This window comes from Herpailurus yagouaroundi, unplaced genomic scaffold (genome assembly GCF_014898765.1).
Source record: "Herpailurus yagouaroundi ecotype Mexico unplaced genomic scaffold, PumYag 211, whole genome shotgun sequence".
In the NCBI taxonomy this organism is placed as follows: domain Eukaryota; kingdom Metazoa; phylum Chordata; class Mammalia; order Carnivora; family Felidae; genus Herpailurus; species Herpailurus yagouaroundi.
Window position 1 is genome coordinate 8652057 of NW_024412442.1, and position 136360 is coordinate 8788416.

Genomic DNA, 136360 nt, shown 5'->3' on the forward strand with positions numbered 1-136360 from the left:
TCTCTCTCTCTCTCTCAAAAATAAATAAATATTTAAAAAATTTTTTAAAGAAAAAGAAAACTGGAGGCATCACAATTCTGGACCTCAAGTTATATCACAAAGCTGTAGTAATCAAAACTGTATGGTACTGGCACAAAAATAGACACATAGACAATAGAACAGAATAGAAAACTCAGAAATGAACCCACAACTATATGGCCAATTAATCTTGGACAAAGCAGGAAATAATTTCCAATGGGAAAAATAACATCTCTTCAACAAATGGTGCTGGGAAAACTGGACAGCAACATGTAAAAGAAAGAAACTGAACCACTTTCTTACACCAAAAACACACAAAAATGAATTCAAAATGGATTAAAGACCTAAATGTAAGACCTGAAACAATAAAAATCCTAGAAAAGAACAGAGGCAGGAACTTCTTTGACATTGGCCATGGCAAATTTTTTCCTAGATACGTCTCCTGAGGCAAGGGAAACAAAAGCAAAAATAAACTACTGGGACTCCATCAAAATAAAAAGTTTCTGCATAGTGAAGGAAACAATGACAAAACTAAATGGAAACCTACAGAATGGGAGAAGATATTTGCAAATGATATATCCGATAAAGATTTAGTATCCAAAGTATATAAAGAACTTATAAAACTCAACACCCAAAAAACAAATAATCCAATTAATAAATGGGCAGAAGACATGAACAGACATTTCTCCAAAGAAAATATCCAGATGGCCAACAGATACATGAAAAGATGCTCAACATCACTCATCATTAGGGAAATGCAAATCAAAATCACAATGAGATATCACCTCACACCTGTCAGAATGGCTACAACAACACAAGAAACAAGAGATGCTGAAGAGGATGTGGAGAGAAAGGGAAAGGAAAGAGAAAGGGAAAGAGAAAGAGAAAAGGGAACCCTCGTGCACTGTTGGTGGGAATGCAAACTGGCGCAGCCACTGCGGAAAACAATATGGAGGGTCCTTAGAAAGTTAAAAATAGAACTACCCTATGATTCAGCAATTGCACTACTGGGTATTTACCCAAAGAATACAAGAACACCAATTCAATGGGATACAGGCACCCCTATGTTTATAGCAGCATGATTTACAATAGCCAAATTATGAAGGCAGCCTAAACGTCCATAGACTGATGAATGGATAAAGAAGATGAGAGAGAGAGAGAGAGAGAGAGTGTGTGTGTGTGTGTGTGTGTGTGTGTGTGTGTGTGTGTGTGTGTTACACAGTGGAATATTATTCAGCCATAAAAAGTTAGGGTCAGCAGGAGGCAAACCATAAGACACTCTTAAATACAGAAAACTGAGGGTTGATGGGGAGCAGGGGGGAGGGGAAAATGGATGATGGGCACTGAGGACACCACTTGTTGGGAGAGCACTGGGTGATGTATGTAAGCAGTGAAGCCAAGAGCACACATTACACTCTGTATGTTAGTTAACTTGACAATAAGTTATATTAAAACAAAGACAGTGATCTCTGTTTTGTTTAAGTATGCCTAGTGGGTACTCAACAAATATTTGTTGAATGAAAAAAAAATTAGGGTTAGGATTCTTTTTTGAAAGAAATCTTGCCATTTGCAATGACCTGGATGGAGCTAGGGAGTATTTTGCTAAGTAAAATAAGTCAGTCAGAGAAAGACAAATAACATCTGATTTCACTCATATGTGGAATTTAAGAAGCAAAACAAACAAGCAAAGGGGAAAAAATAAGAGAGGCAAACCAAGAAACAAACTTTTAACTATAGAGAACAAACTGATGGTTACCAGAGGGGAGGTAGCTGGGGGGATGAGTGAAACAGGTGATGAGGATTGAGGAATGCACTTGTCCTGATGAGTACTGGGTGACGTACGGAAGTGTTGAATTACTATGTTGTACACTTGAAACTAATAGAACACTGTATGTTGACTAACTGTACTTAAAATAAAACTTTAAAAATTAAAAGTAAACAGCAAAAAAGGTCAAAAATTAAAAATGTATAAGAATAAAAATAAAAAATAAAAAGTGTTCGCCAATGCAAGTTTGCCAGATGTGACCTGATGTTCAGATGGACAACTGCTAGTATTATTGTGGCCAAAATATAGGACTCAGCATTAAGTGGTCAAATAAACGATACCTTATTAGGCACTCTTACTCATTATGGCATATGACTTCAGTGTCCCTCAGAACATACGATAGACAACTGATAATATTTTGCAAAATTGGCTGATTTTTCTCAAAATTGTTACACATAATCTTATTTTGACTCTTTGCTGTGTATGCAGTGCGATCAGAGAAACTGACTGCTATTTCTCCAAATGCTATTAAGGAGAAGGCAAGAGCTGGGATAAAATTAGCTGAACCTTCCAGGCAGTTTCCGGTCCTTATAGCAGAGAGCTTTATATATTTGACCCTTAGATAAAATTAGAAGCTCTTTAATGAAAGACCATTTCATGATTAGCACTGGATTGATAGCATAAAACAAATCACATTACTGCAGTGGCTTGTTCCCTCAAGATGCTCTTAATGAGCATGAAAAATGCAGGTCCAGGGAGCCTCAGTTTCTACCGTGTATAAATCTCAGAGGATTCTTATGGCTTCTCCCCTTCATGAGATGCTGCTAGAGTCATTGTGTTGGGTATACCTGCACAATCCTGTAGAAGCCAATAAGGTACTTCCTCTGCCATGAAAGTGTTACTGGGGCACCTGGGTGGCTCAGTTGGTTAAGCCTCTGACTTCAGCTCAGGTCATGATCTCATGGTTTGTGGGTTCAAGCCCTGCGACCGGCTCTGTGCAGACAGCTCAGAGCCTGGAGCCTGCTTTGGATACTGTGTCTCCTTCTCTATCCCTCCCTCTCCCGCTCATGCTCTGTCTCTCCCTCTCAAGAATAAATAAACATTAAAAAAAATTTTTTTAAGTCTTATCAATGCTTCCTTCATCTGTGAGAGTACCATTTTGTGAGTCATAATTTAAGTAAATATTAACACAATAATAGAACAGGGCAAAGAATTGTCTCTGGTCTTGCATTATGCCATGATAGTTTTTGCACACTTACTACTTTGTAACACTACTTGTAGAGAGTAGGGGAGGCATCTCTTCCTGGTCCAAATGGAAGGAAGGAAGGAAGGAAGGAAGGAAGGAAGGAAGGAAGGAAGGAAAAAAGAAAAGAAAAAGGAAAGGAAAGGAAAGGAAAGGAAAGGAAAGAAAGAAAGAAAGAAAGAAAGAAAGAAAGAAAGAAAGAGAAGAAAGGAAGGAAGGGAAGGAAAGAAAGAAAGAAAGAAAGAAAGAAAGAAAGAAAGAAAAGAAAGGAAGAAAGAGAGAGAGAGAGAAAAGATGACTTTTGTCCATCATCACCATAAATCATGTTGGTACAAAGTAAGAAAGTAGGTGTCCCAAGGGAGTGGGCCAGTGACTGGGTCATGTAACTGGGTGCTTGACTATAGACAAACCTTTTCTGCTGGCTTCTCCTAAGTTGCCAGTTCTCAAATGTCTGTTGTGCTCAGACTTGTAAAATAGTTCAGCTGTTAATGGGGAAGGGACTGAGAAATCAGGGAAGATACTATGTCATTATTACTGTATTTTATGTATGTCCCTCTGGGGGAAATTTAAAGTGCTGTATTGGCAAGAGCAATTCAACTCTAGCTTTTGAAAATATGGATTTCCTTTCCCAATGTTAACGTCGGGTAAATGAACTTATCTATTATGTCAATGTACTCAACACAGGAAGAGCATAAACTCAGGTACTTCCTTCACCTTAGACATTTTTCAGATCCCAGTGTCCTCCAGGAAAATCCAGTCACCTAGACAGACCCTTCATGCTCCAGCTTTCAGTAGAAATACCCCTTATGTCCAACCAGAAGAAAGAGAACATTCTTCCTAATGGAAGGCAGAGAGGGAAATAAACTTTTGTAAGCATTTCCTATGAGCTTCTTCCCAGGTTCTTCACATCCAATAGCTCAATAACCTTACGAAAATATGCCTAAAATTCTCCAGACTGTTCCCTTCTTTATTGAAAAAAAAGAGCTACGTCTTCCTAATTCGTTTTACGTAACACCTGGCACAACGAAGTCTTTCACTGGAAGAAATGTAATAAAGACTATGACAAAGGTGAGGATAAGGCAAACAGCAGTCACCTGCTTTCATTTGGCGCAAAGGAAAAAAAGAAAGTGCTCTACATAAGCGGTACTCCGAGCAACCCATGCCATGGTACCAAAGCTCAACACAGTGCAGGGGTGCCTGAGTGGCTCAGTCGGTTAAGGCCATGATGTCCCCCCAATCGGAGGGTTGGAGCCCATGTGGGGCTCTGTGCTGACAGCTCGGAGCCTGGAGCCTGCTTCGGATTCTGTGTCTTCCTCGCTCTCTGGCCCTCCCCCGGTCGTGCCCCCGCCCTCTCTCTAAGATAAATAAACGTTTAAAAAAAAATTTAAGTTCAATACGGTATGATTAAACACAATATTCGAACATTACACTTTTCAAACACCTGAAAGTCATCTTTTGACAGATAACTGGGCATTTTTTGTAGTTTCCTCGGTGTAACTTCATGAAGTTCCTGCCCTCAACATCATCTGACACTGACCTTAAGGCTGTTACAAAGCCCGTAGGATGACCACAGTTCAGTAGGGAGGGAGTCAAGAGGAGCCCAATTCCTGTCCTCACAGTACGTGGTAATGCTCTCCATCCCTTCTCTGTCCTGCCCCCTCTGGACTGTAGCTCTTCTGCGTTTGAACTCCGTCTCTGAGCTAATTCTCGTTCTGTGCGCTTGCTTTGCATCTCCTCATGACTGTTTCTGCCGGTCCTGAAGCGCTCTTTCTAGGGAAGGCTGCGTAGGCACACGGGGAATGGGTAGGGGCCTGGCTGCTGTGATGTCATCCAGGCATTTCTTACCCCTGCGCCCTCTTTCTCCTGGGGAAACGGGACCCCCTTCCCCCGAAGATGAATCATTCTGTTGGGAAGGCCAATGTCTCTGTCTTCAACTGGTACAGTGAGGGCACCGAGTCCCTAGCACTTTCATGGATGAGGCTTCTTCTGCGCGCTGACTTCCAACATGAAGCCAGTCAGGTGACAGGACTTGTATTTTCTTCCGAGTGGTGTTCACCTCGGTTGCAACCGCGTGCCCTTGTGATCCTTTCAAATGATCAGTTAGCAGGTTGTCAGAGCTGGAGTAAGCTGGGCTCCAAAGTGGCCGCGGAGGGAGGCGCGCACCGGCCTCGGGTGCGTGCGGAGCGCGCCCGCGCCCCCGCGCGCCGCCCTCATCCCTGGGAAGCCTCTGTTCCCTGGTGAAGGAGTGCACAATCCTGTTTGGGCTAGGCTGTTTTAGAAGGCCTGCTGTTACCTAACAGGCATGGCACGTTACATGTGAGTTTCAACATTCTGGGCCTCCTCTGTGTGCACACCCCCCGCGCGGTGGCTTCTCGCCCGGGCTGTACCCCGGCACCGTGAACCCCCCTTCGCTTTTTCCTCCAAGCCCTTCACGGTCTGCGATGGCCGTTTGCAGGTTGGCCACGGAGCCTAAGGTCTTTTTATCCTTGGTGGGCAGCTTGAAAATGAATTTTTCGTTGTGCAGGGTCTCCGCTGGGGCTTGCGCGCATCCCGCAGCTTTGGCGAACGCTGCCGCCCAGGCCCCGGGACTGGGCGCGAGAGGAGACGGAGAAGTCACTGGGGCGAGGCCGGTGGGTGGTGGACACTTGGCCCCCGAAGGTCCCCGCTCCCACTGCTCGCGCCCAGCGCGGCCGCTGAGGATAAAGGTACCAAACGGCCATCAAGACAGCCAGTTACCATTTGGCTGTTCATCAGAAACCATGCAATGTTTGCGGAAGGGTTGGGTCTTATTTGGGGTAACTACTTCGCAGTCTACTTAATATTTGTAAGAAGATGAATCTTTTTTTTTTTTTTAATTTGTTTACCAAAAAAATGAGACTATTCCTGGTCATGAATCTTCAGGTCTAGACTTGGGCGGGGGGGGCATGGGGGAGGGTGGAATGTGACCAGAAAGCCTCTGAGGTCTAATGTTGGTGGTGGGGGCGGGCCTTAAAGTTTGGAACCAGACAGATGGATTTGAATTCTGGTCGTTTACTGTGCAATCTTTTTTTTTATGCTTATTTATTTTTGAGAGAAAGAGAGACAGAGTGCAAGGGGGGAGGAGCAGAGAGGAGACCCAGAATCTGAAACAGGTTCCAGGCTCTGAGCTGTTGGCACAGAGCCCAATGCGCGGCTTAGAATCACCAACCATGACACCATGACCTGAGCTGAAGTTATATACTTAACCAACTGAGCCACCCAGGCACCCCTATTGTGCAATCATAATGCCGATGTCTTCCTTTTTAAAGAATTGCTCAATTGTGTCTGTACAAAAGGCAGGTGAATTTTGGTGACAGTCTGTTATCAGCTGATTCAGGTGGCCACTCCAATTTAGCTGCTGTTCCAGATGTCTTTTTGCTTTTAGAGCAAGTCAACATGCTCTCTGTCGTGTGCTATGTAGCTGGGTATCTGGTCAATGCTGCATTATCTATTTGTGTTGGTAAACACCCACAAAAACAGTTTGCTTTGAGCTGGTAGGACCAGAAATCCACCTTCCCTGCCCAAGCTCAGGGATATAGAATTCTCCAGTCCTCTGTCACTACGGCCCCTGCAGAGACTGATCATTCTTCCACTTGACAAGACATCATGCTGGCCCACTGTGTTGGCACTGCTATGCTGATGTGGACGTGGAAAGCAGGAGTTGCAACCATTCTAGACTCCTGGGTAGGACACCTGTGTATCAGCAGGTGGGAAATGAGCCCCTTAAAATTTTAGAGGTCTGCCACCTTAATGACGTTTCTAGGAGTCCAGTGTCTGAGGCATGTCGACAGTGGTTTCCAGTGTTCCCCCTGACCATGGAGAAAGAGGCACCGAGCCTAGCAGGGCTCCTTGGAGTTTGGAGATGACATGTACCTCATTTGCACCTGCTACTTTGACCCATTTTCTGAATTACCCTAAAGGCTGCCAGTTTTGAGTGGGCCCGCAAAAGAGAAGGATCTGCAACCGGTCTGAGCTGCAGGCGAGCTGCTCCGGGACTTTTGCCAGGTGACTCAGCAGATTAAATGGTGCCTGAGGTGTCTAGGGCAGGTAGGGGTGCTCTGCGGGGCCTCTGCCGGGAGAATCACAGAACACAGCTTTAGGATCTTAAAACACAGCTATATATCCCCTGCACGTTCCTATGAGGAACCGTGTCTAGCTTTTCTGGGGCTCCAGTAGAGACTGAGTGCTTGCCCAGGGACCCCCAAGTTATATATGGCTTGCCTACTCATGATAAATTAGAAGTAGTCTGACCCAGCAGACTACCAAGTTGGGTGTGCACAAGAGCCGTGCATCATCAAGTGGAAAGACACCTATGATACTGAGCCTCTGTAGGACCTACAGGCAAAATAAGTCCCACGAGCAGGATCCCACAACCCACACTCCTAATACACCCTCTTCTTTTTCGGTCATTACTTATGTCTTCGTGGGGAGTTCTGTGTGACTAGTTGACCAAGGAAGAGACTATTTGGGCCAGTTGATACATGGTTCTGCACGATGTGCCAGTGTCCCCAAAAGTAGACAACTGCAGCACCCCAGCCCTATTCCGGGATGGTTCTGAAGGGTTATGGGGATTCCTCCAGGTGTAAGAGCTTTCAAAGGTTGTTCCCTGGATGTTAATTTTCCCCGGAGGAAGACGTGTCCAGAGTTATAGGTCTTCATTGATTTGTGGCCCCATTAATCTGCAACCTGAAATTGGTGACCACTTTGGGCCCCTTAATCCAGGAAAGCAACAGGCACCAGAATTTAGATCAGTGACTGCCCCGTTTTGTTTTCCTCCCTATATTCACACTCCCAACTCAGGGCCAGCGACAGAAAGCTACATTTGCTCCCCAGACAGTCACATGAGGTGTCCTGCTCTCCTTAGCCCTCCTCCAGTTTCCCAGGGCCAACAGTCTCCAACCAGCATGGTGTGGAGTCTTGCCTTTTCCCCAGTAAGTGTTCCCAGTGCCCTGCTGCCTCGAGTGTCTACCAGGGATGGTGGCTCACTGCCTTCAGCAAGCTCCAGCAAGTAGCTGCTGGCTGTCCTTGCCGGAATTATATTTGTTTACCTCACAGTGTCATCTCCCCTCCCCCGCAAGGCAGAAGAGAAGCCAGGGAAGGACAGGAGAGGGGCTGATGCTCCAGGGAAACACTCAGGGCCTGGCTGTGGTTTGGTCTAGGTGGGCAGAGCGTGGCCTGCAGCGGCCAGGCGACTCACTCCCCTTGTCCCCCGGGCAGTCATGGTTCTGGAGGCAAAGCTCTGCCCTGGGGTGGGGAGGCTGTCCTGGAAGGTTCTGGGCAGCCCAGGCCTGCCACAGCTGCTCTGGCATTGGTCTGTGTGAATCACTAGCCTGTCTCCCACGTCAGCTCATTGGGCTCCATAGAGCCGATGATCCTTCATCCCCCACCTGAAGTGTAGTGAGTGTGGCTTGGCCACTGGAAACTCGTTTCATTTCTGCATCGCTGCCTCAGCTGCCCACCATATGAGAGAGGGAAGTGCTTTTCCTCTGTCTTTGCTTTCAGGTTCCTTGGAGTTTTGTTCTGGAAAACCTTGGACAAAGATTTCTGCCTGCAGATTTGAACTTGGACTTCCCGGAGAAGCTCCCAGCGGTCCCCTGCGAGCAGTGGCCCTTGCCGTGGGGAGAGGCGAAGGTCTCACCTTAGGGTGAAGCATCTGTCTGGGCGGTGGAGGTCCCTTCGGACACCCCCGGCTCTCCACCACCCCCGCTGACATTGTGGGCAGACGAGAAGCCACCAAAACACAGCGGGGGGGTTTTGCTGGCTGGTGGATCCTCCAGGTGCTCTCTGTGGGGTGCAGCCCAGAGGCCTGCTTGGGCTCCTGGAGCAGGGGTGCTGGGAGACCCCAAGGGGTCTGGGAGGGGTGGCAGAGGCAGAAGCTGTGGGATCCTGACACAGTTCGTGTGTCTTTGCCATTCTGGCCTGGCCAAGGCTGGCTCTCCCCAAAAGTGAGGAGTTCCTGCTGTGATCTATGCTGGTGGAGAGGTCACTGCTGGCGGTTGGGGGCAGGAAGGGCGGGGGGGGGGGGGGGTGGGGGGGAAGAGCAGGGGTCTTCTTTCCCTGCAAGCTGGGTAGGGAGCTGGCACCCTGTCCCCTGAGCCTCCTCAGGATCTGCCTGGCTCCTCTGAGTGATCTCAGAGTAATCTCAGGGTGGGAAGGTCTGGCTGCTGAAATTGTGCAGCCTGTGGCTGGCAAAGAGCCCGTGCTGTACCTTGGTGGATGGTGAGGACAGCGGCTGTTGGTTAAATCGGCTGAAGGCTCAGGCTTCAGGGTGGTGGCATAGCCCTCAGGCTCGGATCTCTTATAACGCAGGAGCAGATACATGGCCACTTCCCCATTGCATTTCTGGCCTGTCAGTGAGTCCTGGGTCTCTCCTTCCACGTGTAACCCACGAACACCCCGAATTCAGTCTGCCGAGGGCCCTGGTAGTCGGAGAATGGCTCCATGCGGGGTGTTAGTTCCTCGTATTCATGATCCACAATAATCCACGGAGACTTCCCAATTGGCTCCAAAGTTCCTCTCTTGCTGGGATTGAGAATGAGAAATTTCTCGAGCAGATTGTCAATTCCATTGACTAGAACTCAATGGGATATATTCCACTCAGTACCCCTCCCGGGGCTCTTTGAGTTTCTGTCCTTCAAAAGGCAGGAATCCATTGACCAATGTATACTGGATGACTTCCAGACTCCATACATCCCACCAGGTTGTACTTTGGGCCCTGGAAGAGCTCTGGAGGCAGCATGGGGGGTGGGGGGGCAGGGAGGGGCTGCCACAGAAGGCATGCAGCTTATTGTAAAAGATGTGTTTGCCACTGAAGCCAAAGTATGCAACTTGATATTCATGCTAGCACCCAAAAGTGGGTTTTCTGCCTTTAAATCTCTATGGACAATATAATTCTGGTGACGGCTTGCACAGCAGATGCTATCTGATGGCATCGGCCTTCACCCCTTTTCCTTCCCGCCAGAAGTCGCTAGGTGCTCACACACCTCCCCTCCACTAGCACCCTTCCTAGTAAGAGTGTTTCTTCAGCCTCCACTCCTTCAAATGTGTCGCTGTGTCGGATGTTCACTGCAATTGGAGTTCAGGGTGTCCTGAGGTCCCCTTACATTTGGGAAAAACTGGTGAGGAGTTTGGTCCGAATCAGTTCAAAGTTCACCTGATGAACTTGCCTTTATGGCAGAATCAAAAACACAACGCCAGACCAAAAAAACAAATAAGCAAACAAATACTAACAAACTAAGAAGAAAGGAAAAAGAAAATAATGAAGGAGAATTTAGAAATGAAAAATAGAAAAAATGAGAAAAAGAAAAAGTAAGTAAATAACCACCAGACAAAAAAAAAAACACTGAGGAGGAAACAGCTTATTTTGGTTAAAGTCCCTCAGGTCATTGAAAAGCTGCTTCCTGATCTACAAGGGTCAAGCCCAGCCAGGAAATGGGTTTGGTCCTTGGAATTCTTAAAACAATAGCTCCGTGTGAGGTCCTTGGAATTCTTAAAACAATAGCTCCGTGTGAGGTCATAGGAAGAAACGGACCTGTCAAGGCTGAGGATAATCCACAGTGATTTTCTCATTTTTTGGTCTCAAAAATCCCTCAGGCTTTTACAAATGGTAAGGACCCCAAAGAGCTTTTTGACTCCGTGGGTTCTAGCAAATTACACTTACCTTATTAGATGTTAAAACCTGTAGGATCCTTCAGTGGCCTTTTCTAGTTTGAAAATCGGCCACTGTTTTCGGCTTTTGAAGAGTCGTGATGTCTACACTCAAAATTTCAATTCCTTTTTAAAGTCTGAAGGATTGGTCTCAAATGATGCCACAACTTACGTAGTGTTGTGATACTGGGTGAAAATGTCCTGTTACATAACACACAATAAAGTACATTATTAACATCTATAAAGCTGGGGGAAGCTATAGCTGTCGTATTTTCATTTCCTATTTACGGTTTGGCCCAGTTTCTTTGGGGTGGAGCCCTGCCTCCTCACACCTCACACCTCACACCTCAGAGCTCTGCCTATCTCCCACTTCTGCCTGGAACATTCAGAGAGTCACATGGCTCCTTCCACGCCTCATGCAAGCCTTTGCTGTAACACCTCATCTACCTGTTGGGGTCTTACAACATCTCTTACATGTCTTAACTGCCACTCCTATCCAAAACTTTATATTATGGAAGTTTTCAAATATCTACAAAATTAGAAGAGTATGAAGGCCCTTCCGTAGGAATCTATCCTCGCACATCAATCATCAGCCACATTTTTGCAATCTTGGTTTATCCACAAATATTTCAGCCTGCGTCTTTCAATTAGTTACATTTTAGAAACATAGCTACCATGCCATCCTCAGATGTAACAAATTAACAGTATCACATACCAGTTCATATTCAAATTTCCCTGTTACCTGAAAGATGTCTTGTTACGGTGGATATGTTTGAATAAAAGTCCAAACAAGGTACGCACGTTGCTTTAAAACTTTTCCATAGCAATGTCATCATTCAAAATACAATGCATTTTACATGATGGCTTAATGTCTGTCTCTCCCATTAGAATATCAGCCTCATGCAGAGATTTTTGTTTTTGTTTTTTGTATCTTCAACACCTAGAATGGTTCTTCACATGCAGTAGTTATTCAATATTTATGGAAGGAAGGAAGGAAGGAAGGAAGGAAAGGAGGGAGGGAGGAAGGAAGGGAGGGAGGGAGGAAGGGAGAAGGATGTGAGGACTATGCTATGTAAACCTGGCCACATTTGTGAGTTTCTAGCTCTAAAACTTTGGACAGCTTCTCAGAGTCTCCCATTTCCCATCTTTAAAATGGGACTAATAACGCCTGACTTTGCACAGTGTTTGTGAGAATGAGATGAAGTATGAGTGCGGTGCCTGGGGCTACTACGTTTTATTTTTCTCCAACTTAAAGGTCTTGAGATTATCTCGGGGTTAGGCTAAGCCCTAAATTCAACGACAGTGTCCTTGTGACAGAAAAGGAGAAGACGCAGGGCCACACAGGGAAGGAGACCATGGGGAAGTGGAGGCGGAGACCGGATAATGCAGCCACAGGTCCAATAACACTGGGAGCCACCAGACACTACGAGAGGCAGGGATGGATTCTCCCCAAGAGGCTTCGGAGGGAGTTTGGCACCGCAACACCCTTGATTCTGGCTTGTGGCCTCTAGAACTAAGTGAATACACGTCCATGGCTTCGAGCAACCATGCTGGGAATGGTTTGCTATGGCAGCCAGCCGCAGGCAGCACAGAGCACCATGGAGCAGTTAAGAATCCTGGAGATCAGGAAATCTCAGTGGGTTGACTTTAACTATGGGGGAATGCTCTAGCTTTTCGATCAAGTACTGCCGTTCCTGAGCTATCACGTGCATGGTGCCGTGCCAGGCAGACCCGGGAAATCACAGGGCTCCGGCACACTGCCTCTGCCCACAGGAGACCTGGGGAGAGAGGGCACACGTTGAAATTGTAAAGGAGGAGAAGGACAGTGTCGTGGGTGAGCGAAGAGCTTGCATTCTGGTGTCAAAGATAATATGCAAGTTTCAGCTCTCCTGGGAGATTTTGGGGAGGATTTCTCAGCTTCCCTAAGCCTCAATCTTCTCATCTATAAAAGGGCAATCATAACCAGGCTGGCCTTAGAGGCTTGTGCGGGTGCCCCGTGTAGATAAACAACAGGGGTCTTCCCGAGTGAGTCGGCACCACTCCGGCAACCCAATCCCACACTGTCCCTCCAAAGAAATGCTGCTCTGGGCAGCAGAAAGGGTTTGCTTTCCCCCTTCTGGGACCCTGGGGCGACCCCACGGATGCAAGTTTCAGATCTCTTTGGCTGGTTGACCTACCATTGTGTAAATGGAACTGCCACACTGCTGGTGAGGGACCTAGAAAAGTGTGAGGTCTGGGCCCTTCATCTGCCTATATATTTGCCCCTGGGCATCATGAAAATGGAAAGGCATCATTTTATTTTTAGTTTCTCTAGATGTTTACTTATTTTTGAGAGAGCGACAGAGACAGAGACAGAGCATGAGCAGGGGAGGGGCAGAGAGAAAGGGAGACACAGAATCCGAAGCAGGCTCCAGGCATTGAGCTGTCAGCACAGAGCCCGAGGCGGGGCTTGAACTCATGAACCACAAGATCATGACCTGAGCTGAAGTCGGATGCTCAACCGACTGAGCCACCCAGATGCCCCGGAAAGGCATCAGTTTCGCAAAGCGTCCAGGTGATTAGCACGGCTACTAGCACATAATAATCTCTCCGAAAGAGTAGCTGTTATTATCACCAAGAGCAAGAAGTCAGTAATTCCTGTACAGATTTATCAGAGCAGTTTCAGGGAGCAGCAGCCCACTGGCTGGGGGGTGGAGGGCTGAGACAAGGTGCCATCAGACAGAGGAGCTGTGACATGGCCTTGAAAGGCCAGCCTCAGAACAACAGGAAGCAGTTGTTATTAAAGAGGTGTGGCCTGAGTGCCATAGACCAGGAAGAACAGGAGGCTTTTCAGTGGGCAGCTACCAGGGGAGGGGGCAGAGGCTGGCAGGAGCCAAAGCCCAGAGGCCAGAAAGTTCAGGGGGGTGTTCAGGGAGCGGCTGGGAAACTGGACCCCTGTCCAGTTGGAGCACATGTTTGGTGCAGACAGTGAAACTGCAGAGAGCAGTCTCAGGAGAGGGCGTGTGGTTCTCTCAGCCCCCCCCTGGAGTGTGCACCGCTCGCCCCAACTAAGGGGAGTCTCCAGGGGCTGCTGAGCCAGCGGTGGGGAGTCTGTGCAAACAGGCAGTGCGGTGCGTCTGTTCTAGTGATGAGGGAGCAGAAGGCAAGCTGAGGGCAAATCACAAGCTAACATCCCATAACCCCCAACACCACCCCCAGGTGGATCCACGTGTGACACTCCTCAGGCAGTCCCGGCTGCTGCCCGAGAACAAACGAAAGGGAAAAACAAACGGTTAGCTGATAGAGATCATAGTCGGTTAGCTGATAGAGATCACAGCCATGCGGGATTCATCTCCACCAGTTTACAACTGTCTTAATGATTTATAAGGAAAAAAAGCAATCTTATCAGTAGCCAGACCTCCAGAGACCTAAAGACTCAATTTCCTGGAGCCCTAACATCACCCTCCCCTCCATAGGATAGAAAATCTTCCATAATCACTCACCCCTCACACATGTAATGTAGCTCTTTCTGTCCCTGGGTCCTGTTCCCATGCTATAATAAAAACTATCTTTTTGCACCGAAAACATCTCAAGAATTCTTTGTTGGCCGTTGGCTTCAGAACCCCACTCCCAACCACATCAGCTTGGCACCCAGTTGTGGGAGAGGCTGAGTTTTATCAGCTGGACTCTGAGCCTCGGTGTAAACTTGGTGAGTAATTCTTCTTCTCTTCCTTTACTTTGACTTCATGGTCTTATTGGAACACTTTGACTCAGGCTGCAGTCCTCTAGCCCATGGCTACTCTGCGGGGAGGAGAAAGCCCACCTTTTGGCTGGAAATTAGTACCCTGGCCAGAATGGTAATAAGACCCCAAAACGTGATGCCCTCTCTTTACTCCTGTCTTTATATAAAGTTGTCTGTCTTGGGCAAGGGGCAGCCACCTAAGTCACCAGGTCGGCTGCTTATCTTAAGACTCCCACGTGAGGTTTCCTCCTCGTTGGTCTAATGTGATCCCCTCCACATCCCTGGTCTAGCCACTTCTGCCCCCAGACCGCCACTCAGAGCCGGCCGAAACCCATACCTGACTGAATTAAAACCCACCCGGGGACCGTTTCCTAGGGAAGCTGGCGATAAACACTACATGTGTTGGAATGTCGCTTAGATCATGATGGATTTCTGTCCTTACTGTTTTCCATCAGTGTGCCCTACTGACTAGATTACAAAATGGGGTGATTTCCCTTTGTAAAACTTTTCTAGTGTTTCTCATGGGTTAAAAATGGCAAGTCTTCAAGGCAAGGCAAATGATAGTATTTTGGTCCATTCACTGGCACCCATTTGTAGCCCAGGATACAGTGGGGAAGCACAGGGGTTCTAGCTAGCATCCCTCCTACAGGCCCTTTACAGCAGGATGATGGTCAATAGTAATTTCATTCAAGGGACACCTTGGGTCTCTTTGACACCAGGAACCTCTGACATATCCTGCATGAGATTCCACCCAGTAGTGGGGGGGGGGCGGATTTTTGGTAATGGACTTTCCCTACTTTTCTAGGAGCATGGGATCTTTTCCTTCAGTCCCCCAGGACTCTCCCTTGTAATGCCTTTTAACCCACTGGAATCAATTCAGATTGCAAGATCTAAGAACAAAAAAACTGATCTGCTCTGTAACATTGCATAGCCTCGGTACTCCTAGGAGTTGAGGAAAAATGGCCCATTAGTGGGACATTAAGCTTCAGTACGATCTATCACTTAGATCTCTTCTGCAAGACGCAGGGAAAATGGACTGAGGTGCCCTATGACCAGACCTTCATGGCCCTAAATCAGGATCCCGATCTAAAGGCCTTTGCAGAACGTGTCTAACCACCAACCAGGTTGATAAGCCCCCTCTGGACAAACTAGATGATGACTGTCTAAATAGGTCCCTTCCTCCTACTGGAGGAATCACTGGCCAGTCCAGACAAAGAGGACACTGGCTCTGTTGCTGTCCCTCCTCCTTATAAACCCCAAGACCCCTCTGCTCCCAGCCCAGATGGACACATCAGGAGCAGGACGCCGTATCTTCCAGGAATCCCACCTAAGTTTGGAATGCAACCTCTTAGGGAGGTTGCTAATGGAGAAACACATGGCACAATCAGAGTCCTCATCCTGTTCTCCATGGCAGAACCAGCTCAGATAAAACAACAATTAGGATGAGATTCTGAAAACCCTTCTCAGTTTATTGAGGGCTTTCAACAATTATCTATTATGTTTGATTTGATCTGGCAATATATATAACATAGTAACTCATTGTTGCACCCCTGAGGAGAAGAACCATATCTGTGCAGGGGCTCAAGAGTTCACGGATAATCTGTCAACAAGAGATAGGAAAGGTTATCCTGTAGGGGGCGCGGCTGTCCCAAATACTGAACCACACTGGCATTACCAAGAGGCTAGACAGGGAAGGGAGAGATGAGGTCATAGGATCGCTTGTTTAATAGAAGGGATGAAAAAAAATTCTCTAAACCTGTAAACTTTGGTAAAATTCAGGAAGTTAGTCAAGTAACTGATGACAATCCAGCTCTATTGCAGGGTCTGGACCCAACCTCACCTGAAGGGAAACTGTACTAAGCATGCATTTTATAAGTAATAGGTGCATTTTATAAGCACCTGATATCCGCCAAAAACTGACTAAAATGGCTGTAGGCGCTCAACCCCCAATGCAGCGCCTAGAAGTAGTGACCGGAGTCTTTAATGATAGAGATGTGGTCTTAAAACAAGAAAAGGACTGGAGCGCTACATTGCAGGGTAAAATATGGGCTCAAGTATTGGCTGCCACTATTGTGGATTCCCCACAACACCAGACTCACCAGGGGCTGAAGAAAAAGCCAGGGTGTGGGTGTGGCCAAATTGGACATCAAAGAAAAGAATGTCCGAAAAAATGCTTTCCCCCAGCACCATGTACTGTCTGTGAGAAAAAAGGACTTTGGAAGAGAGACTGTCCTCATCTCCAGAGAGAGGGGAGGACAGGAACTCACTTCCCTGCTGGAGAGCAGGAGCCTGGGGTCCGGCATGACGTGGTGGTGGCCCTGAGGCTGGTCCCACTCCCTTTGACATCAGAGCCCCGGGTTACCCTGGATGTGGAAGGTGAGTTTGCCAACTTTCTTATCGATACAGGAGCCACTCACTCTGTTCTTACTCAGGACTCTGGCCCTACTTGTCTTTCTAACCATGAAATTGTTGGCATAGAAGCGGAAACTAAATCGTGCTGTCAGACAATGCCTTTGACCTGTAAATATCAAAGTCAATCAGTTACTTATGTTTTTCTAATCCTTCCATCTTGTCCCATGCCATCACTTGGATGAGACTTAATGTATAACCTAGGAAGCAGGTTTGTTCTTACAAAAGAAGGGGACGGCTTGTACTCTAACACCCGGAGAGCTAAAACCTTACCCTGACATCCCTTCTAATATCTGGAAGGAAGTAAATCCACAGGTCTGGGATTGCGATGTCCCAGGATGGGCTCTTAAAGCCCAATAAGTAAGGGGTGCCTGGGTGGCTCAGTCAGTTAAGCTCAGGTCATGATGTTGCCATGCTGACAGCTCAGAGCCTGGAGCCTGCTTCAGATTCTGTGTCTACCTCTCTCTCTTCCCCTCCCCTGCTCGTGTTCTGTCTCTCAAAGATGAATAAATGTTAAAAATTTTTTTTTAATGTCTTGGTGATATCTCCCTGCCTCAAGGGACTATATAGTTCAATATGTGGACGATATTTTAATCTGTAGTCCCACAAAAGAAATGTCTGATAACAATTCTATAACTTTACTTAATTTCTTGGCAGACAGAGGGTATCACGTCTCCCCTAAAAAGGTGCAAATATATAAACAGAAAGTACAATATTTGGGAAATGCGTTAACACCAGGTCACCGTACCCCATCTAATGACAGGAAAAAGGCTATATATTAGATCTTGTACCCCAACCTAAAGAAAAACAACCCCGTACTTTCCTAGGTATGGCAGATTTTTTGCTGCCCTCAGATTCCTGGATTTGGGCTCTTAGCCAAACCATTGTATAAATTAAAGGCTTTGATGAGGAAGCTTTACTTGGGACTTAAAGCCCAGCGGACGGCCTTTCAAATGTTAAAGGCTGCACTTGGCTTTACCAAACTTAGAAAAACCTTCCACCTCACAAGTAGCAGAAACACAGGGACAAGCTTTGGGGGCTCTTACCCAGAAGTGAGGAAAGGAAACAAGACCCGTGCGCTAGTTTTCAAAGTCACTTGACAGTGTAGCTCAAGGGTGGCCGGCCTGCCTTCCAGCAGTGACTGCAACAGCTCTCCTGGGAGAAGAAGCTTCAGAACTTACCATGGGACAAGCCCCTGACAGTATGACTCCACATCAGGTCCAGGGTGTCCTAGAGACCAAGGGCCACCAATGGATGGTGGGACGCCCACTTCCTAAATACCAGGCTGTGCTTTTAGATACTCCAGAAATAATACTTACAACCTGTCCAGCTTTGAACCCAGATACCCTGATGCCCAGGCCTGACCACCATACTCCTGGGTGAGACCGTGACCACTCACAGATTTTTTATCTTGTGTAGTCCACCCGATCAGACTTCAAAGATTCCCCTACTGAAAATGTAGATGACAGTGGGATTACTGATGGCAGTGAAAGGGTGGGCCTACGCCGGCCAACTCCATCTTGTTCTGTGTCCTTCACCTTGACCACACCTCCTCCCCTTGAGTAACCCCCCAGCTCACCTGCCTAACAGGACTCAGACCCTTCCCCAGCCAATCGGCTGAGGCCACAGCCATTACCTCACCAACTGTCCCTAGACCCCAATAAAACCTTTGTCCTTTTGAAACTCGCTCTCTCTCCCTGGTATCTCACTGCTGCGTCAGTGCAGGTAGGGGATTGAGCTCGAGCTAGCTCGAATAAAGGCTCTTTTGCTTTTGCATCGGACTCGGCTCCCTAGTGGTCTTTGGGGATCACGAATTCTGGGCATAACAGCAGTAGCCTCATCAATAAGGGAGAGAGAAAAGCTGGACAGACTATAGTTTAATTAAGGCCATTGAGGCAAAAACCCTTCCAGTAAAAACTTCTGCTCAAAAGGCTGAATTAATAGCACTTAACTCGTGCTCTTCAACTGGCAAAAGGCCTGACAATGAATATGTATACTGACTCCAAATATGCTTTTCTGGTGCCACCTTTCCGGTGGAGCAACCTGGAAAGAAAGGGGAGTGTTATCAAGCCATAACTCCCCAATCAAATATGGGCCTGAAATCATTACTCTTCTTGAGGTGGTCCACCTACCAAAGGAGGTAGTTGTAATTCACCTTGAAGGACATCCAAAGGACATGACCTTAGAATTTAAGGAAGCAATCTGGCAGACTGTGCGGCCAAACAGGCAGCACAAAATAAACAAATATTAAGTTTGATACCAGCCTCAACGCCAAAAAAGTCCATAGACTCCAGTCTATTCAGACCAGGAAATTCGCATAGCCCTGGAACGAGGATATTGCAAAAATGCACGGGACTGGCTTGTTACTAATGAAGGGAAAGTCTTTATACTCAAAAATAACCAATGGAAGGTAATACGGGGTTTACACCAGGCTACTCATTTGGGCAAAAATGCTTGAAAGTTTCTAATTAAAAATATATTTGATGGAGTAAACTTAACGACTACAAGAAACAGGTCTGCTGATCCTGTATTGTTTGTGTCCTAGTAAAAATCCGGGAGGCACATTCCGCCCTCCCCCACGTCTGAACCCAATCCAAAGGCGTGGATCATATCCAGGAGAGGGCTGGCAGCTTGGTTTCACACAAATGCCTCCTTGCAAAGGCTGTAAGTTCCTACTCGTGTTTGTGGGTACTTTCGCTGGATGGATTGAGGCCTTTCTGCAAAAAAACTGAAAGAGCCATGAAAGTAACCAAAGTTTTGTTGTGAGAAATTATTCCTAGATTTGGCCTTCCACAATCCTTCCAAAGTGACAATGGTCCTTCTACTGCGCAAAAACTCAACAATAAATAGCACAAGCTTTAAAAATTAAATATTTTCAGGGGCGCCTGAGTGGCTCAGCCGATTAAGTGTCCGACTTTGGCTCAGGTCACGATCTTGTGGTTCGTGAGTTTGAGCCCCATATCGGGCTCTGTGCTGCCAGCTCAGAGTCTGGAGCCTGCTTCGGATTCTGTGTCTCCCTCTCTCTCTGTCTCTCCTCCGCTCACGCTCTCTCTCTCTCGAAATAAATAAACATAAAAATTGTTTTTAAAAATTAAACATTTTCGATGTTCAGCCTGGCATCCACAGTCCTCTGGGAAGGTAGAGAAAACTAACCATACTTTAAATGTTTTTTTAATGTTTATTCATTTTTCAGAGAGAAAGAGAAACAGAGTGTGAGCACTCAGGAAACCAATGAGCAAACTAAAGTGTCTTCTTGCTCCTGTGCACCTGTAGAAGATCTTAAATTCCTCTTCAGATGATGATGAAGATTGCATATTTTCTCTTTGTTTTCACCTATCTTTGCTGACAACTCCTTCCTACAAGGCGCTGAACTACAAAATCAGACAGCTTGTTGGGTATGTGACGTTTTGCCCACGTCAAGTACATCCGGGCCTCGCTGATGGGTTTCCCCTTTACAAGGCACTGATTGACACTCTCTATATACTTATATTTCAGAAATAATACATAATGATACTACGTTTCGTGATAAATCTATCACTAATCAGAATGTTTCTTCCTGACCCATGATCAATAGGACATGGAACTTACCAGGACATAACCAGACTTTTTCATACCCTCAAACTCTTAAAATATTGGCTAACTTTACAAACCCACAAATTGATTCCTGCCAACAAGTGCCTAAGTTCCAAAATGCTACTTATCACTATACCGCAGATGGCATATATCAAATTTGGGATGCATATTTATGGCTCATACCCACCACTGGATAGCTCAGTCAAAAGTCAATTTTATGCTGGGAGCAAAGAAATCATACATATGATACCTGGGCAAATAGCATGTGACATTTAGGATGGCTGTCATTAGAAAGTTGTTCTCACACCATTTTGCTTCAGGCTGCTGACTGGTTTGCTGCTGGTTGGATAAGGCGACCTGGAATCAGATGGCCAGCTTGAAACGAAAGACGCTGGTTATGTGGGATAACCTGTGACTCTGGCTTCCTCCAAGGTGGACAGGTCGTCCTACCTCAGGTTTTGCCTGGACTCATGGGTATGTTATGAAAACCGTCACTACCCCAGCTAATCTTCCCAACTGAAAACAAAGATGGACATGGTCTGTTTTCCAATGGCATGATCATTTGGTGTCCATTTTTGCTCCATTTGTAATTTGAAAGTGTAATTTGGCTTATGGAAGCCCTTACTAAATACACCCTAAAGGCACTCGCTGATTCACAGAACAGCTTCTCCTTATGTAATACTGAAGTCGCACAGATACACAAAGTGGTTCTACAAAACAGAATGGCTTTCAATGTCCTAACAGCAACACAAGATGGCGCATGTGCCATTATTAAAACAGAGTGCTGTGGGGGCGCCTGGGTGGCGCAGTCGGTTAAGCGTCCGACTTCAGCCAGGTCACGATCTCGCGGTCCGTGAGTTCGAGCCCCGCGTCGGGCTCTGGGCTGATGGCTCAGAGCCTGGAGCCTGTTTCCGATTCTGTGTCTCCCTCTCTCTCTGCCCCTCCCCCGTTCATGCTCTGTCTCTCTCTGTCCCAAAAATAAATAAACGTTGAAAAAAAATTTTTAAAAAAAAAAAACAAAAAAACAGAGTGCTGTGTATACATCCCAGATTATCAAAAATGTCACAGGGCTATTAAAAGATATGAAGGATCAAACTGAGGTTCCACAAGATCCCTCTCTCTCTCTCAATGATTGGTTACATTCCTGGTTTGGAGAGAGTTATGGTCAACTACTAAGGGTCTCTTTGTTGGACTTCTCATCTTTATAGCCACATTAATCCTAATATGTTGGCTTCCAGTGCTATGACTCCTGCCATCATCCCAGAAATCAAAAATGCACTTTTGTTCTTCAACATTTTCTAAGATGAAAAGGCATTAGGTTTTAGGAGGCACTGCACACAGGCTCACATAGTAGCAACTGAGTTAGGCAAAAAGGAGGGATAGTTGTGAACTGTGAGGGCTTTGTCATGTGTCAACTTGACTAGACCGAACCGTTTCCCAGAATTTCCTTCTCTGCATGTTCCCAGGCAGGGTGTCTCAGGACACATCTTTGTATGCGACGTGGGGGGGGGGGCCCTAGAAAAGAAGTCATTTTGCTTGTGATGCTTGGAAGGGCAGGGCAGGTGTTTTTGTAGCTATGGCACACTGTTGCTAATCTTCTGGCTCAAACCCTTGGTGTGCCAGACCCACAACTCTTCCACCTTGCCCTGGATCCTCCTTCAGCTTCTCCGAGTCTTGGGCCAGTGTGCTCTTAGCTCCTTGCTAAGGACACCAGCTTCTCCTCCAGAAGAAATTGGGAAGCAGTGACAGCTGGCTTGGAATCCAGTCCATTGCTGTGGGGACGCAGAGTGCATGGCCCCAGACTGTCCCTTTCTCCCCGTGTCACGTCCACCTTCCTTTCTCCACTGCCCGCAGGCAGACTTTATGCTCCAGCATCAGACAGGAAGACAAGAGCCCCACAGAGGCTGTTTAGCCAGATCTCACAACTGCGTAAAACCAAATTCCTATAAGATATACATATATATCTCCCAGGGGCTCCATTTCTCTCACTGAACCCCGACCAATAATCAGACACTTCGTGAAACCAGGGACTCAGAAATTCATGGATCTAGTTTTATTTCTGCCAATTCTAGTCTTGACAATTATTTTACCCTTTTAGGCTTCAGTTTATTTAAAGTACGTAAGTTTTAGCAAGGCATCCATTTACATCCCATCCCAACTCAGAGGCTATCAAACCGCCGACGTATGCCAGGTGCTTCAGCAAGAACCCTCTAACGGCAGTGAACAAAGGCTTTGTTATGACTTCATTCATTTCCACGTTATCGCCAGCCCTCAACCTCCAAGTTTGTGTGACAGCACTGGCAGCTCAGGTCACAGTGTGACCTTTCTATTCCAGAGCATCGTTGTGGAGAGAAAGTTCATCTACAAAGGGCAGTGTTTGAAAATGGAGGTGCTGGGCAAGGCTCAGAAAAGATAGGGTGAGAGGAGTGTGGATGTACTTGGGCCCATCATTTAAGGAAACACTCACAATGAAGGTCATGCGTGCAAGGGCAGTGTTTATACCACCCTGAGACCGAGCGTCTCCTTAAACTTTACACCGTAGGTCCTCACTCACCTGCCCTAGCCCCAGTTCTGGTTCTGGAGTCAGACCACCGGGACTGAATCAAAGTTCCATCGCTTGCAAATTGATCTTCTGCAGGTATTTAATCCCTTTTAGTCTGCTTCCTGATCTCTACAAAGGGGATAATCACAAGACATATTACAAAGCTGTTTCAGAGAGGAAATACAATGGTATATGCAGAACAATTAAAAGAATTCGTAGAGCGTGGTTAAGGATCAATAAATGCTAGCTATCCTTACTTTTATTTGTATTCTATTCAAATATTAGAGGTATAGAACCATGCTTCACACATGGTTGAAATTCAATAAATATTGACTGAATTAACAATGAAGAGAAATGATGGATGCAGGGTGGGTGGATGGATGGATGGATGGATGGATGGATGGACAGAATATGTTTTCCGAGTTCAGTTTCCCTGAATTTCCCCTCAGCACTCGAGAAAAAAATAGACAAACCACAGGGAACCATCATTGATCCATTATTGATGATTATTTTTAAGCAGAGGAAATCACTTAGAAGGTGCTTTTCTGCCCATGACTGGGTTTGGGGCTGTGACTGGGAGCAGCGGGTGCCTCCCTTCATTCATGCATTCCTTCCAGGTAAACAAGGCAGACACTGCAGTTTGAAACCCCCCTCCACGCCCCAGTGTCTTTTATTCTATGGTCATTTTTACACAAATAACAGTCCCTTCCCACTCTCCTTATGGGAGCATACCCCCGCTTGTTGTTTTGGTTTTGTTTATTTTGAGAGAGCAGAGAGACAGACAGACAGACAGACAGACAGAATCCCAAGCAGGCTCCACACTCTCAGCACAGAGCCCAACGCAGGGCTCGATCTCATGAACCATGAGATCATGACCTGAGCCGAAATCAAGAGTCAGACGCTTAACCGACCGAGCCACCCAAGTATCCCTGGTTTGTTTTGTTTTTAAGGGATCCAGTCTCTCTTAGCTGAATTACAAAGCTAACTTGAAAATACAGAACACTGCATAAAAGTGGAGGGCACGGTGATGTCTTGAGGACCAGTTCTACAAATCTGCCTCTTTTCTTCAGTCCCTCTCTCCTGGGTCAGAATAAATCTTTGTGTAAATCAGGCTCAGGGCCAAGAGTCTCCAAGACACCAGCAAGAGGGTGACAACAAGAGAAAGAATGATTCTCACCGAAGTAATTTACTGAGTTTCTTTCTCAGGCAGTATGTATTATCAAGGGTGGTTTAATCTTCTCAGTTCTAATGATGTCCCATCTACACAGGAAGAGAGAGAAGAGGGGACAAGACATGTGGTCTCCTTATATAAGACCTCTGACAAGCAAGAGAGGCCGTGCTAGACTGACTCCAAAACTCAAGTCCAAAACAAGAATAGCTGGGATGTCGTCACTGTGTCCAGAAGGCATACAAACAAGACTGAGGAGAGAACTCTCTCTCTGCTTCAGTGTGTCGGGGGCTCTGGAGGAGGCCCGCATAATGGCCATGCAATCATAAAATGGAATTAACATTGATCAGCGGCTTACAATTTGCCAGGCACCAAGCTTTTTTTTTTTTTTTTTTAATTTCATTTAATCCTTATACAAACAAATATGATAAGCATCAGAGGCAAAGAGAGGTTAAGTAACTTTCCCAAGGACACACAGCTAGAAAATTGCCCTATTTTACTTCAGGTCTAGAGGACTCAATAATTAGATTATGTTAGTTTGGAATATTAGCCAAAAAAAAAAAGTAGAATTATAAAGACAGGCCCCAAATAGTTCTTCATGCTTTGGAAAAGGCAAGAAATCTCACAAAATAGAATTAAACTGTGAAAAATATAAAGTTTAGGTTAAAAAAAGTACTAATAGAAGCACATAGAATATATATCATTGATACAAACATACAAATTATATGAATATAGGGCTGCCTGGGTGGCTCAGTCAGTTAACCATCTGACTCTTGATTTCAGCTCAGGTCATGATCTCATGGTTGGTGAGTTCCAGCCCCGAGTTGGGCTCTGCTGATTGTGAATCCTGCTTGGGATTCTCTGTCTCCCTCTCTCTCTGCCCATCCCCTGCACATGCTCTCCCTTTTCTCAAAATAAATAAACTTAAAAAAACACAGATTATATGGATATATAACAGAATATTATGTAATGTGTGATAGAATGTCCACTTTTACATATTATATATAAAATATATTCTGATAATAATACAAATACTATACAATATTCTGATACATTTTTATTGTATATGTGATATTTAAATATTGCTATAACAATACTGTATTTACATATAAATATTTATACTATATAATATAAAATAATGCTAATTTTAAATACTATATGTAATATTTAAAAGAATACACAAGCATGTTCTAAATAAATTAATAGTACATTATATCAAATATATTATAAAAGAATATACAATGGAAACAGACAGAATGGAAGAGATTTTTGTCAACTGCTTTACCGCAACTCATATAAAATATGCTTAAGAACATGGCTTATGTGGGGGTGCCTGGGTGGCTCAGTCAGTTAAGCGTCAGTCTTAGCTCAGGTCATGATCTCACAGTTCGTGAGTTTGAGCCCTGCATCGGGCTCTGTGCTGACAGCTCAGAGCCTGGAGCCTGCTTCTGATTCTGTGTCTCCCTCTCTCTCTGCCCCTCCCCTGCTCTCTCTCTCTGTCTCTGTCTCTGTCTCTGTCTCTGTCTCAAAAATAAATAAACATTAAAAAAACAAAGAACATGGCTTATGTGAAGGATCAGTTGTTATCTAGAAGATCATGTACCCCCAGAAAAATAGCTGCCATTTTTAACTGCATTATTAGAAGTGGAGTAATTTTGAAAAGAAGAGGAGATGAGAATTGTTCAAAACTTACCAGCCATGATATTTTGTTTGGTGTGATATGTTTACTTCAAAGTCCAGTGCTTTAGGGATGAACAGAAACCTGGCTGTCCACTGCCCTCCCTGTCCTTTTCTATGACATACGCCACCTTCTTCCCTCCTACTTAGCTCACTGAGCATTTAATCTCCAGTGAATTTAGTCAAAAGGGACTATCACTTAGAGCAGGATGGATGCAGGGTGTGAGGCGGCCCTGGGCAGCCATGAAGTTGGGGGACAGTTTTGGAGAAACATCCAGGGATTAACTTTCTCTCTGAGAAGTGGATGTGGAAAACAGGGTGAAATGAGAGTGAAGAAGGTTCCCATCTACAGGCAGGATTCCAGACTTCCAAATGCACTGGCAAAGACCAGTGAACTGCCATGACCCTGGGTTGGAGACCAGAGATTCTAGCCAAACGACAAAGAATGATAGGGACAACCAACAGAGAAATCCCTCGTTCCTGAGAAGGGTCTTTGAACTGAATCTTAACAAATAATACCCTAATATTTTGGCCTTGAAACTTCAGAAGCAGCATGAGGAAAAAAGTAGAGAGGTCACTAATAGAGGGTTGATGCACATTCCATAGTAAGATATGTACTTTCTAGTGCAGGCAAAGTTTAACACAGCACAGGAAATCTGGAAAAAGCTCTGAATCACTTAAAAACGTTGATGAATTCTTACCAAAAATAGCTTACCTGGTTCTCCAGATCTGAAACTACTCTGGGGAGAAAGCCAAACAAATTCAAAATGCAAAAGCATATGGGAATGAATAAATTGAACAGACTCTAAGGTGTACCATCAATGTTCTTCAATATGGTTCCTTTATTTTTATTTTCTTCCAATTTTATTGAGATATAATTGACAACACTATTTAAGGTGTACGGCATAATTATTTGACATTCCTACATGTTATGAAATGATTGCCACAATGTTTAGTCAACATCTATCACCTCATCCAGTTATAAATAAAATGTTTGCCTTTGTGATGAGAACTTTGGTGATCTACTCTCAAAGTACCACACTGCATAGTGTTAACTGTAGTCATGTTGTAGATTATACCCCCAGTACTTATCTGTCTTATAGCTGGAGGCTTGTACTTATGACCACTTTCACCCAACTCTCCTGTACCCCTGCCTCCAGTAACCACAAATTTGATCTCTTATTCTATGAGTTTGGGGTTTTTTTAAGATTCCACATAGAAGTGAGATCATATGATATTTGTCTTCCCTGACTTAGTTTACATACTGTAATGCCCTCATGGTCCATCCATGTTGCCACAAATGGGAGCATTTACCTTTTATGGCTGCATAATATTCCATCATACGTATACCACATTTGTTTTCTCATTCATCCGGCAATGGATGCTTAGGTTGCTTCCAAGTCTTGGCTGTTGTGAATAATGCTTCAGTGAACAGTGGGTGTAGATATCTCTTCAACATAGTGACTTCCTTTTCTTCAGACGCATATCCACAGGTGGAATTGTTGGATCACATGTAGTTTTATTTTTAATGTTTTAAGGAAACTCCATATTGTTTTCCATAGTGGTTTAAATTCTTTAAAGGCAGCTATGGAGTCCAATGAGAATACTTGCTGTCTGATGACATCAGCTCATATGGACACGAAGACCGTGGAGTGTGGAAACTAAGAAAGGGGTTAAGTCCTACATGGGAACAATTCCTACGTCTGCAATACAGCATCTCTCAGCCACTTGAAATCAACTCTGAAGACAACGTCATGTCCTACATACCAAGAGTGGCTGCTATTGTGGGGCTCATAGATGAGGACGGAGAAGAGGGAAGAAGGCATCCCATTGAGAAAAGGGTATTCTGATGGTAACAAATTTCCCTTAAGCAAATCTGGATATGGCAGGCAGTAAATATGAAACGCTCCCCCAGATTTTTACTAATCCATGAGGTGGCCTAATTGGATAAATTATGGGGCCTTTCATGAATATAGGGACAAGAAGAAGAAGAAGAAGAAGAAGAAGAAGAAGAAGAAGAAGAGGAGGAGGAAGAGGAGGAGTTTTGTGGAGAAAAATAAATTCTATTTTAGACTTACTGAATTCACTTATGATAGGCATCAGCAACTTTTTTTCTGCAGAGGGCCAGATAGTAAACATTTTAGCCTTTGTGGGCTGTAGGTGGTCTCTGTCACGTGTGTGTATGTGTGTGTGTGTGTGTGTGTGTGTGTTTACAACTCTTTAAAATTGTAAAAAAAAAATTTTTTTTAAGTGTTCTTAACCTGAGGGCTATACAAAAATAGACAGAGGAATGGATTGGGGCCACAAGGTATAGTTTGCTAGCTCCCAACTTATGATTACCCCAGGTGAGGATGGCCAGTAATCTATTGAAAGAATTTCTTGAGTCTGAGGTAAAGATTTTCAGGCAGATTGACAGAGAGAGAGGGAGACAGATAGATAATTAGTTAGATGGATAGATGATAGATAGATAAATAGATAGATGATAGACGATTGAGATGTAAATATGTATATAATAATATCTGTGTATCCATATATTTTTACATATGCATCTTTATTTATAAAGATACATATTTATACATCTCCCTCTCTGTCTACACACATACACTCTTAGTTATCATCAATAGTTCAGTTAGAATGATAATGATAGGTAGGTAATTCCCACAAAAAACAATGCCTTAAATCTAAACACTATATTTCCAAGTTTGCTCAGCAAGCCTGGTTCTACTAGATGGGAGCTCAGAAAGAAACACAGACTGTAAGCTAACTCTCCTCATTTGGGCAGGCTTTGTCTTTACTGCCTCTCTCTGGGAGCACCTTCTTAACCAACTCACCCCCTCAACTGTTAGCAACTTTGGAGTCTATAATACAGTGTTGTTGACTATAATCACAATGCTGGGCATTAGGTCTCCAGAATATATTTTTTGACTTGACTGCAGGTCTGTACCCTTAAACAACACCTCCCCACTCCCTCTACCCCTCCAGCCTCTGGTAAACACCATTCCACTCTCTGCTTTTACGAGTTCAGCTTTCTTAGATTCCACATATAAATGAGTTCATACAGTATTGGTCTTCCTCTCTTTATTTCACTTAGCACAGATGCCCTGAAGGCCCACCAATGTTGTCACAAATGGTGACATTTCTTTCTGTCTTATGGCTGAATAATATTCCACTGTGTGTGTGTGCACGCGTGCACGCACGTGTGCGCATCACGTTTTCTTTATCCCTTCATTGACAATGGACACTTAGGTTGTTTCTATATCTTGCCTACTATGAATAATACTGCAATGAACATAGGTGTGCAGATATCTCTTGGAGACCCTGATTTTGATTCCTTCAGATATACATCTGGAAGTAGGATACCTGGGTCACATGGTCATTCAATTTTTAACTTTTTGAGGAAGCTTCATGCTGTTCTCCACAGTGACTGCACCAACTTACATGCGAGTAAGTGAACCATGCAGTTTAGCTCAAGAGACTCTCTGCTCATAAGCCTCACAATCAAATGAGTGAGGTTTAAAAGTCTGACAGACCTGGACTTGCCTCCTTGGGCCTGTTGCGTGAGCATGCCGAGTCTTTTTTCATTCATCTGGGAAATGGCCATCTCTCACATGGCGGTCAAAGGCAGTAAACTGGCGCTACAAAGCCCTGAGCAAAGCTTCTCCGTCAGTACCAGCTGGTGGTGGTGTTACTGGGGCCACAGTCCTCCTGAAGCCGCACAAGTGCAGCGGTCACTTAGATTTCTAGTTCTCTGACTGCTACACTGTGGGTCCTCCCTCCATTAAATTTTCCTCCACCTCAAACTTCCTTACATGTGCTTCCTCCAAAGTGCTTCCTCCAAAGCATGCCGTCCCAGTTGAGTTCCCCCATCAGAAAGATCAAAGCTCTCCTGCTGAAGTCTCCCTTTCCCCCAGCAGGAAACCAGCAGGGCTGAAGTCAGCTGTGCTCACCAGGATACACTTCCACGCCCTATTTGCAAGTACAGACAAAGGCACCCCTCAGCAGCAGCACCCAGCGACTTGTCCTCAGCAACCTGTGGCCGACAAGTTTGGTTGCACGTTGCTCCAAAAGTCCATCCTTAAGATTCGAGTTTTGAATGGAAAGGAATATGAGCTTTATTCTGTTGGCCGGGGGAGAAGGTGGACTCTTGCCCCTCAAAGGCCAACTCCACGTTTTCTGCCTGGACCAGAGATTTATAAAGGGGGTTAAGGCAGTTACATCAGTTAAGGGAGTGCAGTGGTCTGTAACATCTCTTGATGACGTGCAGGCACCATGGTGCCAGCTACAGATGTCATTTCGGTGCTCAGAAGTTTCGACAGAGGGTCTGGTTCCTTGGTGCCAGTGGGGTTGGGGAGGGGGAGAGGGGGGGCAGGTGGCCCGGGGCAGGTTCAGAAGCTCTGGTGAGGGGCAGAAACGCTCTATTCTTTCTATCAAGAATGCATGATCTATTGCTATAGGAAGAAAGGCTTAGTTAATCAATCATGCAGGCTAGGAGGGTTTGCTAAAGACTCCTAGGTTGGCCAGAGGAGCGGAGGCCAACGTCTAAGCAGTAAATCTGCCGATGCCAGAACACTGCAGGAGAGATGGGCAGCAGTCAGCCTCCAACCATGAGGTATAGGTTTTTTTCTTGCATTGATGTCTTCAAATTGTGCCTAGTGTCTCTGAAAATCTCAAGATGGATTTTTCTTAAGTGCCAGATTTCGGTGTTTGCTTAAATATTTAATATACCTTAAATCTTGATAGTAATTGTTTCAGGCATCTTAAATTTTGCAGCACTTCCAGACACACACAGGCTCTCCCCAGGGGAAGACTTTAGAAATCCTAAGCAAGAAGTAGCTAGAGCCTGGAGCCGGGAAGAAAAGGTACAGAAGGCTTTGGGGGAAGGGGGCAGGGTAAAGGTATTTCATTCTGTGGCTGGTGAATTTTCATCAGTGAAGGATGCGGACCAGATGGAAATGTCCTTACAAGCTTTTGTTTTTCTGTTTTTCATTTGAAAGGAAAAGTCAGGAGTTTGGGGTTTTTTGATTTTATCATTTTTTTTTTAATTTTTTTTTTCAACATTTATTTATTTTTCGGACAGAGAGAGACAGAGCATGAACGGGGGAGGGGCAGAGAGAGAGGGAAACACAGAATCGGAAACAGGCTCCAGGCTCTGAGCCACCAGCCCAGAGCCCGACGCGGGGCTCAAACTCACGGACCGCGAGATCGTGACCTGGCTGAAGTCGGACGCTCAACCGACTGCGCCACCCAGGCGCCCCTGATTTTATCATTTTTAAGGGAAGCGCACTCTTTATAAGCTCAGCACTGGATGCCCTAATAAAGGATGGGCTGAATTTAATGAATTCTTTCCTGAAGAACCACAGTCGGGTACTAAACCAGAATCCACATCTCTGAGGTTCCCCGGAGCCTCCAGAGAAATTGGCCTTGAACCATCTGGTACCCAAGCTTTCCTTTTCTGTTTGGCTTGTGGTCTTTGGTTTGTGGTCTCGGTGGTCTTAAAAAAACAAACAAACTGGGGCGCCTGGGTGGCTCAGTCGGTTAAGCGTCCGACTTCAGCTCGGGTCACAATCTCACACTCCGTGAGTTCCAGCCCCACGTCAGGCTCTGGGCTGATGGCCCAGAGCCTGGAGCCTACTTCCGATTCTGTGTCTCCCTCTCTCTCTGCCCCTCCCCCGTTCATGCTCTGTCTCTCTCTGTCTCAAAAATAAATAAACGTTAAAAAAAATTAAAACAAACAAACAAACAAACAAAACCAACTAGAATCATGAAGGACTTTTTTCAGGGTAGAGATACTGTGAACACACTAAAGAACTTTGGGAAAATGCCAGTTAGTCTAAGGGAAAAAATTCAATCTTATACCACCTAACCAAGCAGAAATAAAATACTTCAACACTGGATATATATGTACTTTATTAACAGATTTGGGGGAAAATCTTTTCAAAGTTTCATCTTACCTTTTCACTTAGCACTATATTGTGTTATTATTATTAAAACAACTTCACTATCATGAGTATTGAGGCTTTCAAATAATGCTGCAAAATATAGATGTATCATGATTTCTTCCTTGTTTTCCTTGGTTCTTTCTTCCCTCCTTCCATCCCTCCTTCCTTCCAGATTCCTTCCTTTATAATCAAATTTATGCATTCACACCATTGAAATAGTCACTGTGATCTACCAGGAGGGAGGAAGAGCAGTCCCCACCCCCACCATCCCACCTTATTCCCACACCTCAGAGGCCACCAGTAATTATTTTAGTGACAACTGTGCTATTTATCGCCATATACTTAAATAATATGCTTCCACTGGAAGTTCCCGATTTTTTTAATTTTAGTCATTTTCTATGTTTTCCACCATAGATTTCCCCCCAACACCAACACACACACACACACACACACACACACACACACACACACACACACCTACACACCTTTCCTCTCCTCCATTCTCCCATCCCAATATCACTTTGTGACTTGGGTTAGACTGATCTTCGGTATTTGGATTATCACAACCACATAAACCCTGTTCACAAATGAGCCATGTCTTGTTCTTCAGTGCCCTCTCTTTTTCCTGTATTTTGGTTCATTTTTTCTGAAGTTAAAGGAAACAAACAAACAAAAGTTGTTTCGTTCTTTGTTTCTTTTACTTTGGTTTCTAAGTACTTACCACCATCTCAGCCCCAAGTTCCATTCTAGTTGAATAAACTTCCTCTCCATATTTTCAAGCCTTAGGCAAGCTCTCATTGTCACATTTCTGTGGAAATCACTCACACGACCTTTGACCTGCTCCTGTCTACCCTGGCCGTGAAGTATAGAGATTTCCCTTCCCCCACATCGGGGTTTTCCCTTCACCTCCCTCTTATGGAAGACCTTCTCTTACATCGGGTCCTGTGTTTCCTAAATCCCATTTCTTTGTTTACCACCTGGATTTACTCCTAATTGTGATGCAGCATCTCCTCCCAGCTTCCCGAGGAACAGTGTCTGTAACAAATTTCTTGTTGCCAGGTGTGGAAGGGTCATCACACTTTCTTCACATTTAAATGATTATTTGGCTAAGTGTAGAATTCTAAATTTAAAATTATTTTCTCACAGTTGTTGGAAGGCATGTCTCCATTGCCTTCTAGCTGTTCGTGCCGTCACGGCCTGGTTTCCATGTTTGAGGAAAGAAACAAAAAACCCTCACTACATGTTACAACTCACCTCCCATACCATTCTCCAATTGCATTTCTACAGAGAAATCCCTTCCTTTGCCATAGGGGCTCCAGGACCTCTGTGCACATGCTTTTCTAAGACAAATGGAAGTGGGGTGTGCCTTTTTTCTGGGCCATCCCTTCATCTTCATCCATTGAGCGGCTATGACAAAATACCACAGGTTGGGTAGCTTATCAACAATAGAAATTCGTTCTCACATTTCTGGAGACTGGAAGCCCGAGATCAGAGCGCCAGCCTTGTCTGGGCATTCCACTCAGACGTGGTCAAGTGGCCAGGCCCTAAACCTGTTGCTGTGTATATCTGTTCACTCACATCCCCCAAATGTTTGCTTTTCTTCCCTGACAGTGAAATCACCAAACCTTCTTCGGAAAATACCCTACTACAACTGAAATGCCATTTCACCTGGAATTCATATGACAAAGTGTGTTCCTTAGATGATTTGGAAAACAGAGTGTGTGGTCATCTACAGTTTCTAAACCAAGAATTCAAAACAATCTGTTTGCCTATGTTAAACACCTCAGAGGCCAGCACAAAGAGGTTCCAGAATACTCACAGCAAGCAGAAGGGACAGGCCCGCCAAAGCAAAATCAGAAGTCTGGTCACCTGGGGAAACTACACCTGGGTCTATTATCACATGAGCAGGCTTCCAGAAACTCCGTCTTATGTTGACAAAGTGGGAAATGGCTTTGCAGTCCATGCCAAACAATGTCTATCAACATCTGCAGATTGGATGCCGCTACAGGGCAAAAAGCAGACAAACACAGAGGTCAAGGAAGTATACCAGGAGCTAGATAAGAGGAGCTGCGGGGGGTGAAGCGTCCTGCGTCACTTTAAGAAAGTTGTCGAGTTGAATATCAACCTTCCTCAAGCCTGCTCGGACCTTGTCTGCCTCTCTGGCATAACGGGGCAGGACAATAAGGCAGAGTATTACTTCCAGAAGGAATTCAGCAAGGATCTGCCTCCAGCTGAGAGACAAGTACTCCACCTGTGCTACAGAAACTTCTGGCAATACCAGAGGATGCCCGAGGATGATGCCATCCACCACCACCTGGATGGCTTGAACATCAACGGGACCTCGACCAAGAAGGAAAAGCTGATCATGAACCTAAGAAAAATGGCCAAAAAAACCAACTCTCTGAAAACACCTCTGATGCCGTGGGTTGGCAACTGTCCAGATTTATCCGTGAGCTGAACGGAAAGCGGCGCCCGCTGGTCGGTCCACCCTCGGACCCTGGCAGATCAGTGCCCCCTGCTCCTTGGGCTGAGAAGGGCAGTAAGGAAATGACAGAGGAGCAGAAGGCCCTAGAGAGAGTCCATGACTGGGCCTCAGGCCTTCAGATAGAGAAGACAGAGAGCAAGAGGGGAGGGGGGTAGGAGGCCTGCTTAGGTGGTCACGCAGGGGAGGGGAACGGGGACACAGGGAGACACAAGAGCTGCAGCTCGCGGGAGCCCAGCCCGATGGCTGGGCCTCTTCATTTTGCTCTTTTGCAAATGGGGTCTCCCAAATTCTCCCATCCAGACCTGGAAATTCAGAATCACCTTGCCTCTGTCCTATGGATATTTTGAGCAAAAACTTCTTTGAGGGCAAGTGCTTGCTTTGAGACTGTGGGATTCTGGTTTATTCTCAGTTTGCCCCACCCAGGTTCCCCAGCTCTCGCCCAGCACTTTGCACACGGCCTCGCGTACAGTAGGCACTCAACATTGCTGAGGGAACGAGTGAAGACAACATCATTGAGGCCTGGTCTTCTTTCCTCACTCATTAAGCTCCAAAATGAATTCCATACAGGTCACAGTTTTAAATGTTCAAAAAATAGAAATCACACAATTTCTACAGGAATTCTCGAGAGGATGTTTTAAATCTCAGGGTCTGGAAGTGGTAAGTATGCAACAAAACACAAAAGGCAAAAAATATTAAGAAATTCAACCATATTAAAAACATGTTTCATAGAAGAAAGGCCTTCAGAAAGTCAAAATCAATGATAGACTTAAAAAATACTGTTTTAGGGGCACCTGGGTGGCTCAGATGGCTAAGCATCCGACTTCACTCAGGTCATGGTCTCGTGGTTCATGAGTCTGAGCCCCACGTCGGGCTCTGTGCTGACAGCTCAGAGCCTGGAGCTGCTGCAGATTCTGTGTCTCCCTCTCTCTCTGCCCCTCCGCCACTCACACTCTGTCTCTCTCTCAAAAAATAAACATTAAAAAAAATTTTAAATACTGTTTCAATACATTACCAAGTAAAGAATTCCCTTCCCTAATGTTAAAATAACTCCCGTTGATCAATAAGGAAAAATCAACTCATTGTGAAAATAAGCAAAGGTCAGGATATTAAAATGACTTAAATATGTGAAATGATTGCCAATGGCACTCTTATTAAGAGCAAAGCAAACCAACACTATGCAAGAGACCATCTCAGGTCAACCGAAGAAACACCTTCTGTAAGAAGGTGCTAACATGGATGTGGGCAACCGGCTCCATCATGCATCACCGCTGAGATTCTAAATTGCATAGGTGGAGAGAATTTGCTGACGGCAGTTAAGCATACGTGAATCTTCACCCCAGCAATTCCCCCCATTAATTTATCCTGTATTTGCACATGCATGCAAAGACATATATACACAGATACTCAGGAAGCTGTGTTTATAATAATAAAGGACTGACCGCGACCCATCACTAGGGACTCATTAATTCAATTTCAATATTTCATATACGGAACAGCATGCAGCTATTATGAAAAATAAGGCAGTTCTAAATGTAAAAATATAGAACACTATCTGAGATATATTAAAAAATAGAAAAATAGGGGCACCTGGGTGGCACAGTCGGTTAAGTGTCCGACTTCAGCCAGGTCACGATCTCGCAGTCCGGGAGTTCGAGCCCCGCGTCGGGCTCTGGGCTGATGGCTCAGAGCCTGGAGCCTGTTTCCGATTCTGTGTCTCCCTCTCTCTCTGCCCCTCCCCCGTTCATGCTCTGTCTCTCTCTGTCCCAAAAATAAATAAACGTTGAAAAAAAAATTAAAAAAAAAAGAAAAAGAAAAGTTCAGAAGAGGCGTACAGTGTGCTAACATTGTTCAAAGGAAGGAAGGAGGGGTTGGAGGGAAAAAGAAAAAACTGCATATCACATTGTGCATAGAATATTTGGGAAAGGGTATATTTTGTGTAGGGTAGCTGCTAGAGAGGGAACGGGTTGTCTGGGAGTCTGTGTGGGAGGAAGACTTACTTGCAACTATATATATTTTTAAATTTTGAATTTGATACCCAGAGCATGTATCACTTAGCCAAATAAAGTATGCAACAAAACAAAAGATGGTCATGCCAGAGTGCCATGACCACCCCACTGGTGTCCATTCTGCAAACCATTCTTACTGGGTACAAGCCACACTGATCAATGTCTGAAAATCTCTGCACATAATCGACTAGTCTCTGTTTCCAGGTTTTCCTCCACGTCTTCATCTCTACTCCCACCACCCACCACTCACCCCACAGCCAACAACTACAGCGTGTTCTGTAGCTCTCCTCACCAATCCGTCATGGCGTCCATCACAACCAATCTTTGAGAGCGTAACCATCTCCTGGACGTTTGCTCGGGCCGCTCTCCTCCACCTGTCCCTCTCTGCTGTCCCCTTCATCATCAAGTGTCCAGGAATGTACTTTTCATGCAACGAACTCTTCTTGAGCTCCCAAAAGGCATCAAGTAACGTGATGAATGAGAATGCACCGAGAGGAAAGGCGCAGCTCCTCGGCAGTTCACGCTGCTGCACCGTGCCTCTGTCACCGCACGCATCCCCGCAGTTGTCCTTCCGGGTAAAGCAGGAAGAGCTTCATCCAAGCCGCGTGCTTTTCGGCATTGCGGCTTTCCCCTCTCTGCCACTAGAGGGACGAACTTCAACCTGCGATAAGATAGTCAACCCCAGAAAGGCGGAGGCCAGGGTTCATGTGAGGCTGTCCTGACAGGGAGCGGCAATTTTAGCCTGTGTCGCTCAGCCTTGCGTGTTACGGGCATCTCTGCCTGCGGCCCTTTAGTAAGCGCAGGAGGAGTCCGAAGGATGGTGCAGAGTCTGGTTGGAAACCCTGAAGTAGCCACAGGCTTTGCTTCCAAGAGACCCAGCAGAGCAGCTGGCCAGACACATGGCAAAGTTCCTGCTGCTAATTTGCAAAAAGAACCAGAAATTGATACACACGCAGAGAAGCATTTCCACAAGTTTCCTCCGATGGCCCCTGCTGTCCCCTATACCTTCGTGTGGCCTTTTCATCTCTCTTTTCACCTACCAATGCTTCCACGAAAATCGACTTTTAAAACTTCTTATTCTCAGAACCAGACCCTGACAGATATTTGAGGCATTCTTTGAAGGCATTGTGGCTTTGGATAAATGCTCTCCTTCGAGGGATACTACGGGGGATAAGCTTAGGAATCCCCGGGGCCTACAGCAATGGGTTAACAAGGCATAAACACAAAGTCATAAAATGCTCACACCAGATTGGCACTCCAAGAATAGGGAGGCACAAAGGTGCCAAGAATAGGGAGGTGCAAAGGCACCCCAAAATAGGGAGGGGGTGCTGAACCCCCCAAAATAGAGAGAGGCAAAGGCCTGAAATAGAATCGGCGCCAAGGTGCCCAACACATAGGAATAACGAGATTAGAGATTCAGGGTGAAAGCACCCCAAGTTTGGTACTACAGCAGAGAGCTGCTTTCATAGGAGAATAGGGCCAGGTCAGGTAAATTGGTGAATTGGACTTTGGACGACTGCGCTGCAGGCAAAGCAGCCCGGAGTGGAGATGGTTAACAAAAGAAAAGGTGTCTTGTCAACCCTGAGGTTATTCCCTGTCTGTCTCATCCCCTAGGCTGGCAAAGATAAACAGGCATGGTGTCTCCTGTCTGCTGTTAACAGCCATCTACCCATCTGCTCGGCACCTGGATTTTGTTTTATAGTGACCCAAACCCCAAACACTGTATATCTTCAAAATCCCCTTTTCCCCCTCACATCCACAAGTTAATGTTCCTAGGTTCTTTCTCTCTTTGTACATACCCATCACGTTTGCAAGCCTTCTGATCTGAATAAATATGGAGCAAGGACCCTTATTCGGGGCTCTTGTCTTTTTCCTGGACATTAGCCATCTCTCTTTTTAATCCTGTGTCTGCTCTTTTGCTAGACAAAAGAGAACTTTAGACTTAGAGTCTACGACAGGATACTATGTGCAAAGGTTCCACTTGAGCACAGGAGTCTCTGGAGCCAACAAGGTGAAAACAGAACCCTAGCCCATGGCAGAGGACGTGGGGACAAAAGAGTTAATGTCACCAAGAGCCTCCCAGGGGGTGGAGCCAGGGATATGGAGAATGATGGTAAGGATCCCATCAGGGAGCAGAATCTGGGGCTGAGGAAGAAACTGCCACCATTTTCAGTTTAGAGAACCTCCCAAGTGCCTGTCCAGCAGACTTACGTCATTGCTTCTGACTCGTCACCTCTAGGCTTACTTCATGTTCCCTTTCTTCAATTGGGACTATTTACCAAGGCTATCGGGCCCCATCATTTGCACACAGCACACAGGAGTTATATAATATTTTTCTCTAATTTTTTAAACTGTTCATTTATTTATTTTTGAGAGACAGAAAGACAGAGTGTGAGCTGGGGAGGTGTGAGAGAGAGGGAGACACAGATTCCGAAGCAGGCTCCAGGCTCTGAGCTGTCAGCACAGAGCCCAATGCGGGACTCGAACTCACAAACCATAAGATCATGACCTGAGCCAAAGTTGGACGCTTAACTGACTGAGCTCCCCAGGCGCCCAGGAGTTATCTAATCTTATCTAGTCCTTTAGGTTTTTTTCTCACCAGACCACAGGAAGTCACATCCCATCCATTGAGAGCAATGGTGCATCACTGAGAGATCCCTGAGTATAGCTGGGCGCAGTGGTTGCCTTGTCTCTGGACTGACTCTCTTGGGAAAGGCCTGAGAATGTTCTATGTTTGGGAAGAAGGGTACATTGTGGATATTCGGGGTGTGAAGAGTCCTCTAGCAGTCCTCTGTTGAACTAGCTACCAACTCTTCTAGGTGGACAAAACTTAAACATTCTCTACAGAGACATAGAATGAAAAAGAGGGCTTTTTTTTCTTTTTTTTTTTTTAAATCTCAAGAAAAACCTATAGAGTTTTGCCTTATGGAATTAAAAAGTATTTTTAGTATTTTTACTTACAGTCAAAACAGTATGTAGTTCTCAGACTTTAGCATGAATTAGAACTATCTGGAAGGTTTACTAGCTCGGAGATTGCTTGGCCCCACTCCCAGAATTTGTGATGCGTTTTGTCCAGGATGGAGCCTGCGAATTTGCATTTGTGGCACATCCCAGGGTGATGCTGATACTTTTTTTTAGTTTCTTTTTTTTTATATTGGTTTCAAGAGTAGAATTTAGTGATTCAGCATTTACATATAACACCCAGTGCTCATCCCAACAAGTGCCCTCTGTAATGGCCATCCCCCATTCAGCCCATCTGCCATCCACCTCCCCTCAACAACCCTCAGTTTGTTTTTTGTGTTTAAGAGTGTCTTATGGCTTGCCTCCCTCTCTGTTTTTATCTTATTTTGTTTTTCCTCTCTTCCCCTACGTTCATCTGTTGTGTTTCTTAAATTCCACATATGAGTGAAATCATATGGTATTTGTCTTTCTCTGACTTATTTCGCTTAGCATAATACCCTCTAGTTCCATCCATGTCATTGCCAAGATTCCATTCTTTTTGATGGCCGGATGCTGATACTTCTTGTGTCTGATGGCAACATGGGAACTAGAGTATTATACCACTTTGCACTTGATGTAGCCACTCAGGTGGCCCTCCCCACTCTCAGAACGGCAAACCAGGACTCTCTCTTAGTCTAGGCTGAGACAGGGACAGCCCTGACCCTGTATTCTGGACACAGACACATCAATAGTGGTAAGGGCCAGAATAATCGCAACTCTCAGGGAGTTCAGTTTCATTTTTCTCAAAATAGAAATATTACCAGGAGAGAGTTGGGTTTTCTTTTTCAGTTTCTATTTTGCATCCACACTGCATATTCTGACACTACCCCGGCTGCCAGAGCAGCTGGTACATCGTGTCATGAACCCATTATACAAAGCCACTGGCCGGATAGATTTCCAAAGAGTAGAACAATAGTTCCGGGCATTTCACAACACAGCTATAGCCTGCTTGCCCCCAACCTGCTACCCGTATAATAAGATTTAAACACTTCTGTCCAATAGTTTTCTTGAATGCAGATTCAATACAAACAACAAACTCTACAATGTTCCTAGTTTCCTTCTGCAGTGGTTCCTGTACATCTAACATGCATTTCTATAAATACATACTAGAACTGGTAACTCCTGAATGACACCTAAAAGTAACGGTTTCCAACCGGGATAGCTTTGGCCGTGTGTCCCGATAAAAGGGCAGAGGATTGTCAACGAACCTAGCTGTTGCTTGCACCCACCCCTATGAATACAAAGCCTACCATAAATAATGCTATCTCCAGGATGGAACTACCTGTCGTGGAGAATAGGTTTCACTCGTGCTCTGTGTAATTTCTCGGCCTCAGCGACGCCCGGTGCTGCTACCTCTTGTCCTCTTGGGTCTAGGCACACGGTAACCCCTTTGCGATCAAGGGTTTGAATAAGGAAAAGGCAAAGAAAGTAGCTGTCCTCCATCGTCACGAACCTCCGTGGCTGCGCATTGCAATGTGTGGGTGCTGGATACCGGGGCGACCCGAGGGATTTTAAATGTTGCGGTGCTCAGGGAAGCCCACTGCACGGGTTTGGCTTAGGTTAGTGATCATGATGGGCGGATGGTGGATGGACAGAGGAGCTAAAGCTCCAGAAAAGGCAACATCAAAGATTTCCCTTCTGGTCTCTTTGGTTAATGATTTCAGCTCTCGAGTATGATAAAAAGCTAGTGTGTACTTATCACGTGCCAGGCGTTATTCTGAGGACATCTCATGCTTTCACCCATTTGATGCTCACAACACCATTATGAGTTGGTAGGAGTAGTGGGATCCCCATTTCACAGGAGAACAAACTAATGCACAGGGAAACGTTCAATAATTTCCAGCATCACGGCATATACGTGGAGCCCGGGTTCAAATCCAGACAGGTGACAGCAGAGCCCACGGTTCCAATCATTTAGTCATTCGTTCAGCCTCTAGCCTTTGAATGCCTGCCACGTGCTGGGTATTATTGCAGGGACTGGAGATTCGGTGGTGAAGAAAACCAACACAAACCCCAACCCTTACAGGGGTCTGTGGGCCACACTGGTGATAAGGGCGGGCAGAGTGAGGATGGGTTAACATTACAGTAATGAAGCAGGGTGCTTGGTGCTTGATACGTGTATGCATCCTTCTCCACGCTGGGCTGCCTTGATGTCAGCTGATCTAGGACATCACAACAGTCACAAAGAGGAAGTTCTGACTCACTGCAGGGTGGGGCCGCGGGGGTGCTATAGGCTTGGCCCTTACTCAAGGTTCAGTTTCCCTAGGAGTCTTGCCAGTTTCACTTTCCAGTTTCAGTTTCTCTTTCCTCAAGCCAACTGCGGGAGAAAGCGAGGTAAAGAAACCAGGTGATGCTTCCATATATAGGTCTCCTTAGCATCTCTCTGAGGCAGAGGAGGAAGATTTCCGGAGAGCACAGTGGCCTGAGCTGCAGCCTTTCAGAACAGTTGAGAAGTGCCCCGTGATCATGAGGTAAAGATTCGCCTGCTCTGATCGTGTTGAAAATGTCCAATCAATCTCGTTGTGGAATGCAAATCCTATACAGCCATGCTCCTGAAACACGAGTTCCCGATTTGTTTTGCTTTAGTGTTTGCCTGTAGCCTTGCTGCGCATCTGTCTGTAGTCGTGTGTTTGTCTTACTGAAGCTGGCTGGCTTATTTCTGTTATTTTCTGCCCCACGCAGTCAAGCTTTGTTAGGGCGTCTCTCCTAGGGAAGCTGACAGCTGAGGTCCAGAGGAGGGAGGGAGTGGGGGAAAGGCAGAGAGAGAGAGATGCTTTATCAGGCAGGTGCTTCATGTAAAGATGGATCTGGGGGAATTGCTCCTGTAGACTCTCTTTTGTTTTGAAAGGATTAAGTGGGGGCTTTTAATAGGATTCTTATTTCACGAACAATCTCTTTTGGGCAGATATTGTTAAAATGTACTCTGGGTAGCAACCCCAGCTCATGCTAAGCTAGATTTTACTTTTAATGTGCTCATTCATCTCAGATTTGTATTAGGGCTGGTAAAATGTATTCATTCACTCAATAGAAATATATTTTACCTCCAAATGCTACTGATTAGCTAGAGTCCTTCTCTCTGAAGTATGAATTGGAGGCAGGGTGCTTGGAGAAAATAGCCCCCACCTCAAAAATGCTCTCACACCTCAGAAACCTAAGATTTCCCGGGAAGGAAGAAGGGTAGGAAGGGAGATTTCTGTTTTCTCCAGCGTGAGGGTGGGGTGAACAGACTAGATGCCTATGCCTCAGGCCTGGGAGCTCCAGAATCTGGAGACACCCACCCCGGCACTTACTTCCTAGGGGATACATTGCCCTCCTTCTATAAGTTTCCTGCTCTCTCTTCTTGGAATGATATTTTTTTCTGCTCCTCTACATGTGTGTCTGATAAGAAAGAGAAAGATTTGATCTATTTCCAGATGTCTGTTTGAGAGTAACTCAGAATATTTAGAAATATTTCTTATGGGGCGCCTGGGTGGCGCAGTCGGTTGAGCGTCCGACTTCAGCCAGGTCACTACCTCGCGGTCCGTGAGTTCAAGCCCCGCGTCAGGCTCTGGGCTGATGGCTCAGAGCCTGGAGCCTGTTTCCGATTCTGTGTCTCCCTCTCTCTCTGCCCCTCCCCTGTTCATGCTCTGTCTCTCTCTGTCCCAAAAATAAATAAACGTTGAAAAAAAAAATTAAAAAAAAAAAAGAAATATTTCTTAGAACTTCAGCATGGTCTCTCTTAGAGTCTTCCCCTTAAGAACACAGACCTATCAGTATCTCTCCTAATTGTCTTTGGTCCCTTAGCTATGGGCACTGTCACCAGGCACTGGCCCTGCACTCTAAGGTAGTGGCTCTTTAATTTGAGCATGCATGAGATCTAATGGAGGGCTTGCTGAAGACCATTCCTGGGCTCAAGTCCCCACTTCAGATTCGGATTTGGTAATCCTAGGTTGAGGTCCAAGGATGTTCATTTCTAACTGCTCTAAGACACTGGTAACGGCATTGGCTCTGAGCCCAGTAAACAACCATCACCGTGGCTTTCATCCAGACCAGAAGCAGGGGAAGAAAGTGTTGTGTGTATACAGTTGGTGCTTCTAGAGGTATCAGGAGCATAATTTTCACAAGTCTGAATCCAGGAAGCAAGTGTCTGGAACCAGCTTCTGATTCACTGGTAGAAATAAAAGCCCATAATCACACAGTGAAATTGGATGCTTTTGAATGGCTGCTCAAAGGGATTTTACCTAAGTGTGTATAGTAAGTGCCTCTCTCCTGCAAATGCACAATTGACCATATGCTCTGTATGTTGGCAATAATTTCAACTGTATTCACTCTGTTTCTTTTATAGAATGAGAAAGCTGCTAAAGAGCTTATGTGCTAAGGGAACCTTCCTGAAACCTTATTGAGAAGGAAAATAGATCAGGTCGGACGTGAACTTTTCAAGGGGAGGCTGCTGTCATTACAGTGACAGAAACCACACCAGGCACTCTCCTGGGCTCACACACATATACATGTGTGTGTGCGCGTGCACACACACACACACACACACACCCATATTACATCAAGAGGCTCAGACATCCTGGCTTTTCACTAAGACCTATCCAGGGCTTTGAAAGGACAGAGGGTTCTTCCCCAAGCAGGAACTCCTACCCATTTTCCTTCATCTCTTCTGTTTATTCTCCCTGGGGTAGTTGAGTCTCCATCTGATTCAAGTAACAGAAATGAACAGGGACTGATTTAAAGTTCCTGGAAGGGCTCACAGGACCCACACGCATGACTAGAGCCAGCCACTGTTCTAGAGGGCCAGAACAGGACAAAGGAGAGCTTGGGAGCCCCAGAGTCTCTGTCCTGTGCATGTGTATCCAGTCACAGCCACTCCATTGTGTGCTGCAGATCGTGGACGCCATGACACCTCCAGTGTGCACGGTGCTCTCTTTGACTCCAGAAAACCAGCTCCCTTGCACTTCCATTTCCAGCTTCCACTTGAGTTTGGGTGCCCAGCCCTGATCTAGTCATCAAATTGGGGGATGGGGGTGGGGGAGGGTATCAAAAGTGAAAGATAGGGGACAAGAAGAAAATGGAGGAATATAATCTTCCATTTGGACAACATTTCAACAGCGGTATTTGCCACATTATGTAACTTCCCAGATATCTACTGCTTGTCTATGTCAGAATTCGTAACATTTAGAATATCAGCTCCTCATAAAAGGGTTAATTAACATATACCCTGAAGAAAAAAAAAATTTTTAGTGAGAAAGAGCAACATTTCAGGGACTCCAATACATAGGCAATGCAGAGAAACGATTTGGGGCAGTTGATGATTTTTAACCTTCTCGTCGCTGAAGTTATCTAAGATGGGGTTTTGGGGTGGAGAGTTTTTATTTTATTTTATATTTTATTTTATTTTATTCCATTCTATTCCATTCCATTCCATTTTAAAGAACTAACACTGAAGGGAATGGAAAATTCTTCCAGAAGAGTTTCAAGAGTACCTTAAGGGAAAAGGAGCATTTCCCATAACAGAAGATGCTAGCTGTCTTCTGAGCCCCCTCCCAGAGCTGCACTTCTAACACCATGAGTGAAAGCAAACCATAGGAGAGGAAAAATAAAATTTCCAAAGATAATTAAAGCAACAAATGCAAAATTTTTAATAGACCAACACAATGGGAGATGTTAAGAACAGAAATCTCCAGACTAAGAAATAGAGGTGGGGGTGGAGGGGAGAAAAAAATGATCATATTTTATTCCAAAATAAAAGTTTAAAACATTGCTAGCATATATAATAAAATTAAGGGGTAGAATAATACAAAAGCAGAAGAAGTAAGAATTTAGAATTATTGAAATACAATTTAAATGGTTAAAATGTAAAAGTGCAGATAAAATGAGGACAGAGAATGCTGAATTAATAAAAAGACAAGACAGGGGCACCTTGGTGGCTCAGTTTGTTAAGCATCCGACTTCAGCTCAGGTCATGATCTCACAGTTTGTGAGTTTGAGCCCTGTGTCGGGCTCTGTGCTGACAGCTCAAAGCCTGGAGCCTGCTTAGGATTCTGTTTCTCCCTCTCTCTCTGCCCCTCCCCTGCTCATGCTCTGTCTCTCTCTTTCAAAAATAAACATTAAAAAAATAGTAATAATAGTAATAATAATAGTAATAAAATAAAAAGACAAGACAAAGCCAATGGGATTAAAAAAAAAGTTTGGATAAACAAAGAAAATCAATTAAGGATATATGGAAAACTTATTAATAAGATAGGCTATAGAAAGGAATAATGCTAAAAAGGACAGACGAAGAACTAAGGAACTAAAACTACAGGGGACAAAATGCAGCTGAACTTCAGAGGGATAATAAGATTAAAATCAAGCCGGCAAAACATTAAAAGAATAGTCCATTCTAAAGCTAACATCTTCAAAACACGGAAGTAAATGCTAGGTAAGATGAACAGAAACAGAAAGTAATCAAATAGCCTTTCTTCAAAACCGCATCAGGTCCACCGTGGGCTGGAATCCCTTCCCCCAGGCTTGACCCAGCACTACCTGATGGAAACCACCTTGTTCAGGGAAACCCAGCCCCGGGCTCAGAGCATCCCTCCCCCAACTCCACCACTGCCCTCTCCCTAATTCCTCTGCCGCCCAGTCACCCAATCCCTGAGTCTCTGTGCATTTAATGCATAGGCCAAAATATAGAAAGAAACAAACAGGAAATATTGTTCTCTTTTGAGCGGGGTGAACACCCTTGAGGAGGAGAGGAGAGTTGTGTCTGCCCTGCTCCTGGAGAATCCGTGCTGTGTCTCAAAGTGTCCATCTCTCTGTTTCGCCCTCCAGTGAGACCACCAGAAACACCTTGGAGAGTTGTCTGCGGCAACTTAAATGCCATTTCACGTGGAACTTGGTGGAGGGAGGAAAGTCGTTGGATGACTTTGAAGACGAGGTATGTAACACAACGGAGTTCCAGAACAACGAATTCAAAGCCACGGTGTTCAACATACTGGCCTACATAAAACACCGCAGAGGCCACGATGAGGCTGCCCTGGGGTGCCTACAGAGGGCTGAGGAGCTGATCCAGCGGGAGCACACAGAGCAGGCAGACATCAGAAGTCTGGTCACCTGGGGAAACTACGCCTGGGTCTACTACCACCTGGGCAGACCCGCAGACGCTCAGATGTATGTGGACAAGGTGCGACGGGTATGCGAGAAGTTCCGCAGCCCCTACAGAATCGAGAGTCCTGAGATGGACTGTGAGGAGGGGTGGGCCCGGTTACAGTGTGGAGGAAAGCACAACGAGAGGGCCAAGGTGTGCTTTGAGAAGGCTCTGGAAAGGAATCCCCAGAACGCAGAATTCAGCTCTGGCCTGGCCATCGCGAGCTACCGTCTGGACACCTGGCCGCTGCCTCAGGATCCTGTCGACCCTCTGAGGCGGGCCATTCAGCTGAATCCTGACAACCGGTATGCGAAAGTGCTCTTGGCTCTGAAACTTCAGGGGATGAAGGAAGAAGGTGAAGGAGAGAGGCTTGTGGAGGAAGCTTTGGAGGGGGCCCCGTGTGCAACCGACGTGCTTTGTGGAGCAGCGAAGCTGTTTAAAAGAAAAGGAGCCCTAGACAAAGCTATCGAACTGCTTCTAAAGGCTCTAGAAGGCATGCCCAACAATGCCTATCTGCATTACTACACTGGGTGCTGCTACAGGGCAAAAGTCCTCGATATCCTACAGGACACAGGAAAGAATGGCATGTCCTGGAGAAGAGAAAAGTTACAGGAAGCCATTGAGCAAGCTGTGTATCATTTGAAGAGAGTGGAGGAGGCCGATGCAAACCACCCCTGTGTCTGCTCCTATCTGGCCTGCCTCTATGCACAAGCAGGTCAGTACGACGAAGCAGAGTGCTACTTCCAAAAGGAATTCTGCAAAGAGCTTTCTCCCGTAGCCAAACAAGTCCTCCACCTGCGCTATGGCAACTTCCAGCTCTACCAGCTGAAGAGCGAGGACAGAGCCATCCACCATTTCATACAGGGTGTGAAAATAAAGCAGGACTCAAAGGAGACAGAAAAGATGAAAAATAAGCTGCAAAAAATTGCCAGTGTCAGGCTTTCTAAAAACGGGGCGGATTCTGTCGCTTTGCACCTCTTGGAGTTTCTTCAGGAGCTGGGTACAGAGATGCGGCCAGCAGAGGAAAAGTCTGAGAGGCATTTGGATTCTGGAAGCTTCCTCCCTTCAGCATCTTCCCCTGAGGAATGAGGAATCAGGATATGGTGCCCGTGGGATGGTGACGGGAAGGGAAGCAGAAACCCCTCCACCAAGTAGTTTGTGTTCAAGATACTTCTCAGCTGGTATGGCGTAGGCCTGGACCGAGCCACTGGCCACCAGTCTGGACCAGGTTTACAGAGGAACCCACTGCGTAGTGTGTTTACACATGGATCACTCAGGCTTTTCTGAGACAGGGACTAGATTGGAGTAGGGGGGGTGGCCCTGGGACTTGGCAAGAGGGCTAGTTCCGAATTGACCTCCTGGGAGCACTATGCATTGTGACATTCCCTTAGTCATCCTCCCTGGGTGATGCTTTGGGTTTGTCTTTATGTTTATATAAAGCAGCCAGATTCCTCACATCTGTAACACTGTGATCCATTTTTTGTAATGTTTTTCCACCCTTAGATCCTATACGGTTTGGCCCTGCATAGACACCAAAGTGCTGTTTCCATTTAAAGGCTGGGGCACCAAAGCCTACATAGGGCTGGGTGTCTCTTCTCCCCCACTTCTGCCTCCTCCCCCCAGACAGTCTTCCATCTAGACTGTCCTATACAACCTGAGTTCAACTGTCCCATTAACTGAATTGGGAACGTAGTTTGAAGAAAAGAGAGCAGAGAACAGGTTGAATTTAGAAGGAACACACCCAGGACAAGCCACGGGATCAGGCAATCACAGTACAAGGGTTTTGGGAGGCACGTGGGGAGGTTTCGCTTCCATTCCACCCTCCCTGTAACACAGCGCGTGAAGAATAAAAAAGGGGATTGTGCGCAAATGCTAGAAACCAAAATAATGCATTTCTCTAAAACATGTGGAAAAATAAATATTACACCAGTAGGGACAGGGATCGAGTAGGCAAAATAGAGAAAGAGAGAATGCTGGTTTGTCACTGTAGACCGGAATCCTATGGAGAAAATTTTCATTTTCTTGGCCATTATTTGGAAAATTTCCTTGTAAGATGAAGTCGTGCTTTGTTCAAAAGTGCCCAGGTTCAAGGTGATGGGAAAGTAGCAGAACAGAAGGCTCCCTTGGAAGCCAAGGACCTAGAGAAAGGTCTTGTCAGATGACATCAATAATGGAGGGGTTTTCCCCCGACTAGACGTTTTTATATTAGGTGATATAAAACTGCTTTTCACCCTGAAAATATTCAAGGAAACCACAAAATTCATGATTTGCTTGGGGTGACTGGGGTTTTCTAGGTAAATACTGAATGCCCCATGACATCAGGGTCCATGTGAACCAAAACAAAGTCGGTTGACCCAGCCTGAGACCATCAGTCACCCTCTGGGTTGGAAAAGATTTGCCTGTTCCGATTAATTTAAATTTAAATGGCAGTTACCAGGGGTTGGAGGTTGGGGGAGTAGGAGAGATGTTTAAGGGTACAAACTTACAACTGATTAATAAGAAAGTACTGGAGATCTAATGTGTAGTATAGTGACTGTAGATAACAATATCGTATTATAATCATCAAACTTGCTAAGAGGCTAGATCTTAATTACTCATACCACAGAAAAGAAATGATAAATATATGACATGATACAGGTAGTAACTATTGCTACAATCATATTATGGTATATAAATGTGTCAAATCAACCTTAAAGCTGCAGTGTTATACGTCAAGTATATTTCAATAGATTTAAGTATATTTAACATTTTTACTAAGAAATGAAAACATTATATAAACTTCAAGGTTTTTTTAAGTGAAAAATTACAACTTTGGGTGATGGGCATTGAGGAGGGCACTCATTGGGATGAGCACTGGGTGTTGTAGGTAAGCAATGAATCACGGGAATCTAGAGCACGCTGTATACACTGTATGTTAGCCAATCTGACAATAAATTATATTTAAAAAAATTGCAACTATATAACAACACTTTTCATGTTATCTTTGCATTAAACATAGTGTTGTGGGGGCACCTAGGTGGCTCAGTTAGGCATCCAACTCTTGATTTCAGCTCAGGTCATGATCTCACAGTCGTGGGATTGAGCCCCGTGTCGGGCTCCGAGCTGAGCACGCAGCCTGCTTGGGATTCTCTCTCTCTCTCTCTCTCTCTCTGTCTCCCTCCCTTTCTCTCTCTGTCCCTCCCCCACTAATGCTCGCTCACGAGCTCTCTCTCTCTCTCTCTCTCTCTCAAAATAAATAAATAAATTAAAAAAACAATAGTGTTGTGTGCACTTGAGATCACTGGTATGCAGAGCATCGATTCTTGAATAAAGCAAAAGATTTAATTAATAAATAACTTAGAGGTGATGGAATATAAGGGGGAGCGGTTTCTGGTTTTTTTTCAAAATTTGCTGCACCTTAAGTCTTCCAGACCCAGCTACTGATTAACGGAATGTCATGCGGGTTACGAACTATATATAACCCAGATTGGTCTAACATTCTAACCACTGAATACTACAGGCTTTTTTTCCCCTCTACCTTACGAATCCAGGACTTCAGCTTACACCCTGACCCCCACCACCATGCACCCTCATGCACACAAACACCCCAACCCCACACTCTGCCAGAGGGTGGGCTCCCTCTCTTCTTTCCGTTATATCTTGTTAACACCACGTGCTGCCTTCCGCATTCTCTCTCCTCTTCTGACCTCCTTTACGGGAAATGACTGTCGCCCATTCTCTTTTATGCTCCATCCTGGAGGCAATCTAAATGCCTGTTGGAGAGGCTTTCCTATTAATTAAAGAATAGAAAGAGACAAAAGGCCCCGAAGTCTCTTGTTTTCCAAGAGGCCTCTGGTGGAAAATACAACTCACACCAGCTGCAACGGTAAACTCATTCCACTGGACTGAATTGAACAAGCATACATCTCAGGGAAAGGTTTAGCTTCCTTATTATTGGATCTGGTGCTTGGGGAGGAAGGGCAGGGGTGCTCTGAGCGGAAGGTAAGATGGGCAGGTAGGCCAACCTTGAGAGAGAACCAAGGAGTGCCAAAGAAGGTATACTGGATGCACACCATCTTGTCCAGGCAAGTGACGCCAGCAAAACCAGTGCTTGGATCCTTTCAGGATCCTGAAAGGACACAGGTGGAAAGAACAGGGAAGAGATATAATGCGTTATACTCAATTTTTATTTGAGGACTTAACGCTGACAGAAATGATTAGAAAACAATAGACAAAATTATGTTGGTTGCTCATGTTTCCTGAAATCTCGCTATCCAGGGACAACAAATGGAGCCATGTTATTTGGAATGAGTCAAAACTCCCTGACTCTTAACCACATTTCTCAGTGCAGGGCATGTGACTCCCCTCGGATACCCACCCAGCTAATTCGAGGAGGCATCTCACGGGTGTCGAGGAACAAGCCTGACAGAATTTTCTTTTTCTTTTTTTTTTTTTAATTTTTTTTTTCAACGTTTATTTATTTTTGGGATAGAGAGAGACAGAGCATGAACGGGGGAGGGGCAGAGAAAGAGGGAGACACAGAATCGGAAACAGGCTCCAGGCTCCGAGCCATCAGCCCAGAGCCTGACGCGGGGCTCGAACTCACGGACGGCGAGATCGTGACCTGGCTGAAGTCGGACGCTTAACCAACTGCGCCACCCAGGCGCCCCAGAATTTTCTAATCACATCTGTTATTCATATTGTTCCCACCTACGTGCACTAACGTCCTCTGCTCATAAAACTGCCTCGATATATCGCCTCTGGTTGCCACCTTGAGAGCTTACTGATATCCTGCCAAAGATGTTCTCACCTGTGTTAGTGCCCGTGAAGGAGTAAGGAGAATTCCTCTCATCCGTCTGGGTGTTAAGCAATACTGAGTATTTGCCAGCATTAGAGTCTTCAGTGGAAGGTTCGTCAGCTTCTGCTCATAGCCCCTTTTTCCATAGAGCTGAGAGACAGCCCCCAGGGGCAGCAGACCTTGAGTCATGCTCCATGTTTATCTTCCTTCCTACCTCATGTCAACAGATTTTCACAACCTGCATCCAGTGCAACTAGAAACATTGGAAGGTTCCAAATCCTGAAGATAAACTCAGGTAAGACTGTAAGGTCCCTACTGTGTGCACAATCAACCTTGGACGCCAACCTGGGAAATGTGGATTCCACCCAGAGACGATATGCTCCTCTCTCCCTCCTTCCTCTACCATTTCCCTCATCACTTAGTTTTAGGAAGGGAGTAATTAGGATTGACAAGTAAGTATGATTTACAGTGTAATTGTTCATTGCTGGTGACCTGTAGCTTCTTGGGAGGCTGTGACACACTAAGGGTGTCTGGGTGGCTCAGTCGGTTAAGCAGCCGACTCTGGATCTCAGCTCACGTCTCGATCTCAGGGTCTTGAGTTCAAGCCCTGTGTTGGGCTCCACACTGGGTGTGGAGCTTACGTGAAAAAAGAAAAAAAGAAAAGAAAAGAGAAAAAGAAAAAAGGGAAACTAACTAAAATCCTTAGTATAAAACAGTACAGCAACTCGGACAAACAGTTCCTCAGTTCCTCAAATGGTTAAACATAGACTTAGCATACAGCCTAGTGTTTCCATTCCTATATACCCAAGAGAAATGAAAACACATTCACATAAACTTGGACATGAATGTTCATGGCAGCATTATGCATAATAGCCAAAAAGTAGATTCATCAACTGATAAATTGGCATATTAAATATGGTATATCCCTACAGTGGATTATTACTCATCAATACAAAGTGTGGTACTTATTACAATTATTGCAAATAAATGTAGTACTGATACATGCTCCAACATAGATGAACCTTGAAAATATTATGGTAAGTGAAAGAAGCCAATCACAAAAGGTGTATTAATATGAAATGTTCACAGAAGGAAAATCTATAGAGATAGAACGTGGATAGTGGCTGCCTAGGGCTGGGGTGAATGGCAGAACCACAGGTGACAGCAAAGGGGCATGGACTTTTCTTTTGCAGGGAATGAGAATCTTCTAAAATTTACTGCGGGGATGGTTGCACAGCTCTGTGAAATGGTGAAAGCTTTTGAACTGTACCCTCTAAGTGGGTCAATTGCACAGTATATGGATTATGTTTCAATATAACTGTTAAAAATTTCTAATAGCCAAAAAGTAGATTCCTTAACTGATGAATTGACTCTTGTTCCAAATGAATATAAAGAAAGCAAGCTTTTCTTTCATTGCCTTCTATTTTTAGCCACTAGGTTTGTTTTCATTGTACTGTACCCTTCGTATGACTAGCATTTTAAATACTGTTGCTGCTTCACTGCTTTTGTACTCCACAGATATGTTGGGAGAAATCATCCAGCCTGTTGTCTGAGTAGAGTATGAAAATCTAGTCTTTATCATTTTAATATTTATTTCTTTATTTGTTTGTTTATTTATTTAGAAAGAGAGCATGAGTGGGGGGCCAGAGCACAGGGAGAGATTGAATCCCAAGCAGGCTCCATGCTGATGGTGCAGAGCCTGATGCAGGACTTGATCCCACCAACTGTGAGATCCTGACCTGAGCCGAAATCAAGAGTCAGATGCTCAACTGACTGAGCCACCCAGGTGCCTTTATTTATTTATTTATTTATTTATTTATTTATTTATTTATGGAGTATTTTACTTGGTTTTTAAGTTTATCTTATTTTGAGACAGAGAGAGACAGAGCGCAAGCGGGTGAGGGGCAGAGAGCGAGGGAGAGAGAGAAACCCAAGCGGCCTCCATGCTGTCAGTGCAGAGCCTCAGGTGGGGCTCAAACTCATGAACCGTGAGATCATGACCTGAGCCAAAATCAAGAGACGCTTAACCGAGTGAGCCACCCAGGTGCCCCAGAGAGCATTTTACTTTAAAACACCTGTGCCAAACAACCATTCATGGGCAAACTGGCACAAAAGAAGGGTCCAAATGGAGAAGGAAATTTGACTTGGTGTAGAAATCTAGGTCTACATGGGTACAGATTTAAGAGGACTGTGAATTTCTTAATATGCAGGATGTTGTTCAACCATATGCGATGGGTAAAAATACTGTACTGCTTCATAAGTACTTCTTGAGCCAGGAATTAGAATAAGAAAGAGAAGAAGAAGGTAGGCAGCCGGCACCACTGTACCTGGAAAATAACTCTTTCTTAGATAAGAGTCTATTGTATTCAAGCTGACAGGAAGGCTTTGACCAGAAAAGGAAAAGTTGCCTTTTCCCTAATCTAACCACTTCATTGCTCAGCCCCTCCCAGCCCCTCCAAACCCATGTGTGGCTCTCAAGTCAGCACCCTCACAACACGGAAACTTGCACCGTACAACCTCCCTTCTCTTTCAGCAAAGAAGGTAAGACAGAGACCCGTTGCTCCTGGGCTGCATGCTTAGGGTGTACAAGCCTAAGCCAGGGTTAAGATCTACTAGGGTTAAGCACCACATTCTGAGCAACAGAGATGCTATGTGTTCTCTTAAAAATTTACATTTTTGGGGGCGCCTGGGTGGCTCAGTCGGTTAAGCGTCTGACTTCAGCTCAGGTCATGATCTCGCGGTCCGTGAGTTCAGGCCCCACATCGGGCTCTGTGCTGACAGCTCAGAGCCTGGATCCTGTTTCGGATTCTGTGACTCCCTCTCTCTGACCCTCCCCCGTTCATGCTCTGTCTCTCTGTCTCAAAAATAAATAAATGTTAAAAAAAAATTTAAAAAAAAATTTACATTTTTGTTTGTCTATGACATGTGAGGCCCTCTAAGGCACAGGGCTGAAGCCAAGGGCCCCTTCTACCTGGGTGTAAGGGTATGACACCTCTTATCGTATCACAAGTATTTGTACCATTTATGAAGGCATGCCACTTTATTACTATCAGGATAACAGATTGTTAAGGAAGACAACCAATCAGAATTACAGACTTTTCCAAGTTGCAGGTTACTTTCCCTAGATACAACAATAATCTCTGGGCTCCAGATATCTCCTGATATGCCTGCTGTTGGAAAAACCATATGCCAGCTTTGTTACTCAAGCATCTCTTCTTTCTGTAGTTGCAGAATGGAGGGAGCCTTTCTCCTATCCAACTGACCATTCTTTCATCAAATCAGCCATAAGAACTATGGTCCCTAGGTTTTTATGTATATATACATCATGACCAAGAAATTTTAGAAAAACTTTTTAAAAATCTCTCAGGATAATATCACTCCTTCAAGACTTGAAGCATAAATACATGAATGTATCAGACAGCCATTAAACATTATTACATGGGTCTGGGGCGCCTGGGTGGCGCAGTCGGTTAAGCGTCCGACTTCAGCCAGGTCACGATCTCGCGGTCCGTGAGTTCGAGCCCCGCGTCAGGCTCTGGGCCGATGGCTCGGAGCCTGGAGCCTGTTTCCGATTCTGTGTCTCCCTCTCTCTCTGCCCCTCCCCCGTTCATGCTCTGTCTCTCTCTGTCCCAAAAATAAATATTGAAAAAAAAAATTTAAACATTATTACATGGGTCACTATTCCCATTTTACAGCCGAGAAAACTAAAGGATTGCCTGAGACCTCAGAGAGCTAAACTGCACTCCCAGGTGTGGCTTCCTGTATTTCGCGTGGGGCAAGAAGGAAATTCGGACTCAGTGATTTGACTAATGGATAATCAATCCCACAGCTAGTAAACTGAACACACAAAATTAACCCAGGTCTCCAGTTGCAAATTGTCTCCCAGGAGTAAATTTACTGGAAGAAACTACTTTTCACAGAATATTTCTGGATAGTCTTTCGCATCATGTGGTCCCAGAAATCCCTACATCAGAATCTCCTGCACGCTGCTATTAAAAACGCAGTTTCGGGGCGCCTGGGTGGCTCAGTCGGTTAAGCGTCGGACTTCAGCCAGGTCACGATCTCGCGGTCCGTGAGTTCGAGCCCCGCGTCGGGCTCTGGGCTGATGGCTCAGAGCCTGGAGCCTGTTTCCGATTCTGTGTCTCCCTCTCTCTCTGCCCCTCCCCCGTTCATGCTCTGTCTCTCTCTGTCCCAAAAATAAATAAACGTTGAAAAAAAAAATTTTTTTTTTAAAATGCAGTTTCGGGGAATTCTGGTCCAAGATGGCAACGTAGGAAAACCCCGAACTGGCTTCTTCTACCAGGGCACACCAAATTACACCCATCAATAGAACAATTTCCCCCTGAAGTACTGAAGGCTGACTGAACAGCTACTGAACAACCAAAGATAGAGAAAATGGCCAGAGAGACGGAGACATCATAAGGAAGGGAACCCTGACCACCAACGCTGCCAATGGCAGTGGGGAGGGAATGTATTGAAGGACTGAGAACAGATCCCCCTGTCCTGGGGCTTAGTCTCTTAACATATAAGAGACAACACAAGAAGACTGCCAAGTAGTGGAGGAGCTGCAGGAACACTCTCCAGGTCAGAGGGACTGGATAACGACATGGTCTATGTTCCCATCCACCTTAAAAGCCCAGATCAGAGTATGGACACCATAACAGGCAGGTGCAGTGGTCACAGGGAGTTTGCAACCTCAGCAAGCACAGGATCCACAAGCCCATACCAGCCCTGGTCTCACTGGGGCAGAAAATAAGCCAGAGGTGAGAAAGGCCAAGTTGGTTAAGCGTCCGACTCTTGATCTTGGTTCAGGTCACGATCGCATGGTTCGTGGGTTTGAGCCCCACATCAGGTTCTGTGCTGATAGCACAGAGCCTGCTTGGGGTTCTCTCTCTCCCTCTCCCTCTGCCCCTACTCTGCTCGTGCTCACTCTCTCTCTCTCTCTCTCTCTCTCTCTTAAAAACAAACAAACAATAGATAAAAAGGCTGAGGAGCTGTGGGGATGCTCCCTCCCCTCCACCTTACAAGCCCAGAGTGGAACAGAGTCTGGAAAGCATAAGTGGTGCGTCCAGTCATCACAGAGAGCTTGTGACCTCAGCAACCCCAGTGTCCACAAGCCCACATCAACCGCTGTAGTGCTGGGAGACAGAAAATAAACCATGCTGTATTTTTTTTAATTTTGTTTTGGTTTTAATTAATTTTTATTTTCTTAATTTTTAATTTTTTAAATTTGTCCCATTTTGTTTTAATTTTGTTCTTTTTGGTTTTGTTTTTTTCCTTATCATTCATTTTTTTTCTGCTTTTTTCTCTATTTTGTTTTCCTTTCTTTTATCTTTCCATTATCATCATCATCATCATCATCAATCATCACTATTCCTATCATTACTTTCTTCTTTCTGTAAAAAGCCACTGTTTAAAAGAATAACTAGCATTTACAGCCACAGCTCCAGCCAGCCAGCAGTCACCACATACACAATCTACACAGGGAATACCTTTCACAAGACAAATTTAGGAGAAGTAGCCATTCAACCTAATCCACAGAAATAAACACAGAAAGCCAACCAAAAGGGGGAGCCTGAGGAATATTCTGCAAAAGAAAAAACAAAAGGAGAACAAGAAAAAATATCAGAAAAATAATTAGATGAAACAGAGATAAGAAATATGCCCGATAAAGAATTTAAAGTAATGATCATAAAGATGCCCACTGGGCTGGAGAAAAGAGTGGCAAAACTCAGTAAGACCTTCAGTAAAGAGATGGAAAATATTAAAAAGAACCAGTCAGAGCTGACGAATACAAGAACTGAAATAAAACACACACGAAAACACTAGAGGGAATCAGCAGTAGATTAGAGGAGGCAGGAGAGTGTATCAGCCATCTGGAAGACAGGGTAATGGAGAACACAGGGGCTGAACAGCAAAAAGAAAAAAGAATTTTAAAAACAAGGAATCAATTAAGAGATCTCTTGGACAACATCAAGTAAACAAACATTCACAGTATAGGGTTCCCAGAAGAAAAGAGAGAGAAAAGTGTAGAAAATTTACTTGAAGAAATAATAACTGAAAACTTCCCTAACCTAAAGATGGAAATAGACATCCAAATCCAGGAATCACAGAGAGTTCCAAGCAAGAGAAACCCAAGAAGGTCCACATCACCATATGTAATAATTAACACATCAAAGATTGAAGATAAAGAGAGACTCCTAAAAGCAGCTAGAGAGAAACAAAAAGGTACCTACAAGGGATAAACTATAAGGCTATTAACTGATTTTTCAGTAGAAATTTTGTAGGCCAGAAGGGAGTGGCATTATATATTCAAAGTACTGAAAGAAAAAAACCCCTACAACCAAGAATACTCAAGGTTATCATTCAGATTTGAAAGTGAGTGGGGCACCTGGGTGGCGCAGTCGGTTAAGCGTCCAACTTCAGCCAGGTCACGATCTCGCGGTCCGGGAGTTCGAGCCCCGCGTCGGGCTCTGGGCTGATGGCTCAGAGCCTGGAGCCTGTTTCTGATTCTGTGTCTCCCTCTCTCTCTGCCCCTCCCCCATTCATGCTCTGTCTCTCTCTGTCCCAAAAATAAATAAACGTTGAAAAAAAAATTTAAAAAAAAGAAAGTGAGATAAAGAGTTTCCCAGACAAACAAAAGATAAAGGAGTGTATCACCACTAAACCATCCTAAGAGGCAATGTTAAAGGGACTTCTTTAAGTGGAAAAGAAATGGGGGCACCTGGGTGGCTCTCAGTTGGTTAAGTGTCCGACTCTTGGTTTCAGCTCAAGTCATGATCTCCTGGTTCATGAGTTCAAGCCCTACAGTGGGATCTGTGCTGACAGTGCAGAACCACCTTAGGATTCTCTCTCTGCCTCTTCCTCATCTCTCTCTCTCAAAATAAATAAATAAGCTTTTTTTTTAAGTGGAAAAGAAATGGTCATAATTAGAATTAGAAAATTCTGATTAAAAGAGGTAAAATATGACAACATATACATAAAATGTGGAAAAGGGAATAAAAGGGGAAGAGAAGGTAAAATAGAAAAAGAAAGTTTTTTTTTCAGAATGTGTTTGAATTTAAATGACCATCAAATTAATATAAAATGCTATTTACTTAGGATGTTATACATGAACTTCATGGTAACCAGAACCCCAAAACCTGTGACAGATATGAAAAAAATAAAGATAAACATAGCACAATAGAAACTCATCATCCACAAAGAAAGAGATCAAGATAAGAAGAAAGGTAAAAAGCAAATCTACAAAAACACCCAGAATACAAATTTTAATATGGCAATAAGTAAAGACCTGTCAATAATTTTTTTAAATGGAAATGGCTGAGGGGCACCTCTCTGGCTTAGTCAGTGTGACTAAGCATGTGATTCTTGATCTCAGGGCTGTGAGTTCAAGCCCCATGTTGGGTATAGAAATTACTTGAGTGTAAATGGCCTAAATGCTCCAATCATAAGACATGATGGGATGGGAGAATGGATAAAAAAATTAAAAAACAAAAACAAAAACAAAAACAAAAAACAAGACCCATCTATGCTGCCTATAAGAGACTCACCTCAGACCTAAAAACACATACAGACTGAAAGGGAAGGGATGGGAAAACATTCACCTTGCAAATGGAAGAAAAAAAAAGCTGAGGTAGCAATACTTCTATCAGACAAAACAGACTTTAAAACAAAGACCATAACAAGACAAAGAAGGGTATTACATAATGATAAAGGGATCAATCCAACAAGAGGATACAATAACTGTAAATATCTACACACCCAACACTGGAGCACCTAAATACATTAAGCAAATATTAATGGACATGAAGAGAGAAATTGATGGTAATAAAATAATAGTAGGGGACTTTAATAACCCACTTACATCAAAGGATAGAACATCCAGACAGAAAACAAATAAGGAAACAATGTCTTTGAATGACACATTGGACCAGATGGACACAACACATATATAGAAGGTATTCCAACCAGAAACAACAGAATACACATTCTTTTCAAGTGTACTTGGAACGTTCTCCAGAATAGATTACATATAAGGCCATAAAACCAGCTTTAATCAGTTTAAGAAGACTGAAATCATACCATGAATCTTTTCCAACCACAACGGTATGAGACTAGAAATTAATCACAAGAAAAATACAGGAAAAAACACAAACATGTGGAAACTAAATAATATGACACTAGACAATGAATGGGTGAGCAAAGAAATTTTAAAAAGAGATTAAAAAAAAATACATGGGGACAAATGAAAGTGAAAACACAATGGTCCAAAATCTTTGGGACAAAATGAAAGCAGTTCTAAGAGAGAAGTATATAGAAATACAGGCCTACCTCAAAATATAAGAAAAAAAAAAAAACCAAACAATCTAACCTTAGGCCTAAAGGAACTGGAAAAACAAACAAACCCAAGGTGAGTAGAAGAAAGGGAATAATAAAGATCAGAGAAGAAATAAATGACACAAAAGCTAAAACAATAATCGAGAAAATCAATGAAACTGAATAGTTGGTTCTTTGAAAAGATAAACAAAATTGACAAACCCTTAGCCAGACTCATCAAGAAAAAAAGAGAAAGGACCCAAATAAATAAAAACAGAAATGAGAGAGGAGAAGTAACAACTAACACCACAGAAATACCAAGGATTATAATAGAAGAGTACAAAAAATTATATGCCAACAAACTGGACAACCTAGAAAAAATGGATAAGTTGAATTGGTAATCAGAAAACTGCAAAAAGATAAAAGTCCAGGACCAGATGGATTCACAGGGGAATTCTAACAGACATTTAACAAATGTTATTATTCTTATTCTCCTCAAATTATTCCAAAAAATAGAAGAGAAAGGAAAGCTTCCAAATACATTCTATGAAGGCAGCATTACATTGATACCAAAAACAGACAAAGACACCACAAAAAAAGAAAACTACAGGCCAATATCACTCATGAACACAGAAGCAAAAATCCTCAACAAAATATTAGCAAACCGCCTACAATAATAAATTAAAAAGATCGTTCACCATGATCAGGTGGCATTTATTCCAGGAATGTCTGGATGCTTCAATATTCACAAATAAATTAGCACCATACACCACATCAACAAAATGAAGAACAAAAATCATCTGACCATCTCAACAGGAACAAGACAGGGATGTCCACTCTCCCCAGTTTTGTTCAACATAGTACTGGAAGTCCTAGCCACAGCAATCAGACAAGTTAAAGAAATAAGAGGCATCCATGTTGGTAAAGAAGTTAAACTGTCACTATTTGCAGACAACATGATACTATACACAGAAAATCCTAAAGACTTCACCAAAAAACTACCAGAAGCAATGAACAAATTCAGTAAAGTGGCAGGATACAAAATTATTACTCAGAAATGGGTAGCTTTTCTATACACTAATAACAAAGTAGCAGAAAGGGAAATTAAAAAACAAAACATCTACAGTTGCACCAAAAATAATAAAATACCAAGGAATAAGCTTAACCAAAGAGGTGAAAGACCCATACTCCAAAAACTATAAAACACTGATGAAAGAAATTGAAGATGACACAAACAAATGGAAAAATACCCCATGCTCATGGATTGGAAGAATTAATATTGTTAAAATGTCCATATTACCCAAAGCAATCTACAGATTCAATGCATTCCCTATCAAAATACCAACAGCACTGTTCACAAAACTAAAACAAATATTATATTATAGAACCACAAAAAGACTCCAAATAACCAAAGCAATCCTGAGAACAAACAAAGCGGGAGGTAGCACAATACCAGATTTCAAGATCTAGTACAAATCTGTAGTAATCAAAAGAGTATGGTACTGGAACAAAAATAGACACGCAGATCAGTGGAACAGGCTAGGGAGCCCAGAAATAAGGCCCCAATTTTATGGTCAATTACTCTATAACAAAGGAGGCAAAATATACAATATATAGACAGTCTCTTCAACAAATGGTGCTGGGAAAACTGGATGGCTACTTGTAAAATAATAAAACTGAATCACTTTCTTATACTATACACAAAAATAAACTCAAAATGGATTAAAGTCCTAAATGTGAGACCATAAACCATAAAACTCCTAGAAGAGAGCAAAGGCAGTAATTTTTCTGACATCGTCATAGCAACATTATTTCTAGCTACGTCTCTTAGTACAAGGGAGACAAAAGCAAAAATAAACTGTTGGGACTACAACAAAGTTAAAAGCTTTTTCACGGCAAGGGAAACCATCAACAAAACAAAAGAAAACATACTGAATGGGAGAACATAGCAGCAAATGATATATCTAATAATGAGTTAATACCCAAAATATATAAAGCACTTATACAACTCAATACCAAAAAAACACACAATCCAATTAAAAAATGGGCAGAAGACCTGAACAGTTTTCCAAAGAAGATGTACAGATGGCCAAGACACACATGAAAAAATGCTCAACATCACTAATTACTGAAATGCAGATCAAAACCACAAAGAAATATCAACTTACACTAGTTAGAATGGCTAAAATCAAAATGACAAGAAGTAACAAGTATTGGAGAGGATGTGGTGTGGAGAAGAAGGAACCCTGCGCACTGTTGGTGGGAATCTAAACTGGTGCAGCCACCATGGAAACAGTATGGAGCTTCCACCCAAAATTAAAAATAGAAATACTATGAGATCCAATAATTCCACTAGTGGGTATTTACCGAAAGAAAATAAAAACACTAATTTGAAGGGCGCCTGGGTAGCTCAATCAATTGAGTGTCTGATTTCGGCTCAGGTCATGAACTTGTGGTTCCTGAGTTGGAGCCCCACGTCGGGCTCTTTGCTGACAGCTGGGAGTCCGGAGCCTGCTGGGATTATCTGTCTGTCTGTCTGTCTGTCTGTCTGTCTCTGCCCCTCCATCACTTGTGTTGTCTATCTCAAAAATAAATATTAAAAAAAATTTAAGTTGTTTTGTTTTCAAACAAGAATAATAAAATATTCACTTGCAATTAAAAAAAAAAAAAAAAAAAAAAGCTGTTTCCTGGGACTCGCCCTGGACTGATGGTCAGATTCCTGTGAGCGCCATCACGTTCTCTCAAAGCATCGTTAAAGGATGCTTCCACTGAGTTACCAGAGATTTCGACTTTCAGTCTTCTTTTCCTGGAATTTGATCAGTTTCACTTTCCAGTTCCCTTCCCTTTCACGGAGGCATTGGCTCGGAAGCAGGGAGAAAACATCAGCTGACGCGTCCCCCCCCCTCACGCCCCTTATATAGCTCCTTCAGCAGGGACTTGGGGCACACTCGGGACGTTTCCCAAGAACGGATCAGCTTGGGGGCCAGATTTTCAGAACGGAAGAGGAGCAGGTTGCAGACATGAGGTCAGTGACATAGAAATGCGTAAGCGCCCCTCCCCTGATCTTGAATGCGAATTGTAAACGGAGCTGCTGGGGGCAGGCAGGGTCCTGTGTTGTCCCGCGGCTTTTGGATGAACCGTGCGTTTATCGGTGTGGGCGCTTTTTATTTCCGGGTCTTTTCCCCGGTGTACACACACTGAGGCTTCCGGAGCTTCTAGAACTGCTCCTCTAGCTGGGAGCCCAGAAGAGGGAAGGGCTCAGCACGAGTGTTAGACCCACTCAAGCAGTTTGTGGATTCCAAGTTGGACCTGGGAGGAGTGATGGAATTACTCTTTATGGGCTTTTTTGTTGTTGTTTTCTTTGCAACGACTGAGAGGCTTTTTTTCTTGTCGTTTTAAAAAGAAGCATTTCTTTTCAGCAGATATTATTAAAGATGGAATTGGTAGTACAAACTCCACTCGTGTGTTGAGGAATTTTGCCCTGAAACGTTGGGTCAGTTCAAGGTGGGAAGTGGAAGAAATCATTCTTCCAGATGGGCATTTTTCCATTTCTTATATCAAAACAAAACCAGAAGCATAGAGTGTGTTTCTATGTCTGTGATGAGAGCTGGGGAGCAGCAAACAATTTGCTCTTCAAAACAGAATGACCTAATCTCTTTTTTAGTAACAATCTAATCTCTAGTGATGGAAAGCAGGTCGGTGGCTGCCTGGGACGGTGGAGGGGGCTGGGGCTGGGTAGGAAGCAGAGTGGGGAATCTTTGGGAATGATGTCAATAGTCTGTAGGGAGATGGTGGTGCTCGTTGCTTGTCAAAGCGCAAAACTCATCAAACTCTACACTTAAAATGTGTGCATCTTATTGTATGTAAAGTATAATCTTGGCAAATTTGGGTTTTTGTTGGTTTTTTTGTTAAAGCATGTGAACATGCTTAAGTTCTGCCATTAGAGCCTCAGGAAAGATAGAGTTGAGAGAAGGAGAAGCCATTTTCACTCAAACACCATGGGGAGGGAGGATCCCAGTGACCACACCCTGGGAAAGTCCCCAGGGCTCCTATTTGGGAATGGGCCGGGTAAGAGGAAGTCACTGCCAAGTGCCTCAGGTTACCCTTTGCTATGTAACAGGTTCCAAGTTATATATGTGTCTCCATGAGTGGGGTTAACCAGAAAGCCTGGCCCTGCCCAGCGCCCTGTTAGCCACTTTGCCCCAAGAGGTTTTACAGTGGCCTGTGCTTAGGTGTGTCAGAGTCACTGACTTGAGGAAGTCTGGGGGGCGGGGGTGGTAAGGGGTTCTCTGGACTCTGCTGGACGGGTGCCCACATCAAGTTGCCCTGTTCCCAGAGGCTATATAGGGCCAGGGCCAGGTGGGTCTGCTCCTCCCTGGCAGGGCTAAAAATTGTCAAAGGGGAAAAACCACCTGGGGAAACACCTACTGTCTTCGGGCTGGCTGATGGGCGCCCTCCTCTGCCCCACTCACTGAGGAACTCCGTTGCTGCCCCGTGCACTAAAACTTCTTTTAAAATTGTAACACTAATAGACCAGCGATTGTGAGGGTAACTCTTTCTGCGTGGTCAGCAGTTGGTAGTGCGCTCTGTTGAGGGCTTTCCGTGCGTTATTTCCTATCACCTTCCCAATAGCCCTAGGAAGGAAGAACTGTGATTTTTATCAGCCTCATTTTCTGTTGTTTATGAATATAATTTATTGTCAAATTGACTTACATACAACACCCAGGGCTCCTCCCAACAAGTGCCCTCCTCCACGCCCATCACCCACTTTCCCCTCTCCTCCATCCCCCATCAACCCTCAGTTTGTTCTCTGTATTTAAGAGTCTCTTGTGCTTTGCCTCCCTCCCTCTCTGTAATGATTATTCCCCTTCCCCTCCCCCATGGTCTTCTGTTAAGTTTCTCAAGACCCACATCTTGAGTGGAACACATAAAACATATAAAATCTGTCTTTCTCTGCCTGACTGATTTCACTTAGCACAATACCCTCCAGTTCCATCCATGTTGCTGCAAATGGCATGATTTCATCCTTTCTCATTGCCAAGTAGTATTCCATCGTATGTATAAACCACATCTTTATCCATTCATCAGTTCGTGGACATTTAGGCTCTTTCCATAATTTGGCTATTGTTGGAAGTGCTGTTGTAAACACTGGGGTACATGTGCCCCTATGCATCAGCACTCCTGTATCCCTTGGGTAAATTCCTAGTAGTGCTATGGCTGGGTCATAAGGTAGTTCTATTTTTAATTTTTTGAGGAAACTTCACACTGTTTTCTAGAGTGGCTGCACCAGTTTGCATTCCCACCAAGAAACAGGACAACCTGGAAGAAATGGACAAAATCCTACACACCCACACACTACCAAAATTCAAACAGGAAGAAATAGAAAATTTGAACAGACCCATAACTAGTGAAGAAATTGAATCAGTTATAAAAAGTCTCCCAACAAATAAGAGTCCTGGGCCAGATGGCTTCCCAGGGAAATTCTACCAGACATTTATTTTTTTTTTTATTTTTTTTTTTTAAATTTTTTTTCAACGTTTATTTATTTTTGGGACAGAGAGAGACAGAGCATGAATGGGGGAGGGGCAGAGAGAGAGGGAGACACAGAATCGGAAACAGGCTCCAGGCTCTGAGCCATCAGCCCAGAGCCTGACGCGGGGGCTCGAACTCACAGACCGCGAGATCGTGACCTGGCTGAAGTCAGACGCTTAACCGACTGCGCCACCCAGGCGCCCCTCTACCAGACATTTAAAGCAGAGTTAATACCTATCCTTCTCAAGCTGTTCCAAAAAATAGAAATGGAAAGAAAACTTCCAGACTTAGTCTCACTTTCTAGATGAGGAAAATGAGGCTCAGCAGGCAAGAGAGTAGGTGTCAGAGCAGAGTCATTAGTGAGGTACCAAACTCTAGGGCCGAGCATCTTCTAATTCTGTGGACCAAATCCAAGAGGGTGGAGGGTCTTAATGCTTTTAATTGTGCTCACACTAGAGACAAGGGGCAGGAGTTAAAGGACTGGGCCTTCGAGATCCCTATTTGGAGAATGAGGACCACTCTCTTTGATGGAAGCTCTTGGAGTGCACAAAGCCACACATTAGAGGAAGGTAAAAGCAGACCTCCCCAAGGCATAGTTTCCTACAATTTGGATGGAAGGAAAAAGGAAGATCATTCAGGACCATTTCCTCATGAGGAAATGAGGCTAAATAATGTGATTCCAGAAATATTCCAGACTAGGTCAAAGAGGTAACAGAACTCCAGGTATCTTGTGGTCATTTTCCTCTCTTCTAGATGGTCTGCCTCACTCTTTGATATGCTACATTATCTCTGACAAGTAAGTGGGAAACTGCTTTTCAGAATCCCTCTAGAATAGTGCTTCTCAAAATGTGGGACAGGGGCTCCTCCAGGTACACAATTTCCCTGGTGCTTGTATGAATGCAGATTCCTGAGCCCAAGCCCACACCCAGATTTCAACAGAAGCTCTGAGAATAGGGCCTATATATATATATATATATATATATATATATATATATATATATATATGTATAATGCCTTTTTCCAAACCCCCAGTGTGCGTGGAACCCTGTTCCCGGTGGGAATGACCTCAGCTCTGACAATTAGGTTTCAGTTTCTCCTCAGTGGGAATCCTGATAGCATTGTATTGGTCTCATTGTCCTTTTCTGTTTGATAAAAGCATAGATCTCAGGGCTAGCTGGCATCCTGGTTGGAAGGCCCTTCAGCAGTTGCTTCTGATCCACAAGCAGAAAATAAAATCAGCCTGGACCCCAGCTTTTCAGAATTGAGGGAAATAGCCATCATGAGGTAAATGTTCCCTACTTTTCTGATAGGAAGTTGAGAATTTCCCACAAATCTTCAGCCTTGCATGCAACTTCCTGAAGTATGTTGATGCAGTGCTTGCTTATAGATGAAATACACAATTATCTAATTCGATCATAAAACTCTCTTAGTTTTGTGGCCATTTCTGATTTACAGACACTGAGGGAAGTGCTTCCAGGAGAGCCGGGGGGGGGGGGGGGGGGGGAGGAGAAGAGACTGGCAGGTGGAAAGGGGCAGAGGGCCTGGAGGGCACCACTGTCCCTCAGGAGAGTTCTGGAGGTCCCGGTCCCTCTTTTGTTTCTTTTGTGAAAAGACTAAGTCAGTGAATTTTGTTGTGGTTGTTGTGGGTTATTTCAAAAGTGTGGTTACTTCTCTGCTAATGACTAAGCCAGCACTGCATTTCATAATGAGGTTGCTCTTACCCAAAGTTTGCTCTTTCAGAACTGAGAAATATGGTGAAGGGGCGAAAAACACGCCACCCCAAAATGTGCCGCTTTGGCATGTGGGTTATTTTGAGCCAAAGGCAACTGAGACCCAACAGACTCAAGAAAACGTTTACCTCTCTGTTAACTGCCTGAGAGAATTTAGATACGGGGCCTGACCCCAAAGGGAGCTGTTACCAGAGATAACTTTTTATCCGAGAGACTTGCATGCACGGCAGGGCAAAAGGCTGAGTATCAACCGTCTACACTCATCTTTTTGAGAATTGCTCTCCACCACTTTGAAACTTCAGGACCCAATCCACTACTTAGCTGAAGAAGGCATTTGAGCCTCAACTGCCTGACTGCCTTTGGGCCTCATGCTTTTATGGGGCTCCTACACCTACAAAATTAAAGTTTTCTTCCCTGTTCATCTGTCTTATGTCAACTTAATTATTAGACTAGCCGAAGAACCTAGAACAGTGGAAGGAAATTTTTCTGAGCTGACAATGTCTACCTGACACGCCCTCTTACTGACCTGCTAGGCGCCCCCTGTGGACGACGAACTGTCACAAACTGTAGCAAATGTCCTATGTCACAACTAACCTGAGTGCCCAGTTAGAACGCAAATTAGCAGGCCCTGCATTCTGAAATCCAGATTGAATAGATCAGAAATAAGGCCTAAACTTCATACATATACATATAAAGAGTGTTTCGAGCAACTTTCACAAACATACAAGCTAAATTAGTAAGTGAGGAAGCCATGGCATATGGGGTATTGGTTTTTAAAAAGGGAATTGTATTTTTTATGTTTTTTAATCAGAATTATCTTCAAATGTTTTATTTTGATCTACTCAGTTAATGATGTTAACATTATCATAAATATGTAATTACAGTGACATGTGTAAATATGTGAATTAACATATAAAAATATGTAATAAAAATCCAAAGAGGGGAGTGAGGAACAGAGTGTTTCATGTACCTAAACTACACAGAAGAAAAGGGATAAGAATTGCTAAAGTAATTCTATTCTTTTCTTTCAGCTTTATTGGGGAATAATTGGCACATAAAATTCTAAGATATTTAAAGGATACATCATAGTGATTCAATATACAAACACACTGTGAAAGGGCTCCCTTTTTCCATTAGGTCAGTTATCACCTCACATACTTGTGTTGTTTGTTTGTTTATTTTTGGTGAGAATATTGATGTTCTACTCTCTCCACAAATCCCAATTATATATACAATACCATGTTATTAATTATAATCACTATGTCATACATTAGATCTTCAGACCTTATTTATCTTACATCTGAAAGTTTGTACTTTTGGCAACCTCTACCTATTTCCACACTCCACCCCCCACAACCACTTTTCTACTGTTTCTATGAGTTTGACTTTTTTTCCTTTTTTTTTTTTTTTTTTTTTTTTTTAAGAATCCACAGATAAGTGACATCATGCAGTATTTGTCTTTCTCTGTCTGACTTATTTCACTTAGCAAGATCTCCTCATATTCCTTCCATGTTGATGCAAATGGCAGGATTTCTGTGTTTGTTTGTTTGTTTGTTTGTTTGTTTATGATTGAGTGATGCTGATCAGAAAAGATGCCTGATATGATTTGAGTCTCCTTAAATTTTAAGATTTTTTTTGTGGCCTAACATATGATCTGTCCTAGAGAATGTTCCATGTGCACTTCAGAGGACTGTGTATTTTGTGCTGTTGGATGGAATGTTCTGTAAATGTCTAAGTTCACCCGGCTAAAGTGTTGTTTAAGTTTGATGTTTTCTTATTCATTTTCTGTCTGGATGATCTATCCACTGTTGAAAAGGGATAGAGAAGTCCCTTATTATTACTGTATTACTCTCTATCTCCCTTCAGGTCTATTAATATTTGCTTTATATATTTAGGTGCTGGTGTGTTGGGTGCATGAACATTTATAAACATTATATCCTATTGTTGGATTGACCACTTTGTTGTTAAGTAATGACTTTCTTTCCCTCTTTAACTTGAAGTCTATTTTGTCTAGTATAAGTATAGCTGCCCCTGCTTTCTTTGGCTTTCATGGAATATCTTTTCCATCCCCTCACTTTCATCTATGTGTGTCCTAAAAGCTTAAGGCAGCATGTGTTAGGTCTTCTTTTACATCCATTCAGCCATTCTGTGTCTTTTGATTGGAGAATATAGTCCATTTATATTTAAAGCAATTGTGGATAGTTATAGACTTATAGCCTATAGACTATAGACTATTGCCATCTTGTTCATTGTTTTCTGGCTGTTTTACAATTCCTTTATTTCCTTCCTTTTCTCTTGCTCTCTTTCTTTGTGATTTAATGCTTTTCTGTAGTAGTGGTGTGCTTCTATTCTTTGCTCTTTACCTTTTATGTATCTAGTACAGGTTTTTTCTTTGTGTTTACCATGAGGCTGAAATAAAACATCTTATATTTATAACAGACCATTTTAAGTATATAACTTAAAAGTTTGAATGCATACCTTTTTTACTCCTCCCTCCCCCTACATTTTATGTTTCAGATGTCACAATTTATATCTTTTTAACTTGTCTATACATTAACAGATTATGGTGGTTATAGTTATTTTTTTTTTAAACTTTTGGGGGCGCCTGGGTGGCGCAGTCGGTCAAGCGTCCGACTTCAGCCAGGTCACGATCTCGCGGTCCGGGAGTTCGAGCCCCGCGTCGGACTCTGGGCTGATGGCTCAGAGCCTGGAGCCTGTTTCCGATTCTGTGTCTCCCTCTCTCTCTGCCCCTCCCCCGTTCATGCTCTGTCTCTCTCTGTCCCAAAAATAAATAAACGTTGAAAAAAAAAAAAAACTTTTGTTTTTAATCATTATACTGGATTTATAAGCAATTTACCTATCAAGGCAATAGTGTTTTAAAGCAAATCTCCTGGACTCTAGCTCCAAGTTTCATGTTTCTTCTTATCAAGATATCAGGACTCATGGTCCAATATACTTTTCTCCAAATCTTACTTCAAGGGGGTATCAGGTGTCAAATATATAATCAAATTGGAAATGTACAGAGGAAACCTTATGAAAAGTCAACAGAACTTAATTAAAATATTCAATAAGTCTTATAATCATGAAGCCACTTACACAGTTGGCTCTCTTCCTGAACAAACTGCCCTTTGTTAGCATACATTCCTTAGCATGGCTAGCTCTAGCATTTGGTGAGGTGGTGGTAGGGATGGAGTATCCCTAAGTGTTCCATCTTTGGGCTGTCTCTCAGGTTCAGGAATATAGAGGGAGCTTTTCTACTTGCCCTACACTTCATGAGCCACTGACATCTCCTGAAGCTTATGTATAACAGGATTGGAATGTGTTTCATCTTGGAGAGTTGATGGAATATGTTTCATCTTTATCAATAAGTGCCTAAAATTTTAGTCTGGTAAGATCCCTCTGGTTTACTAATATTTCAGCCTGTGTCATCACCACGGGAAAAAAAGATAGCGAGATAGTGTTATCAAACCGGTGTTATAGCAAAAACAACCAAAGTCACCTGCTATTCTGCAGGCTCACTGAGAAGTTGGATGAATACACTCTATGGCTGATAGAGTGTTCACCTATTATTTCCAGGCACCTATATCTATAGATACATTCTACCGATCTGAAACTCGTGCCTTCCTCCAATGCCCTAATTGGGAAGTCAGCAAAGTTAACGAATGCTGAAACACAGAAATGCCTCTATTACGCCTTAGTTGCATAACAGTTATAAACATATTTGTTCAGTGATCATCTTTACAACTTGCTCTTAATGTTTACTTTCTAATACTTGCTACCTTGAGTTATGATCTGTAGTCCTTCAAACAGGGCAGCTAGAATCACCACATGAAGCCAAACTGGAAAACCCTAGAATGGAGATAAAAGACATTGGCATTGTGGTGCTCTAGCCAGGGACCTAGAGAATGATAAAGATGGCCAGGAATAGAGGCATGCACATAAAAGGGTATCTAGATAGACAGCAACTTCCCCCTTTTTCCTTGTCTTGGGTCAATTGCCTTGCCTCTGTGTCTTTCACTATAAGGCATCTCACATGTGATCACATTGGGTCCAGAAATGGCCTAGATGAGCATTGCTGGAGAGACAGACAGAAACTAGAGCAGCAGCAGTAGTGTGTGGACCGGTGCTGGTCCTTGGGAAAGTACAAATAAAGTCAGTGGCTCCTCAGTGAGCAAAATGTATTTTGACAAGTTAAAGAACTTCCCTTTATTCTCATTATATCTTTCTTATTTCTTCAGGGATAAAAAATGCTTCTTTCTTTTTGTTTTTTAATCCAGTGCTGGCAAGCAGAGGTGGTTGCTGTCTTTTGGAATACATTTTCTCCCATTGTCATGATTTTGCCAAATTTAAGTTGGCAGCCCTATTTGACCCAACTTCTTTATGAAGTTGTGCTGGTCTGTGAAACCCGAAACTATGCACAACAACTGGGTTTAATTATTTCTGGAGGTTCTTAACTATCTTGTGGTGTCAAGAATCTACTGGTAGAAAAGGGGAGCACAAACTCAGTGAAACATCCTCCGAGTCCCAGGCAAAGAGTGATAGGAGAACACTTTGAGAACCTGGTAGTTTATCCAACTGAATAAGGCCAGTGATCTCCCTTGGCATCCTCCATCTACAAAACTCAGATATGTTGATTTTGCTTGTTTGTTCCTCAAAATTAATTCATTCTGTCTGGGGATCTGGCCTGTGACGGGAAAAATGCCCCAATCAGACTGAAAGTGAGCGCCCATGGGTCTGTGTGAGTGACTGTAGGGAGATGGTGAAGATGAAGGGAAAGGGCTCAGTCTCCACAGCACGGTGTAAAACACCCCTGGGCTTCCGTCTCTTTATGTGGCTCCTTCTAACCAGTCTGTGGGCTTCTAGGCCAGAGAGAGCAAGGATAACTGACTTTACTTTGTCTTGGCATCCTTCAAAACTAACAAAGTGACACAAAGGAGTAGCCCTGTAAAGGGTCATTGGATCCACCTTGCCCAGCATGTGAGGACTGAGCCCTGACTTCTAATGGAGCAGGACAAGAGATCCAGGTCTTCTCTCTGCAGTGCTCTCCTCCCACCTGCCCACCTCACCTTGCAGATCTGCCCACACAGTGGGAGGGATGTGCTCCATGGGCTCTTGCACAGAGCACAGCTACAGGCGGGTGAAGCTAGGGAGCGTGAGGAAGGTACCTCCTCTTCTGTCGAGGACAACATAGGGTGTGCATTAGTTAGGGCTCTCCAGACAAACAGGACCACTAGGAGATACATGTATGTCCAGGTAAGCTGCTGGGAGATGTCAGGCCCCACCCACCAAGGCTGGGAAGAGGCAGCAGGCATTTGCTAAAGGCAGTTGTTCCAGGCTCTTCCATGTGTTTGCTGACCAAGAAGTCAACCGTTCGGAGCACCGCAATAGAGGAAACTCGGGCAGCCAACTATGGAGCTCAGACTGCATGAAGAGCTTTTTCTTCAGCTTCTACATGAAGGTTAGGGCAGGATGGACTCCTGGATGGGGGACTCTTGGCTGTCCCACCATCAACTCTGCCCTGAACTGTAGTCATCGGCTTCGCTCAGATCATGAGTAGGTTCAAGTAGTGGACTCACAACGTTTGAACTCAACTATTTTTTCTGTTACTTTGTCCATTTGCCAACAGCTAAAAACAAACTGGATCTTCAGCTTTATCCCCATTTCTTGAAAGGGAAGAGCCTTTATACAACCGGACATATTTTTTTTGGTTTCCCTCACTGAGAATTTTAACCCTCTTTTTTCTTCTTTCTACAACAATTTCTAAACATGCTTATTTTTACCTACTCTTTTCTCTACTTTCAGTAAAATAAAGATTAAAGATTCTTACCTACTGTTGGTTTAAAATATATATGTGTGTATGTATATATTTATATATACATATATACAAAATATATGTGTATATATATTTATAGATATATACCATATTATAAATATATATTACAAATATAGTATTTATATATAGTATACTACACACACATACACACACACACACACACACACACACACACACACACACACACAAAATGAAAGAGATTTATTCTCAGGAATTGGCTCACATGATCATGTAGGCCGAGGACCATAATCACGGGTCACTGTCCACAAGCTGCAGACCCAGGAGAGCCAATGCTGTGATTCCAGTCTGGGCCAAAGGCCTGAGAGCTGGAGGGACAATGCCATAGGCTGAGGTCCAAGTCTGAGGGCCCGAGAACCAGGAAGGCCGATGTACAGGCTCCAGTCTAAGGGGAGGAAAAGACACATGTCCAGCTCACACAGCCAGGCAGACAGAATTCACACTCCCTCTGCCTTCTTGTTGTACTCAGACCCTCACCAGACCGGGTGGTGCCCAGCCAACACTGGGGAAGACAGTCTGCTTTACCCCTGCCTCCTGAGTCAGATGCTGGTCACAGACACACCCAAAACTGACGTTAGACTCGAAGTCTGGGCCTCCCACAGCCCGGGCAGATTGACACACAAACTTAACCTGTAACTGCATCCCAGGGCGCGGTGCCTGGCAGGTGCACATCACAGTGACCGTGTCTATTTTCTCCACAGTGAGGTCAACGAGAATTCTCTGGAAAAAATCCTCCCACAGCTGAAATGCCATTTCACCTGGAACTTACTTAAAAAAGATGGTGTCTCGCGTTATCTAGAAGACAGAGTGTGTAACCAGATTGAATTCGTAAACGCTGAGTTCAAAGCTACAATGTACAACTTTTTGGCCTACGTAAAACACTTAAATGGTCACAACGAGGCCGCCCTGGAGTGCCTACAGCAAGCTGAGGAGCTGGTCCAGCGAGAACACTCTGATCAAGCAGAAATCAGAAGGCTGGTCACCTGGGGAAACTATGCCTGGGTCTACTATCACCTGGGCAGACTCACAGATGCTCAGATGTATGTGGACAAGGTGAAACAAGTATGCGGGAAGTTTTCAAATCCATACAGTATGGAGTGCCCTGAGCTTGACTGTGAAGAAGGGTGGACACTGCTAAAGTGTGGAGGAAAGCACAACGAAAGGGCCAAGGTATGTTTCGAGAAGGCTCTGGAAGAGAAGCCCAACAACCCAGAATTCTCTTCTGGACTGGCCATCGCAACATACCATCTGGATAATAAACCACAGAAGCCATTCTCTGTTGATGATCTGAAGCAGGCCCTTGAGCTGAATCCCGACGATCAGTATGTCAAAGTACTCTTGGCCCTGAAATTGCAGAAGATGAATGAAGAAGCTGAAGGGGAGCGGTTGGTCCTAGAGGCCGTGGAGAACACTCCTTGCCCGGCAGATGTCCTTCTCAATGCAGCCACATTTTACAAAAATAAAGGTGATCTAGACAAAGCTATTGAACTGTTTCTAAGGGCATCGAAATCCATTCCAAACAATGGTTACCTGTATCACCAGATTGCATGCTGCTATAGGGCAAAAGTCAAACAGATTCAGAGTGCAGGAGAATCTGAAGCTGGCAAGAATGGAGAGAAGATTGAAGAACTAAAGAAACATGCTATTGACTATGTGATCAAAGCTATTGAGAAAGGAGTGGATCCACTGTATGCATATTCTGATGTCACCGACCTCCTGGAAAGAGAAGACTGTTTTCAGACAGCTTTCAGTAAGGAGCTCCCCAACACTGGGAGGCTACAACCCCACCAGCACTACTGCGACTTTGAGGGGCATCATGGGAAGTCTGAAGACACTTCTGTCCAACGTGATTTAGAGGGTGTGCCCACAAGCACAAAACCAGCTGAGAAGGGAAAGATGAAGTGCCCACCACAGAATATAGCTGGAAATCAGCTTCCACAAAATGCACCCAATTCTTGGTATCTCCAAGGATTAATCCACAAGCTGAACGGAGAGCTGCTTCAGGCAGCCGAATGTTATGAGAAGGAACTGGGCTACCTCTTAAGGAACAGCCCTACCGGCATAGGCAGCTTTTTCCTGCCATCCCCTGAGCTTGAACAAGGCAGTGAGGAAGCAGGCCGGGGCCCACACAGCCCTGTTCTCAGAGCTCCCCCAACCCTGAGCTGAAACACAGAGGAGGGACGGGAGCACAGTCAGGGAGCGTGGGGTGCTGGTCTCGCTTATTGCTTTAGGGCACATCTGAGGAGTCGTTTCCTCGTGTCTGTCTCCCCTGTGCATATCAGCCACACACACTTCCCTGGTCCGCAGGTCTTATAACAAAATTAGCAGTGGAAACAGTGCTTCAGGCCTGCATGCTGCTGAGTAATTCTCAGTTTGCACTCAGTTCACCGGGTAGCCCCCATTCCTGCCCTTCTTGCCAAGAGTCTTAGCTCGCCGCTGCCTGCTCCCAGGTCTCCCGCCCTGTGCCCCACTGCTATCTAGCCTTCTGGACCCCCTGAAAGACCACCTTTTGACTAATCCTGGAATATTCCTTCTGTCTGACTCTTGGCTTCAGCCATGTATATATATTCCTGATTGTGATACTACAAATAAATACGTATTCTTGATAGTGATGCTACAATAAACCTTAAAATTTTGACTCAGGATAAAGCAGTTGTGTGCTTTGCGTGTGTGACTGAGAGTAATATTAATTCCCAAAGTTTCTCTTCGGGACACTGTCTAGGGACAGTGAGTAACTGCTACAGCCATATCATACTACTGTCAACGTGCCCTTGTTAGCTAACACTCCCCTGTAGCCGGCCTGCCCTCGGCCATGGGAACTATCTCTCTTATTCCAGTCCAGGGGCCCCGGCGGAGTGCAGTGCCCAGCCAGAAGCTTCTGCAGGGTTGCTGTGCACCCAGCAATGCCTGGACAGTTGCCCTCCTGACGGTGTGTGAGAGGTGCCAGTACTAGGCTGGCTATAGAGACAGAGATCTTCACCCGCCCGACGGTATGAAAATATTCAAGTAGTCCCTCCCAGCTGCGGAGACCCACAGGCTTGTGTACCATGCAGCTAAGAGATGTGCCAAGGACCCTGTCCACCTCTCCTCAACCCGTTACAAGGTCTGCGTTCGTATGCTTCTCTAGTGGTATCATCCGTTTGTCTGGGTGGAGAGGAAGATTGTTAGGCACCAGATCCCAGACAAGACAGAGGGACTGGCAATCCCACCTCCTTTATGAGTGGGCAGTCAGAAATTTGACTCTTTCCTTGTACACAAGGGGAGTTCTGGGAAGGTGTTTCATAAGCCACACTGGCTGTAAAAGCAGCAGACTTCAGTGAGGCTGCCCCCCACCCCTGAATTATCTGTTGGCTCCAGCAAGGCTGGGAGAGCCTCCAAGTGCCCAGCAGTGAATTGCTGCCTCCTGGCCAGCCTTGGCCTGGAGCAGCCCATTCCAGAGGGGTTGCTGGGCCCAGGTAAAGAATATTAGCATGGAAACCAACATTGAAAGCGTGGAAGAGCATGGAAGGGTGGCTGGGGGTAAGGTGGAGACTGGCAACAGGTACAGCGCTGGGGTAGGTGAGGAATTGCCCATCTATATGCAAACACACATGCTCAAGGACACAAAGATTTTGAATACTGGTGGCGAAGGAGGACATTGGAAGTTTCTCCAACAGGGGTACCTGGTCCCATCCCCAGAAATCACACACAGCTGATTGACACAAGGATCGTGGCCACCTACCTACCCTGTCCCTCCATGCTCAGGGTCCCATCCACCTTCCAGATGGTGCTAAGGCTCCCAGAATTGCTGTTGATCTGTCCTGACCTACATACCTAGGCTTTGATTTATTTTGCTGCCTGGACAATTTTATGGAAAAGATGCCTCTGCACCCACAATCTACTGTTGTCTGAGGGAACGTCCACAATCTGCACTTCCTTGTGTGTGCCCCTGATCTCACACAGCCCTGCCTCTGGAGACCCAGAGGGAATAAGAAATCGCTGGTTTTTCACAGACATCCACTCCTTACCACCTGGGGCCATACCCAACCCTACCCAACTAGTAACTCGGTGGGGACTTAGAACTTCTCGACCAGTGCCATTTTACCACCTAGGCTGTGGGGCAGGCTTGACTGGTGGCCACATAGCATGTCTTAGCAGATTCTAGGGCTGTCCACAGAAGAGACAATTGGAGGAACGGGAGTCTGTCTCCACAGGGGAAACCATGGACTCCTCCCCTCAGGCTTATCAGCTCCAGGGAAGCATGGACTCTGTCTCCTTTGCTCACAACTATATGCCCATTCCAGCAGTGCCTGGAATGAACTGAGCTCTCAAAAAATTTTGAACACATTGTCTCCATTGACGGCTATGACATTGCCATTACCACCAGCTCAGTGGCTCACTGTGTGAGCTCACCTCTTCTAAAACAACTTCTCTGAATCCTAGGGGAGGGTGCTGGGAAAATAAAAGAATAAGTGTCCCAAACTACAAAACAGTAACAATAAAATCATGGCAGGTTTCTGTACTGGCCTCTGAACTATGTTCTAGGATCTGTGCTAAGCCCATTGCTAGCATCTAAAACCAGTGTGGAAGGTATGAGGCTCAGAAAGGTTTTGGTAACTTGTCCAAGGCCACACAGCTAGAAAGAGGTATCGCTGGGACTCAAGTCCATAGCTGTATGACACCAAGACACTCTGCTCACATGCATTTCTGTACTTTCTCACATGCTGTGTCCTCAGTCTATTGGCACAACCAAGAGGTTTCAGGCTCTACCGTGAGGGTAGACCCCTGACTTGTGTCTCTTCCTATCAGTTCCTCCACTTAATCCAAACCTCCCTCCCCCACACTCCTGTGTGTGATTCCGGAATCTCCTGGCTTTCCATTTTACTCCTCTTTCCCACTGTGTTTTGTAATCCAGTGTCAGATTTTTTTAATTCATCCTGATACGGCAAATTCACAGGACCTTGACAGTGGTAATGCTCCTCAAGCTACCTGCAAAGGAATTTAGAATTATGTCCACGCAGGGCTGCACCAGCCTCTCCAGAACCACCAGCAGCTGACACAGTGAGCTCCATTTTGTAAAAGTTGGGCCTGGACAGCAAGGATCTCTTAAATGCATGGGGAATACTTTCCTTGGACTTTAAGATTTTCCTCTGCAGTCCATTTTGTATTCATTCTCATAGGAAATTGGGAAGGGTGGAGAGAGAGCCACACTCAGCAAGTCTTGGCCTGTCCTTCCTCCCCCTTGCTCCACTAGATGGAGTGACTGTTCCCTAACTGCCTGCTGTATTGTGTTCTCCAATGAGAATTCTAGGAAGTTGGCATCAGAGTCCCCAAGATACCACCTGGGTCCGGTGATTCACTAGAAGGACTCACAGGACGCAACATACAGTCCTATTCATGGATTAGACTTATTACAACAAAAGGATACAACAAAAGCAAAATCAGCACAGGGAAAGAGAGCATGGGGTGAAGGTCAAAGAAACCAGGCACAAATCTCCCAGAGTTCTGTCCCAGTAGAATCAAACAGGATGTGCTTAATTCCTCCAGCATCAAATGTGACACATCTGAAGCTAGTTGGAGCCTCAGCGCCCAAGGGTTGTATCGGGGACCAGCCACACAGGTACCCCCTGCTTAGCACATATCAAAATTCCAGATTCCCAGAAGGAAAGCAGGTGTCGGCATTAACCAGACTGTTTGCACAAACTGTTTAGGCACAGCAAACCAGCCTGATCAGTTAGAGAATGGTGGGAGCATTCCAAAAATCCAAGTTCCCAGATGTCCGCCAAGGACAAACCTTGCAAGCAGGTCTTTCTAAGGATCATAGTCTAAGGCCTGATATGTTAACCCTTTTCTGTACAGTTTATGAGTGCCACCAATGACTCCACAGGCACCAGGCACCCCAGGTATCTATCCCTTTACCCTTCATTCCCAAACAATGCTTTCACCATGTTTCAGTGAGTCAGGGTCCTTCAAGCATGCAGTGAGGGGACCCATGGCCACCCTCAGGTTTGCCCATGTGTTAAAAGGACTCCCAGACTCAGCATGCAGCCATAATTACAGGTAAGTTATATTATAGTGTAAGGGAAGAAAACAAATCTTTTCCCCCTACAGTACTCCCAGGTTCTCCAGCAGGGGCCCTGCAAATTAGACTGACGACAGACTAGCAAGAGAAAAATAGCTGCTTATTAACTGGTATATCCACACACATGGGGGAACTCAGGGATGCATAACTCAAAGGGGTGGAGAGAACTAGAGCTTCTATAGTGCAGGGGAGGAAAAATCTTTCTCCCTCTACCCTCCTATATTCAATGGCTGGGCTCATGAGTCAGTTAGACAAGAGCCAGGTTAGTAAGAGAAAAAATAGGTTTAATTACATACATACACACAGGAGTTCACAAGGAAAACATGGCTTCCAGAGGTGCCAGATGACTGAGGCTTATAAACCATCATGCAGGGTTGATAAGTCATTGGCAGACCTAATTCCCTTCAGCTCATATTCAAACCTGACATAATGAATTTGCTGACATCATGTCAATGAATTTTTCCTTTTATTAAATTTTTTTAATGCTTATTTATTCTTTTTTGAGAGAGACAGAGAGACAGAGCATGAGTGGGGAAGGGGCAGAGAGAGGGAGACACAGAATCCGAAGCAGGCTCCAGGCTCTGAGCCGTCAGCACAGATCCTGATGTGGGGCTTGAACTCATGGACCATGAGATCATGACCTGAGAGGAAGTCAGACACTTTACCGACTGAGCCACCCAGGCGTCCCATCAATGAAGTTTTCTTAGACTTCATGGCCTCTAAGACTTCTGTCTCCATGAACATGTGGAGCCCAGAGGGGACAGAGGTCACTGAAGTGGGATGCTGTAGGGGCTGCACCAAGCACAGGACAGCCTGGAATGATGTTGACAATGCTGAACTTTACCTGAGCCCTGTGCTTCTAGACAAAAGCCACGGTCAAAAAATCTGCCCACCCCCAACTTTGGTGTCTGAGAATGTGGGGAGTTTAGCTAAGCTACTCCATGTTATTGCTGTCTCGGTATCCATTTTGTTTGGCCAAGGAGCCTGAGTGGGGCGTTGAACTAACATTAGTCTTCGTGTGCAAGTACACGCCCTAGATAGCAGCCTACAGAATTACAAGCAAATGTAGGTTCCTGATATGATATCTCCCAGCAGCCTGTCTGAGCAACAACCTTCCTGGCCTCCCAGGGCCTTCCCCTTCTGCCCTCCTCCCCTTAGAGAAGCCCCTGTGGAGCTGACCGAAACCCCACTCTTTTGAGTTTGAAGGGACCATTCCGAACCTACGCCCAGAACCCCAAAGCATTTCACTCACAGCCCATGATAAACGCTTCCTCTCTGCCTGCAGCCTGCCTTGACATCCCTATCATGTGGCATCAGGACCTGTGAGGAATAAACCTGTCCAGTTCAACTTCTCTTGTGGTCGTCTGTGAAACTGCAGAGAAACACCCTTTTCCGTATTACTTAGATAAAACTCGGGATGGGACCCCTGTGTCCCTCTGTTGAGGCCACAGACTCTCCAGATTCTCATTCTGCTTCTCCTAAATGATCATCTGAATTATGTGTTCCCATGATCAATCAGAACAAAGTGCCTGTACATTTAATCAGACTGACTAGATGTTTATCAATTTTGTTAATTCTTCCAAAGAACCAGCTCCTGGTTTCATTGATCTGTTCTACTGGGGTATTTCCATTTTTGTTTTGTTTTGTTTTGGTTTTGATAGCTTTGATTTCGGCTCTAATCTTTATTATTTCCCTTCTTCTGCTGGTTTTGGGTTTTACTTGCTGTTCTTTTTCCAGCTCTTTAACGCGTAAGGTTCGATTGTGTATCTGAGACCTTTCTTCTTTCTTTAGGAAGGTCTGCATTGCTATATACTTCCCTCTTATGACCGCCTTTGCTGCGTCCCAGAGGTCTGGGGCTGTGGCGTTATCATTTTCATTGGCTTCCAGGTACTTTTTAATTTCCTCTTTAACTTCTTGGTTAAGCCATTAATTCTTTAGTAGGATGTTCTTTAATCTCCAAGTATTTGTTGTCTTTCCAAATTTTTTTATTACGATTCATTTAGAGTTTTGCTATGAAACCCTTTATTGTGGTCTGAAAATATGCACGGTATGATCTCAGTCTGTTTGTACCTTTTGAGGGCTGATTTGTATCCCAGTATGTGATCTATTCTAGAAAATGTTCCATATACACATGAGAAGAATGTGTATTCTGCTGCTTTAGGATGAAATGTTCTGAATATATCTGTTAAGTCCATCCGGTCCAGTGTGTCATTCAAAGCCATTGCTTCCTTGTTGATTTTCTGCTTAGATGTTCTGCCCACTGCTGTAAGTCAAAATGCCTATAAACTTAACTTGGCCAAATCTCTCTCTCTTTCCCCACGAGACCCTTAAATTTGACTCGCCCCCAAGGCTAAACAAGTATTGGAAGGCCAGACAATCCCTCTCAAAGCTTAGCTAACAACAAGGGAAGAGATTTCCTGATCTCTCCACCCTCTCCCTTCTTCCCTGACACCCAGTTTCTAGAAGTTTCTAGAACACCCAGTTTCTAGCCTTGTTTGCACCTCTATGTAAAGGAAAAGCCCTCTTCTGACTAAACCTTTCAGACATTAGCAGATCTTAAGATCAGAACTGTCTCCCTTCCTTATTGCAAGTCTTCTTCTTCTTTTTTTTTTTTTTCACTTAATAAACTCAATTTCTTAGAGCCCTTTTGGGCATATAGAAAAATGTGCAGGAAGTACAGAGTTCTAATATACCTCCCTCCTCCACACCCTCACCCCTCCTACGGTTTCCCCTATTATCAACACTTTGCATTTGTGTGTATATTAGCTCCAACTGATGAACCAGTATTGATACTTTATTCCTAACTGAAGCCCACAGTTTACATTAGGGCTCACTCTTTGTATTGAGCACAACATCACCCATCTACCATTGCTCTATCATCAAAAGAATTACATCGCCCTAAAAACGCCCTGTGCTCCAACAATACCACTTCCCCTAAAGCCTTGGCAAACACTGATCTTTTTACTATTCCTATCGTTTGGTTCTTTCCACAATGTCATGAAGTTGGATGTACAGGGTATAGCCTTTTTAGGATGCTTCTTTCACATAGCAATGTGCATTTAATGTTCCTTCATGTCCTTTAGCTTAAGAGCTCATTTGTTTTCACTGATGAATAGCATTCCATTCTGTGGCTGTACCACAGTTTGTTTATTCCCTCACCTGCCGAAGAACATCTTGATTACTTCTAATTTTTGGCACCAATAGGAGTACCAAATAAGCCAACTCACTGAGAGGAAGTGGGTATAATCCAGCTCTGCACCTCTGCTTCTTTGAGTCCGATCCCCAGGTGGTATCTTGCCTGTCCTAGGAAAAGTGAGGGGCTAGATCTCACCTACAGACCATGGAACAACTGATGACGTTCAGGGGGTATAAGTGCCAAGCCACCTGAAACAAACTCATGCCTGACCGGACGGTAAGGGCAGAATCCACACAGCGAGGCCCCTGTCACGTAAAATGTCCCATTTCCAGAGTCCCAATCTGGTGGTCAGCTGGCACTTTCACAGTTACATATTCCTCTTATCTGCTTCTGCACGTTTACTGCGACTTGAGATACAAGTGCTGGTTTAGCGATCCTTCTGGAAGCCTTAGCATGTGCAGCTAGCATCACTGCACCTTTGCATAAGTAGCCTCAAAACCGCCAGGGCCTGGCCTGGCCACTGCATATCTTCTTAGGAGTATTCTCTAAGTGGGGAGCCAGCAGGACTATGATTCTTCAAAATACTTCAGCTGAAAGATTAAGAGTTAACCCAAGAAGGTGTTTTCAAGAAGAGAGAAAGAATCCTTCCTCTGTGATTATAAAGCAACCAACATCTACTGCTTTTGTTAAAATTAAATGCTCATGGATCTGTCTCCCACCTAGATGGCAAGTCAACTGAGAAGAGGAAATCTGTCATATCCATGTCCCAACAGAGTGCCTGACATGTAACTAATGGTCATTCATGGCTTGCAGACTTTAGAAATGGGTAAGGAAGAAGCTCATGGCAACGAAGGCCGCCTTGGACATGCCAACAGCTCTGGGCTGAAGCAATAATATAGAAGCTCTCTGAACAGAAAGAAAGAGACCCACACAGCCCGACACTATCAGCAAGGCCCCGGTGCTGCTGGACAGCGCCCCACAGCCAGGACCCTGTTCCCCTGTCCCACATGCACATTACATCAACATCAGACAAGGCCACCCTGACACCATGAGAGACCAAAACAAAAACAAGGCCACTCCATAAAACATGTCTGAACACAGACAAAAAAGATGAATGCTTTCCAGATGGGTCCTACACTGACCCAACACCAGGTGAAGTTCTCCCCACATTTCCTCTGACAGCATTAGTGGTGCACTGCAACGTTGAGGAGAGAAGGATTTTGCAGTGCTGAGGGTGGGGCTAAAATTGTTTTGACATTAGCAGAATTAATCCCTTTAAGGTTGCCTTTTAGACTACATGTAACCTACCTGTTGGCGCCATAAAGCGATGAGCATTTCCTCAGGGTTTTTAGACCAACCTGCTCTCTGTCCTAATGACGCGACCACAGAACCCAGGGAGGCAACAGATAGGGGGAGGCAAGGACACTGGAAGGTATCATTTGACCATTCAAGTGCTGGCTCCATTCCTATTAGACTGAATTCTCCTAAAAATACAAATAATTGTTGTCTACTTTTTACAGTGACGAATCAAACGGGAATCCCATTGAAGATAGCCTGCTTCAGCTGAGATGCCACTTCACCTGGGAGCTGCTAGTTGAAGACACTGAGATGCCCGATTTAGAGAACAGGATCTTGGATGAAATTGAGTTCCTAGACACCAAATACAACGCGGGCATACACAACCTGCTGGCCTATGTCCGACACCTGAAAGGCCAGACTCGGGAGGCCCTGGGGAGCCTGAAGGAAGCCGAAGACCTGATCCAGCAGGAACACGGCGACCGATCGGCTGTGAGAAGCCTGGTCACCTGGGGCAACTACGCCTGGCTGTATCACCACATGGGCAGGCTGGCGGAGGCCCAGACTTACCTGCACAGGGTGGCGAACACTTGTGAGAAGTTTGCAGCCCCCTCCTGCTACAGGCTGGAGTGTCCTCAGATGGACTGTGAGGAAGGGTGGGCCTTGCTGAAGTGTGGAGGAAAGAACTATGAGCGGGCCAAGGCCTGCTTCGAAAAGGCTCTGGCAGCGGAGCCTGAGAACCCTGAATTCAGCACTGGGTATGCCATCACCATCTATCGCCTGGACGGCTTCAACAAAGCGACCCAGGTCAGCGACGCATTTTGTCTGCAGCCTCTAAAAGAGGCCATCAGGCTAAACCCAGAAGACGCGTATATCAAGGCTCTGCTCGCCCTGAAGCTTCAGGACGTGGGCCAAGAAGCCGAAGGAGAAAAGTACGTCGAAGAGGCACTGACCAACATGTCCTCGCAGACCTACGTCTTTCGATACGCGGCCAAGTTTTACCGCAGGAAAGGCGCTCTGGATAAAGCTCTTCAGCTCTTAAAGAGGGCCCTGCGGGCCACGCCCTCCTCCGCTTTCCTGCATCACCAGATGGGGCTTTGTTACAAGGCACGCATGATCCAAATCAAGAGAGCGGCAAACTGGCAGCCCAGAGGACAGGATAGAGACAATGTCCACAGATTGGTTCACTTGGCTATATGTGAAATTCAAAAGACTCTGATGCTAAGGCCCACATTTGAGTTGGCTTATGTTGAACTGGCTTACATGTATGCAGAAATAGGCCAACACACAAAGGCTGAGGACGCCTTTCAGAAAGTGTTGCACATGAAGAACATCAATGATCATCTGCAACAAGAGATTCATTACTGCTATGGCCATTTCCAAGAACTTCACAAGATATCTGTGGATAAAGCAATCACCCATTATTTAAAAGGTCTCAAAATAAGAAGCATCTCCCGCACCAGGGAAAAAATTCTCAGCGCCCTAGAGAAGTTAGCTAAAAGACATATTCATCAGAATGTACGTGTGGTGGAAAGTTTCAGCATCCTTGGGCTCATCCACAAATTGAAAGGGGAAGTGAGTGAGGCCCTGGTGTGTTATGAGAAGGCTCTCAGGCTGGCTGCTGACTCCAACGCCATGGTCTGAAACAGAGGTCACCATTACTTGTTTAATGTCATAACTAAATATAGCCAACACCTTCCTGATCACTGCTTTCAGGAACATGTGACATGCTGAAATACAAGAGTTGATACAACACAGGCTGTGCTGCCTGCTGAGCACCCCCCCACACACACCATTTTCTTTCCCCTCCTGTCAATGTGTAACACATCCCTGTACTCATTGGCCAAGGTCGGTTGATGCTTTTGGGGGCACCTATCACCTGCTAGGCCAACGGAAGCTCTTTTCCCTATGGCTTTGCATGGGGAAAGGGTGCATGGGTGGCTTCCATCCTCCATCTGCCTGGTCTCCGAAACAGAGCAGTCTTAAACAGGGAAGATTTCAGCCCCTCCTGGGCCCAGCACACCGGTCACACACCAGTGTAGCTCTGTGCACACACCCCTGTCTCTGCAGGAGCACACACACAGGACGTCCGTGCCTTGGTCCAAAGACACTTCCGCTGGTTGGCTCACACACTCAAAGCATGAATTCCTGGAGACAGTCATCCTGAGCCAAGAGCATGGGCTGCTCATATACACATGCACCATGTGTATCTCTCTCCACACACACTGATTCTGGAGCTCACACAGGCCCATTCCTGCGGACTTGTGCACATACACATTCTGTATTTGGAAAATTCCTGACACTGTAACCCAGTCAGAAGTTTAAAAAAAAAAAAATTAAAAAAAAAAAAAAAGATTTACTTTTCATGTGGCCAGGCGTGCCGACCTACAAGATCTAAAAGCAAAGCAAATGAGCAAAGATGAAAGAGAAAAGAGAAGGGACTTCAGGAGGTCACTAGAGTGTTCCAGTCCCGGTGTCCATCTCCCAAAGCCTTCCCACAGCCAAGAACTGCTGGCCAGGAAGCCAAGTCTATAACCTCATAAGAAACTCAAACATTTCGGGACACATTTGTCCAGCTGCTGGCAATCGCAAAGAATCTGTGCATTCCAAACACGTCGCTGGACGTGTACTCACCCCTAAGAAAAATTAAAATGTACTGGGGAAAGACAAATAAAGGAAAATCCCGTTTAGGAGGTGCAAGCCAAAAGTGACAAATACATTAATGCAGTTTTTAGGTGCTGGCCCTTGGGGTACATCATATAATCTTCTTTTTCCCTAAGATATTTTCTCCAAAAGCATTCAGTAAAGTTAGAAACTTGGTAAGCTAACAAAGTCTTTGAGTGAGTTTTATTAGTGAGGTTTTTAAAAGGTATATATTCCAGGGGCACCTGGATGGCTCAATCGGCTAAGCATCCGACTTCTGCTCAGGTCATGATATTAGGCTCATGGGTTCAGGCCCCGCATCCAGCTCTGTGCTGACAGCTGGGAACCTGCTTCGGATTCTGTGTCTCCCTTTCTGCCCCTCCCCTGCTTGCACTGTCTCTCTCTCTTTCTCAAAAATAAACGTTAAAAAAAATTCTTTTTTAAAAAAAAAGATGTGTATTCTTGGGGCACCTGGGTGGCTCAGTCAGTTAAGCATCCAACTCTGGATTTCAATTCAGGTCATGATCCATCGGTTTGTGAGTTCAAGCCCCGCATCAGTCTCCGTGCTGACAACGCAGAGCCTGCTTGGGATTCTTTCTTCCTCCTTTTCTTTCTCCCTCCCCGGCTCAAGCGCATGCTCTCTCTCAAAATAAATAAGTAAACTTAAGAAAAACATGTATTCTATGTTTGGATGGAAGTAGAAAAACACAGAAGTGACTTCTATAAGCAACAGAAGGTCTGAGGCAGAAGCTTCGGGAATATAAACACTACCAAGAATTTTTTCAAGTATTGGGTAGGGCTTTACTTTTGCAGGCCACGGAATTGTAAGGTAGGTTTTTCCCTGAGGGCTGGAACTGACCTATGGGGCGGAGGGTGGCGGTCACTCAGATGATACCCGGGGAAAACAATTAATAGCAATAATTAGCACCAAAATTACTGCCCTTTCCAATTTTGTCGCTCCTAAACCAAGAATGGATTTATTATATTGAAGCAACAAAAAAAACCTACTGGGGCAGGAATACTGTCTTTTTCTTGTAAACAAGATGTGACTGAAATCATCACAGTATGCATGCCGACACGTTTCATCAGCGAATTGCCTTCTTACACAACAAAAACTAAGGTAAATAAATGGATGGAGACTTGATGGATGAATAGATTTGCAGTTAAGCAAATGTGTAAAATGTTACTGTAGGATCTAGGTAGTTGAGTATATTAGTGTTCATTGTAAAATCCTCTCAACTTTTCTCTGATGTTCAGGACAAAACTGTCAGGATAAAAAGGTCAAATAGCCGTATCTGAAAGGTAAACCAAAATGAGGCAAATGAGCCAAAATATATACGGGCTAGAAGATAAAACCACACAGGATGAGAAAATATTCTAAGTGATTTGTTTGAAGCACCAGGTATCTATGTTCCCCTGACGTGGGACTTTGAACACCACGGGACTTTGAACACCACGGGAACAGCCCCTCTGAGAGGAGGATGGGGCTTCCTTGCAGCCCGTGGCCTCATGGCACGAGACAGGAGAAACAGGCTTGTCTCTCCTGCTCTCACTAAGGACTGAGGGGACCCATGAGTGACTCCACCCCCTCCACCTCTCAGCCGGGGAGAAGCCACCTTGGTGACACGTTCTGTCCTAACCATTCCAGTACGCGGAGAAGGAGAGGCCCGGCCCCAGCATTACAGGGTGAGGTGTACATGGTAAAGAAGGGGCAAGGTTTGGATTAGGCCATGGGCTGCCCCCATCCGGAAGTGTGCGCAGCGTTGGGGGGGCGGTGGAGAGCGCAGTGATTGGGCCTCTGCCCCACCTTGTCCCTGGCCGAGCAGGCAGAGTAGGGGACATGGATGGGGTACACTGCGTGTCACTGGTGATGTCCCCCAGTTTGGCCCCACAGCAGGCTGGCTTGCTGGCTCCTTGCCGGCTGCCCCAGCCACAGGACCTGAGAAATAAACGGGATGCTCCGAGCCACTGCATCAGCGTTAGACGTAAGCCATCCCCAGAGCTTGGTGTACTTCCTGGGTCCGTTGGGGCAGTGCGGTCTTGCCAGTCCTGACGGCCCACATGGGATCAGAGGCCAGGACGACCTTGCTCTGGTCCTTCGAGTTATCCACAGTGACCTTCTCGGTGACACCAGCTTCCCTCTCATGTAGCTCCTCCCCAGTGCAGGCGATCACTCCCAGTCCCTCTGCAAGGCTGTGGGCTACTTTCTGTTCCATCAGCTCACCTGACTCGCCCAGGACAGCCCACGTGGCTCATGCCAGGACTGATCACCCTCTGCAGCAGCTCTGTGCAGCCACAGCAGTCTTGGGATCCCTGCCAGGGGCAAAGTCCGTGTGACAGTGGGGGGTGCACAGACCACCTCAGTGTCTGCCCCAGTTTCAGAGTGAGGATGAGTTCCCCTAGCCTCTTCTTACAGTGCTCCCCACAACAAAGAACTTCCTGAGGGCGCCAAGGCACTGGAACCCACACACCGAAGGTCAGCATCACCCCCCACCTCCCAGAGATTTTTAGCGTACTGTAATTTGACTCTACAGTTTTAGAAGAATAGATCTTATGGACAAAAAGAACAGAAAAAAAAATCTTAAACTCTACTCAGCAATCATTTTGAAGGTTGTTTTGTGGATTTTGTTACTCTGAGGCTGTTGTTACCCAGCCTCATATGAATAGAGCATATGAATATGGGTATCAGATACTCCATTCAGGAGAAGAGATACACAATTAGGTTGAGTAAAACTCCTATAAGCTTGAATCAATAAGATGAACTCGTGATATATTTTGTCTTTAAAACATACACACAGTGCCAGTGTCACTTTCCTGGTTTCGATACCTTATTACAGCTATGTAGGAAGTAGCCACTCAGGGGTGGGGGTCAGGGGGGAGTTGTGTGAAAGGCATACAAGACCCCTCTTGCTACCTCCTGTGAGTCTGTAACTATTTCAAAATAAGCTTGAAATGTAAAAAAGGGAAATCATAAAAATTCAGTTCGTACTTGAATATGTTGCAATGGGCTAAATGGGGGGCCAAGGTGGCCTGAGAGGGTGCGGGAAGTACCCGAGATGTGAAATTCATCAAACCGTTCACAACAAAGGATTCCTGGTGTCTCTGACTGCTTCCCCACGGATATGATTGCAAGTATTTGGGGAAAATCCCAAAAGCCAAGAAGATCCTTTTATAGAAGGGTCCAAACATTCAAAATTCCATTCTTTTTCCATGCCATCTTGTGGGGTCAGTAAGAGGTGGAGGAGTTAACTGTCCATTATGCAGGTGGAGAAATGAGGCTCCGAGTAATGAAGACACTGAATGTGAGCCACACAGAACGGCGAGTAGGTCCAGGGTTGGTGTCTCAGACCACTCAGTCAAAGAATTTCAGTTTTACAGTAGATTCCAGGGGTCATCTAGGCCCTGTTTCCTCCCCAGGTGTACATAAAAATCACCTGAGGATTTCTTTTTAATACAGAGATGGGAGAGGGGCATTCCCAGACATATATTTGACTGGCCTAGGATCGGGCCTAGTTAGCGTTATTCTTAAAACCTCCCTAGATGCTTCTAGGGTACAGTAAGGGTTGAGATCCAATAATCTATCCCAAGTCACTTGTTTATCACCTGAGGAAACTGAGGTCATCGAGGTGAAGTGGCTTATATCAGCTGGTCAGTCACTCAGGGAGCTGGTCGTAGACTCCCAGAAATGGACTCATAGTCTAGTGCTGAAATTTCATTTTCTGTAAGTTTCGTTTTCTCCAGTTCTTGATTTCTTTCCTAACTGAACACACACACACACAGACACAGACACAGACACACACACACACACACACGCACACAGAGGTACACATGCGTGTGTACTTTATTGGCTATTTCCTCTCTGCTTTGTCTAGTGTCACTCATGGGCAAGATTCTGAATTACCTATTCACTCTGAGTCGGCGCTCATTCGAACTGGAACCATTGCCAAATTCACAGTGATCACAAAATACACATTCTTTCTGCTTGTCTACAATCTATTTAGTGCATTTGGAAAATTACAAACTAATTGCTTTTCTCCACGAACTCCAAAGACACTTTTCTACCCCCAAAAAGAGAGCTTTTCTAATGCATGTAGTTCAGCGTTTGCTTATGGCCTGAGCATTTATCAGAACACATGGATAAATGTGTCTTATGTATTGAGAAATTTTTACTTGTGCAGAACTTTCTGGCTAGTTCAGGATGCCTCCATGGAGGCTTATATTACTGGTGAGAGCTGAGATGGGAGATGAGCTGGGCACTCTGTTGTCAAACCACAAAATCTTTCTCTTACCTCCTGTCCAAGTGATCAGGGATTAAGAGGCGTTCTTAGTATTTGGTCCATTTCCTTCATTCGTGAACCAGCTGGCTTGTTTATTTCTGTCAGGCTGAAACCAATAGTAACCACCAGAATCCTGATCATTTCAAAATAAGAGTAGGTTTTTATTTTTTACAGTAGATTCCTTCTATATTTAGGAGGCTAATTGAAACTGGGGCTACTACCTCCCTCAATTCTTCCAGAATCCAGCTACCAACCTCCATGACAGGCAACGATGGCCTGAAGCTCTCCTTTAGGGTACAAGACAGATCTGGTTCCAGACACTGCTGCTAAGTGTTTGCACCACTAGGAACACCCCTCAGTAAGATCCTAGGTTCGCAGCCATTGGTACTCTGATTTCATACAATTCTGTACTCACCTGCAAACTCCACAAGACCCTGCACATGGTCCTTGCCCCTTGACTCTTGACGGTAAAGCTGCGGACAAAAGACATCATCAGAACTTTCCATCTCTTACTTCAGTTCTCTATTTCTCTCATTAACCACTTGAGATTCTTCTCTTTCAATAAGCTTCTTCTGTTTTTATTTTCAGGCCACATGAAAAAACATGGCTGGGGCGCCTGGGTGGCACAGTCGGTTAAGCGTCCGACTTCAGCCAGGTCACGATCTCGCTGCCCGTGAGTTCGAGCCCCGCGTCGGGCTCTGGGCTGATGGCTCGGAGCCTGGAGCCTGTTTCCGATTCTGTGTCTCCCTCTCTCTCTGCCCCTCCCCCGTTCATGATCTGTCTCTCTCTGTCCCAAAAATAAATAAACGTTGAAAAAAAAATGTTTTAAAAAAAAACAAACAAACAAAAACATGGCTGACAATGGTACTCAAATATATATGCTACAGGTCCAACACTTCCAAGATCCAGCTTTCTAGGGAAGCAAGTCTAATTGTCTCCTCTTAACAAATTTCTTTTTTTTTAATTAATGATTTTATTTATTTTTCTTTATTATTTCAATTTAAATCCAAGTTAGTTAACATATAGTGTAATAATGATTTTAGGAGAATTCAGTGATTCATCACTTACATATAACACCCAGTGCTCATCCCAAGTGTCCGCCTTAATGTCCATCCACCATTTAGCCTATCCCCCTACCCACCCACCTCCCCTCCAGCAACCCTCAGTTTGTTCTCTGTATTTAAGAGTCTCTTATGGCTTCCATCCCTCTCTGTTTCTATCTGATTTTTTCCTCCCTTCCCCTATGTTCATCTGTTGTGTATCTTAAATTCCACACATGAATGAAATCATATGATATTTGTCTCTCTCTGCCTGACTCATTTTGCTTAGCATAATGGCCCCCTAGTTTCCTCCATGTTGTTGCAAATAGCAAGACTTCATTCTTTTTGATCACCAAGTGATATTTCATCATATATATATACATATATATATACATATACATACATATATATACATATATATGTATATACATATATATGTATATATATGTATATACATATATATACATACATACATACACACCACACCTTCTTTATCCATTCATCAGTCGATTAACATTGGGCTCTTTCCATAATTTGGCTATTGTCAATAGTGCTGCTCTAAACATTGGGGTGCATGTGCCCCTTGGAATCAGCATTTTTGTAACCTTTGGATAAATACCTAGTAGTGCTTTTTCTGGGTTGAAGGGTAGTTCTATTTTTAGTTTGTTTTTTTTTTTTAATTTTTTTAACGTTTTTTTTTTTTTTTTTGGGACAGAGAGAGAGAGAGCATGAAGGGGGGAGGGGCAGAGAGAGAGGGAGACACAGAATCGGAAACAGGCTCCAGGCTCTGAGCCATCATCCCAGAGCCTGACGCGGGGCTCGAACTCACGGACTGCGAGATCGTGACCTGGCTGAAGTCGGACGCTTAACCGACTGCGCCACCCAGGCGCCCCTATTTTTAGTTTTTTGAGGAACCTCCATACCGTTTTCCAGAGTGGCTGCACCAGTTTGCATTCCCACCAACAGTGCAAAAGTGTTCCCCTTTCTGTGAATTCTTGCCAACATCTGTTGTTTCCTGAGTTGTTCATTTTAGCCACTCTGACCTGTGTGAGATGGTATCTCATTGTGGTTTTGATTCGTATTTCCCTGATGATGAATGGTATTGAGTGTCTTTTCATGTGTCTGTTAGCCATCTAGATGTCTTCTTTGGAAAAGTGTCTACTCACGTCTTTTGCCCATTTCTTTGCTAGATAGATTATTTGCTTTTTGGGTGTTGAGTTTGATAAGTTCTTTATAGATTTTGGATACTAACCCTTTATCTGATATGTCATTTACAAATCTCTTCTCCCATTCCATTGGCTGCCTTTTAGTTTTGCTGATTGTTTCCTTTGCTGTGCAGAAACTTTATATTTTGATGAAGTTCCAATGGTTCATTTCTGCTTTTGTTTCCCTTGCCTCCAGAGACGTGTCAAGTAAGAAGTTGCTATAGCCGAAGTTCCTCTTAACAAATTTCAAGCCGAGGCTGCAAAACAAAACCAAAAAAAAAAAAAAAAAGTTCCATTTCCCTAATGGAGCTCCATTTTGTGACCCTTAGCAATCATAACTCCATTTTATAACTCTGTTCACATCTCCTCCTTTTGATCAAGATCTTTCTTCAGAAAGCATTGATGATCAATAAATTTTCAAAAACATTGATGAATAATTTTATGTTTTGGGTCCTTCATCGCAGGAAGGTTCATTTCTGGTATGTCATGTCCCACTGAGGAGAGAAACAGGTGTAGGCAGGAGTTGTTAACCTAAGGACAATGGCTACATTTGAGCAACAGGGAGCCTCAGGGAAATGGATCTTGGGCATTGTCCTTCGTCATATCTGTCAGTTGAGGAAAGATGTCAGGAGGGAAGGTTTGGCCAATCATTTCTAGTCTCTGAGCTATCGTCACAACATTTTAGGAAGAAACAACAAAAAGAAATAAGAAAGGCTGGGAATGCAAGCTGGTGCAGCCACTCTGGCTGCTATTTTGTCTATAGCTTATCACTTGGAAAAATTATCAAAAGGCTTTGTTCAACCTACTTTTTAAATTCATTCCCTTGGGGCGCCTGGGTGGCTCAGTCGGTTAAGTGTCCGACTTCGGCTCAGGTCATGATCTCACGGTCCGTGAGTTCGAGCCCCGCGTCGGGCTCTGTGCTGACCGCTCAGAGCCTGGAGCCTGTTTCAGATTCTGTGTCTCCCTCTCTCTCTGATCCTCCCCTGTTCATGCTCTGTCTCTCTCTGTCTCAAAAATAAATAAATGTTAAAAAAAAAATATTTTTTTTAAATATAAAAAAAATAAAAAAAAATAAAAAAATAAATTCATTCCCTTGCCTGACCCTCACTTACAAGCATGTGGACAAGTTGATAAAGGTTGGAATAGCCAGGCTCCTAGGTCTCACTGACTACATGGAATTCTTTCACAAATCTTAGCAGGTCTTCAAAGGCATTGGGAAAGTCCTCGGTAATGGCTTACAGTTCTGTCTTAGTCCGAGGAGCGTAAGGAACTGATGAAGTCTCAGAGCCTCCTTCCTTAGATCTAACTGGGAAAGGATGCCTGCAGGATCTACATGAACGCCCAGGCTGCCATTATAGAAGGGCAGTGCAACTCATCTAGGATGTGTACACGGAGAGTAGGAGACAGAGGGTGGGAAGAAGGGGTGGGGAAGGGGTGCGAACAGCAGGGGTGGGGGCAGAACAGAGGAGGAGGGGCAAGGGGTTGAGAGGCATCAGCTATTTCTTCTATTCTTGAGAGCCTCTTAGAAGGGTCTGAATTAACTGCTGAGAATGTAGACTTAGCTCCTGAAGGGAAGCAAACTTTCCAGTGTTTCTTTTGGAATCTCCATTTAAAATAAGCCCCCCACTCATTTTGTTCGGTTGTATAACTCCTTCTCAGTTTATGCATGCAAGTAACCTCAGTTTGGACTATCAGAAGTGCCCCATGTTGGCCAATAAGGCTTTAAATCATCGTGGGGAATGCGAGTCTAACAGGCAAACATTTTTCAGCAAGAAGAGCCGTCTTCCTTACACATAAGTCCTGCAGGAGCTCCGGCAGGGGGCTGGTTATCAAGAGTCCCCTTAGGAGAATGATCTCCCCAAACAGAGTATTCATCAACAAGCTGAAACCCAACTCTTCCACTCAAAATGAGTGAAAACAGAATCCTCTCTTCAGAAATGAGAGAGGGCAGAAGCCAGCAGCAGAGGACACCCAAACAAGGGAGGTTTGGGCCCAGGAGGACTTACCACCAAGAACAAGGTTGCCAGGGGAGATGGTGGAAAACAGTGGCATCCTGCAGGTACTTCACAGGTGCCCACTGCGGCTTGGAACAGAAGGCAGTTGCTCGGGACTCCACTTCTCTGACACCATGGAATGTCAACGGATCTCAGACTGTGTCTGTAAAAACAAGCAATGCATTTATTTGGGGTCTTGGGGATTGCGGTTTGGAAGATAGATTCGAGAGGGATCAAACAACTGGGGGAAGAAATTAGGAGTTTCTAAAGGCAAAAACCACAAGTTGTTTTAAAAGAATAATGATTGGGGCGCCTGGGTGGCGCAGTCGGTTAAGCGTCCGACTTCAGCCAGGTCACGATCTCGCGGTCCGTGAGTTCGAGCCCCGCGTCAGGCTCTGGGCTGATGGCTCAGAGCCTGGAGCCTGTTTCAGATTCTGTGTCTCCCTCTCTCTCTGCCCCTCCCCCGTTCATGCTCTGTCTCTCTCTGTCGCAAAAATAAATAAATGTTGAAAAAAAAATTAAAAAAAAAAAAAAAAGAATAATGATTGACTCTGACAACATGTGAGCTATCTGATACACAGAAATGTTCCAGAAATGGTTCTGTGGTTAAGGCTCAGGTTCTAGAGTTCAGTCTCCATCCAGGGGCAGACATGCACAAACTCCATTTTCCTAAAGATCTCCCAGCTCCCTTTTGGGACCCCCCAGCAATTCTCCAAGTCCATCTCGGGACTCCCTGTTCACACTCATCTCAACATGGAGCTTTCCCAGGACTAAATGAACTGTGTCTGGGGATAAATTTGCTTTGCAGGAGCGGCTGGAGAACCCCCACTCTATGACGTGTATCGGGAGGGTGGGACAGTTTCCAGTGAAAGGTAGAAAGAAACAGGGACTTGGCAGACAGCACCAACAGGAGCCTCACCCCCAGTTTCAGCACTTTTCTCGTCTCCCTGTTATCACAGACACCCTGAGCACAGAAAGTGACGTGGGCCAGGATGAGGGATGCCAAGCCTGGTGCCGTGGGCGCCTCCAGCACTGGACAGGGCCCTGAGCAGCTACGAGAGTCACGTCTGCTGAGTAAGGACACTTTAGACGACTACCGTAGAGGGCATTAAAAATACTGTCATTAAGGCCTAACGTGTTCTGTCTGAAGTCTCAAGATGCTAGCACATACACTTTCTCCGTTCTAATGAACAAGGAAGAGGTTACAAGCTCTTACTGCCATTGGCCATTCTCAGGAAGGGTATGCAAAAAACAAAGCAGAGAAGAACTGGTAAAACACAGCCTCTCAGACAACAGTGGCAGATTTGGGTCAAAACTCCAGCTCGGAGAGATGCAGAATTTTATGCCATGAAAGGGAGGCTTTCTATTTCCAGATGAGCAAACGAAGGCACAGATCTGGGGCAAGAGTGTGGCAAGGTCCCACAGCCAACTTCCCCAGGCCTCCCTGGCTCCAGGGTCCACAGACCCTACGTGCCTGGCACGCCACACTCCCAGCTCTGCACAAGGCCACGCGGAGCCTGAGACAAGAGTTAGCACATCGGCTGGGGCGCCTGGGTGGCGCAGTCGGTTAAGCGTCCGACTTCAGCCAGGTCACCATCTTGAGGTCCGTGAGTTCGAGCCCTGCGTCAGGCTCTGGGCTGATGGCTCGGAGCCTGGAGCCTGTTTCAGATTCTGTGTCTCCCTCTCTCTCTGCCCCTCCCCCGTTCGTGTTCTGTCTCTCTCTGTCCCAAAAATAAATAAACGTTGAAAAAAAAAATTAAAAAAAAAAGAGTTAGCACATCGGTGAAACTACTTTTCCTCGGCCTCTTCTCAGTTTCCAGACAGACCAAAGAAAGCAATCCTGGTTTTGTTTTCCCCAAGCAGGAACTCTGCTCACTAGTTTCACTTTCCACTTTCAGTTTCTATCTCGGTTTCCAGTCTAAATTGTCAACAACACGCCCACAGGTTACGTCATGAACTGTTCATCTTTCTTATATTGCCCAGGATGTGGCTCACATCCTGAAACCCCAGTCTCCTGGCTGGATCTCAGAAGAGCCCACAGCTAAACAAGGCCCTGCAGAACCGGCAGCCATGAGGTAAGGACTTCTCCGCTTCTCCGCCTGTCAGTCTGAAGTTCTGGGAAAAAAGGCTAATCAATACTATCCCAAAAGACTTGATTTCAGTGATGTCGAGTTTCCTTACTCTTGCAGGTGAGCGTCTGCTTGGAGACTGAGTGTCCTTAATTCAGGCTTTTTCTTTTCTTTTTTTTTTTTTTTTTTTTTTTTTTTTTGTAGCATCACCCCGAGGAAGCTTACCTCATAACAAAGCCCAAAGAAGCAGAGGGATGTGGGAAAAGAGTTTTGCAGGGAGGGAGAAAATGATCCACGTCTCTGAAATTCTCTTCCCCAAACTCCCTTCTGTCTGACCGAGGGAGGGAATGGACAGTTTGTCTGGAAAGGGACACTGCTTTCTGCTGGCTCCTCACCTGGGGAAAAGGACCCCCACAGCCGTGTGAGCCACAGTCCTGGGCTCTCCCCAGATGTCTTGAGGAAAATACTGTGGGCAAATGGTGGCAGAAGCTCACTGTCTAGGGAACAAGGCCCTCCTCTGTAGACTACTGGTCTCACTCTCTGTGCTGCTGGGCTCCTATGTCAGGCCTTCTCAACGTCCCTGCATTTAAGATTAGCAGATGACCCTCTCCCCTGGGGAAGCCTCTGGTCTGCAGATACCCTCCTATCGGTGGGGCTGGACTGCAATTGTGGCCTCATGTGGGAATTTCTATGCTGTCCAAACTGAATCTTGAGTTAAGTAACCCTTAATATCCACAGATTTTTAAAAAATTAATTGATGTTGACTTGCAAATTTCCCCTCGGTGCTCCAGTGGGCAAAATTTTCAAGGGGCAAAAGTTCCAGAAAGTGCATAATTACAGGCCTATGATCAACCCTCCTCCCGGGTCCATTGACAGAGGGGGTTGTCACTGACAGGGAAAATAATAATGATAATAAAGTAGCTATCGCTTCCTGAATGCTTATAAAGTGCCAGCCTGGCTTCTAAAATTATTATGTAAATTATGGGGCACCTGGGTGGTTCAGTCAGTTAAGCATCCCACTCTTGGTTTTGGCTCAGGTCATGATCTCACAGCTTGGTGGGTTTGAGTCCCACATCAGGCTCTGTGCTGACAATGCGAAGCCTGCTTGGGATTCTCTCCCCAACCCCCTCACTCTCTGCCCCTCCACCACTTGTGCTGTCTCTGTGTCTCTCAAAATAAAGAAACTTTAAACAATTTAAATTATGATGTAAATTATATTTAATTATTTAAAAAACCCTCAAAAGACACCTGCGAAGCAGGTACTCATATCACCCTGATTTTGCAATAATGAATCTTAGATTTAGAAACATTAAGATCACACAGATAGTAAGTGATAGAGCTAGGACATGAGCCAGAGTCTCTATTCAGTGATACCCAATTTGACCTCTACACCCATGCTTCTTAAAGTGTACCAGTGGAAGGTTTGTGAGACTATTTCAGATGGCACTCCAATTGGTGTTTATGTTTTAATGTTTTGTTTATTTCAACATGTACTAACGAAAAATACATACATCATTTGAAGAATTTCTGTTCAGGTTACTAGTACAATGTTTCATTGTGATAAGATACATGTATGATAAAATTAGCCATTTTAACTATTTTTTGAGTATGCAATTTTGTGGTATTTAGTGCATTCACAGTGATGTCCACCCATCACCAGTATCCACTTCAAGAACATCTTCCTCACCTGAGGGGAAATCCCGTACCCCTTAAGCAGTCACTCTCCACTCATCCTTCGCCCCAGGCCCTGGCAACCATTAATCTGCTTTCTCTCTATGTCTTTGCCCCCTGTGGATATTTCTTTTTTTTTTTTTTTTAAAATTTAAAATTTTTTACTTTTTCTTTTTTTGGGGTGGGGGGGAGAGCATGGGGGGAGGAGCCGAGAGAGAGAGGGAGACACAGAATCCAAAGCAGACTCCAGGCTCTGAGCTGTCAGCACAGAGCCCTATGCCGGGCTCGAACCCGCGAACAGGGAGATCATGACCTGAGCAGAAGTCAGATGCTTAACTCACTGAGGCACCCAGGCACCCCCCCCCCATTGTGGATATTTCACAAACAAAGAAGCATACAATAAGTGGCTCTTTGTGACTGCCTTATTTCACTTAGCACAATGTCTTCAAGGTTTACCCATGTTGTAGCAGGTGACAGAATATCCTTCCCTTTTAAGGCTGAATAATACACCACTGTATGTATTTACCACTTGGTTTAGCGGTTCATCCGTCTATGGACATTTAGGATGCTTCCACCTTTTGACTATTGTGAACAATGCCTGCTAGGAATAGAAGTATGCAAATCGTCTGTTTGAGTCTCTGCTTTTACTTATTTTGGGTACATACCCAGAAGTGATACTGCTGAATCACATGGCCGTTCTGTTTCATTTTCTGAGGAATCATCACCATTTTCCACAGCAACTGTCCCATTTTACATTCCCACTGGTAATTCCTCCACATCCTCGCCAACACGTGGTTTTTGTTTTCTGTTTTGTTGAGGGTAGCCATCCCAACGGGTGTGAAGTGGTGTCTTGTGTTTTCGATTTGCATCTCACTAATGATGGGCGATGTTGAGCATCTTTTCATGTGCTTCCTGGCCATCTGTGTGTCTTCTTTGGAGAAATATCTGTTTTAAGTCCTTTGGCCATTTTGTAGTCACCTGTTTTGTTGTTGTTGTTGAGTCATGAGAGTTGTTGATATAGTCTGGATATTAATCTCTTATCAGATATGTGATTTGCACATAATCTCTCCCATTTTAGGAGTTGCCTTTTCATTCTGTCAGTAGTGCCCTTTGATGCAGAAACGTTTCTAATTTTGACGAAAATCCAACTTACCTCTGTTTACTTATGTTGCCTATGCTTTCAGTGTCCTATCCAAGACTGCCAAATCCAATGTCATAAAGTTTTTTCCTATTTTCTTCTAAGATTTTTGTAATTTTGATCCATCTTGAGTTCATTTTTTTATATGTATACAGTGTAAGATAAGGGCCCACTTTCATTCTTTTGCAAGTGGATATCCAGCTCTGCTGGCACCATTTGTTGCAACATGTTTCCCCATTAAATGGTCTTGGTACGTGTTTCAAAACTCATTTGGCCATTGTTATGACCATTGTTATGGCCATGTTATGGAACTGTGAACCCCTACCATCTCCCCAGGTTTATATGTTGAAGCCCGGGCCCCCAGTGTGACTGTATCTAGAGATAGGGCCTGTAAGGAAGTACTAAGGGTTAAATAAGGCCATAAGGGTGGGCCCTTAATCTGAAAGGGCTGATATCCTTGACAGAAGAAGTGCATGTAGACGAAAGGTCACATGTGGACTCCAGTAACAGAGCCCTTCTCAGGAAACAAATCAGTGGGCACCTTGATTTGGGACTCCCAGCCTCCAAAACTGGGAGAAAAGAAATATCTGCAATATCTGTTGGTTAAGCCACCCTGTCTGTGGTACCTCATCATGATAGCCTGAAATGACCATGGCAACCATATATGTAAGTGTTTATTTCTGGGCCCTCCATTTTGTTCCACTGCTCTAGGTGTCTGTTTTTATGCCCATCCCACACTGTTTTGATTGGGGTAGCTTTGTAGTAAGTTTTGAAATCCGAAAGTGTGAGACCTCCAATTTTGTTCTTTTTCAAGTTCATTTTGGTTATTCGAGATCTCTTGAGATTCCATATGAATTTTAGGATGGATTTTTCTATTTCTGTAAAAAACATGTCATTGGGATTTTGATAGGGATTGCACTGAATCTGTAGATTGCTTTCGGTGGTACTGACATCTGAACAACATTAAAGCTTCCAGGCTGTGAACACAGGATGCCTCTTCCTTTCTTTGTGTCTTCTTAATTTCTTTCAGCAATCTTTTGTAATTTTCAGTGGACAAGTCTTTCGCCTCTTTGGTTGACTTTATTCCTAAGTATTTGATTCTTTATGATACTATTGAAAAAGGACTGTTTTCTTTTTTTTTAATTTTTAATTGTTTTATTTTATTTTTGAGAGAAAGAGAAACAGAGTATGAGAGGGAGAAGGGCAGAGAGAGAGGGAGACACAGAATCCAAAGCAGGCTCCAGGCTGTCAGCACAGAGCCTGACGCGGGGCCTGAACCCATGAACCATGAGATTGTGACCTGAGCCGGAGTCAGACACTCAACTGACTGAGTCACCCAGGCACCCCAGGAAAGGAACTTTCAACCCAAAATCCTATGCCCCACAAAAATATCCTTCTAGAATGAAGATTAAATCAAGACGTTCTCAGATGAGGTGCGTCTTGCCGGCTCAGTCAGTGGGGTGTGTGACTTTTCACCTCAGGGTTGGGAGTTCTAGCCCCACACTGGGTATAGAGATTACTTAAAAAGAAAATCTTTTAAAGTGAAAGTGAAAAAGGTGAGTAAAAAAAAAGGCAGTCTCAAAATGCTGTATAACTCCATCATATGACATTCTCGAAGTGACAGAGTGATAGAGATGAAACAAATTACCAGAGGCTAGGGATGTTTGGAGAGTGGGGAGCGAACAGGTGTCACTGAAGGGACAGTGTGTGGGAGATATTTGCGATGATAAAATAGTTCTGTATCTTGATTGGGTGCGTGGATTTACTCACGTGATGAAACGACACAGGACTTACACACATTGTACCAATGTTGGTGTCTTCATTTTGTTATTGTATGGTACTTGTGTAAGGTATTGGAAGAAACCAGGCGAAGGGTACACTGGAGCTCCGTACTCTCTTTGCAAATTTCAGTGATTCTCTAATTATTTCCAAATTATAAGTGGAAAAAAAAATTGGTCGAACAAATATTCTCTTTCAGGTGGTCTAAATTTGTGGCATAACCTACAGACTAAGGTCCTGAAGTGAATACTGTTTTATAAGCCTCTACGTTTCTTTCTTTTTTCTTTCTTTTTTTTTTTCTTTCTTTTGAGAGAGAGTGTGTAAGCGGGGGAGGCACAGAGAGGGGGACAGAGGATCGAAAGCAGGCTCTGCGCCGACAGCAGCAAGCTCAATTCAGGACTCAAACTCACAAACTGCGAGATCATGACCTGAGCCAAAGTCGGATGCTCAACCGACTGAGCCACCCAGGCTCTATGTTTCTAACTGGTTTCTGTCCTGAATGTAGGAATAGGAAAATAGGAAACTCTCATTATAGCATGTAATATGTGCTCTAAGTACTTAACACACATACAGGCTTATTAATTTTCACCCAACTTCAGACTCAAGTGTGCTGAGTCTATTCCTATCCCCATTTTGCAAACGAGACTCTGAAACAGAGAGAGGTTACTTGGTAAAAAGTGGCGGAGCCAGTGTCTGAGACCAAGCAAACTGCATTCAAAGTCTGTGCGGATCTTAGGAACGTAGGGATTCTAAGGAAAATCAAAGCAGGCGTGCCCTTTCCAAGGCTAAGTCCTAAAGATGAGCTGTTTTATCTGGCTTCTTTCTATCGACGGTTCCTCCCTTAACAAAGAAAACTTGTTTTTCTCTTTTGCAGTAAGAACGCTGATGAGGTCAAAGATAAGCTGCTTCAGCTGAGATGCCACTTCACCTGGGAGCTGCTAGTTGAAGACACTGAGATGCCCGATTTAGAGAACAGGATCTTGGATGAGATTGAGTTCCTAGACACCAAATACAACGCGGGCATACACAACCTGCTGGCCTACGTCCGACACCTGAAAGGCCAGACTCGGGAGGCCCTGGGGAGCCTGAAGGAAGCCGAAGACCTGATCCAGCAGGAACACGGCGACCGATCGGCTGTGAGAAGCCTGGTCACCTGGGGCAACTACGCCTGGCTGTATCACCACATGGGCAGGCTGGCGGAGGCCCAGACTTACCTGCACAGGGTGGCGAACACTTGTGAGAAGTTTGCAGCCCCCTCCTGCTACAGGCTGGAGTGTCCTCAGATGGACTGTGAGGAAGGGTGGGCCTTGCTGAAGTGTGGAGGAAAGAACTACGAGCGGGCCAAGGCCTGCTTCGAAAAGGCTCTGGCAGCGGAGCCTGAGAACCCTGAATTCAGCACTGGGTATGCCATCACCATCTATCGCCTGGACGGCTTCAACAAAGCGACCCAGGTCAGCGACGCATTTTGTCTGCAGCCTCTAAAAGAGGCCATCAGGCTAAACCCAGAAGACGCGTATATCAAGGCTCTGCTCGCCCTGAAGCTTCAGGACGTGGGCCAAGAAGCCGAAGGAGAAAAGTACGTCGAAGAGGCACTGACCAACATGTCCTCGCAGACCTACGTCTTTCGATACGCGGCCAAGTTTTACCGCAGGAAAGGCGCTCTGGATAAAGCTCTTCAGCTCTTAAAGAGGGCCCTGCGGGCCACGCCCTCCTCCGCTTTCCTGCATCACCAGATGGGGCTTTGTTACAAGGCACGCATGATCCAAATCAAGAGAGCGGCAAACTGGCAGCCCAGAGGACAGGATAGAGACAATGTCGACCAAATGGTAAGGTTAGCCATAGCTCACTTTCAATTTGCTCTGGAACAAAAGCCCACATTTGACGTTGCTTATATACACCTGGCCGGTATGTACATAGAAGCTGGCAACCACAGAAAAGCTGAAGACATTTACCAAAAATTGCTATGTTTGACGTCCCTCGACGAAGAGAAACAGCAAAAGGTACATTTCCACTATGGTCAATTTCAGGAATTTCAAAAGAAATCTGAAGTCAATGCAATTATCCATTATTTAAAAGCACTAACAACAGAAAAGGTGTCACTGACAAGAGATAAATGTATTAATTCTTTGGAGAAACTGACTTTAAGAAGACTTTCCAGAAATGCATCAGACGTAGAAAGCTTGAGCATTCTTGGGTTTATCTACAAAGTCAAAGGCGAAATGAATAAAGCCCTGGAGTACTATGAGCAGGCCCTGCGGCTGGCTGTGGACTCTGGGAACTCTGGTACCTGATCCTGGGTGTGGAAATATGAACCACATTCACATTTTATTTGATTTTAGGTAAACATGTTAACTCTAACCATTGTTTCTGCTTGCTACTTTCAGAAACATATTAAGCAATCCACTGCAGTGATGCAAGTTTTTAACCATTACCCAAACCTGGTAAAATATTGGTTCTATTCAGAAAATACTGAAACAGAATATATACATCTCTGTTATGTGAGAGAGGAACCATTTCTCTGTGAATGTTATATAGTCGAAAAACCATTTGTCGAGTAGATTCGTAGCAAATAAAAGCCTGGATTTACATAAAACAAAAATGTTTCATTCATTCATTTTATCAACAAATAGTTTTTGGTGTTAGATACCAAATATGGTGATGTAGCGGAGGAAAAAATCTTTTTACGCTACCCATTTTAGGTTCATTGGCCAGGACTCCATAATTAGAATGACAAGCACAGATTAACAAGAGATAAACAAACAGAGATTTATGAATACATGCACCGCACACACACAGGGGAGCACCCAGTGATGAGTAACTCAAAAGGGTGGCTAGAACATAGCATCCTGGCAAACGAACAATGCATTTTTAGAGAAGGGATAAGCAATTTTAGAGAAGGGAAAAGAACCTTGAGTTTCTAGGGTGACAAACTGTAGGAATGTAAATATTTGGGGGAGATTAATGGAAAACAAGGGCTAGTTGAGAAGGTTTGTTATGGGGGCCTGGGTGGCTCAGTTAGTTGAGCGTCCAACTTCGGCTCAGGTCATGATCTCACAGTTGGTGAGTTCGAGCCCTGCATCAGGCTCTGTGCTGACAGCTCAGAGCCCCAAGCCTGCTTCGGATTCTGTGTCTCCCTCTCTCTCTGTCCCTCACCTGCTCACTCTCTCCCTCTCTCAAAAATAAATAAAGATTTTTAAAAATTAGGAAAAAAAAAAAAAGAAGAAGGTTTGTTATGTAGATTCCTCCAGCAGTGACTCTGGGCTGATAAGGGTCTACACTTGTCTCAGGCAATCAACTTCTCACCTTCCTGGTGGAGAGGGTAAGGGGACACCACTACAAAGTTCTGTACTGCTTGTAGGCAGGTAGGGGGAGTGTGCAGAGCATTTCTTGTACCCTGCTTCTTCTCAACTGCCCTCAGTTCAAAATAATCCCTACACCAACATGGCATATTTTGGGGCGGCATACTCTGCTCCCCTTCAGCAAAGAAAGCAGACGTCTCCCCAAACCTCCTGAAGTTTACGATCTAGTGAGTAACAAGTACACAGTCAATTACTCGTTTGCTGTTTGCTGTTTATTGTTCCAAAGCAGTTTCTCTTCTTTCATGCCACATGTAGCACTGTTTATTCAGTCATTTTCTGGTATTGATTGATCAAAAACACAGGAAAAGGATGCTAAATGATCTGAGAGACCATCAGTAACAACCACCTTTGTGACATTTTATTAAAAGGGGTTGCACACCAAGCAATATTTTTAAAAGGAAGAAATAAGGAAACAATGTGTCTTTTCTCATCCAATAGTTTTAAAAGGAAGAGATAAGGAAACAGTGTGACTGCTTTTTTCATCCATGTATTTTTTTAGGGGGAGGATATATTAATTTCCCACTGTGGCTGTTAACAAATTACCACAAACTTAGTGGCTTAAAACCGCAAAAACTTATGATCTTACAGTTCTGAAGGTCAGAAATCTGAAATGGGTGTCACTGGATGGAAATCCAGTGGCAACGGCCACAGAGGTATTGGCAACTGTCTCCAGAGGTCCTAGGGGACAATTCTTTTTTGTACCTTTTCCAACTACTAGAGGCTGCCTGCATTTCTTGGGGGGGGATCCATAATCCACAAGAACACAAATCCTCAAGGAATTCATACACAGATTGCAAAAGCCTTTTGATTTCTACTAAAATTCGTTAGGAATCGAAGGGAGCAAACTTCATCATTGAAGGCTAGACATCAGAGCCACACAGATCCGATCTTCTCAACATACTTGTAACTAAAACAAAAGACTTGTTAGATTTAACAAAAATGGTATCTTACAGTGCTTGAGTTTGGGGAGGAGGCCCAAAGTGACACTTTGGCACTAAAGTGAGTCTAACCACTGGGAACTCTTCCAGAGAGAGAAACAGGAAAGGTAAATACTGGTCGGATGACTGGTTAATCTACTAGGCAGCTCTTCCCAGGTATTGCTATACATCACTTGCAGCCGGAAAGCAGAGCTCATTCATGCAACATAAATCTCTGGATTATGGATGTGTTTGTGTGAGGGGTGCCTGACGACCCAGAGGCCACAGTCATCAGAGTGTCTTATAATCTAACACCATCTCTCTATCCCCTCGCGTCCCCTCCTCTGGAAGAGGTGTCTGCACGCTGGGGGCTCGGAAGCTCTAATGTGTGGAACAGCCTGCACGCTTGCAGGGCAAAACAGCAAGCAGCAAATCCAGAAAAACTGACTTACATGTATTTCTTAAAAGCATTACTTAATTTTCGGTTTCCCAAGAAGATTTTAGAGCAATTGCCATGTTTCACTTTCTGTTTCCCTTTGTTGCTAGTTGCTGCGTCCTGCATGTTGACTAGAGTACGCTCAAAAGACGACACACTACTGGTTTCACCAAGAATCCACCCAATCCAACAGCCTGTGAAAAAAGATCAATGTTCAAATTCCATCTAGTAATTCTGCCACGTTCAACACCCGCTCAACAGCCAGACGTTTGTTTCTTCTCAATCCTGAAAATGTATATTCCTTTAAATTTCTCACAGATGGTTTTTGCCTTTCTGAATTTGAATTCCTAAACAATATAAGTCGATAGGCAGGATTTCCTTTCCCTTTAATGTTCACTTCTGTTTGCTTAGTTGCTATCGGTCTAAACCTTAATAAGCAAAGACGACCTTTTGGCCTGGATATGGATAAGAGAAAGGAAGGGAGAGAAGCAGGAACAAGGAAGGAAACATAATCCACGCACTGAAAACTTTTTCAAACACTGGAGCGCCATTAAATTCTTCTACATCCTTGGTGAGGAGGGTATTCTGGCTTTATTCTTCCACCCACAGCAAACTGTTCGGTACCTTTTCTAAAATGCAGCTTCCTTGAGGTACCTGGGTGGCTCAGTCAGTTGACTGTCACTCTGTCTCGGCTCAGGTCATGATCTCACTGATCGTGGGATCGAACCCCACTTGGGATTCTCTGTCTGCCTCTCTCACTCTTTCTCTCAAAATAAATAAACATTTTTAAAAAACAAAATAAGGGATGCCTGGGTGGCTCGGTTAAGTGTCAGACTCTTGATTTCGGTTCAGGTCATGATCTCAGGGTTCGTGAGATCAAGCTCCACATCACTCTCCGTGTTGACAGCACAGAGCCTGCTTGAGATTCTCTTTCTCACTCTGTCCCTCCCCTGCTCGCTCTCACTCTCTCTCTCAAAAATACATACACACATACGTCCATAATAAATAAAATTAAAAAAAATAAAATGCAGCTTCCTGCCTAAGTTAAACATTACAGTAGCCTTCAGGCCCATGCCATTCTGCCTCTGATCTCATTTCTTAAGACCTCCCCCCTACCCTTACTGCTCCAGCCACACCATCCATTCATGGCAAATATGTTCCCACCTCCCTGGGGTTTGTACCTACTGCTTCCCCTGCCTGAACCATTCTTCCCTGGCCCCATAACCACTCTCTCCTTCACCTGCTTCAGATCTTTACTCAAATGTCACTAACCCAGTGAAATCTTTCTTCCCCACCATATTTATAACGGTGAAACGCCCTGCACTGTAACCCTCTCCATGCTTTTTCTCCATAGCACCATCTCACACACAATACTTCATTTGTTCTTTATTATCTTTATCTCCCACACTAGGAATGAAGTACGCGAAGGTAGATCCTTTGTCTGTTTTTTTCATTGCTGCATTGCCTGTGTCTTGGACAACATCTGCCTCTTAGCAGTTGTTCAATGCAGTTCACTGAATCCACGAAAGAATGACTGAAGTCGCAGGCGGACAAAAATTTTAGTGTGTGGGTGTTTGGCATTTTCGGCTCAGATTCCCGATACCCCCTGATCTTTATTAGAAGTTGTTAGGCGAAGCACGGTTGGCAAGGGCACAGAAGGCAAGCACTGTCCTACAACTCCAGGGAGGGGTGTATAAATCTCTCCGCAAAGTTATTAAGCAATAGCTATCAAATTTTAAAATGTGTATGCATTTTGACTCCCAAGTTTCTCTAACTTTACCCAATGGGTAGTGCACCTGTGTTGTTTGTTGAATCAAGACGAGAAGCAGAGACTTCTTTCCGCTTAGGATGCAGAAAGACGAAAAGAGCATCGCTGCTACCCTTGCAACAGAAATAACGCGGACCAATCTCCTGTCACTTTATTTAAAAAGGGGGGGGGGGGTGAGGGGACACAAGGACTCGGCAAGGCAGGCGAGAGCCCAGACCAAAGCCAGAGGCCCCGCTGCAAATACCACACCGAACCGCCCGGAGCCTCGCAAACCTCTCCCCGGCCCCACTCAGCTCTTGCAGAAGTTTCCGTTTCTTGGAGCTGGACTCCGCCGGGTCGGGAAGCTGAGACACCATCTACGTTCCATTTCCCATTCGGATGCCGCCTTTGCAAAAGCCAACTCCTAGCCTCAGAGAGCGCGCAGCTGACGCCCGGAGGGAAGCGCACTCCCGCGCCGCCGGCACTTCCGCGCTCCCGTCCGCGCGCACTCCGCGCCCTCCCGCCTGCACGCGCACACGCACCCGCGCACTCCACGCTCCCCCGTCCGCACGCCCGCGCCCCCGCGCACTCCGCGCCCTCTCGCCCGCACTCCCGCGCCTGCCGGCGCACAGGAGCGCGCGCTCCGCAGCCGGGGCTCCACTTCTAGAGCAGAAAGCCCGAGGGGACTGCCGCCTGCCGGGACGGTCCGCAACCACCACGAGGTGAGGGTTTTCTCCGCTTCTGCTCCCAAACTCCGCGTAGGCCTTGGACTCCGTGGCCCGCGCAGCGCCGGGGCCCTTCCAGGAGCCGAGCCCCCGGCGCCCCGCACGGGCGTCGGGTTTAGGTTGCCCCCGCGAGCCCGGTCCCCGCCGAGGGAAGGGCAGCCCCAGTCCCGGGACGGGGAGGGGAGCCGGCGGACGCGACTCGTCACCGGGTCTGCTGCTTCTGCCCTGGTGCCTTTCTGACCTCGGGGTCTGAGTTCTTCCCTTCCCGGGAGCCACCGACTCCTGCTGGTCCGCCCAGTCGGCTATTTGCCGCGGATGCCTGAGGCTGTCTCCTTTACCAGCTGACGCGCGGGGCAGGGTGCTTCTCACCCGCTTTGGATCCCCAGGCTCCCGCAGCCTGCCCTGCGCCCGATCGGTGAACCTCCGCATTTAAATGAGTTGAGGGACGGGAGGCTAAAACCTTGTTCTAAGTCGTGACTCTGAACACCTCCTCGTTGGATGCCCAGAACATTTTGTAAACTCTGAGTCCGTTTCTTATTCGTAAAACTTAATGGCACCCAATCTTAGGACCGCGGAAAGAGTTCATTGCTTAGCATGAAGAGTTTTGCAAGTGTTGATTATTATTACGTGAAGTAGAAAAGGAAATTGAATAAGCGCCCCACTTCCAACAAGTTGAAGAAGGGAGGGAGTTCGGGGGGGGGGTGTGCCAGAAGAAACAAGAAGGAAAAGGGGGTGCACTGTATGTGCAACAGGAGTGGACCCCACTGGGGACAACGAAAGACTGCTCCTTCCTGGCTAAAACTCAAAATTGCCTAAAGATAAATGTCGCCTCTTCAGACACAGGAGCCTCTCTCTGCCAGCTTCCCAGAGACAAAGTTTAAAGGTTAAGTAGACTGGGTTTAAAAGTAAAACTTATCATGGTATCCAGTTGTGTATAAATTCCACCGAGTCTGAGCGAAGCACTTCAGTGGCTGAGTGAACGTCCCTTTGAGATGTCACTGTCACGGCCACATTCCTATTGCCCGAGGCGGTCTCCTCAGCCTCCTTGGGCTGGGCCGGTGTGTAAATCTCTGAAGCAGAAGCGGATGTGCATTTCACTCTGCCCACGGGCAGGGGCCTGGTAAGCCCAGATCGCCATGGGTCTGGACAGGCTGTTAAGGGGAGGTCTTGCCCAAAATTTTGGTGACGTTGCACCAGAGAAAGGAACAACTAACTACCGAGGGATGATCATACCAGGTTTCCCAGCCAGGACCGTAAAAGACAGCCCAAACCCTGTATTCAAAATCCAAGCACAGAGCCAGACAGAGCGCATGCCAAGACACAAAGACAAGTGGGGTGGGGAGAATTGAAGTGGGGGGTGGGAGGTAGTTTGGAGCCATCAGCAAGAAGGGAGGGACTAGCAGGAACTCCTCATCAGGTATCCAGGTGCTTCTGATGCTAAGCCCAACCTCTGGGCTGGACACGTCAGAAGCTGCTAGTATGTGACTACACTGTCATTCATTCAACAAATATTTAGTGAGCTTCCATTATCTGCCTGGAATAATAACTAGATGCTGGGACACAGAGGTGCAAAAAGTAGGATCAAAACAAGGTCCCTAGGGGCGCCTGGGTGGCGCAGTCGGTTAAGCGTCCGACTTCAGCCAGGTCACGATCTCGCGGTCCGTGAGTTCGAGCCCCGCGTCGGGCTCTGGGCTGATGGCTCAGAGCCTGGACCCTGTTTCTGATTCTGTGTCTCCCTCTCTCTCTCTGCCCCTCCCCCATTCATGCTCTGTCTCTCTCTGTCCCAAAAAATAAATAAACGTTAAAAAAAAAATTAGAAAAAAAAAAAACAAAAAACAAGGTCCCTATTTTCATAGGGCTTTTATTTAAATGGGGGAAATACACGTACAATAGATAAATGAGTAAGTAATATAATTCAGAAAGTGAACAGAGCTGTAAGGAAAATAAGTGTAATGGGCTAAGAGAGTGACCTAGAACAGAGGGGGCTATTTTAGACGGTTCTGCCTCAGGCACCCTCTGGGGTAGGGAATATTTGAGCAGAGTTACAGGAAAGAGCTAGGCATGCAAAGATTTAGAAGCAGAGCATCCCGAGTAAAAACAACAGGTATAAAAGTCCTTGAACTTGATGTGCTCGAGATAGGAAGAAAAGTCAAAATGTCTAAAATGACAGTGAATGTGGAGGACAGTAGGAGGGAAAAGGTCGGATGGGTAGGCAAGGCCAGGTCCTTTAGGGACTTGTAGGACCTGGCAAGGGCTGGATTAATATCTAAGGGTGTTGGGTAGCCATTGGGAGATTGTAAGTGGGAGACTTACATTTTCAAAAATATACTAGGGCTGTATTGGGGAATCAAGACCAGAAGGAAGCAGGGAGACCAGATTTTTGCCCCAGCTCAAAGGAGAGGTGATTGTGGTTCAGAGGAGGAAAACAGCAGTGGAAGTGGAGAGAAGTGGATGGATTTGAGATGCGACAGAATTAACAGAACTTCGTACTGGAATGGATGAGGGGTTGGGAGAGGAGGAATAGAGGGATCAAAGATTACTCCTAGGTTATTTGGCCTGTGGAACTAAGAGGTGCCAAGCAAGATGGGGAAGACAGGAGGTACAGGATCAAGGCGCCCAGGTTTCTGTATTGCATGTGTGTATTTGAGATGCCAACTGAACTTCTTTTTTTTTTTTATGTTGATTTATTTTTTGAGAGAGAGAGACAGAGAGAAGCAGAACATGAGTGGGGGAGGGGCAGAGAGAGAGGAGATACAGAATCCGAAGCAGGCTCCAGGCTCTGAGCTGACAGCACAGAGCCCCACGCCGGGCTCAAACTCACCAACTGCGAGATTATGACCTGAGCCCAAGTCGGCCACCCAACTGACCGAGCCACCCAGGTGCCCCAAGGTGAATTTTAAATACATTGCATGTATCCTATATTTTAAAGCAAACTATTCTGGAGCGCCTAGGTGGCTCAGTCGGTTAAGCGTCCGACTTCGGCTCAGGTCATGATCTCTCAGTCTGTGAGTTCGAGCCCCGCGTCGGGCTCTGTGCTGATAGCTCAGAGCCTGGAGCCTGTTTCAGATTCTGTGTCTCCCTCTCTCTGACCCTCCCCCATTCATGCTCTGTCTCTCTCTGTCTCAAAAATAAATAAACGTTAAAAAAAAAATTTAAAAAAATAAATAAAAAATAAAGCAAACTATTCTGAAAAAAAAAAAAAAAAACCACCTCCAATTTTTATGGTAAAAAGAGGTAGTTTAACAGTATTGAGCTTTGAGTCAGGCAGAGCTAGGTTTGATTCTGAGCTCAGCCACGTTAGACCTGAGTAACCTCGGACATGTAATATAAACTCTGTCCCCTACTCCTCATCCACAAAACTGTGAAAATAATAAAATTGCATAAAAATTAAATGTAATTTGTAAGTGCCTGGCGCACTGCCTGGCGTGCAGTAAGCTAGTGATGCATGGCAACTTCAGGTTTCCTTGTTTGTGGAGTTCTCCTCTGATTTCAGACAGTCTATTATAAATAGTGTAACATTTACACCATTGAGCCAAATCTGCAATGAGCCCAGCTCGTGTGTATAAGGTTGTTTTTTTCAAATCCATCTTTATTTGCCATCTAATTTAGTTCTTCACCTTGAATAAAATGGCAGAGAATTTTAAGTTAAAGGAGAGCTCTAACCTGGTGTGTGGGAGCTCTTTTATTCCCTTAAAGTCCGACAGGCCCAGTGTCTCCAGTGTCCTGTCTCACACAGGAGGCGCTGGTCATATACAGTTATTTAATTAAAAATAAATGAAATTTAAAATCCAGTTCCTCACGCATCCTAGCCACATTTCAAGTGATCATGGTCACTTGTGGCTAGTGTCCATCATATTGCAGAGCATGGATAAGAACATTTCCATCATGGCAAGAATTTCTGTGGGCAAGCTCTGGCTAGAACCTATAGTCACTAAAGTGTGGGACCTGTATATTGGTGTGTATGTATATACACGGAAAGTGAGAATAAGCATAAAAAAATATATATAAAATTGAAATTAATTGCAGATTAACTTAAATGTGTACTAAAGATAATATTAAGTCACTAAGGATTAAATTTAGTTTCTATAAAAGTTGGAAAACTGTTCATGGAATAGTATATTTGGTTGTAAATATGAAATGGTTTTATCTGTCCAATTACTACTACTCGTTGTGCCACTAATCCAGTTCTCGAACTCTTCTGTCACTTTTGGCTAATTAAGGCAGCCCCTTCACAATTCCTAAAGACTTGGTCGATTCACTGTAAAGCCTCAGTCTCTTTTTTGATTCAAAGCACTCTTCTCCTGCTATGCAGGACAGGAAAATGAGAAAATACTATACTGTAGGGTGACTGGCAAGGCAGGGGTGCAGTGTTAGCTAGAGTGGTCAGAGATACCCCTCTTGGAAGACCTCACATTTGAGCCAAGACCAGAATCATGAGAGTGAGTAATCCCTAGACCTCTCTTAGGAAGAGTTCAGAGACTGAGGGTGTAAAAAGCAGGTGCAAATGCCCTGAGGATACAGACCTGGCAGAGGAAAGAAACTTTTTTAAAGGCCAGTATGACTGGAGGGCAATGAAGGAGAGGAGATTGTACAAAATGAGGCTATAGAAGTAGACACAGGACAGATGAAGAAAGGCATGGCGACCGCGGTTAGGAGTCTGAGTCTGGAGATAAAGGTGTATTGACATTGTATAGCTTCACTTCTGCTTCATGTTCCATCTTTCTCGCAGTTATCCCCACCTCTCTCCTACAAGCGTCATTTTCTCCCTTGATACTGGATCATCCCCACGGGCATGTCATTAAGTCATTAAAAATTTCATGATTAAAAATGTTTTTGACAGTTCCGCCAACCCCCCTCCAGATGTAGCTCTATTTGTCTATTCCCTTAATAGTAAAATTCCTTGAAAGGAGTGACCTCTGTTGCCCGTATCCACTATTCCACCTCCCATTGTCCACCCCCTCCTGCCCAACTAGTAATGTTTTCATCCCTACCTTTTTAGTAAAATGCTCATCAGGGTCCCCCACAGCTTTGCTCCAGCCCAGTGATCTCTTCTCTGTCCTCAATCACTCAACTTCTTAGAGTCATTGTACATATCGAACATCCATCTCTCCTTCCTGAAATAAATATTTCTTCCTTAGGCTTCCATAATATCATGGATTTTTTTTCCTTTTTTCCTTTTCCCTTTTTTTAAATCTACTTCACCCATCCCCTCACCTACCTCCCCTCTGGCAACCACCAGTTTGTTCTCTGTATTTAAGAGTCTGGTTTTGGGGGGCACCTAGGTGGCTTAGTCAGTTGAGTGTCCACCGCTTGATATTGCCTTAGATCATGATCTCGCAGTCATGGGATTGAGGCCCACATCAGGCTTCATGCTGACTGGGGAGCCTGCTTGAGATTCTCTGTCTCCTTCTCTCTTTCCCCTTCCCCCACTCGTGCATGCGTTGCTCTCTCTGTCTCTCTCAAAATAAATAAACATTTTAAAAGAGAGTCTTTTTTTGTTCATTTGTTTCTTAAATTCCACATATGAGTGAAATCGTATGGTATTTGTCTGTCTCTGACTTATTTTACTTAGCATTATACTCTCTAGGTCCACGGCCATGTTGTTGCAAATGGCAAGATTGCATCCTTTTTTTATGGATGAGTGATATTCCATTGTATATGTATCCACATCTTCTTTATCCATTCATCTATCAATGGACACTTGGGCTGCTTCCATAATTTGGCTAATGTAAATGATGCTGTGATATATATGTATATATATATATTACATATTATATATATATATATTATATATATAAATTTATTGTTTTGTTTTTTGTTTTATCTTGTTTTTTAGTAGGCTCCATGCCCAGTGCAGAGCCCAACAGCCCAACACAGGGCCTGAACTCACAACCCTGAGATCAAGACCTGAGCTGAGATCAAGAGTTGGACGCTCAACAGACTGAACCACCAGGTGCCCCCAGAGGGACATCTTTTAGGCCTGTATCAAACATTATCATTTCCATACTTAAAAATCTCCCTGTAATGGCTTCCCACTAGAATTATTGTAAAATTAATATTCCTTGTCATGGACTGTAAGCCTGTACCTTCTGTTCCTGCTACTGCCATGCCTCACCTTCCACTTAACCCTTCTTCCTTCTGTCCCCTGAACACTCCAAGTCTGTTCCCACATCAGGGCCTTTGCACTTGCTGGTCCCTCAGCCCCAACCAGGGTTTCTCAACCTCAGCATGATTGACATTTTGGGCTGGATAATTCACAGTGACTGGGACCTACCCGTGCACTGCAGGATAGTTAGCAGCATCCCTGGTCTTGACCCACCCAGTGTGACAACCAGATTGTCTCCAGACATTACCAAATGTCTCCGGGGAGCAAAAGCACCCTGGTAGAGAAGCAGTGGCTTAGACCATTCTGCCCTCAGATCTTCTATGACTGCCTCTGTTCCACTGTTGGGATCTGATTATTTCAATTGCCCCTTTTTACAAGGGCTATTCCTTCACAATCATAACTAAAGTACCTCCCCCCGCCTCCAACCACCACCTCTTAATACCATTACTCTGATTATTTTTTTCTTTTTAACACTTATCACTATCTGGAATTATACTTTCCATTTGTTTCCATATTGATTTGTTTCCATGTTTCTTTTCTTTCACCTCCTTTTGTTCCCTCTTCTTCCAGAATGAAATTGCCATGAGGAAAGGGCCTTTTTCTAACTTACTCGCTCACTACTATATCTAGGATACAACTAGGATACTGCCTGGCCTGTGTGACATGAGGTGGTCAACAAATGTTTTGATGGAAATATTACTGTAGTTCCCATAAACATTTATACAAATAGGTTTATATTTTACATACAAGAGGGTGGGGATCCCGTGTGCAACAGAAACAGAAATACACACATGTAAGCAGGGAACTTCTCTGTTTGAGAGAAGATTTAAGGAATTTTTTTTTCTGCGAGTTTCTTAATTATGGCCAGTAGTAGATGTAGAATGTCTTTCTTGACTGTCTCACCACCACCATCAGCAAAACAAACAAGTAAAACTAGGAATATTACTCAGGATTTCATCAGTTGCAGACAGTAGAAACCTAATTCAAACCAGCTTAAACAAAGGAGAGAGAGCTATGTCTTTAAGTAAACAGAAGTTCAGGGGTAGACAGGGTGATCCAGGCAAGACTCTTTAGTCACTGGCATAAGCCGTCTGTCCTTCCTCCTGTCTGAGCTCTGCTTTCTGCTGTGTTAGATCCCTTCTCAGGTAGGCTGTCCCTAAGTCTGGAAAGATGGCCATTAGCAGCTCCAAGCTTATATTCTACCAGCTTACACCTTTCAGAAGGAAGAGACTTAGTTTCACTAAAATTATATATATATTAAAATATATATATGAACTAATATATATTAATATATATTTAAATTATATATTAATCATATATAAGTATTACAATTAATTATATAATTATAATTACATGTTGCATATATTAATTATACTGATTAATACTAATTATATATAATACTAATTTTATATATTATTATATTGTATTAATATTAATTACATATAATATTATATATTTAAGTTTATTTATCTATTATTGAGAGAGAAAGCGAGCACCAGCTGGCGAGGGCAGAGAGACAGGGAGACGCAGAATCCGAAGCAGGGTCCAGGCTCCGAGCTGTCAGCACAGAGCCCAACGTGGGGCTTGACCTCACCAACTGTGAGATCATGACCTGAAGTCAGATGCTTAACAGACTAAGCTACCTAGGCGCCCCTCAGCAAAATTATATTTTAACTGGACTACCTCTGAGTGAATCACTGGGACCAGGGAACGGCTGGAATATCTTGTGCCTTCCCAGATTGGAGTGAATGGTGGATGGCCCATCTCAAATCACATGGACTGAGAGTGGAGGGAGAGCATGTTCCAGAAAGGAAAACCAAGAGAAGGGATCCTCACCAAGCCAGAGCCACAGATGTCCACAGCACTGGACTGTGTGCACTTCCTGGGTCACTTTCACAGACCTTGGTTGGAATGCTAAGCTGTAACTGACCAGTGACTTATAACGTAAGTTCTCCATGAGCAGAGCTGTGTCTCACTCAGGGTTACATCCCCAGGGTTATTGATGAGATCTCGCACAGAGAAGGCTGTCCCTAATGAATAAGTATTTCCTAGCCCTTCCTTTCCTCTTCCTCTTCCTAGTTTCTGAGATCATGTTTCCAATGGGCTCTGCAGAGTTACACTGTGCGTTGTACGAAGGGAGCTCAGCAAATATTTATGAAGTGAATATTGAGGGAGCTGATGAGTTAATAATAGGTCTTAGTCTTTATTGTTGCCCACAACCCGAGAGGCCAGAAGGTTGTGGGATTTGACAGCAAAACCTACACATTACCCACGCTCCTTTTGTCCTTTCCCGATCTTTCTTTTTAAAAAAAAAATGTTTTTTAATGTTTATTTATTTTTGAGAGAGAGACAGAATGTGAGTGGGTTAGGGGCAAAGAGAGAGGGAGACACAGAATCTGAAGCAGGCTCCAGGCTCCAAGCTGTCAGCACAGAGCCCAACGCTGGGCTTGAACTCACAAGCTGTGAGATCATGACCTGAGCCAAAGTCGGAGGCTCAACCGACTGAGCCACCCAGGCGCCCCTCCCCATCTTTCTTGAACTCTCTGCTGCTCTCCTTGGTATCTATCTCAAATCATGCTTTCCTCATCTCTTGGTATACCTGTTCCTGTCTGTTTCTGGGCCCTTCTCTCCCTGGGGTTTCCCACCCCACCCCACCCCGCTCTCCCTCGCTTTCTTCCTTCCCCCTCAAAAATGATACATTGATATGGCTTCTGTGTCTCCTCCAGTGAACTTCTTTTTCTTATTTCTCACATATTCTTCTCTCCCTTCCTACTCATAATGCAGAAATGGAATTTTTATATTCGTTACTGTTTATAGATCTATTATTTTTAATTTTCAAGGCTGTTAGACAAAACATTTAAATTCCTCTCTGATTGATTGATTGATTTTGAGACAGAGACAGAACACGAGCAGGGGAGGGGCAGAGAGAGAAGGAGACACATAATTTGAAGCAGGCTCCAGGCTCTGGGCTGTCAGCACAGAGCCCAACACAGGGCTCAAATTTGTGAACCACAAGATCATGACCTGAGCCAAAGTCAGATGCTTAACCGACTGAGCCACCCAGGCGTCCCTAAATTTGTCTCTGTAGGGGCGCCTGAGTAGCTCAGTTGGTTGAGTGTCCAACTTCAGCTTAGTCATGATCTCATGATGTGTGAGTTTGGGCCCCAAGTCAGGCTCACTGCTGTCAGGGCAGAGCCTGCTTCAGATCCTCTGTCTGTTTCTGTCTCTGTCTCTGTCTCTCTGTCCCTCCCCCTCTTATGCTCTCTCTCTCTCTCTCAAAAATAAACATTTAAAAAATCATAATCATAATCATAAATTCCTCTCTGTAAAAATATGCCCAGTACTGACGTGTGGGTGGCTTAGTTGGTTACACATCCGACTCTTGATTTCAGCTCAGGTCATGAGTTTGAGCCCTGCGTTGGGCTCTGCACTAACAGTGCGGAGCCTGCTAGGGATTCTCTCTCCCCTCTCTCTCTGCTCTTCCCTGGCTCTTGCTCTCTCTCAAAAATAAAGTTAAAAAAAAAAAAAATAGGTGGTACCTGGGGGCTAGTGACTGCCAAAAGGAAATTGATACCCTGTGATGCAGAAAACCCTGCTGTCTTTCAGAACTGGCTTTGCAATGAGAATTTAATGAAATATTTCTAGAATGTAACTGGACCCAGAGGAAACCAATATAAAGTTACAGGGGCCCAGTGCTTCAACTATAAATTCCAGTAGAAGACTGGTTTGGTTGCTAAGCAGAGAACAGTGTTAGAGGTTTAAACAATGATTCAGTTCTTCAAAAATTTAAAAACGACTTTATCTTTGACAGTGAAATGCCTAAGGACCCCCTGAAGGCCATTCTGTTAGAGTTGGAATGTCACTTTACATGGAATTTACTTAAGGAAGACATTCTGTTTGATGTGGAAAATACAATCGGGCAGCAGCTTGAGTTTCTTACCACAGAATCCAGACTCACTCTTTACAACCTATTGGCCTATGTGAAACACCTAAAAGGGCAAAATGAAGATGCCCTGGCGTGCTTGGAACAAGCAGAAGACATAACCTGGAGAGAACACCCGGACAAAGAAGAAATACGGCGTCTGGTCACTTGGGGAAACTATGCCTGGGTGTACTATCACATGGACCAGCTTAAGGAGGCACAGAGGCATGTAGACAAGATAGGGGCTGTCTGCAAGAAACGGTCCAGTCCTTCTGACTACAAGTTGGAGAGTCCTGAGATTGAATGTGAAAAAGGGTGGGCATTCTTGAAATTTGGAGGAAAGTATTACCAGAAGGCTAAAGCGGCTTTTGAGAAGGCTCTGGAAGCGGAACCTGACAATCCAGAATTCAGCATTGGCTACGCCATCACGGTGTATCGGCTGGATGACGGTAACAGAGGAGGGCCTGCAAGGAGCTTGTCTCTGGGCCCGCTGAGGAAGGCTGTCACCCTGAACCCAGATAACGCCTACATGAAGGTTTTACTGGCGCTGAAGCTTCAAGATGTACATGCAGAAGCTGAAGGGGAAAGGCACATTGAAGAAATCCTGGACCAGATAGCTTCCCAACCTTACGTCCTTCGTTATGCAGCCAAATTCTACAGGAGAAAAAAATCCTGGGACGAAGCTCTTGGACTTTTGAAAAAGGGCTTGAAGGCGACGCCCACGTCCTCGTTCCTGCATCACCAGATGGGACTCTGCTATAGGGCACAAATGATCCAGATCAAGAAGGACACGTGCAACAGGCCTAAAGGGGAGGATAAACTGAGAGTCGACAGGCTTATTGCGATGGCTCTCTCTCATTTCAAAGCAGCTGTGGAACGAGACTCCACGTTTGCGTTTGCCTACACGGACCTGGCCAACATGTACGCTGAGGGAGGCCAGTATAGCAAGGCTGAAGACGTTTTCCAGAAAGCCCTTCACCTGGAGAACATAACTGATGATCACAGACATCAGATCCACTATTACTATGGCCGCTTTCAGGAATTTCACTGTAAATCAGAAAGTACTGCCATCCACCATTATGTAGAGGCCTTGAAGCTTAGAGACCGGTCACTCCTCCGGACCAAACTAACAAGTGCTCTGAAGAAATTGGCTGTCAAGATACTTAGTCACGATGCTTCAGATGTGCAGAGTTTATGTGCCCTGGGGTTTGTTTACAAGCTGGAGGGAGAAAAGAGGCAAGCTGCTGAGTTCTATGCTCGGGCCCAGGGGGTAGACCCAGAAAATGCAGAGTCCCTTGCTGCTCTCTGTGAGCTCAGACTTTGTATTTAAATACACACTCTAGGAAATTACTTTGAAGATTTTCTCCTCATTGTGGGTTCAAGTATTCTTGTTCATTGTTTTAATCTATTGTTAATTGTAGAGCCGATTTTTATTGAATGTTTACTGTGTAGCAGGCATCATGCTAAATATGAATCTTTCACTGTTTTTTTTTTCTAATGAAAATAGTGTAATCCATTTGGCAACAAAAACATTCCAGATGTTGTTACCTTTCAAAAATGGGAGGGCTGTTATGACTTTACACCTCGATCTCTGCTATTTATAATAATTTTCTGATAAATTTTTTGTCAAATTTCACATATTGCTCACTTATGCAACAAGCATAATCTTGCCGTAAGCCTTTGACCCCTAGGTCAAGAACGGACTTTCGGCAAAATGGAAAATTCTGTTAGTTAAGCTCTTAACTGTGTAGCTTGCCAAAGATGGATCCTATCCAGTTCTGACTCTGAGGAAGGTATTGAACCATGAGCCCGCTAGTCACTTAAAGAATCCTCTTTGTTGAAAGAAAAAGTTCTGAACAGTAAAAAGTCTGCTGTCTGTGATGACCTCAATGAAAGGAGAAAAAAACTAGAACAGGGGAAAAAAGATTTCTTTAAATACAGAATTTTAGGGACCCTTGAGAAATGAGAAGTATTCTCTTCCAAAATGCTCATTACGCAATTAGAAATAGTTGTGAGGAAAAAAGTGAACAATGGAAAATCCTTAGTCTCGAGTTTCTCCGGTCTTTTTTTTTTTTTAATTTTTTTTTTCAACGTTTATTTATTTTTGGGACAGAGAGAGACAGAGCATGAACGGGCGAGGGGCAGAGAGAGAGGGAGACACAGAATCGGAAACAGGCTCCAGGCTCTGAGCCATCAGCCCAGAGCCTGACGTGGGGCTCGAACTCACGGACCTGGCTGAAGTCGGACGCTTAACCGACTGCGCCACCCAGGTGCCCCTCTCCGGTCTTTCAACTGGAAAGTAAACCTTACCTAAATGGAATTAACTTCATTCCAACTAAAATTGCAGAAGTTTTATGTTAAAATCATTGCGCAGATTGAGGAATTATGGGAGAAATGATAATTAAATGGATGCACTAGATATCCCCATTCTACATCCATAGATTGCCAAGTTTTGGTGATTAAGTTTTGGGTCTGGGCTGGGTGGGGTCTTGTTCTCCCAGTTTCCAGCCTGTGGTTAACTGTTCAAGCATTCCAAAGTTACTTCTGTGTGGCTCTTTCTTTTGCCTGAAGTTTTCAGATTGACATGTTTTCCTGTAGATCGTGCAGGAGTAGTTAAGCCCTGCTTTCCGTTTGAATATCCACCTCGAAGGGTCTACTACTCAAGGACTCTGACCCCAGGGATGCTTTTTACAATGGGATGCTACTGAAAGTGGCTTCTTTTATGTTGTTTCTTTGATTATCATACACAATTGTATCTACCACCAGTGTTAGTGGAAAAGCGTGCGGTGCGATTTGATTCTCCATACTGCCACTGCCTTAAGACTGCCATGAATTTGTGTGTTATTTCTACTTGTTACTATTTTTATTTTTTTAATTAAACTTTCTGTTATGGTTTTGATGGGTTTGATTATTATAAAAGTGGTGAATTCTCACTGTAAAATTTCAAATAAACAGAAGCATATGAATTTACAAGTAAGAGCACTTCCCTCACTCTAACCCAGTTCCACACCCCCATGGTAACCTGTTAACAATTTAATATGTATCCTTCCAGATATTTTTCTATGCATATTCAGACACGCATCCATACTGCAGTGTATTTCGCGAATTAAATTTTTTTAAATGTTTGTTTTACTTAAGTCTCTACTGTGTTTATTTTGCTCATTTCATATGTTTATTCAGGAAGGAAGAACAGGGAAGGGAAGGATCTTTACTCAGGTATTTCAGAAACTCAGGACTGAAGTCCTAACCTGTCAGAAGAAGCATTTGTCACACTTTGCATCAAATATTTTGCAGCAAGTCATTTTCTCTCACTGGGAATAATGTTGTAATCAAGCTTATGTTCCCAAATAGGGACTCCACATGCAATTAAATACAATTATGATATCAAAATAACAGTAAGTATCTGTATTTAAATATTAGACTTTAATGTCTATTAAAGGACTTTAAAATTTACTAGATATTAGAACCTTGAAGAATTGGCTCACATGATTACAGAGGCCGAAGACCATAATCACGGGTCACTGTCCACAAGCTGCAGACCCAGGAGAGCCAATGCTGTGATTCCAGTCTGGGCCAAAGGCCTGAGAGCTGGAGGGACAATGCCATAGGCTGAGGTCCAAGTCTGAGGGCCCGAGAACCAGGAAGGCCGATGTACAGGCTCCAGTCTAAGGGGAGGAAAAGACACATGTCCAGCTCACACAGCCAGGCAGACAGAATTCACACTCCCTCTGCCTTCTTGTTGTACTCAGACCCTCACCAGACCGGGTGGTGCCCAGCCAACACTGGGGAAGACAGTCTGCTTTACCCCTGCCTCCTGAGTCAGATGCTGGTCACAGACACACCCAGAACTGACGTTAGACTCGAAGTCTGGGCCTCCCACAGCCCGGGCAGATTGACACACAAACTTAACCTGTAACTGCATCCCAGGGCGCGGTGCCTGGCAGGTGCACATCACAGTGACCGTGTCTATTTTCTCCACAGTGAGGCCAATGAGAATTCTCTGGAAAAAATCCTCCCACAGCTGAAATGCCATTTCACCTGGAACTTACTTAAAAAAGATGGTGTCTCGCGTGATCTAGAAGACAGAGTGTGTAACCAGATTGAATTCGTAAACGCTGAGTTCAAAGCTACAATGTACAACTTTTTGGCCTACATAAAACACTTAAATGGTCACAACGAGGCCGCCCTGGAGTGCCTACAGCAAGCTGAGGAGCTGGTCCAGTGAGAACACTCTGATCAAGCAGAAATCAGAAGGCTGGTCACCTGGGGAAACTATGCCTGGGTCTACTATCACCTGGGCAGACTCACAGATGCTCAGATCTATGTGGACAAGGTAAAACAAGTATTCGGGAAGCTTCCAAATCAGTACAGTACTGAGTGGCTGCTGGGTTCTTCAGTGACCAAAGCTGCCAGGGTCCTCTGCAGAGCAGGTCACTGGGAACTGTGGATGCCACCCCAGTGTGTTGACACTGGTGGCTCCCGCTCATCCTTGTTCCCAGCCATCTGCGTAGGTCCCAGCTTCCCAGGCTCTGGGTGGGGCACAACCAACGCAGGCCCTTTGCCCGGTGCCACAAAAGGGCTCAGAAACCCAGTGTTCACTTGGCTCTTCCTTTCCCAGCTGGAACCCTTTGTGGCTGGAAGTTGCCTCTTGGCACTGGGCAGCGCCAGCTGGCATTGGCAGGATCAGGGGCAGAAGGAAGCTGTCCTCCTTCTGTTTTTGAAGTTATTCTCAGGGTTTTTGTTCCACTGTTGCTGAAGTTTGTTAAGTGGACTCCTGAGCTCTCCCGGAGCTGTTTTGTTCATGGATAGGTGTCTTAATGTTGAGCTTAAATGGGGGAGGTGGCATCTCCTACCTCACCATCTTGGTGACATCACTCTCCAACAGAGTTTTGTGTTTCATTTTCAAATAACTCCTAATCAGCTACAAGACTGTCTGACTCATAACTGATTGATAAATATATTTAGAACTTGCTTATTTTTTTTTTCCATCTTACAACAGCCCCGTAAACTAGTTACTGCTGTCATTCACTTTTTAGTGAGGGAGAAACCAAGGATTTCAGTGGTCAAGTCACCTGTCTAGACTCACAAATGTGTTGAGCGGTAGAGACTGGCCGTGTATGCAGACCAGACTGACTCCAAAGTCCATGCTCTTCAACAGTGTTTCACTACACTGCTCCTATCGGACAGCCTTTAACAATCCTCCTCAGTCACATTCATGGGCCTTGTATCCTGGCATATGCAGCTGAGGAAGAGACCTTCTGGAAGCAAGGACCATAGAGTGTACTGCATATAGGGAGCTTTCCTTACAGAAAGTAACAAAGGCGATCCCAGCTCATCCTCTGCACCATGCCATTCCTCCTCCTCTCCCCACACCCTTCCCTCCACCTTGAAAACCATGGACATCTGGCACAGCCTATCCTCAAGGGCCTTTCTTTGAAGGCAAGTCCCCAGCAGGCTCAAAACTACACACATTAATACACCCACTTGAGAAGCATTTGGAGAAATCTTGAACCCTACCCACTGCAATCCAATTACAACTCTTTGTCCCTCTGACTACCAAATTCCACAGAACCCAAAGGGCACAAACTTCCTTTCCAGTTCTCTGTCTAGAACCAGGTCTCCCAAGGATAAGAGCTGGAGCCTCATGCCTCAGTCCCCTCTGGAGTCTGGAGACAACACGGAAGTGCACATGCACAGAGCCACGAGCTATGCCTTCCCTTCCCTGGGTCATCAGACATCATTATTTACAGTTCTGGACTCGGTGCCCATTAGCCTCTATGGCCCTTCCTTTAGAACTGCCCCAAACAATCTCTTCTCCCAGGAGGTGCTGTTTCTACAATCTCTAAGGAGAGGGTTTAGAAGTGGGCTTTAATTACAGCCTGTGTCTATACTGACATAAAACTACCACAAATAAATGTATATCACAAATATATCCATATCAATTATGATCATAAAATATTTAAGAAAAACTAAAAACAGAGGCCAACAATTTAAAAATGTCATATCCATGATCATCAAAACCTCTCAGAGTTAACTTTAAGTGCAAACTCTGACATTTTTATAAAGAGCATGATGCTTTGTGACTATCTCTTTACTGAATAGTACACAGTGAAGATCTTTATTAGTAAATATATTTTAACAATATAAAATTCCTCCCTTACGTCCATGATAATATAGCCAAGAGGTTTACATGCTCAAAGAAAGAAAAGATATAGGTATAAATAAGAAATGTGCAGTCTACATGAAGGAAACTATTGAACTTTAGTGCATAATAGTTTAACAGATTTTAGGTTTACCGCCCATATTGTAATGAATACATACTTGTGTGTAATTGTATTTGTATGTATTCCTAATTGAAATATAAAATTTAAACTATAAAAGTTCAAAAATCATGTTTCATAATTTTAATGTTGACAATGCATGACACCAGCTGCAGACAAAATTTACTTAAAAGTTTGAACTTACGAAATCTTGATCTCAATAATTTTTCTGTAGACAAATTTTAGAGGGCACTCCAAAAAAAATGAGAAGGGTATCATATTAATGTGGAATAATATATTATAAAATGAAAAAAGTCAGTATGTATAGTTCTCATTGTTGCTGTAAACAGAGATAAAAGATATTACAAAGAGCACATAAATCAAGAAACTATTGTACTACTCTTTTATGACCGTTACAGAGTAAGCACCTCAATTAAAACCAGGCCTAGGAACCAAAGGCACTTCAGGTCCTACAGATACCAGTGCCCTGAGCCCTTGGGGAGGGGGGCAGTGGGGGAAGGGTGGGCAGTCAATGGCCAAATCAATCCTCTTACTCCCCCTGCTGGCTTGCCCGTGCTGGTAAGAGGTATGAGTAAGGCCTTTGAGCTCTACTCCGGAGGATCTCTGGGCCCTGGGGTCCAGGAGCACAAGACCTCTCCCCCAAACTCAATTACTGACCACCTTCCCCACATATGGCTGCCCCGGGAACCCCAAAATATAGACCCTGGGTCCATCCACCGCTTATCTTTTTGCACAGACCCAGCCCAATGTAAAACAGTAAAACTAGAAATTTACAAAACAAATAATTTTTTTATGGTTCATAAAAAGTGTCCTTATGGCTAAGGACATGAGCCAACACAAAGAAAGAAATTGAAGATGATAAGTCAATAAATAGTATTAAATTGCTCAATGTCTCTAGAAAACCTTATATCATATAAGGCTGGGAAAAATTGTAAAAGAATAGGATCCATGGTGGGAATAGGTTTAGAAAACTCACATTTTCAAACTTTGGATGGATCTGAAATTCATACAGCCTTTCTGGAGTCAATTTCATCAGCACTGAAAATGAACTTACCTTTTAGTCCAGACATTACACTCTTGGAAAGAAATTCAAAGAAGAAAACTTGGAGGAGTGTAGAAAGGTATATGCCCCAAGGTGCTCCTCCACAGGTTATTTATAATAAAAATACTGGAAACCACCTAAGCGAGTATCAATAGATTGTAGGTAAAACGGTACTGATCCATAAGACAGAATCCTGGGCAGTCATTAAACATGATCACATAAAGGCAGAAAAACATGGAAAAATGTTAATCACATATTGTGAAATGAAATGTTATATATAATATATATGTTATCCTAGTAATTGTGACAGAGAGAGAGAGAGAGAGAGTGTGCGTGCATATTTCCTAAAAGAACACTGAAATAGAAGAAAGCAAACCGAACACCAGAGACAAAGCCACAACCCACCTATGGATGACAAGAGAGCAGTATTATTTTTTCACTAATTTTCCCATATAAGTAAAATTGAAGAACACGTTTCAGAGAATGTAAGTCTGTGACTCCTGTGGTATATGAAAGTCATTTTATTTATGTTTTCTGAGCATACTATTTTTCTCATTACCTACTAAACTAACAGCATGCTATTTCCATAGTATTTGCTCTTCTAAAGTTACTGTGGTTCAGATGTTTTTCATCACAACCGCTAACATCAGCAGTTTTAAAACTTTTGGATACATTTTATAGGAATTTTAAAATGTTTTAAACTATAATAATATAGAATATCTGCACAACTCACCAAATCATATGCCAAAAAACTCCAAAAGAACATAAATAATAGTTGTTCATCCATAGGCTATTAAAAATTACATGGTTTATTTCTCTTTCGGAGCAATTACAAAATACAGCTTGCAAATCGCTGGGCATGACAGCTTTAAAGTTGTCTAATTCCAGGCAACAGCGTATTATTTGGAAACGGCACATACACTTTTGCTTGCAATGTAGGATTTTAATATTTTGACAGTGTTTCTGATTTGCAAAAGTCAAATGCCCGTCAGATTCTGGTTTATTATAAATTCTGTGTAGGTAAACAAACATGGATTACAATGCATGGAAAAAGTCCTAGGATACATGCTGGACTGAAAAATGATAGTTATTTTAGGGAAGGCAACTATTTAGGAGAGGGTGGGGGTGAAGGCTACTCATCTGTTATATTCCAAAGAATACTCATGCCCTTTCCCCCCAACATGGGCAGATGGTAAGGACCATCAGCATAGGAGTGCCCAGTCACAGGAAGACTAAGGGAGTCCCACAACTCATAGACACTAGACACGGCTGCCATGCTTCTCCAAGTTCCTTTTCTAGTTTAAAGAATGTGGTCAGAGACCCAATAGAGCAGGATACATCTTCACTAGGGGCTGGAGTTCAAGTAGTTCTTTTTTTTTTTTTTTTTTTTTTTTTTTAGTGTTTATTTATTCTTGAGTGGGGGGGACAAAGCATGAGTGGGGGAGAGGCAGAGAGAGAGGGGTGAGGAGACACAGAATCTGAAGCAGGTTCCAGACTCTGAGCTGTGAGCAAAGAGCCCGACGCGGGGCTCAAAGTCCCAAACTGAGAGATCATGCAGACAACCCACTGAGCCACCCAGGCGCCCCAGAGTTCAAACAATTGTAACCTCCCCTCCTGTTCTCTAAGGACTTTGGGGGGTTAGACCAGTGAGAGTTTTTGGCCTGTGTGTCACTACAAGCAAGATGAAAATGTAGTTCTTCACATGGGGAGAACCACCCCCATTTTGTATATGAGGAAACTGAATGTCAGTTTGAGTGTCAACCATCCCGACCACACACGGCGGAAGGCGCAAGACATCAAGCATCACTTTTCCACCTCCCCAAGTATCTGAGGGGACCTTGCTCCTAAAGTGGTGTCTAAGAGTAGATATTGGTCCTCGTTGTCTGGAAGGGAAGCCTGGGGATGTAGAATCTGAAAGGAGGGGCAGGCGGGGAAAAGGGAGGAGGCTGGGATCCCGTAGAGTCCGGTCCCTGAGTGGCAGATGAAGATCCAGCGGAAATAACAGGAATCGGAACAGGATAAGCCCTCCCCACAAAGAGGCAGAGGCGGGTAGTGCAAGGGCACAGCTACAGTTGCAGCTTCCGACTGGAGCCACAAGCAGGGTGGCTGAGGGCATCTAGGACGCCATGGGTTGAACCTTTCCAGAGGCTACAGCTCTACCTTTCCTTGCCAAGTACAGGCTGGACATGAAGTGATAGGGCACACCAGGCAAGGGGAGGCCAAGTTCAACACAGAAAATGGGCCCAGTTCCCAAAAGACAAGTTCTTGGGAGTTTATCAGAAAACAATTTCCAGGCACTGGAAATGTAAATTGCTTACTCATTTCAGAAAACCACACCTGTGACCCAGGAATTCCTTTTCTGAGTTTGCACTTGAGCACTGGCTTTCAAGCTCTGGGAGATGACCCATTCATTGGCTGTGAAATCGGTTTAGCATACAGCAACAAGTCTTTTCTTTTAACAGAATGCAGCACAATACAAAACATCAGAATGTATCACACGCAATTAGGGTGTTGTTTCAGGAAACAAAATTACAGGTATGTAAAACTGTTGGTTACACATGCACACGTATTACACACATACACGCCGCACACTCTCCCTCCCTCCAGATGACCAAATGGTTCACTCCCTCCGCTGCAGCCGTCCAAGTGAGGTCAGTCCCTCTCCACGCGACGTACAATCAAACCATGTTTCTGACAACTTTTCCTATTTTTATTTTACTTTACAGCACCATCCCCATCAGGTTCTCGCGGGCGGACGTGTTTTCTTGGTAGGACTTTTGGCAGCAACAAGGACATAAACTATCTGGTCACGGAGACTTGTCAAAAATATTCTGGGATGGGTCCTCATTGGCCTATTTTGTAACAAGTGACCATTCCGGGATCAATACAAATGTGGGGCCAGGAAGAGATGGTGTCATCTGTGATAAATGTCAACTCACACATTCACAAGGACAGGTTATATTACTTGGGAGAATACAGAAGAGTTGCCTTGAGCAGACAAAAAGCAATAGTCACTACACACAATATATAGTACGTGCTCAAAACGCCATTATCAAGCTGACGAGGAAAAGGGTGAATTGATCAAAAAATGCAGGGACAACTGGCTACTGATTTGGAAGAATACAGAGCTGCGTATCTCACAACACATATAACGAGAAACACCACAAGAGATGTATGAAGAAAGCAATTCAACATACTACCTGCTTCATGCATGTCAACAGAGACACCTGCCACAGTGCTCAGTTCCAAAGGGAATTTACTTATGACACAAAAGCACAATGGAGCAGAAATATGGAACTTTCAACTAGTAGAGTAAGTTTATTTCTAATACGGAGACTTTACATAGGAATTTACAGAAATGAAAACACACTGAGCAGCTCATCAGCCGTTAGCTCCTCCCAGACCTGCTGTCCCCTTTCTCTGTGCCCACCTCAGCTAACCCACACGTAGCACCGGGCTGGGTACTCCAAAGGGAGGCACCAGCAATCCAGTGCCACAATTCTGGTAGTGACAGTGTCTCCTAGGAGATGGTCTCTCCTCCGTGAGAGCAGCTCTTAATGGGCTCTGGTGACACCTGTCTCCATCCTTCGCCCCTTTAGGATTTAGACTGGCCATGGCTTCTCAGTGATGCCAGCCCCTAGGCGCTTCAGTATTCCTTGTTTCTGGCCCAAACCGCTGTGAGAAGTCTGCCATCAGAATCTTAGTTGGGGTAGCATTCTGGTTTTCATCAGAACCAAGGCTGATACAAAGAGCTATCCCTGTATTAACTTGTCAAAAGAAATCATTCTTCCCCCAAATCACTGTATAGAACATAAACACTTAGAACTAAGTACGTGTCGGTACCAGCTGGAATGCTTCAGCTCTAAGTGACAGACAGCCCTAAGGATCAATAAGAAACCATTACTACTGCAGTAATGTAAAGTCCTAGCAGAAAACAGGTCCAGATGGAGTTGTGCAGCTCTATGACGTCACCTCTGAGCCAGGCTTTTTCCATTTTGTCTATTGTTCTCTTCAGGCTATTGCCCTTCAGGGCCACAAGCTATAATTTGGTACAACATACAAACATGAAAAAATCCAGCATAAGAGAGGCAATCTCTCCTTGTGTCTTCTCATGCCATGACAGTATTTTATCACTGAGATCTTTCCCAGAAGTACCGCAGAATATTTTCCAAACATCTCACTGCTCACGTGTCCATCCCAACAAAATCATTAGAATAGCATCTCCATGATTAACTTAATCTGCATTTACTCCTAAATTGCCTGGGGGTGGGGGGATGGGGGATGGGAAGAGAAACAAAACAGCCCAGCAAGTAAGAAGTAGAGAATGGGTGCTGGGTGGGCAGTGTCCTTGGAACCGCTGATCAGTGTGTTCCAAGGAGGCACAGGAAACAGAACAAAGGAGGAAGAGACAGTATATGACATCCTATTATTTTAAATACAATTACATAGTTCCAGTTCCTGGGTCACATACAACGTATCATGCCTAAGTAGATACAACAACCCAATACCAAGAGAATGAACGTGGCATTCTAGCGCATAGCACTACTTTTATTTGTGGAGAGTAGGGAGTATTCCTGTTCATAACTGATGGGAGACCTGTGCAAAATTCATGGGATACCATTGTTATTAACAGCTCTTACGTTACAGACTGACCCAGAGGCAGCTGAAAAAACTCAGAAAAATACTATCTGGCTTCTTTTGGGAAGCAGTAGTTCAGTAACAACAGCCCTACTCACTCATCATATACGCCAGCAATGTCACAGAAGAGGGTGGTGATGCGGTGGTGACACAGCACAGACTGGCCAAACTACGAAGAGGCTCTGGTAGTATTTACAATGAAGACTGATGTAAAGGTAGTTAAAAAAACCTCACAAAAACAGATTTGGGGATCTTTATTGAAGACGCAGTTCAGCGATAATGGCCACAGCCATTTATTTATGGCGGGAAATGGGACAGGGGGTAAGGTATATAGTTTGTACTTTAAATTTTCCAAATATATTTTCATATATACACAGCGGTGTGCCGGTAAATATTTGACAACAGGCTGTCTGAGAAAATAAAAAAATAAAAACCCCGGTTTGTAGGGTTTGCCAATTTGCAGGGTGTAAACACTCCCACTAAAGCCAAGCTACCTTCATGACTGAGTACAGAAGTGGGAAGGGACGGGCAGGAGCACGTGTTGTATGGTATTGTCACCATGCAGACTCGATACTGTGAGTGACCTAAAGAACAAGGCTAATAGCAAAATATTATAAAATAATTAGGAAGCAAGGAGTGCTGAGTATTTATTAGCTTTGTTTTTAATATAATTTAATTTTTAAATAATGATTATGTTCTAAGAACTGGCTCACAAAATTCCTGGGAATTTAACCATCAGCAGTACTTGCAAGCCATTGCGGGCTTACTCTAACACACTACTGCATCTGTGTGGGTATGTGTGCATAAATATATTTACATCTACATATATACATCTATATTTACGTCAACCTGTAGACACTGGTGGTATTTAGTGTGGGAAACATTAATACAGACCAGAAGTTATTTAATGAAGGGATATTTTCTCCACAAGTTCGTTGGACTCCAATTTGCAAATCAAGCGTACATCCAATTCCTATTACATTGCTACACCCACATTGGGCCTGCAATCGTCAGAGACTCCTCACATAAATGTTTAATGCTGCTGTGATTGAACTTTTTTTAAGCTTCAGATTCCACTGTGAGTCTGGGTATGAATGAATAATACCATCCACTGTATTTACAATAAAATTTGGTATCACATCTGGAATACGACACAACATAAATTCTAGACAAAGATTTTTACATTACTTAAGTGAATAAACTTCCCCTCAATATAAATTTTCTGATGAAAAGTTTCAGTTTTTGAGAGCTTTCACATATTCAAAATATCTGTAAGGTTTCATTCTAGTATTAATTATTTGAAGTACAACAAGATGTCGCTTTCTAGTAACATGAGGCATTCTTTGGGTCTCATTCATCCATTTTCAAAAATGGTGTAAGACTTTGAAAGGGTGGGTGGAGACTTCTGGACATCAGGATGTTGAAAGAGCTTTTACCCTCGTGTGAATTCTCTGATGTTTCGTCAGTACTGACCTCTGACTAAAGGTTTTCCCACATCCGTTACACTCATAGGGTTTCTCTCCTGTGTGAGTTCTCTGATGTTTAGTGAGAGCTGATTTTTCACAGAAGGTTTTCCCACACTCATTACATTTATAGGGTTTCTCCCCTGTGTGAGTTCTTTGATGTACAATGAGGTTTGACTTCACACAGAAGGATTTCCCACATTCATTACATATAAAGGGTTTCTCTCCTGTGTGTGTTCTCTGATGTACAGTTAGGGCTGACCTGTGGCAGAAGGATTTCCCACACGTATTACATTCATACGGTTTTTCCCCGGTGTGCGTTCTCTGATGTTCTGTGAGGTTTGACTTTACGCAGAACGTTTTTCCACACTGCTTACATGCGTAGGGTTTTTCTCCTGTATGTGTTCGCTGATGGTTGGTAAGGTGTGGTTTCTGACAAAACGATTTCCCACATTCAGTACATTCATAGGGTTTCTCTCCTGTGTGTGTTCTTTGATGCTGAGTGAGGTTTGACTTCTCCCAGAATGTTTTCCCACATTCACCACATTCGAAGGTTTTTTCTCCTGAGTGAGCTCTTCGAAGTTGGGTGAGATGGGACTTCTTGCTGAAGTTATTCCTATTTTCATGGTGCTCATAAGGTTTTTTGCCCATGTGTACTATCTGATGTTTAAAGAGGGATGACTTTTCCCACGTTTTATGACTCACTTTATATTCGTGGGGAATCTTTCTTGCATAGGTTCCCTGATGGATAATGAAAGTTGAGTCATCACAGAAGGTTTGCCCATATTCGTCATATTCATAAGGAGTCTCCCCTGTAAGAGTTCTCTGGTGTCCCAATCTTAAATCAGTATAGAAGGACTTCCCACAAAGACTGCATTCATATGGCTCCATCTCCAAATGAGTTCTCTGAGATAAACTGAGTTCTAAACTGTGGATGAAGGTTCTTCCACATGCATTGTATTTACAGAGCGTCTCTCCTATCTGAATTTTCTTGTTTGTGAAAAATGCCGCTTCCTCATGGAAGGCTTGTCCATTTTCATTATACTCAGAAGGCTGATCAAAAATTGGCTGACTGAGATCGTGACTATGATGGAGCACATTCCTTTTTTGATTATATTTATAAGATTTCCCTCCAGGAGGAGTTTTCTCATGCCTGATGTCAAGGAGCAATTTCTCATATACATTAAACTCATCAGGCTTCTTTCCAGAATAGCTCTTTCTACTAATAATTAAGCCTGAAATATTTTTCAAACTCATTTCACACGAGTCACATATCTTATATGGAAAATTTCTTGAAGGAACAGAATCTGTGCCCAGATTGAAAGTTTTTCTTACTCTAGCACCACTATCTATATTTAATGTTTTGTTGGCGGTAAAATCAAGTTGCCAAAAATGTTCGTCTTCATTGTCCTGGCTGCTCTCTATCAGGTCATCAACTTTCCAGTCTTCTAAAATGAGAAAAATAACCACATCTTATGAATCCTAGTACATTTCTAATGGAAACGAACTCACACAAATGCCCTTTTATCTAGTTGATACTTTTGTCTTAGGCTCGGTTTCCTGGTGTGAACTAAATCCAAGCATACGTTTTTTATCCTTCTGCTTTCACTGGAAAATAAAGACACGCGACAGTGGAAACAGGGAAGGAACCTGGCAATGACATTTAACATTTTATTATTTTTTAATTGTTTTTTAAGTTTTATTTATTTTGAGAAAGCGAGCGAACAAGCAAGCATGAGCAGGGGAGGGGCAGAGAGAGAGAGGGGGAGGGAGAATCCCAAGCAGGCTCTGCACTGACAGTGCAGAACCCGATGCATGGCTCGAACTCACAAACCATGAGTGAGATCATGACCTGAGCCGAAATCAGGAGTTGGACGCTTAACCGACTAAGCTGCCCAGGTGCCCTGACATTTAACATTTTAAACACGTAACCTTCAAAACTGGACAGGAAAGGGTGAAAATTCAAAGCACAGGGAGCCAGGAGTGGCTGATTCAGGGGAACTCAGAGAATGGGGTCAGCCCGACAGAGACCCTGAACACTGCATAAAGTGACAGTGGAGATTAGCAGACAGGGCTTTCAGAGGATGAACTATGTTTGGTGGAGACAGAACAGTCCAGTCCTAAATCCCCTCAGACACAGATTTCTGGGGCAGGATTCCTGCTGGAGCATATCTTCTATCGATGCACCAACACCAACTTCCTCAGGTTCCACCAGGAGGTCCTACAGCCCAGAATCTTGTTTTTCTTTTGACTTATTTCACAAGAAATAATTATTTTTTTAAAAAAAGCTGTAAGAAGCAGGCTGGAAGTGAAATAAACTCAAGACACGGTGAGCAAGGGCTGGAGATTTTCTGAGAGGTGTCCATTTAGGAAGCAGGAAATGTAGAGAATTGGATGAGTTCAACAAGGGAGGGTTTTTTGTTTTGTTTTGTTTTGTTTTTTAGTAACAAATGAACTACAAATAGACTGTTTGAAAAACACGGCCGAGGAAGATTTCAGAGGCAGATCATGGCTGATGTCCTCACATCCTCACAGCCCAACCTCGAACTATGGTAGGATCCTCGCCTGTGTGCGTGTGGCCATTCCTTTTTTCCCCTCCGTTTGATAGATCAGCATCAGAAGACATTTCTGAAAGCACCTATTTCCTCATGTTTTGAAGGACACTGCTTCACCTCAGACTCTCATTCTCTACCTAGCTGTGATTCACAACACCACAAATATCCAGTAGGAAATACAAAACAGATGAGGGGCGGGCCATCTCTGCAAAGGAACAGGTTCATTTTGTTTTCTCACAGCTGTTAATGAATCTGTCCTGACCGGCAAGTCACACGATTACTCACCCAACATTCTGTTTCTGAGGCAATGCTGATCTTAAGTCTGCTTTTATATCTAAGCGTATCTTTCACATCAAGGTTTTCTGCCTTTACACCTAGCCTCACCTGTGGCTTTTACCTACTTGTGAGACTTCCTTATAGAAGGATCACTCCTCTACACGGTTCTGAGACCTTCCACAAACCTTATCGTACAAATTCTTGGCTGTGCTTCACTGCTGCTACCCAATGCAACAATGTTCATTCGTGTGAAAAAAAGTCTAATGCCGTCCTGAGCCCACTGCTCCAAGGACCGACTGATAACAGTTACTACACTGCAAAAACAAATTAAAAGTAAGTGTGCAGGCCGCCCCGTCACAAGTCCATTAACAGGACTTCTGTGCAGCTCCAGCTGGGCCTCTCATAAACTGCTCACTCCCAGAGACACACCTTTCACCTGGCCAGCTGTGCTCCAGCCCCCTTCTTCCTGGAACCTGGACATCTTCCAGGAAATGCTGCTTTCTTTAATTGAAAACAACCACAAAAATAACAAGCAAAGAATGAACGCCAACGAGCACCGCGACACCCCTTCCACCTCCAGCCTTTAGTCGCTGTCTTCAGAACAAGTTTACTGCCTGTGAAATTCACCATAGTGTAAGGAAAGTCCTTCACTCCATGCTACACCTTTGTGAAGACCGCAGTCTGGCTCTTGGCGGGTGTTACCAAAATCCTGCTTCCTCTGACCTCACTGAAGAGGCAGAATATGAATGACTCTTAAAAGGAATGTGAATGTGAATCATTTCCAAACTGTTCCTGACGGGCTGGTATACATGAGGACCAAACGGCAATGTGCATTTAGGAGAAGTACCACAGAATGCATTCTGAATCGATGAAAAAGAATGATCTCTTCCAAACGTGGCTCCACAGTTAATCAACAAAGTAATTAGTAAACTGTCAGAATTAGGAAAATAAAGGGCTTTCTCTTTGGGACAACAAAATCTCAATAAAGAAAGAAACCCTAAACAAGGGTGCTATGATTAGATCTGAGTTTTGGGGATACGGCCAATCGTGGGTGAGGGTCATAAAATATGGGCCACTTAAGTGATAGGAAAAAAACCTTGAGTTCTAACTTAAAATAAGTGAAATAATAACAAGCCATCACAGTGTACCGTGCAATGTCTAAAGAATTCACATGGACACTATTAAGTATCTGAAAAGGCAAAGTAAACAAGAATAAAAGTTGTAAATAAGACAAAGCATTTATAAGTGAAATTTAAGATATAGGAAAGTATGGGGTTTGGTATAAATTCTGAAGAGCAGAGAGAAAGAAATGACATAGGCAGCATAGGACCACACTGCAATAGTCAGTGAAAACAGACTTCAATTTTAATTTTATTTTTTAATAACTAGCAACTTTTCCAGGCTAGTGAAAGATAAATTGGATGCTTTAGGTAGGAAAATAAAAACCAGTTAGTAATTAGATCGAGCCAGGAATGAGAGAACACAGATGCAGTTCTGGTTTTGAGTGGGATCAGTGAGAAACCGAAGAGGCAAGAAGACGGTTCTGGAAGGCAAGCAACCCAGGAACATGAGGAGACCAGCAACAGGGGAAAACGGGGTTTAGCGGGCTGGTGCCGGAGCTGCCAGTGAAGGCAGAAATACAATGGCAGACTGTTCCCTGTTGGATTCCTGGGAAACCAGGCTCCAGGGTTTTCCTGTCACTCAGGCTACTCCTTCTCCAGCTCCTCTCACGATGCGATTTAACGGACTGTAAACCACTTGTAGAAGTGGAACTGTTCCAGGGCCACTGCTTTTACTTGGAAACAACCACTCTCTAGAAAAGGAGTCTGCTGGCTGAGCGGGGTCCTTGATCAATGAATGCTTTTTACATCTTTAGAGGGAAAGATAAAAGAAGCAGTAGGGAGGAGTGGAAAGGAAGAAGAGAGGCGAGAGAACAGGAACCAGGAAGGAGGAGGAGCAGGAGGAGGGGGAGGAGGAGGAGCAAGAACAGGAGGAGAAGGGGGAGTAGGAGGAGGAGCAGGAGGAGGAGGAGGAGGAGCAGGGGGAGGAGGAG

The 136360-nt window shown here is 44.4% G+C and overlaps 6 protein-coding genes, 2 long non-coding RNA genes and 1 pseudogene across 15 annotated transcripts in view; 5 read left to right on the plus strand and 4 right to left on the minus strand.

Moving 5' to 3' along the window:
* Positions 1-9050: 9050 nt before the first annotated feature.
* Positions 9051-12666, minus strand: LOC121016591 (uncharacterized). The gene is made up of 3 exons (XR_005784373.1): positions 11434-12666; positions 10705-10892; positions 9051-10210 (listed from the first exon to the last, which is right to left on the minus strand). It is a non-coding gene; the product is annotated as an uncharacterized LOC121016591 (long non-coding RNA).
* A 4634-nt stretch (positions 12667-17300) lies between these two features.
* On the minus strand, positions 17301-24604 carry LOC121016592 (uncharacterized). The gene is made up of 4 exons (XR_005784374.1): positions 24114-24604; positions 22949-23065; positions 20645-20751; positions 17301-18051 (listed from the first exon to the last, which is right to left on the minus strand). It is a non-coding gene; the product is annotated as an uncharacterized LOC121016592 (long non-coding RNA).
* A 16853-nt stretch (positions 24605-41457) lies between these two features.
* Positions 41458-47789, plus strand: IFIT2 (interferon induced protein with tetratricopeptide repeats 2). The gene is made up of 2 exons (XM_040454294.1): positions 41458-41682; positions 46010-47789. The coding sequence occupies exons 1-2, from the start codon at positions 41678-41680 to the stop codon at positions 47412-47414; spliced, it is 1410 nt and encodes a 469-aa protein (XP_040310228.1). The 5' UTR covers positions 41458-41677; the 3' UTR covers positions 47415-47789.
* Positions 47790-62331: 14542 nt separating this feature from the next.
* Positions 62332-75176, plus strand: IFIT3 (interferon induced protein with tetratricopeptide repeats 3). 2 transcript variants are annotated; one of them, XM_040454290.1, is made up of 3 exons: positions 62375-62443; positions 66107-66234; positions 73233-75176. In XM_040454290.1, exons 2-3 carry the CDS (start codon positions 66230-66232, stop codon positions 74695-74697), a joined length of 1470 nt encoding a protein of 489 aa, XP_040310224.1. In that variant the 5' UTR covers positions 62375-62443; positions 66107-66229; the 3' UTR covers positions 74698-75176. The 2 variants fall into 2 exon arrangements, with proteins under 2 accessions (XP_040310223.1, XP_040310224.1); XM_040454289.1 differs by lacking the exon at positions 66107-66234 and having other exon boundaries at positions 62332-62443.
* Positions 62344-85852, plus strand: LOC121016597 (interferon-induced protein with tetratricopeptide repeats 1B-like). The gene is made up of 2 exons (XM_040454291.1): positions 62344-62443; positions 83249-85852. The coding sequence occupies exons 1-2, from the start codon at positions 62439-62441 to the stop codon at positions 84666-84668; spliced, it is 1425 nt and encodes a 474-aa protein (XP_040310225.1). The 5' UTR covers positions 62344-62438; the 3' UTR covers positions 84669-85852.
* On the plus strand, positions 62346-103439 carry LOC121016598 (interferon-induced protein with tetratricopeptide repeats 1-like). 2 transcript variants are annotated; one of them, XM_040454293.1, is made up of 2 exons: positions 62346-62443; positions 101715-103439. In XM_040454293.1, exons 1-2 carry the CDS (start codon positions 62439-62441, stop codon positions 103129-103131), a joined length of 1422 nt encoding a protein of 473 aa, XP_040310227.1. In that variant the 5' UTR covers positions 62346-62438; the 3' UTR covers positions 103132-103439. The 2 variants fall into 2 exon arrangements, with proteins under 2 accessions (XP_040310227.1, XP_040310226.1); XM_040454292.1 differs by lacking the exon at positions 62346-62443 and adding an exon at positions 95967-96258.
* On the minus strand, positions 87278-90450 carry LOC121016528 (triosephosphate isomerase-like; annotated as a pseudogene).
* Positions 103440-108031: 4592 nt separating the features above from the next.
* Positions 108032-119991, plus strand: LOC121016595 (interferon-induced protein with tetratricopeptide repeats 5-like). Of its 2 annotated transcripts, none has more exons than XM_040454286.1 (2): positions 108032-109144; positions 117942-119991. In XM_040454286.1, exons 1-2 carry the CDS (start codon positions 109017-109019, stop codon positions 119380-119382), a joined length of 1569 nt encoding a protein of 522 aa, XP_040310220.1. In that variant the 5' UTR covers positions 108032-109016; the 3' UTR covers positions 119383-119991. The 2 variants fall into 2 exon arrangements, with proteins under 2 accessions (XP_040310220.1, XP_040310221.1); XM_040454287.1 differs by lacking the exon at positions 108032-109144 and adding an exon at positions 113926-113977.
* Positions 119992-128665: 8674 nt separating this feature from the next.
* ZNF248 (zinc finger protein 248) overlaps positions 128666-136360 on the minus strand; it is a 20514-nt gene continuing 12819 nt past the window's right edge. For 4 of the 5 annotated variants that reach the window (XM_040454282.1, XM_040454283.1, XM_040454281.1 and 1 more), the window contains one exon: positions 128666-132924. In XM_040454282.1, coding sequence (XP_040310216.1) covers positions 131426-132924 — 1499 coding nt within the window. In that variant the 3' untranslated portion in view covers positions 128666-131425. The remainder of the gene's footprint in view (positions 132925-136360) is intronic. The other variant, XM_040454285.1, reaches the window with a different exon arrangement.

Bases quoted from the DNA above. Each gene is read 5' to 3' on its own strand.
- LOC121016595 (XM_040454286.1), top strand. From the start codon at position 109,017: ATGTCACTGTCACGGCCACATTCCTATTGCCCGAGGCGGTCTCCTCAG. The intron at 109,145-117,941 runs GTAAGCCCAGAT...TATCTTTGACAG, and splicing joins TGCCCACGGGCAGGGGCCTG to TGAAATGCCTAAGGACCCCC.